The sequence below is a fragment of the Eretmochelys imbricata genome, chromosome 18 (genome assembly GCF_965152235.1).
Source record: "Eretmochelys imbricata isolate rEreImb1 chromosome 18, rEreImb1.hap1, whole genome shotgun sequence".
Taxonomy (NCBI): Eukaryota; Metazoa; Chordata; order Testudines; family Cheloniidae; genus Eretmochelys; species Eretmochelys imbricata.
This window is the reverse complement of record NC_135589.1, coordinates 13738318-13882033: the sequence shown is the minus strand read 5'-3', so window position 1 is coordinate 13882033 and position 143716 is coordinate 13738318. Positions and strand designations below refer to the sequence as shown.

The window sequence follows — 143716 nt, the reverse complement described above, 5'->3', positions numbered from 1 at the left end:
CCCATGCTTTCTTTAAAAGACAGCTGTCAGAATGAAGTGCCATTACATTTTCATTTTGAATGCTGAACACCAGGAATAAATATGCACTGAGTTCACCATTTAGACTGTTGTATGCAGCAACACATGCAACATTACCCCAGACTAAGTCACAGATGACCAGAACAAGTGATGCTATTCTGGCTAAGTTAGGGTTACATTTGCACTTTTTAATGGAAGCAGTTACTGGATTCAGAAGAGTTATTTTAGGTCGATTTGTTCTCATGCACTCATACACAGGCCAGCTACACATTAGCTACACATCCAGCTCCTTTAAAAAGGGACAAAAAAAATAGAGCTAGAAAATCTACTTGCATTAAATGAGGTTAAACAACGAATGCTCCTACCTTGCTAATCAGTGCAGGTGCAATTGTTTTATTGATGTGCCCAACAGCTTTTGAGACACCTGGAAGGAACAAGCAAATCAATCACTAATCAAACACAGGCTAAGCAGGCATTAGTAGATGATCACTTGAAAAAAATCCAACCCCAATCACCTGTCATTCAGATTCTCCCCTAACAAAACCTTAGACTTGGTAGTGAAAGCTAAGTTCTTTCAGAAGGTGATCTCAGGTGAGTGGCAAGTTATATCATGGAAATAGCCATCCTCTAGGAATGCCTGCTGAAAGGTTAGTTTGCAAGACCATGCACTGGAGGAGTCTGTCCAAGTGACAGGTTGCAATAAACGCACATGACCATTACCTGAGTACAACACGCTGGAGCCAGGAACTCGTTAACATATTTAACAGCTCTGGATACACCTGACAGAAGTGAAATGGACAAGAGAGTAAAGGAAGAGATGAAGGCCCACAAAAGAACACAAAAGCAGACTGTGCAAATGAAGGAAGAAGTCACAAAAGTGCAGAGAAAGTTTCGCAGTAGTTTCAAAGATGAGCAAAATGCCCCATATTAAAGCAACAGAACAGAAGCCAGCGGATTCACAAGGTAGTGGAAGTTGACGCATCTCCAGCCAGTCAGGTGGATTATCTCCCCCAGCAATGTCTCAGTTCTAGAGTCCTGCCTTGAATTTGCAAACCTTCAGGTTCCTATTGGCTGAACATGCCAACTTCTGGATAAGGAGGCCATTAGGATACTTCAGGAGAAGGGCTGCTCCTGTAAGTGCATGTGGGGTGCCAGAGGAGGGGAGGATTTCTTCTTTGAGGGTTTAAACAAATAGACAACTGGGTGTTTAATATCTGCAACCCTGTCTTGTTTTGACTACTAGAGCACCATCATAATCCAGGCCTAGCTGAGGCAGAACCACTTTCTTTTACATTAGTGTCCTCTCAGTTGGAAGAGTGGTTAGTGTTACACTGAACATCAGACCCTACGTGCAGATATTAAAGCTTTGTCTTTTGCTGAAGCAGTTGGTGCCTGTACAAAATGCTGCATGTCAGCCAACATTTTCCTGGGATAAAAAAAATTATATATATGAATTAAAGAGAAATGGGGCTTCTGAACACAACACCACACCAATTCTCTACATGACACTGCACATCCCAGCTGTTCAACCTGCAGTCAAACACTCCACTGAGTCTATTGTGGCCACCAAGTATGCAATGACAGAAGACCAATCCACTCCCAAACCCAGGTAGGTTCTGCTTCTTTCCTCTATCAGCCAAGACCATAGTAATTAACTAGCCAACCAACACCAGCCTAGTGACACGGATAGCCTCCCCCATTCTCAAAGATGATCTGAGCAGACAAGTGCTTCAAATATTCCTTTGTTCAGAACACATGGAGCAGGTGAGGTAAAAGGCTGCTAAGCCTAGCAAAGCCTGATTAAATCTGCATTATTAAACAGCCTCTGATGACTTACAGAAGGCTTTCCAAAGCAATCTGTTTGGAAATATTTCTATTGTATTTCCTACATTCCACTCCTCTTTGTTCTTTATTAGTATCTTGGAGAGTCTGTTGGCTCCTGCTGCTTATCCCCTACCTGACATAAATAGTCTTCAGACATCAGACCTGTGGAAGATCATGTATTTTTTCAAACACAGGGCTATGACTCCAGATGCAAAATAGGCAGCAGGAACAGATAAGCCCTTAAAATTATATTTGAACAAGAAAACTCCTAGCCACATGAAGCGTTTATGGGACCGTTTCCAAACGCCATATAGGCGGTTTTGTTAAGTTGTAGACAGCACAAGCTCTTCAATTCTTCCTAGGAGGTTTTTCTTAACCGTACTGCCCAGACCAAGCTCTGCTTTGGTAATCTGGGCATATTTGAAGTTAATTTCATCTGAGCGGTGAGAGAGTAAGGACAAACAGTTCTATCTCCCCAGACCAGAGTCAAAGAAATCTTGACTGCAATGGAGTTTATGAAGCACCATAGAGGCCTCCAACCTTTCCACTTAAAAATACCAGCCCCTCAAGAGTCACGGGAGTATCTTCAGTGATATTTGATCACACTCCCATTTAACCAATCAATTTCCCAAGTGATTTACAATGAGAGAAAAAAGGGAGCTAAACCTAGCCACTCTTATGAGCCTTGGCAAGCAATTCGCTGAGAAGCAAGATGTTTTAGGATTACAAACGTGAAATTGCTCAAGAACTCTATTACCTAAATGCACAGGCTTTCTATACTATTTGATAGGTTCCCTTGACACATGGGCTTTCACAGTGGTAGTGTATGGATATACTTTTTCAGACCCTTCCCAAAGGTCAGTTTAAAAGGCAACTATGCTTTCTATGAAAACCGAATTTGATCTTCTGTCCCAAACAGGTCACCGCAGACCATGAACAGTTGCACTGAACATTGGACAGCATCTGCAGACAGTCCAATGCTCACATGCAAGCTCTTTTGAGCTCGGCTCAGGACTGCTCTACCAGATACTCTTAATTTTAGATTCCATATATCGTTACACCAATTGTTACCAAATGGTTCAGGGAAGAGAATGCTTCAAGCACTCACCCTACAAGCAGTCTTCCATTTCTATGAACGAAATTTGTGATTAACTGGCAAATAAGGATAATGGGCTATTAGGGGTAGGTTGTTTAGATGCCCATTAGCCTGAATGCATTATTATCTAGCACAGAACAAGTGCCCTGAGGTGTGTCAACATGCAGTGCAGCAAAGTGGGATAATGAACTTGCCTACTCCATACTGTACTAGAATGCCATGACCAGCTAACAAAAAAAAACCCAACAAACAAACAAAGTGACTGAGCTCTATATACTTAGGCATATAAAACAATCTCCGGCTCTTATTACGGCTAATTTTCTGAGGAAATAGGCATCCACTGCTCCCATTGTCTTCAAGAGGAGCTGTGTGAGTATACTACACTTTTGAACAGTATTGGAGCACTTCTGTGCAATGGGTCAACTGACTTGCTGTTAAGGGACTGCAAGTTAGCCAGTAACCATGTGCTAAGTGAAGGGGGATGTGATGGAAATATAAAGATGCCAGCATACTACCTATGGCAACAGCACTGGTGCATGAGTGTTTGCAGCAACATCTCCAGCAGAACCGCTGAGGCTGGACCCTGGAAAGGAAAGAATGGATTTACCTTTTCCTAGGAAGCGAGTCTTGTCATTGTCACGAAGCTCCAGAGCCTCATAGATTCCAGTGGAGGCACCACTAGGTACGGCAGCTCTAAACAGACCTGAGTATAGCAGGAGAGAAGAGAGAACAATCTCAGCATGGCAAGATCTAGGGAGGTTCTGCCTCTTCTTTATCCCAACCTAAAACTATGAGTATTGCAGCACCGGGAATGCTGCTCCCTCCACACTATGAGGTCTCTCTCCTGGATCAGGAAGAGTTACTCTTCCGAGTCATGCTTGGGCAACACAATAAGCCAACTCAGGCTGCTCAATGTGCAGATGGGCTGACTATCAAGACTGACAGCTTGCTGGATGGATGGTATTGAGTCAGGAAAAGCCCATCCATCATCTGAATAAGCCACGCTTTCCCAGATGAGCTAGGAGTTGGAGGTATCTAGCTTAACAGTGGTATTATTTCCCAAGTCCCCCTCCTCAAAAAAGAAATCCAAAAAACTTAAAACAACCAAAACTCAATTCCCAACAAAAAGCACCATTGCCAGGGCTGGCCCACTAGTTCTATGCAGAGAACCTAAATTGAATCCCTTGCTCTTGGGCGAGCAGGTGTTTGACTGGGGCTGGGAGGGGAGGAGGGCATCAGGAAGATTGAGTGTGCTACATAATGCTCAGCATCACCATCACGGTGCCCCAGGGAAGCAGACAAAGGTTTCATCATCTCATCAGGCAAGGTCACTCTTCGGAAGCAGGCAAAGTGGTTTAGACAGACAGAGCCGTGGCTGAAGGTTTCAGATCAGCACCCCAATTTACCAATTGAAGCCCAAGGTTAATGTGTGCCCTGAAGATGTGTTAAGCTGTGGCTCAATTGGGGGAATGGAGATGGGAGAGATAAGGGCAGGTCATCCTATGGAGGATGTAGTCCCCAGAGATGCTATCTGGTCATTTGAGGGGAAGACCCCTCAAGGTGGGCACAAAACTGCAGACATACCACTCTTCTAGCTGAGGATGTTACCCTGCAGAACAGAATATGGAGAGTACTAGAGTTCATCCAGTCTCTGGAGTGATATGCCAGCTTTGATTTCTCTAGCCTTCCTCCCTCAAGCAGAAGTCTGATATGGAATGTCATTAAGAGAAGGCATTCATCTTTCCAGGCAGAGCTAAGCTGTTTGGTTAGTGCATTACAGCTATTGTGATTGCTCATTCCAAGCCACGCTTGTATGGGTTTGTTCAATGGAAGTGTCTGATCTTGTAAGAGATGGCGCAATAAGTAACAAAGACCCAATGAGTAAGGGTGGAGGGAAAAGGCCTTGCAGCAACCAAAACAGATGAAGGATGTTAGATATACAAACACAATTACAGCTAAGCAGCTGTCTAGTCATGTCTGTGTCCACATTAAACAGCTACACAAAGTTACAGCAAAGGGAAGTGTGTTGGCAGATGTCATTAGGCAGGCAGTGCAGCAAGAGACCTGGAGCAGAGCTAACTGCAACGCAAGAGAGATAGCCACAACTTCCTCTAATTAAGCAGAGAGAGCTTCTAGAGGGAAAGCAAGAATGTACATGCATAGAGCTGAGTTTGCCAAAGCCCAATGTTGCTGAAGTTGTGAAAGCACAGCAGAGCAAGGGACATTGGTAGTTGTTAAAGTGGGGGAAATAAGGCCCCCCACTTACACTGGGATTTTGCTCCAGCTACACCATCCATGAAGCTTATCCTAGTTTCAAGCAGAAATCCCCATTGATGCAAATGCTAGAGGTCTGAATTAATGAAGTACAAACTGCTGCACTATTGATGTGTCTTGTCCTTCTTAGTTTATTTTCCTGGTGCTCCTACTTATCTGTGGTTGGGAAGCCTTACATAGAGAGGGAAAGTCCCAGCTCTGTTCAAGACATGACCATAGTACATTTGAAGAAAACACCTCATTGTCCATGCTCAGATTAATTATGCCACTGAATCCATATAAATAGAATAGGATAAAGATCTTTCTTATAGCTTCAATCATCACTGCAACTTAACGTATTCAGTATAGAATTAGGTGAAGAGCGTTTCATTCTCAGTTTGGGTTTGCACTTTCCTATCAGTGCTAGCTTAGGAGAAGTTCAGATTCTGAGACCCATTCACCTTCTCTCTACCACTCATCAGCTCTTCCAGCAGCTAAATCTCAATGCTGCACTTCACAGGAAGTCCTATGGCTACAGATACTCACATCAAATACATGATTACAGGATCATGCAGAAGAGGCTGGGAGAAGAACCCCGCAAGTGCACACATTCAGTGCCAGAGAGAAAACAAGTGTAGTGACAAGCCATTTAAAATTTGTATGATTCTCCCATGCCTCAGTGTGGCTTAAATGCAAGAGTTTCTAGCCCTAATCTTGGGGGGGGGAGGGGGGGGGGAGAGGGGGTGCGGTGCCCATGACTACAGTTCCTTCCTGGAGTTACACTAGAGATGAATTTTTCCCTTATTATTCATGAAGCCCATCTCAAGCTGACCACTATTTGTAAAGTAATTTGCTGTTTAAAATTATGCTAGCATACATCAGGTTCCTAACAAAGCCAGCAAGACCAATAACTAAAGAGATTAGATTCCCCCGGCACAGAAATACTGGGCTGAGATGTGTTCCTTTCTATCACAATATGGCACACCTGGAGATTTCAGCTTTTCCCATTTAATTAGGAAGCTTTATCTCATCCATCCTAGGAGACAGAGCAGACTGAAATAGATAGGGCTTTAAAGCACCACTTTTCACGTAAGTTTTGGCTGCTATCCTTGTTTGTTTGCGTCCCTCTCCTCTAAATATCCTCCCATATAAGTCAGCCTCAGACCCCAAGCAAGCAGGAGGCCCATGAAGAATGAAAGGAGTGTTCACCACAGTATGTACACAACACTGAACTCTCATTCTTGGCAGTGAGGTTTTGTACCAATCATCTTTCTACTTCGACTGATGTAGGCAGCCCAGACTGATACGTGGCAGGAGTAGATGGACCTAGGCAGAAACAAGACTCACCTTTGCTGGTATAGAGGTCTACCTCAACAGTGGGGTTCCCACGTGAGTCAAAGATTTCACGAGCATGGATCTTGAGTATGGACATTTTGAGTATCTGCCAAGAAAAAAAAAAAGATTTAATATTCTGAAAGACAGACACGGCACAGGAACCCTTAGTACCACTAAAGGTCATGTATGCGGTTCCATAAACATTGCTAGTCACTTTTTTTTTTTTTTAAGTTCCTGTTCGCACAGGAGAAAGCCACCATCAAATCTCTTCCCTCTGCTAAGGTGTCAGTTATGAGTTTGAGGAAGCATAACCTGTTCATTCAGGCTAGGATTTTCCAAGGAGCCTAAGGCAGTGAGATGCCTAATTCCTTTAGGCTCAATTCCCTTAGACTCCTTAAAAGATACCACTCTTAGATAATAATGAAGCAACACTGACACACAGGAACTAGCTGAAACCACTTTTGTTGAGAGAGACTTCAGTGCAGGAGCTCCCACTTAGCACATGTAAGAGCAGATTCTGGGACCTGAATGTAACCAAATCCTGAAATGGAAAGAGGCAGCTACATGTGTTAATTAGTTATGTCTCTAGTCAAGGGCAAGTTACTGTATGGCTAGCTTCCGCTGCATTTGATATGAAGTGTGTTAATGGTGTTCTCCTCCATTTGGAGGAAGAACTTTTGTTTCACATCTAGTTTTCTGCATACATTTTTTTCCTTGTCCAAAAAACCCACAACCAGCAGGAAGTGATCTTTCAATCAAGGACCTGTTGACTTCTCATTGAGCAATACTGTGCTTTCACAGTGAATCTTGGAGCAACAGCTCACTAAGTGGAATAAGGATTCAGAGTCAGTTTTTATAAATACTACTCTCACTTCAAAAACAATGAGGAATACTTGTGGCACCTTAGAGACTAAAAAATTTATTTGGGCATAAAGCTTTCATGGGCTATTACCAGAGCAGCCATAATACACTCTGAAATCAGTCTCCATTTCAAGGTTTTTTAGTACCCAGCCATTCAGCTAAAGCCAGCAGCACGGATTAACTAGGGCAAACTACAGAGAAAACACCTTTCATATCTACCTCAGCTGCATTCCAAGGTAAATATCCAAGAAGGATATGCGGGCATGTCATTTCCTTGCATGGTGTTGCCTATTACAGGGCTAAGCTACCTGCTTTGTAACATTAACATTGCTCTAGCTTTAGCTGCGATGCTAAAAACCTTGCAAAGGAGATCATTTTTTGGGAAATAAATGTTTTTCCATTTTCAAGGTTAAAGAACATTTTAAATGTCCATCGTTTATTGTGCACCCCATCACTGGAGGTACTGTCAAACTGGCTGTGTTGCTATTTGCTACTCCCCTCAGCCCATTTGTTTGAGAACAGGCATTATTTACTGCAGTTATATAAGCTTGGCTATGTTTTAAAGCAACTCATGCAAGTACCTGCGTGCCATGATTTAGCAGTGCAGTTAGTTTCTTTAAAGGGAGCAGAGCTTAGTCTCAAATAAAAAATATTGCATTAGACGGAAATAATTGTAAGCTAGTTTGTTTGGCAAATCAGTCATAGGTAGGGACAGCATACAGGAGTGATCATGAGTTGCCTTTGAGATGACAAAGGCTCAAGTGACAGGTGTTAAAATGCTGCGATTACAGGTCTGAGACTGATTTTGCCTTCCTCTCTTTCAGGAGCTATCCCTCTTCCCAAAATTATGTCCTTAATCTCTCTCCACTACAAGGTAAGAAGACAGCTTTGTTTAGTCCCTTTACTTTGAATCCTCTCTGGTTCATTTGACAGTGAGGTAGTAGAAAACCTGGGGATGAAAGGATTTTAATTCTGTTTTTCTGCTCTATTGTAAGAGCCTTAAACTGAGCCATCAATTTTCAGAGGCAGGTCTGTATGAAGAGTCCTGGAGTTTTAGAACCCTGACCGCTAGCCCAATTGCAAGTATCGAGGTAATTAACATTCCCCCTTTTTTCCTTGCTGTTTTCCAGTGCACAGACCTCTACAATGCTGTTTAGTGGCCATCATGAAATACTGCCCTTCCTTGCTGCAGGAATCCCTCCTTTATCCTAGAAAGGCTGCTTTTAACTCAAAGCTGATTAGGCTCTTGCATACGCTGTCTCTTACTTTCATTTTCAGGGCTGCACCATGATCAGAAAGCACCTGATCAGACACGCTACCTTTAGTGGGATATGCCAGTTTACATGGAAATCTAGTTAAACAACATGTAAACTGTTTTTTTTTTTTAAAAAAAAGCAGACTTGTTACCAAGGAAATACTCATTATAAGCTTCCAGTGTGCTTGTCTCCCTCAGTTGAAATGATAACCAGGCATTAATATTACTCTATTACTCAAATGTCCTTGACAAGTGACCTCCCCAGAAGTCCCTCCCCTTCCTTAGCAGCTATGCTCAGTTTACAGCACTGCAGTATTTCAGACCTGTACCAAACCAGTTTTATTTTAACCCTTGATGAGCCTCTTCACCCCTGTCTTCACAGAGTCATTTTGCCCAGGAATGGTTGGTAGGGAACAGCATCTGTCTACAAGATACAGTCTGACTCATCATGAGCCCAGCGTAAATCATTTGCTTCCATGAACTGTCTGCTTGGACAACCGTGATTCAATCAACCACAGCTATAGAGGGAAAAAGAAGAACAAGCAGGAGCATGTCACAGCTGTGCTTAGGTCTGCTTGTGCTCATTTCATTGGTTACATAAGTGGGGAGACAGGGCTGTAAAAACAGGACCCCCCCCCCCCAAGAGAGCATTCTGGAACACAGTAAGCTCACATTTACCATTCCAAGCCTCCAATGCTTCATGGCAGAACTAATCAGAAATGAGTCAAACCTGGGGAGTGGCTGTTTCATAAGTGACAGGTTTCAGAGTAACAGCTGTGTTAGTCTGTCTTTGCAAAAAGAAAAGGAGTACTTGTGGCACCTTAGAGACTAACCAATTTATTTGAGCATGAGCTTTTGTGAGCTACAGCTCATGCTCAAATAAATTGGTTAGTCTCTAAGGTGCCTCAAGTACTCTTTTTCTTGTTTCGTAAGTGATTTTCAAGTTACATATAGTCCCCCCCTTATTTCTGTGATCCACTCAGTCAATGGTCCCCTTAAGATGAGGGGATACCTGCATCCATTTAGAGAGGTGTGGTCTAGCATCTGGAAATTAAGGAGTCCCAAATTCTAATCCCACTGACGCACCAAATCCTTGTGTCCCTCATCCCATACTGTATACGGGGACAACACACCTACCAGATGGATAACAAGTACTACATGAATGCCTAGTGTACTTTATACTATTATACTAATTTACAGATTCTTGGGTCAGCTCTTCAAAGGAGGTGTTTTTACAGCAAACTGACCTTTACTACTTGCATAAAGATTAAAAATAAGAACACTGTGCCTCCCCTCCACTAGGCTATACAGCAAGATACCTCACTGAAGTCAGGTATCTTGCTGTAAAAACTCCCTTTTTTGGCAGTGAAAACATTGTCTACAGGTAATGGACAGCCTTTGCAGATGCACATAACAGGCTATGGGACAATAAGATAATCCAAATCGTGGGGGTAAGCCCACCACAGAACCTTGAATGCCCTGCCACTGAAAATGCAACTGTACAGAATGAGAATTGCAAGCTATTTGTTGCAAAGTTGCATTTGGTCCTGAAAAGCATATCCTGGAGGTTTCTGCAGACTCACAAGGCTCCTCCCCAACCTTCCTTTACTCTCTGGATAAGACTGACATCACCACCTCCAATTATGAACAGTTCCAGTAAGATTAGGCTCTGGCCTATTACTTCCACTCTTTAGCATTCTAGAGAGGATAGGTATGGGTCACCAAGGAAGACTTCAACAAGGGTACCATCGGATTCCACCCCATGTCTTCCCCTCCCTCCGTGTATTCCTCATTCATCCCTATGCCCTAAGTGTGATGCAACTATGAGAATGCTGCTTGGCATCTATCATAGCAGGGAATGCAGGAAGTCAGGAAATAACAGACTACTCAAAATCAGTTTTTTAATAAAATGGAGATCAAGGACTGAATTGCCTCAATTTGTGGTTTTGGAAGTGAAATATCAATACTTCCCGTACAGCTCAAAACCCATATCCCTGCCCTATGACTCAGCATGTTAAGTAACGGAAAGAAATCTCTGAAGTCCGGATGACTAAAAACTTCTCCTGACTATCTGTACAAACCCCATGAGAGTCAAAAGGAGAATTTCCACTACTAGTTTTCACACACAGACGAAGACTGTGGTAACCCCCGGCAAGTATTATGCAGCCACCTTTCTTGCAGTACTGTTCCAAAGATAAAAGCAACATTTAATTATTTTCACTATTAAGATTTCATAAAAACATACGAATGGCCATACTGGGTCAGACCAACAGTCCATTTGGGAACATATGTTGGTCAAGAATGTTGATCTAGAAATAAATTAAATATTTGAGAAGCAGAGCTGAAGGACAGCTACTGTTGCAAAAGAGGGAAAGGTTCAAAGCTGTAACCTACTACAGACAGTCACTGTTAATTAAAGCCTGCTGCAAAATACTCACTAGTCTGTACCCATCATGTTAACGGGTTTCAGAGTAGCAGGTGGGTTAGTCCGCAAAAAGAAAAGGAGTACTTGTGGCACCTTAGAGACTAACCAATTTATTTGAGCATAAGCTTTCGTGAGCTACAGAATCCGATGAAGTGAGCTGTAGCCCACGAAAGCTTATGCTCAAGTACATTGGTTAGTCTCTAAGGTGCCACAAGTATTCCTTTTCTTATCATGTTAACAGTTACTGAACTAAGGAACCACTCCTTTGCATGGTGATTCATTTTTCTCAGTAACATGATGTCCACTCCTACTAAAAGTATTATAAGCATCATGAAAAAAGGGAGTAATAGGTAGAGCACATAGATTAGAATACTCTTGTGAGTCATGAGAAGCAGGCTGAAAAAAGCACCATTCCCATTGTAAGACCACATGCTGATTGGCCTGCAAGAGTCCTGCAACAGTCAGCATGGCCCAGGGGCCTACAGGCCTTGTAAATCAATACATAGCCCTGCAACGTAAACCTGCATTGAAGGGGACTTGGTATGTGAGGCACGAATGCTGCTGCTATGCCAGCTGCTTAACCCTAATATTTCAGCAGTACTGACTTTCCCTGGGCTCCACATGGCTTTGAACATTTGTCTGCGGACACTGTCTGGGAGTAAAACCCACACAACTAAGTGAAGTTTGGGGTGGGTTTTTTTTGAGGGGGGGGGGCAGGGTGCGGGCAGACAGAAGAGCAGCAAACGGAAGGTGCCAAGAGGAAGTAGGAAGTCTCTTACCTAAGGAACGTTTCCTCCTAAACTGGTCAGTTTCACTGCCCCCCGGCCAAGAGATCCCTCAGATTAGCCAAGGGCACAAAGGACACACAAAACCTGATTTAACTGGGGAACGAAGCAGCCAGTGCCTTGTGGGGGTCTGACCTGCCCCCCACAATGTCTCCCGGCCAACCAAAGCGCTACACTGCAGTCACCGCGGAAACCAGGTCAGTGCACGGGGCACGTGTGTAGCCTCTGGTCGGGGCAGGGGAGGGCTGTAAAACGGAGCAGCCAGGAGCGCGTTTGAACGGACCGTGGCTGCCCGTCCCGCCTCTCACACGAGTCCCTGGGGTCAAGTCCCCCCCGCCCCCGCCGAGAGGGGACCCGCGGGGCCGGCCGCAGACTCAGACGGGGGCTGCAGGAGGCGGCGGGGGCGGGCGCGAGGGCGGAAGCCGAGGAGCCGGAGGAAGCGGCAGCAGCAGCCGCGGCGCGGCGGGCAAGGCCCGTGCCACGGGCAGGGAAGCGAACATGGCACCAGCCCGCGCATCCCTCCCGCCGCGGCCGCTGCTGTGCGCGGGCCGGCTCTGCCGCACCCTGGCTGCGGGGTGGGGTGTGGGGGGGGGAATATATTCTTCTCCCCACCTCCGGGGGCCAACACAGCCCCTCCTGCTGCCACGCACCCCATCCTCCGGCGAGGGCGGCCTCCTGAGGTGAAGGGAGGCCGGGGGGGCGGCAGCATCCATCCCCCCCCCACACCCCCGCCGGCACCCTACTGGCATCCGCCCCCCCCCCAACTTGGTGCGCCCCGAGGCCGGGCAGCTCTCATGCCCGGTGGAGGCGGGGGGGGGCTGCAGCGAGGCCGCCCCGCTTACCTCAGGCGCGGCGGCAGAGGAGAGGGAGAGTCACGCGCAGCTCGCGCTCCAAAGCGACTGGGGAAGAGGCAGCCGGCTCGCGCTGGGCTATAGTCCCTCCCATGCAGATGAGGGGCGGCCCGGCCCGGCCCCGCCGCGGCTGGCCCTGCCCACTCGCCCGTCTCTGATTGGCCGCGCGGGGCTCGCGCCAGCCCGGAGGCGCGTGCGCTACGTGCCGGGCTGGGTGTTCAGTCATGGAAAAATCCCATTTTGCTGGGTGCGGGCGGCAGCCCCTGCGCTCTCCGGCCGGCGCGGGGGGGGCTCCAGGCAGCCGGAGCGGAGAGCGCAGTTGCATAGGGCCCCCCCCCACAAGCCGCTCGTGCGGGGGGGGGGGGCGCTTTGGTCTTCCACCCAAATACCGTTCATCTCACTGAGCGCGGACTGGTGAACAAGTGCCTTCGTGTGTGTCGTGCTGGTCCATTTTTTGGTTTGTGGAAGTGATGCAATTAGTCCTGGATGAAGGGGGGAGCCCTCAAAATTTTCCTGTTTAGGGGCCCGCATGGGGACCGAATGCACCAGGCACCAGCTTGCAAGCACCATGCAACCCGGTCACAGGCCAAGCACTTAAGGAGTACACCGCTCAGGATGGGGATAATCCAGAACCGAGGAATGAGTAGGCCAGTTTGCACCACAGTGCTTTTTTGGGTAGCCCATTATTATCCACTCAGAAAGCTAAGGTCTCACCTTTAGCAAAGGCAGAGTAGGTACCAGACTGTGGAAAAGCGCAGCTCAGGAGGGGAACGATTAAGAGCAACTGAAATGAGTTTGACAGTACTAGGTTAGAGTTTGAAAAATACTATTTTCCATTCATAAAGCTAAAGTCAGCTCTGGCAATGTGATTTATCCTGGCTAAACCAAAGGAACAGGACCAGGGGAAGAGCAGCTAAGGGTAAGATAATTTATGGCACATGCCACATGTTCCTGGCAAGAATTTTCATTCGCCTTCTCTTCCCCCCTGGCAACATTTTTATCCATTCCAAGCTCTAAGAAAGCCATAGGAGAAGCCACATACAAAAAGTTGGGGGAAATGAAGGGTGGTGGAAGAATCCATGAAAACAGCAAACACATTGATGGGGGCAGACAATTGCTAAAAATGTCATGTCTTGCTGTTAGTGCTCGTTCCAGTAGGACTGAGTACTGGAGAAGTGTAGCTAGAGGTAATGCTAACCAGGAAGAAGAAAAAGAGGACTTGTGGCACCTTAGAGCCTAAAATTTATTTGAGCATAAGCTTTCGTGAGCTACAGCTCACTTCATCGGATGCATTCAGTGGAAAATACAGTGGGGAGATTAATATACATAGAGAACATGAAACAATGGGTGTTACCATACACACTGTAAGGAAAGCGATCACTTAAGATGAGCTATTACCAGCAGAAGAGTGGGGGGAGAAAACCTTTTGTAGTGATAATCAAGGTGGGCCATTTCCAGCAGTTGACAAGAACGTCTGAGGGACAGTGGGGAGAGGAGGGGGGGGAAATAAACATGGGGAAATAGTTTTACTTTGTGTAATGACCCATCCACTCCCAGTCTTTATTCAAGCCTAAATTAATTGTACCCAGTTTGCAAATTAATTCCAATTCAGTAGTCTTTCATTGGAGTCTGTTTTTGAAGTTTTTTTGTTGAAGAATTGCCACTTTTAGGTCTGTAATCGAGTGACCAGAGATTGAAGTGTTCTCCGACTGGTTTTTGAATGTTATAATTCTTGATGTCTGATTTGTGTCCATTTATTCTTTTACGTAGAGACTGTCCAGTTTGGCCAATGTACATGGCAGAGGGGCATTGCTGGCACATGATGGCATATATCACATTGGTAGATGTGCAGGTGAATGAGCCTCTGATAGTGTGGCTGATGTGATTAGGCCCTATGATGGTGTCTCCTGAATAGATATGTGGATACAGTTGGCAGTGGGCTTTGTTGCAAGGATAGGTTCCTGGGTTAGTGGTTCTGTTGTGTGGTGTGTGGTTGCTGGTGAGTAGCAAGGCATTTTACATTTTATTAACCATTCAGAAACTCAGGCCCCAAGATCTAGGAAGGCCAAAGAATCAGAGATTGGAAAACATAGCTAACACATACATTTCATTTGCCACTTTGCAACAAGATTTCTGTGGCTGGAAAGCAGTGGTTATTCTGAAAGGGAATGGGAAAAGGGGATTTCCCTGCCACTCTGGAGGGTTTCACCCCTCATCCCTACCTCTAGATTCATCTCAGCCACCCCTCTGGGGATGACTTGCAGCCCTGGCTCAAAAAGAGAGATTTTAAAAGAAATTTTCCATTTGTACATAGAGAACGAACCAGAACATTTAAGTTGCATAGTCCCTATTGGTGTGGTATCCAGGCTCTGTTATACCAAATATTTAAAAAATACAAATAATACAAAGCTACCCTCTAGGCAGCACAGAAACTGTCACCCATGCTTTAATTAGTGTTAATTAATTAATTAATCTCCCCCACCAAAAAATCTCTGGAAGAGGATATCCCTGTACAGTTATATCCCCTTTCTACAGATGGCTGGGAGAACAGCCATCCTTGTTAACGACGTAGGTCCCAATTCTGCAAACACTTATAGACATGAGCTCATCGGGACTACTTGTGTACATAAGCGTCTGCAGGATCAGAGCCATCATTGTTAACAACAGGCGTTTTGGTGCCTAAAGAATGCCGGATCCATGCCAAGGGGAGTTTTTCGTTCTGTGGCAAAGCTCTCAGGACTAGATCCACAAAAGGGACTCAGACTCAGCATTGCAATAGCTAATGCTGAGGCGCCCTGCTGCCAAGTGGAATCCACAGCTGAGTTAGGTGCCAATGCTCCCTATACAATGCATGGGGAGAGTTAGACTCCTTTAAGAATGGGATTCACAAAAGCCACCATATCAAGTGGGGAGCCGCTTAAGCTGGCCCATAGCAAGTGCTGAGGAGGAGAGGGATGTCCTAAGCCCCGCCCCACAAAGGGCTTTATTTCATGATAATGACTGTGCAGCAGTGTAAGTCAAAGGATTTAGGTGCCTACATCTGGGCCGGAGGGAGGCGCCTTCCTCAGGTTAGAATTCACAATCACATACCTGCTCCTGGCGTTAGGTGCCTAAGCCCTTTCTCACAACAAGATGAGGCGAAGCCCCACCCCTATAAACTTTCAGCCCGGTGGTTAGACCACCCACCCTGCAGTGTTTTCTGTGGAGTCCAATCCAGTAGGCAGCTTCTGAGAACGCCTAGAGGATTGGGCCACACAGGTAAGATAGGTGGGGTGATGCCTAGTTTGAGGTTTCTGCTGGGGCTTAGGTATGAGCTAGGCACCCAAAACACCGAGACTGAGGCAGCTGTGCATATGCTCACTGGCAGATTTGTAGGGGGCTTTTCCAGTGGAAATTTAGGTGCCTAGGGACTTTAGGCAGCACCTGAGCAGAGGTTTTGAGAATCTACAGTTTGGATTTAGATGCCTAACAAGGCTCTGCTTCAAAGGCCATTGAAGTCCATGGGAATATTTCCATTGTTTTTAATGGGCTTTGGCTCAGGACCTGAGTGGCTTTATATGTGAGAAAAAGCCACGGATTTGTCAGTTTCAATATTTATATATTGGAGAGAGGGATATAAAATGTTTATTGTTAAAATCCAAGCTAGGGCCCTGATCCTGCAAAGATTTATGCAGGTATGTAACTTTACTCAGGTCAGTAGTCCCACTGAAATCATGTGAAGCCTCACCTGAGTAAAGTTACATACATGCATAGGTGTTTGCAAGTTAGGGGCTGGTAGCAATACATAAAATAGGGATCATGGCTACAATGCATACACAAAGGGAAAATACATTGATACCCACACCTAGCAAAGGCACCAGGAAATTGTACAGGAAACAAACTTTAAAGCATTGAAATTGAGATTTGGAAACTGAACAGTTCAGACAATTATATTCATCACATTAGTCACATAGTGCCTCTTATGCACAGATCTCAGCATGCTGCACTGTCATTAAAATGAAATAAAGCACAAGAAGGAGGGTATGTCTACACTTGGGAGCTATGTGGGCACAACTCCATAGTGTAGATACAGCCTATACTGGCAGAAGGGGCTTTTCCATCAGTGTGGGAATACCACCTCCTGAACAAGCACATCCGTTAGGTCAGCATAGCTACATTGATCAGGGGTGCACATAAATCCCCTAGCCCCATGGAATTCTTCCTTGCACTATAGCAGAAATTATCCACATTTTCTTCAGTGAAGGTCCTTTGGAATCTGAGCATCTCCTGGGTTAGTTTTGCATAGAAGTGCTGGGAAACAGAATCTCCCCCCCTACTTTGTTGCTGGCATTGAATAGGGGGTATCCGTGGCTCCATGAAAATTCCTTGCCTCCAACATTTCATCCTATTACACAAGAAATATTTCAGTCAACTTTGTTTTTCTTTTAACCAGCCCCTTAAAAAACAAAAGAGGATTTTGCCTACACTTAGGAATAAAACTGCCAATTTTTAAAAAGCTACAGTGACTCAGAACACAGCAGTCCATCTCCTGAGATGTACAGGCTGCCAAGACCACACTGCCCCAGTGCTCGGCTGTCTCAGTTGGGTCAAATAAAAGGTTTTGGTCCCCACTTTCAGAGCCTTCAGGATCCTTGATGCTAAGAGCCGACGTTGACCATATCCTCCCCAGACAGCTACTTCTCATTCTTGATCTCGGGAACTCAGGAGACAGAGGTTTTCCAGTGATGGATCATGAATCTGAACTTCAGTCCCGGCACAGATCAGGATAACTAGGGACCTCAGCATTTCCAGAGCAAAATGCAAACCCCACTTCTTTAACCCAGCGTTTCCATAATAACACCAGTAAAACACAAACAACGCTGAATCCCTACAGAGTAGGGGGGAAAGAGAGAAATAGATCTTTTATGCACACTTTGTCATTGGACAAGGTGCTAGGATACCAGAATGATGGGCATGGTATATAAATCAAAATCTGCCAATGTTGGAACTCATTTGTAATAATACAGGTATACATTATAGATGTCTCACCACCTAGGAATATAATCCAGTTTCCTTATGGACTAAAATCATTTTCCTTTAATGGGATTTTTATAGACAGCCAGCCTAGCTATTCCCCTTATTATTATGGACCGTGACAAATTTACAGACGATATGCATCTAATCATTTATCCCATGCTCATTACTCTAGTATCTGAGGGGGCAATCCTGCTTCCACTCCTGTTTGAAATTTTTCAGCATGAGGGTTAAGAATGGCAACTCTGCCATGAAATGCCTGGCTGAGATTATCTGCTGAGGATTCCAAAGCATGTAAGCACAAGACCACAACCTGCACAGATCAGGACTTGCTAGTCAATTCATTAATATAGCCAATAGCCTATTACATAAACGCAGCGTACATTCCAGGGTGTGGGTTTACAGCACCTTGTATGCACATCCAGAGTGCTGCAGGAGTGGGGGATTCTACTTCAGACCTCACAACACACCTGAGGAGCGCGAATATCACCATATTACTGCTTACACATCATCCACATCTACCATATCCAGCAGATCTCTTTGTGTGTGCCTGCCAACTTGCATGTTGTTGACGTGTTCCCCCAAAAAGCAGAACTTCCAGCTGAGGATTCCGTTCTGGGACCGAGTGTTCTTGTAATCAAGGCTTCCTGATCTTCTGGCCTAACTCATCGCTCTGCATGGCTAGGGTGTCGCTGGTCCAGAGAAATGCTGTAATGGAAGCAGCACTCAGCACTGTGATGCTCTGATTTCCTCCCTCTATCGACTCTACAGACCGAGCTATTTAAGAAGCAGACATTAGAAAGGTAATGGTGCACGTTAGACTAATGCTGGTTTGTGGGCTTCTTTTAAAAACATTACATGAATATTTGAATGTTTATTCACAGTTGCCTGCCTGGCTCCAGGTGCTGAATCTCAGAGCATTTCTCTCTGCAGTCACGCTTTTTGCAGCCACTGATCCATTGATTAGGTTTTAATGCACCAGGATAATGAAATGACTTAGCATGATCGTTATTTTGAAATTCTTATGACCTTTGTTTTCCACTTCTTCCCTAACCCACCCCATCCCTCACCCAGATTTCTTAAGGACAGACAAGTGGAAGTACTGTGAATGCTTCCAAAAGCCACCTCCTTCACCAGCACCTAAATGCCAAATTGAAACTCATTGCCTGAGGGTAATTTCCAACCCATAACACCCCAGTTATCTGCCCATCTGTGGCATAATTAGCAGGGTTGTAGTTGAAGGTCGTATACAAAGTTTGATCCTTTTAGATGTAATGCAGGTACTCAGGCACCAAGATCATGAGCTGATATCAATACCTAGATAGTGTGTAGGTGTTTGTGTCTGCGTGCTATCATCCCATGTGCATAGGCAGGCCAGAATCTGCTCTCAAGAAACCGAGTTACAAATCCTATATGACTGCAGTGACCTCACTCTGCCATCTGATCTGAGAATCATGCACATTGACGTGGGGTTTTATCCTGACTTCAGTGGACTTTGGATTAGGTTGTTGGTGAGGAAGTCACTCTTCCATAGTTCATTATCCAACCAGCTGGGATGGGCCAAGGGGCTTATGGATCTTGATAACCAGGCCAGAGATTGTGTGGATAAGGTTTCCCCATCTAAGAGGTTCTCAAGGGGTTTATTCAATCAGATACATGCTTTCACTGGTACTTTAAAATGCAATAGGTTATTGGATTCACTACTGACCTGTAGTGGGTGACAGTGTGGACTCTGGTTTGGGCTCGTCCATGCATAAGTTATATGCAGTGCATCAGTCTATGTGTCCATATATGTAAATGCACTGCTGTGTACACATTCACCATGAGAATACAGTACTATGAATGTACCTTATTTAAAATATAATGTCAATGCAAGTCAGTTGTAGTTCTTATAACCAAACGAGGGCTAACATGCCCAGAATGAGAAAGGGAGTAATTTTTATACATGAAATGATCACAGGTCTATTTTCAAACTTCAGGAGAGAGGTATTTATAAATATATCCAAGCCGCAAGGAAGGCTGAAAAAGTTAATGCTGACAAGCTAAGAGGGAAGTTCAAATGCAATCACCTGGCATTGTTGAGGGTTTGAGGTGAAACCAAAGGCTTTTAATCCAGCCGATCATGAACTGCCAAGAACTGAACAACCTGAAGGAAATTGCTGCTGATGTAACCTATGACAAGAGAAAACTTGTATGAAAAATTATTAAGTAATCACCTGGGTAGGTGCTGACGTGCTGAATACTGTACTGCACCTTGCTGTAGATTCTGGGTTCTTTACAGCTCTGATCTTTTCCTAGCATTTAAAGTCTGGTACAGTTATGGACAAGATGTCAAGACCAGGAACTGACTAGTCATTAATTGGCTTGTCATTAAGGAAGTAAATTTGCAATTTAATTTAAAAAAAAAAACCCGAATATTACAATCAATTCGCAGTAAATTAATAAATAATTCACCTACTTGTTTTGGTGAGTATTTAATGCTTGTGAAAAGCACCAGATGGATAGGACTGGACAGAAACATCCTCTATTTGCGGAACCAGTACAGCATGGGCAGCAGCTATGAGTTTCTTTTGCACTGCCCCCCACCAATGTCAACCTTAGCATGAAGGAATCATGTTTAGCTCCCGTACCCCCACACATGCTCTCTGAGCCAACTCAGACTTTGGTCTCTCTGCTTAGACGGCCAGCAAGGGAGCCCACTAGTGCCCAGTGTTTTTTGTTCTGTTTTGTTGTGAAATATGCACCTGCTGAACAGGAACTGGGCCGAAATCACCCGCTCATTTCACAAAGGCCCCGACCAGGAAATAAGGGATGTCAGCACTACTTTCAGGAGGCGACTGCAGTACCTTTAGACAGCTAGCTAGATCAAAGCTACTTTGAGTAACAACAGTACTGAAATTGCATCAGCTGCTCGGGTAGGTACTCAAGGTCCTGGCCCCTTCAACACCTGTGCTGCAGCAGCTTCTCTGCTGTTGTTACTGGAGCTAGCTAGATTAAAGCTACCTTTGGTGTGTCATCTCCAGACTACATACCCATCATAACCGTTTTTTTACCACTACCAGCCTAGGCTGCATTCAACAAGGCGAGCTGGGTGTGCATGGGTCTGCCACCCACTTTAACCATCCTTTGGACCATCCAAACTATTCCAGTCTTGTTTTTCTGTCGGTTTCTCTTTTCTGATGTTCTATTTGCAGGGGCTTTCTGAATACAACTGTTGAATGTAGCAAGCACATGCTAATCCGTTAATTTAGTTCACTGAATTGTGATTTGAAGCAAGGTGAACAACAGGAGTAAACACTGAAGTTGTATACATCTGATCCACAGAATAAATACTGCCCCTAAGCCTCTGAGGGAGGCTTTACATCCTCCTTTTTCTCCCTCCATTGCAAGGTGCCTAAAGGCTTTATCTTGGTCCCTTCTGGGATGGATCTCTGCTAGCTTCAGCCTTGGACATCCCTATTTTTGGATAGTGGCCAACTTTCCATTCCCTGACTCACTCTCCTATCCCTCTGTTTCCCATAGAGGGGTAGCCAGTTTCTGGTTAAACTGTCACATCCTACTACTAAACATGTCAAGAGGCCTCTTTGTCCCGTATCTTTCATTCCACCACCATGCTCTTGAATCCAGCCTCAGTTTGCTCGAACTCTGAACTTCCGGTTTCTCCCACAACTTCCATGGCTGCTAGTTAGTCCCATCCGTACCTTCAGAACGTCACTGGGGAAGGCATTTATTTAGACCTGGCTGTTGCTGAACTCCTTATCCTTGAACCAATCACTCCACATTTCCACTACTGCAATCTCTTCTTTTAGGGCTTGCCACTGTCCCTATCCACACTTCTCTCTTGACCCAGGGAATAAGAACACATCCCTCCGATCACTTGCTGCCTCCCTCTGAGGTGCTGAATTAGTTTGAGTTGATACCTTTTGCCTTACAGCCCTCCTTCACTCCTTATCTGATAGCAGATCCTGTTTGTAAAGATGGGGGGATCCACTGAGCACACCAGACTGGGAGTAAGGAACTCCTGAGTTTCCCTCTGTGGCGTCTTCACCTATCCCAGAAGTGAATAAGGCAACTACTGAACTTCATAATTAATTAATTATCACCATTACTATTTGTTTAGGGCCTAGAGTGTAATGTTGCCCCATCTCATCTGTACAATTAGGTTGATCACACTCATCTACCCCGCAGGGCTGTGCAGGGGTTAATTAGTTAGTGTTTGTAAAGCACTTTGAAGCTGAAAAGTGCTATATAAGGACTATGTTATTGTTTCTATGTATGACGGACTCTATACAAAACTAAACTGTATTGTATTTGGCCACTGGATGTCACAGCTGCTCAACATACAATACAGTAGGGGCCGGGGGGGGGGGCAGGGGGTGGAGTGGGAAGAAGTGCTTACCCAGCGACAGGGTAACAACAGCATTCCAGAAATTGTTTTGTTCTGCATGGAGTATGTATTTGTTCAGGGGTTTGGGAGTTTTTGTTTCTTTTTACATTGTTTTTACTGATTTTCAGAACTACAGAACAGTAGGAGTGCTTTCTCTGCACATTACACAACAGGGAGTCAGGAGCAGTAGCTAGAAGCGAAGCACAAATGCAGCCGTGTTGTCCCCATGCAGGTTAACCATGTTCAGTTAGTTTAGAGAGATTCACTACAGGAGAAAAGTGAAATCTAATTTCGGGCATGTTTACAAAAAACTGCAAAAAGAAGTGTGTTCTTAAGTCCGGTTAGCTAACCCGCGTTAACTAACCTGGGTTAAAACAGCGCTGATGCAGCAACTCAGCTTTTAACTCAGGTTAGTGGCTCAGATCCAACTCCAGACTTCCCCATAGGCTTTAACTTGAGCTGTTAACCTGAGTTAAAAGCCAAATTGCCATGTCTTCACTGCTATTTTAACCCAAGCTAGCTGACTGGAGGAAAGAACACACTTTTTTTTTAAATGTAGACATACCCATCCTCTCCTTTTGCCCTGAGCAGGAGAGAAAAAGAGAGGGATGGTCCACCCCTGGAGATGACAGGACTCAGGAGGTGACAAAGGGCAGTCAAGGAGTGTGAATGCAGCTTGTGTAGATATACCCAAGCTGGCTTTAAACTAGCTAGCTTGGGTACCAGCAGCAAAGAAGGCCGTGGCAGAACAGGCTTCTGCATGGGCTTTACATGCCCACCAGGGACTCTGGGTAATAACTTGTTGTGTAGCTGGCCCACACTGAAACCCATGCTGCCATGGCTTCTCTGCAATGGTACCCAAGCTAGCCAGCTTAAAGCCATCTCGGGTACGTCTACACAAGCTACAATCACATTCCCTGATTGCAGTGTCACGGCTGGATTACTAATGCCATCACAGCGCTAGATTTGGTACAAGGAGGCCCTTCACGAGGGAAGGAGTAGCGGAAATGCCCTCAGACAGGGGAAGAAGAGGCAGACCGAAAGGAGAGCCCCCACCAGGGAAATGGTGGCATGTTATAATCAACACCTTTGATTAGAAAATGAACACTGCAGCCATGAAGCTGTGTGCTCCGTGTAGCAACTGGCTTGTATATAACCACTAGCCACAGTGGGGCCACATGGAAGGGAGAAGACAGCTGTGAAGGCTGTCCCCTCTCACTGGGTCACTGCCTCCATCCCATTCACAGAAACTCCAGGTAGCCCACTGACCACACCGAGAAACAGGGAGGGGTCGGAGCTGGGTAACAGTTGATCTAACACTGCATGGCTGCCTTCTAAGTCCTGAATCCCAGGGTCAGGAATTAGTTAATGCTGCCCAGAGAAGAGCTCAGCTGACAATCTCTTGGAAGCCCAGTATGTGGGTCATGGCGCTCAAGTGCTGGTTGCCAGTCAGTGCATCTATCTGGGCTGGCACTGCCGTCTGGGGAGGTGTGCCAAGACGGCAAGCAGGGACAGCCCCTCTGGGGGGATGCCTAGGGATCTGCGAGGGTGGGTGCCAGGAATTCCTGGTGATCTTCAGGCTGCGTGGCCTAATCTGCACCTGCCCCATCACAGCACCCCTGGCCCCCTGTGGAAGAGGGGAGGGTGAGCCAAAAACAGAGTTTCCCCCAATCCCATGCACTGTCTGGGGGACTCATGGCTGCCAGGCTGGGGCAGGATGGGAGGGCACGGGGGGATGCCACAAATGAGATTTGTCGTAAGAGCAAGTTTTTGTTAAGGGACCGGGGGAACTATTGGGAGTGGGAGGAATGTGATTTTGCTTCCCCTGCCCCAATTTCCCTCTCCTCTGTTTCTCTCTAGGTAGCTAGGGGAGGGGGTTCTAGGTGTTGCAGGTAGCTGGGGTGGATGCTAGATGTCTGAGGTTGCTGGGGATGCTATTGCGGGAGTCTGGGTCAATACTGGGCCCGCCTCACATAAAAAAGGCCATATTGGGTCAAACCAAAGGTCCATATAGGCAAGTATCCTGTCTTCCAACAGTGGCCAATGCTAGGTGCCCCAGAGGGAATGAACAGAACAGGTAATCATCAAGTGATCCATTCCTTGTCGCCTGTTCCTAGCTTCTGGCAAACAGAGGCTAGAGACACCATCCCTGCCCATCCTGGCTAATAGCCATTGATGGAGCTATCCTCCATGACTTTGTCTAGTTCTTTTTTGAACCCTGTTATAGTCTTGGCCTTTACAACATCCTCTGGCAAGGAGTTCCACAGGTTGACTATGTGTTGTATGAAGAAATACTTCCTTTTGTTTGTTTTAAACCTGCTTCCCAATACCACCACCACCCAGTTCCCCCAATACCCCTCCACCCCAGCTCCGTCAACATCCTGGCCTTTTAATTCAGCAGGGAAACACGAGGCCATAGAGCTTCTGAATGAAGTCTAACTCCGTTCTGAGTTACAGCATTCACTTTGCAAGCAGAGCAGCTAAACCTCTTTCCAACCATAGACATAACACTTTCCAAGAGGCAAATTCAACATTACACAACAATTAAGCATTCATTGGGAGCAGTGAAGGATTCCGCATGACTAGGTGGCATTTGAACTCCTTTTGGGTGACTTTTCTTATACAAGAGAAAAGTAAATGGCCTTCTCCTTTAAGGGCCAAATACAAATACAACAGGGCATCCCTCAGCTCCACAGCAACTGTCTCTCCTTTCAGCCCAGCCTCTTTGCTGTTCTTCTCTCCCCAGGCTCCTCCCACCCTCTCACAGGCACACTCAGCTCCCTCTAGTATAGCCCCTCCTTTGGAGTCTACCCCAAAGCCCACTGAACTCAGTAAAGTTGGTCTTTGACTTCAATGGACTTTGCAGTGGTGGGAATTAAATGATTCCCCAGAGCTGGCCCAGACCAGCGCCCCTGCAAATCCCTGCACGGGACAAACACCTGTGCCCCCTTCCCTAGCAACAGGGAGAAGATTAACTTTTCCCTGCCATTCACTGATTAGCATCTATACACCCCATCATAGCCTTATTCCAGATAATCAAAGTCTTCTACATTTAAGGGATCAGAATGACCAGGCACCTGCTGGAACATAGCCACATCTTTTGGACAATCAAACCCATGCATAATCTGAGACATTACCTGAAATCTTTAACTGTCCAGAAAATAGAAGTTGAAAAAGTGATTCTTCTATCACTCAGTTTTCTTTCTATAGCCTTACATTATTTTCTCTGCATCCTTGGCTGAATGACAGCTGTATGTGCATGGGGGTGGGGGAGGTGGGGAAAACTGCTCACAAGTATTTAAAGGGTGTAAATCCCCAAAAAGGGGAGACTTTTCTGGGTGGTTCAGAGACATACAGCTAGGAGTGATGGGGTGAAACTGAGCAAAGGAGCATTTAGGTTAAATATCAAGTGAAGTTACCTAGTGATGAGATCTTAGAGATTATGAAATAGGCTCCTAAGTGAAGTGGTGCTAGGTGCGTCACTCTTTAAATTGTACAAAGCAAGAGAAATTCTGCTCTCTAACATTGGTGCATTCCCAGACTATCTGATCTTTGGTTTTCTATCGTACCAATCACCACCATATCTAAGAGCTCCAGTAGAATCAATGGGTTCCTCTGAATTTACATCAGTGAGAGCAGAATTCGGCCACGCACATGGGGATATAATACAGGTGGAACCAATTCTGCAGTGACCACGAGGGCTGGAAGCTGGGTGGAATGAGTTGCCAGCCCTGTGGGCTGTATCACCGCCAACTTCCATGATTCTCACAGATTAGTTTAAATGCAGGAAAAACTAAAAATGTAGGGCCAAATTTCCAAAGAGGCCTCACTGCCCAATTTAAATAGGAGACCATGGAAGGACCTGATTTGTGTGCAAGAACATACAGGTGGAGAAATGGGGGCCAGATTGAACCCCTAACATAACAATAGTTTTGTTTCCCCAGAAAATTAAGATAAAATAAATCAAATAATTTTTTTCCACCACAGCAATCTGTTTGGTTGGATAGGTCCAGTGCAGAGGCCTCCCCGTTCCACTGTGTCTGTGGATGTTATTGATATTTTTGCTGACTTACCACGTTTTAGCAGAGCTGTTGCTTGCTATGCAGTAGGCAAACCTAAACTGAGATATAGCATAAAACAGCTTAATCAGTAATATCCTTATCTAAGCCACGGTTTCAAACCTCTGACATATGGGTCAGTCCCAGGAAATATGGCCATGTTCACGGGGAGTCACCTGGCCCACGTAAAAAGCGGGACACCGCTCAATTTAAAACGATTTGTCCTATTGCACCAGTTTTGATCATCCATCCAAGTGTGTAAGTGCAACACGGGCATTTGCATCACGTCCCCTGCTTGGAAGCACAGACAACTCATCTATCTGACCCCACCCTCTTAGTTCCCAGATGACCCCTAAATAGTGCTCCACTCACAGCTACAGACCCTCCTAGTCAGTGGAGTGACCTGCCTCCCTCACACCCCACCCTTCACACTCCCCTCACACCTCAGTGATGCTTCCCAAAAGTCCATGCGGTCTTGTGAGGACCCTTCCTCCAAACTCCATTCAGAACAACAGGAATACGTATGTAGTGCCCACTGCTTAATCTAGAGCCGTGGTTCTCAACCAGGAACCACTTCCAGGGGGTACATCAACTCATCTAGATATTTGCCTAGTTTTACAAAAGGCTGCATTAAAAAGCACTAGCGAAGTCAGTACAAACTAAGATTTCATACAGACAATGACTTGTTTATACTGCTCTATATACTATACACTGAGATGTAAGGACAATATTTATATTCCAATGGATTTATTTTATAATTACATGGTAAAATGAAAAAGTAAGCAATTCTGCAGGACTAGTGTGGCTGTGACACTTTTGTATTTTTCTGTCCGATTTTATAAGCAAGTAGTTTTTAAGTGAGGTGAAACTTGGGGGTACACAAATCAGACACCTGAAAGTGGTACAGTAGCCTGGAAAGGTTGAGAGCCACTGACGTAGAGGGAGACAGGGAAATGCCATTCAGTTTCGGGAGAGGTCCACCAAACACCCTGCCTTCCTCCAATCTCCCTCATTCAGAACTGCAGTTTATGGACCGGACTGTCTCCTACCATGCTAGCCCATGCAGCCTTTGCAGCCATTACTCCAGGGCTGGGACCTGTCCAATCTGCAGCTCCCTTGGCTGCCTTTCTGTTTTTCACAAACAGCTGTCAAGAAATGTGAATATTTTACTCAGCCTGGCTCCAGCAGGAAAAACTCTATTTGAAGAGGCATTAGCCTCTATTAACAAACACTAAACATCCAGGATGAGGGCAATCTGGTTGCCTGGAGTTAAACAACGAGCTCCTGGCCAAATGTTCCTCAGACCTGGGACTGATCCAGCAAACTTCCATTGACTTCAGCGATGGAGTATGTGATGTCCTGGATCAAAGGGGGACAAATTAAGGTTATGTCTATACTGCACACTAGGCTCAGGTCTGTGGGGCTTGTGGACCCAAGTTTTCCAAGCCTGTGGTTGAGCATGCATACTGCACTGGAAACCTGGGTTTACATTTGCTGGACCCAGGCCTCACAGCCACACTAACATGTTCACCCTGCACGACGCAGACCTTCTGACTCAGGTCTGTGGCTCAACCTGCGTCCACATTACAAAATGACAGGGCTTTGGACCTGAATTTCAGTGGGGTCCTAGGACCCAGGTTCTGAGTGTTTGCTGACATGAGTCAGACTGATTTGTGCGCATACAGAAGGGGGGCTTGGGTTCAAATGTGAGTCAGAGCCTTAAATGCTGAGCCAGCTACTCCTAGTGCAGGATCAAGGCTGCTATGTGATTATATACATTCCTGACTGGTAAGGGGGATAGTTACATCTTCAAGGATGGGTCTGAAGTTGCAATCTGACCTGAGTTCTTCAGCTGCCTGGAATAGAAGCAGCATCCTGGGTGAAGCCAAATTTAATTAATGGTACAGAGTGAACTGTAGGGGAGAGATGAAAATAAGGAAGGATATTCAAGCATGAGTGTCTGGAAGCCAAATCTGTGGGTGAGAGACTGATTTCCCACTCTACTTTGTGGGGCTGGTGTCTGTATAAGTGCATCCATGAGCAAGCAGCCTGCCTTTATGCCAAAAACATGCTAAGAACATTTATGCCTGAGCTATCTAGACATAGAATTTCCTGTTGACTAAGCTCAGGTGCTGAGATGGGCCCAAAGCACAGTCCTGCCAGCTCCCAACACCCCTGGCCCTGTGGTAGATATTTGAATCTGAATTTTACTACTGACTGCCCCCCACACACACTTTCTTTTTTAATAACTGGCCAAACTAAAACCCCAGCTCTGAATACCTCATAATTTTGGCTCCAAACCGTGCAGCAGAGCCCATCTCTCATCAAATGTATCATCAGTTTAATATCTGTTACATCCTCTAATGGGGAAACTAAGTCCTCTCCTTGTAGGGGATGGCTCCTAGGAGCCAATCATTCTTCATCTCTAACCACTCCATTGCTGTAACAGGTCAGACCACTGGTCCATTAAGTCTGCCAGTATCCTGCCAGTAGAGGCCACTACCTGATGCTCTAGAGAAGGGCAGAACCTGCACATAATGCACTTGCCCATCTGTGCAATTCTTTACATAGGTAGAAGTTCCTTCCTGACCCTTGTCTCAACCAGCTTGTACCCTGGAGCTTGAGATTTGAATATGCCTAGCATGTACAATTACAAAGGTTTTGTTAAGATGTATCTTCAAAGCAAATCCTGTATTGATTGAGCTGTAGGGGGCTAAAGTGATATTTAGGATGGACTGAACAGGTCTAGTTGAACCACCAGAGGGTCTAAAGAGGGCCAGCCCTATGACAGTGTGGGTGAAGTGCCTGTATTTACTGATGCAGTCAGAGTGTTCATTGAATACTAGCTGAGACCCTGCTGTTTGTGACACTACCATTTTGGTATAACTGCTGGTTACATGTGGATTGCAGGGCCACTATTAGTTCTCTGAGCTGCCAGGGGCATGTGTGAAACTCATTCTGAAGGGTAACACAGATTCATGAAATCACAGGGTGTAAATTAGTGGAATACCATGAGAGTCAATTGTGCTTTTCCCACTTACACCAGATGAGATTCTAGCCCATAATAAACATTAGAGATGGCAAAGATGTATCAGGTCATCCAAGCTGTCTCCTGCCACTGAGGGATTGTCCCTTACAGGATGGTTTTTAATGGTATGGGGAAGAGATAGCGGGTATGATTTACTCTGAAAGGGGAATAGGGCTCATGCATAGGATAAAAGGGATGCATACATTTTCCTCCCCTTAGAAACTAGAATTTGCCCCTGAAATCAGCACAAACCCAAGGACAAAGTTTTCAAAAACAGCTGCTAATTTTGGTTGCCCAGCCTGAGACACTTAAGGTCTGATTTCTGGAGTTGCTGAGCATGTGCGGTGCCTGCTGATTTCAGCTAGAGTTCCAGGGGAAAGTGGGGATAGGACAGAATCATAGAAGATCAGGGCTGGAAGGGACCTCAGGAGGTCACCTAGTCCCACCCCCTGCTCAAAGCAGGACCAATCCCCAAATAAATCACCCCAGCCAGGGCTTTGTCAAGCCGGGCCTTGAGAACCTCTAAGGATGGAAATTCCACCCCCTCCCTAGGTAACCCATTCCAGTGCTTCATCACCCTCCTTGTGAAATAGTGTTTCCTAATATTCAACCTAGACCTCCCCCACTGCAACGTGAGACCATTGCTCCTTGTTCCGTCATCTGCCACCACTGAGAACAGCCAAGCTCCATCCTCTTTGGAACCCCCCTTCAGATAGTTGAAGGCTGTTATCAATTCCCCCCCTCACTCTTCTCTTCTGCAGACTAAACAAGCCCAGTTCCCTCAGCCTCTCCTCATCAGTCATGTGTTCCAGTCCCCTAATCGTTTTTGTTGCCCTCTGCTGGACGTTTTCCAATTTTTCCATATCCTTCTTGTAGCGTGGAGCCCAAAACTGGACACAATACTCCAGCTGTGGCCTCATCAGTGCCAAATAGAGGGGAATAATCACGTCCCTCAATCTGCTGGCAATGTTCCTCCTAATGCAGCCCAAGATGCCATTAGCCTTTTTGGCAACAAGGGCACACTGTTGACTCATATCCAGCTTCTTGTCCACTGTAATCCCCAGGTCCTTTTCTGCAGAACTGCTTAGCCAGTCGGTCCCCAGCCTGTAGGAATGCATGGGATTCTTTTGTCCTAAGTGCAGGACTCTGCACTTGTCCTTGTTGAACCTCATCAGATTTCTTTTGGCCCAATCCTCCAATTTGTCTAGGTCACTCTGGATCCTATCCATACCCTCCAACGTATCTAGCTCTCCCCCCAGATTAGTGTCATCTGCAAACTTGCTGAGGGTGCAATCCATCCCATCATCCAGATCATTAATAAATATGTTGAACAAAACAGGCCCCAGGACCAATCCCTGGGGCACTTGGCTTGATATCGGCTGCCAACTAGACATCGAGTGTTGATCACTACCCATCAAACCTGATCTCTAGCCAGCTTTCTATCCACCTTATAGTCCATTCATCCAATCCATACTTTTTTAACTTGCTGGCAAGAATACTGTGGGAGACCGTATCAAAAACTTTGCTGAAGTCAAGATATATCATGTCCACTGCTTTCCCCATATCCACGGAGCCAGTTGTCTCGTCATAGAAGGCAATCAAGTTGGTCAGGCATGACTTGCCCTTGGTGAATTCATGTTGACTGTTCCTGATCACCTTCCTCTCCTCCAAGTGCTTCAAAATGGTTTCCTTGAGGACCTGCTCCATGATTTTTCCAGGGACTGAGGTGAGGCTGACAGGTCTGGAGTTCCCCAGGTTCTCCTTCTTCCCTTTTTTAAAAGATGGGCACTACATTTGTATTTTTCCAATCCTCTGAGACCTCCCCCAATCACCACGAGTTTTCAAAGATAATGGCTAGTGGCTCTGCAATCCCATCAGCCAATTCCCTCGGCACCCTCAGATGCATTAGATCTGGACCCGTGGACTTGTGCATGTCCAGCTTTTCTAAATAGTTCTTAACCTGTTCTTTCAGCACTGAGGGCTGCTCACCCTCCTCCCCATGCTGTGTTGGCCAGGACATCAGTGTGAGAGCTGACCTTATCTGTGAAGGCAGAGGGGGCAGGGGGCGGGAAGCAATGAGTACTTCAGCTGTTTCCACATCATCTGATGTCTCAGGTTGGGCTCTAAACAAGGGAAGTTCCCACAATTAGCGACCACTCTTGGCCTAAATTGCTTGTTTGTCCTCCAGAAAACTCCAAGTAAATCCCACAGCTTGGGCACTGAGCAGAACGGCTTCATGTAACATGAATTCACCCCGCCTCCAGCAATCCCAGCACCAGCACAAGCTTGCAATGGGCTTCATTTCAAAACATCTGTGTCGCCCCTAGGGAGCTGATCAATAAAGGACGGGCTAGGGAAACAGATTGTTCCCAAATAACATCCATGTTCAATGCAAGTCAGGGTGGGGGACAGAAGGGATGCTTTGGTGCAGAAGTGACCTCCTGTCTAGTGTCTTGTTCGTCCTCAGATGTGATCCTATGTGGAATTCTGGAGCAAAAACAGGTATAAACCCCTAAAATTTCTCCCTCAGCTAATTCCAAGGACTATTTACCCAACTGGATACACAAGGATTATGAAATGCATTGCAGGACGTGTTTGATTATTTCAGTCCTTACACAGTTGAGTGCAGCTGTCAGAATAAATGACTTCTTTAGAGGTGGGGGAGGGGGAGAAAAATACACATCAGATTAAGTAACTCAATAGTACAGCAGTTCCCAAACTTTAAACACATGGTGTGTGGGATATAGAAGAAAAAAGGCCTTTTAAAATTAACCATTCATGGACAAATGATGAGATTAAAAACAAAACAGCATTTCCCATTCTTCAGCTTGATGCAAGCCCCAGAAAGCCAAGTTTAAATGAAATCTGCAACTCCCGTACCTGTTCTGGCTGTGGCTTTCTTAAGTCATCACTGCAAGGCAGCGCAACATTACTGAAACTGGCGGAGACAGCGAGGGCAGAAGAACTGGAGATTTTATTGACATGATCTATCTATCTGGCCATTACCATAGTATCTAAGCACCGTCAATGTAAAATCTATTGCCATAGCAAAGTACTTATTGGACTTCATGGAGTCTGGCATTTCTCCCTTTTTGGGGTTAAAATGCTGCTTGCAGGAGGCTCTTTGATTTTATTATTCATTTTGGTGTGGGGACATTATTGGTAGGGGTTTATTAGGCAGAGAGGAGTACAGGTTGCCAAGGTTGTTCTTACAACATTAGCATAGTCTAATGAACAGGACTTCAGCATAGCAGACAGGAGACCTGGGGTCTAGTCCCAGCTTTGCCACTGACATGCTGCATGACCTTGGGCAAGTCACTTGGGGCCAGATTTTAAAGGTATTTAGGCACCTAAAGATGCGGATAGACACCTTAGTGGGATTTTCAAAAGCACTTTGGTGCCCAAGTCCCATAGATTTTAAGGGGGAAAATCTGGCCCCGGTGGTAGGGGTTGAGCACCTGTAGGTCCCATTGATTTCAAATATAGCTGTGCATACTCAGCACCTCTGAAAATTAGTCTCTTAACCTCTTTCTGCCTCAGACTGTTGCTCTGCAAAACAGTGCTGCTTTGAGCTCTGCAGCAGAAGAGCGTTAAGTGTTAATATTTGCAAGGCACTGTTGTATGGAAGCTCACAGCCCTGCTCAGGGGGATCAGCCAGACAGGAAAAGTGGCCAGAAAGGTATAAATCAAGTGCATGTCAGAAGCTGACCTCAAGGGCATTAGTGGAATAACCTTCTGTTTCATTAGAACTGGCAGTCTCTGTGAGTGGATCAATAAAATGCTTTTAGCAGTGGTAGCTAGCAGCCCACGTAAAATATCCCTGGTGGTGGTTACTGTTTCAGCAGGGAGAGCAGAAGGATGGGACAGATAGCGGAAGGGCTGGACTTTGAGTAAATTGTTATTTACACTTTCTGGGATTGTCAAAGAAATGCATTTCCCAGCTCGGTTCTGATTTCAGACACTGCAAGAGCCATGAGGATTCCAGCCACCTTGCTGCACCTGCTCCTTGTGCATCTCAGCGCTTCTCATATAATGCACTGGACATACAAAGGTAACGAGCACAAGCAAGCAAGTGATTTTTAAGTGCTGCTGGCTCCACCAGGCTGCTTAAGACAGTCACCTGTGGCTGGAGCTAAAGCTGGGCTTTTCAGCTGGTCTATTCGAACAAAACATGGCAGCTAATTTATTTCACTTCATTGATGACTGTGTATTTTAAAAGTGGTTCTTTTCACTGCCAACCTTCTCCATTCCTTTGTGTGATTGGAACATATTGTCAGAGAGAACAATGGGGTGCAAACAACGAGAAAAATCTTTACAGGGCTTTAGAATAAAAGCTGACCTTTTGCTGATCCTGGAAAGAAAAAAAAAGCTTTCCCTTTGGATAACTGCTTGCTCACTATTTTACTTTCATAGCCTGTGGAACATGGATACAGAGGTAGAGGGCTGCTGTTTGCATATTTGCCCTCGTGAAATTTTGCTTAATTCTTAGTTTTTTTCAGAATCTGTTGAAGTCACTGGGAGCCTTTCCATGGATTTCAATGGGTTTTGAAGCAGGCTGCCACAGTGGGGGAACTAAAGTTCTTGATTTAAATTTTTTTAAAAAAAAATTCCAGTTAGCACACTGGGCTGCTTACAACAATTATCTTTGGAATCTTTTCACCAACATCTCCGGAGCATCTGTGCAATTACCTCACTGATGCATGTCTGGGAATTAAACAAACTACAGTACCTGCAAAAACGGACTTTCCCAAAGTAAAATGAAAGAAAAGAAAAGGTCTCAGATGTTGAAATAGGTTTATAATGATGTAGTAATAATAAAACAAACAAACAGAAAAACACTTGGCAGATGCTGAAATAGCTTTGAACAATTAAAAGATTTTTTAAAAAATGGTTAAAAAGCCAGACCAGCACCCTGTACTGTTGAATTCTCAGTGGGAGATTTCAGCAACAGCTTAAGGGTTTACCTTGGCTCTGGTATTCTGACTCTGAAATAGATCAATATGCTGTAAATGGCAAAGGGAACTGCTGGAAAAGGAAGAATGGATTTCCAAACTGATTCTAAGCCAGAGTAGTGGCAGAGGACATAAAAGTGCCATAAAGTCCTGAATACAACAGTACAGCGAGAGCAAAGAGCCTTCAAAGATTAAAGCAGTGCTTAATTATTTGGACGGCACTGGGGTTGTGGGAGGTGTTAAATACTTAAATTGAATTGAAGTGGAAATTGAAGCGGAAATTTTATTGCTTTATATATTAAAAGGGAGGGAATGTTAGCTAGTGATTTAGAGCAGATGAGTGGCAAACCAGGACTCCTGGGTTCTATTTCTATATCTACGACTGACTCACAAGTCACTTAAACTTCCCCAGGCCTCAGTTTACCGATGTATAAAAAGGAATTAGTACTATTTACCTACCCTAAAGAGGTAGTATATGGTTTAATCAGTGAGAATAAAAAGGTTTGTGATCCTCAAATGAAAGGTGGGATTGAAAGTGCCAATTCTTATTTGTAAAGCACTGACAAGTTAGTGTCTTAGTAGAGAGCATTCAAGGGACCAAAGAAGCTCCAGACAGCAAGTGAGATGAGTTAGGAAAAAACACGCAAGAGGTTTAATTTATTTTAAACCCTCTCCCCTTTTCCATTCCTTATTTCCTTGATAGTGCCTATATAAATAATTTTTTAAAAAAAAGTAGAGAATTTGCTGACAATCCTCCGTGGGCCCCCACCTCTGAGAAACTGAGACAATTGGCTTAGCGCAGTTCGCAGCTTTCATTAGAAAAGAACCCAGACTTCATGCCTCTGTCCCCTGAAGTAGATATAAACATCACTGTCTGTATAAACACCACTTCTATTTCAATACAGGTTCGGCCTCCAGCCATTAGTAGAGATGGGATATTAGGGGGAGGCAGGTTTCCTGCCTGGTGGGGCAGTTGTCATGCAGCCGGAACGATGCACATTTTCACACTAGGGAAGGTAGATCAGTCTTTCAGACATGCAGTTCCTGGAGTTGTAATAATCAGAGGGGGATGCTCTGCGGCCCTGCTGCTGAGCAAGGAACAACTCATCGCCAGTGGGCCAGCAGGACTCCTGCCGCTTTGTAAGAGCCTGCTCTGCTTCTTCTCGGCTTTGCAGCTGGAGAGCTGGATGAAATGCACTGGGGAAAGCACTTTGCAGCCTGTGCTGGCAAGCACCAGTCCCCCATTGACATTCAGAAGAGGAAAGTGAGGTACAACCCGCAGCTCACGCAGCTGGAGCTGACTGGTTACGATGGACCCTTGCAGGGGAACTTCACCATGACCAACAATGGGCACTCAGGTAAGCAGTGGGGGCTTGTCAAACTACTTTCCCTGCCCCAAAGAGGAGGGCAGCAGGGCTGTGACATCACTGCTAATCTCAGGAGGGTGGCAGGTTACTGCCTCAATACAGTAAACAGGGCCTGGAGCATCTCTCCTTCCATAGCCATGGACAGTTCACACTACATCTAACCTTAAGCAGAGGCTGTAGCATTACTTGGGTATGGAGAACAGGCCTTGGGATTTGCACCTTTATTACCTCATGGAATGAACGAGATAGTCACTGTGGCTCAATCCTGCTCCCCCCTGGAGTCAACAGCAGCACTTTAGACCACTTGGCCTGATCCCAAGAAGTGCTGAATCCTACAAGCCCCATGGGAAGCACTGGAGATTGCAAGGGTCTGGCCATTAATATTTTAACCACCGATAAGCAATTAGAATTGTAGCAGATGGCTCTTTCTTCACTCATTGGATCTAATATATTAAAGTCAGTTGTAGTTTTAATTCACTGAAGATTGCGTGGGTGGAACTGAAGATGCTCATACAATCACCCTTTGAAAATTGCACTTGTGTGACATGTCCACTCTCCTCCCATTCTGTAGCATTGCTGAAAAAGTCAGACACGTACATATTTATGTCAGGCATGTCCAACTCAGTGGACTGTAGTTTGCAGATGCACCGGTGTGCGCAGATCCCCTCTCTCTCACACTCATCTAGTGTGCAACATTGATTATCTGACCTTAGACCGTTTTTGCTTTCAAAAAGAGTTTCATAGAATTCAGGCACCAGCATCCCAGCCGCAAGATGCATTCATTAGATCAGATAAACCCCATCTACAGAGATCATACAAACCAACATGCAGCAGCCTTAGCACTAGGACATGCCAGCATTCAGGGTGACTGATCTTGCAAACACCCCCTATGGAGCACAGGCCCCAGATCAGGAAATAACTTTAAGCATCTGCCTAACCCTAAGCAGGTATCCTGAGTATCCCACTGACTTCACTAGGAGTACTCCCATGCTCAAGTGCTTTCCTAAACAGAGGCTAGGGAGTTTACCCCACCAGCAGGAGCAGCCCCACTGAGTTCCATGAAGCTGCTCTCCCCACTAAGCTGTATACACTGTATTAAGTATTTGCAGCATCAGGACCAGCTGCATCCATTTAGTGTCATCTTATTCTCCTATCTTGCAGTCCAGATTGATTTGCCACCCACCATGCACATCACCAAAGGGCTCCCAAGCCTCTTCACGGCTGTCCAGATGCACTTGCACTGGGGCGGGCTGGACCTGGAGACCAGTGGCTCCGAACATACCGTGGATGGAATGAGATACTTCGCGGAGGTACCTGTTTAAGGGGAAGACATGCCTCCTCCTCATAAAGGGAGAGGGTTGCCTTCTTTCCCCTCATGGGGCGGGGGGACAGCAACAACAAACAACACAGGAAAATCCCATGTTAAAAGAAAACCTCTATTGGCAAACACAGCACCCTGTGAATTGCTTTAAATGTAGAGGGCTGTCTGGGTTACGTTGCTTTAAATCTGGAGCAACTCCACTGATGTCCATGGGCCTGATTTGCCACTGCCTTGGGTAGTCATTTCCCCTTGTTAGAGGAGAATGCAAAGTGGATGTAAAATGCTACCACTGATGTGAGCGAGAGAAGGATTCTGATATGGATGCATTTTACACTCATCGTGTCCAGATGGGTGCAAAAGGTCCAAGGAGGTAGAAAATTAAGGCACAACAAGCAGCAAAATTTGGGCCATGCCTTATTTCTGGCCAGGTTCCATCACTGCATGCTATGGCCAATAGGGAGATTGAGGCAGAAGCCCCTGTAGTTTGAGCTTTGACTCTGATCAGGCTGTTAGTCAGTTTCTTTGGCAATGAACCTAATTGACTGGGATGGGGGTTATTAAAAGACAGTCCTAGCAAGAAGGGAGAGAGAGAGGAGAAAAGCTCTGGTATTCCACTAGCCAAGGCTCTTTCATGTTTAGAAATAAGACTCCAGCCCTTGACTGTCAAAGGTTCCCCGACTGCTTTATCCACTGTCTTCCGCATGGTTGCTCTTTGCTTACAGTGGCAGGCCAAAGTTCACCACATGCATTGTGATGTGTGTGTCTGAGGGGGGAATACAGAGCTAGAATTAATCTCCATTTTAGCTGTTTGCCCCAGGGCCCATTCTGTGACAGCCCACTTCACAGAAGGGAGCTGCCAAGCTTTGGCAGACAAGATCATGTGCAGCAAAGGGCTGGCCCTCAGAAAGCAACAAGAATGGCAAATGCTTTTCCCTGTCTGACGTTTGCAGCTGCAGTTAGCAAAGGCTGTTTAATAGGGGCTCAGGGATATGTTAATACATTTTTTTTTCCTTATATTGGGCCTGATTCTGAAAGCAATTAAATGAAAAGGAAAAACAATTCTCATGGCAGCCAAGGGGGTTTGGATCAGGCCCGTAACATTTGTTTTCTCAAACTGCTCTTTAATTGCAATCGTTGCAAAAAGGGGTATCACAGATGTTTTTCCTTCCTACTTTTAAAACCCAGGAGGGAATCCTGCTTATGAGTAATATGGAGTTATTGGCTCTTTGGTCAGCCCTTAGAGCCAAACCACCTTTGCAAAATGAAGGTTAGCTGCTGCACAAGGACTCTCTCTTCGGCATCTGTTCACGAGCCTCAGCCCTACAGGCAGTAAGCAAAGAAAAGCCTTCTTGCGTTAAAGGTCAATGGCGGGACCCGAGCTACAGCTAGTAGCTTTAAGGAAGGAGGAGGAAAGTGGGCATTGCAGTAGCACCTAAAGGCCACAAATGTGAGGAGGGAACCTACTGTGCTAGGTGCTGTGCAAACACAGTAAGAGTCAATCCCTGCCCTGAAGAGTTTGCGTTCTAAAGAAAGAAACGAAGTGACTTGGCCAAGGTTACTCAGCAGATTGGTGGCAGAGCCAGGATTAGACCCCAAGTATCTAAGTCCAACACACTAGCCACTGTGGGCCGTGCTACCGCTCTAGTCGCACCTGCACAATCCCAATCAAACAGGCCTTCAGCAACACAGGTTTGTGATAAACATTTAGGGCCAAATTCTTCCAGTACTGTGCACTGAAGTCACCACAGCTACCTGAGTGTCATGGAGGCTAGAAATTTGGTCCTAAAATATTTTCCCCTACCCTTGTTGCTGAAGGCTTGGGTGTCTGCATTAGGTCAGCAGGACCAAGAGAAGGTTGGGCACTGGCTATCCCTTCAGACAGAGACTATTCTTTCAAGAGCTAGAGGCAGCTTAACCACCAGTCCCCAGCCTTGGACTGACCTTGTCTTGTTCTCCTACAGCTGCACATTGTCCATTACAACTCCGGTAACTACTCCAGTTTTGAAGAAGCAAAAGACAAGCTGAATGGGCTGGCAGTGCTTGCTTTCCTCTATGTGGTAGGTTGTAGTTCTACAGGGAGAGGGAACAGGTTGGCGAGTGGGTATGGGACATTATTATTTGTTCTGCAGTAGCATGTAGCAGGCCTAACTGAAGTGTATTTGTTGGAATTGTAGGTGGTCACTTTAAGAACAAGGTTAAGAACTAGCTTGCAGGCTAGGGGGCTCTGATCAGAGTCAATCTGGAAAGAACCAGCTTAAAGCTAGGTGGGGTGAGTTGTGCCCCTCTGTCTTAGGGAGCAAGCCTGTTCTCTCCCCATTTTTTGGTGCTTTTGTTATTCTGAATGCTAAGGAATAAAGCAGTGTGACACTGCAGCCTTCCAACGGACGTATTTATGTTTCTATCTAATTGCTGCATGCATGCTATGAACACAACACCAAACAAGAGCAGAGCCCCATTGCGCGAGGCACTGTACGAACACATAGTAAGAGACAGCCCCTGCCCTAGCAGATTGAACAGACAAGGGAATACAGGGGCACAGGGAGGTGAAAGGACATGTCCAAGGGTACGTAGCAGTTAGATGGAGCTTGTGGGCGGGGAGAGAAATCCAGATCTCCCACCCTAGTCCGGGGCACTATCTTCTGGACCACAATGGTGGTGGAAGGTGCTTGCTATAGACTATTCCTTTTGCTTGCTGTAGGTTATTGGCTTTTCAAGGGTCACCCACGGCAGAACACTGCTGAGATGGGTCATCACCCCTCAACTCATTCAGTGGTAGAAGGCTGACCACCAGGTCACAGTTTGGCCAGAAGGGCTTTTGTGAAGGATGGGAACAGACATTAAGAGTTACCTTCCACGGGACATGCCATGGTTGTTTTTTTGAACTATTTGGGAGCCAGGGTTAGACGGTCACTGAGCACAGGAGGGGGCTAGAGGCTCCTGAGATGGGGGTGAACCCCAGCAGAAGCAAAGAAATCCATCACCCCATCCTCTAGCGCACCATGAGCGCCACAGCAAAAAGCACATTGGTGCAGGGGCAGCTCTGCAGCACCCAACACAAAGGAGCACCAATTGGAATGGTCACCACAACAGAGTTCGCCTGCCTGGTAACAGAAATAACCTGATCCGAGTCCTTGCAGAGACCCTGCTTCATGCTTGGAAATATTTCCAGAGTAAGATTTTTGTGGGAGTTCTGTGCATTTGAAAGGTTTTGGAATGGAATCTATTCAGGCCCAGAACACAGATGGCGGGTTCTGCTCCCCTGCTCTGGGCAGAGCCCTGTTTGGAATGAGAGAAGAATTCATTCCCCATGGCCCATTCAGTCATTGGCCTCTCTGCTGAGACTGCCTGTGGCCAGAACACCCTCTCCCTCGCTCCACCTCATGGCAGTGGGTGGCCCTGCAGACACCCCACCTTCAATTCCCCCCTGGGTCTTCCAGGAGCTTTCCACAGTCCAGGCTACCTAAAGCAAAACTTCCCTTCAGGGTAGGGTTGCCAACTTTCTAATCACACAAAACCAAACACACTAGGTATGTCCCCGAAGCCACTCCAGCCCCTTCCCTGAGGCCTGCACCTCCCTGCTCATTATCTTTCCCCTCTGTGACTCACTCTCCTCCACCCTCACTCACTTTCACTGGGCTGGGGTGCAGGATCTGGGCTGGGGCTAGGGATGAGGGGTTTAGGGTGCAGGAGCGGGGGCTCCAGGTTGGAGCCAAGGGTTTCAGAGTGTGGGAGGGGGCTATGGGTTGAGGCAGGGAGTTGGAGTGCAGAGGGGTGAGGGCTCTGGGCTGGGGCCAGGGATGAGGGGTTTGGGGGAGGGCTCAGGGGGTTACCTCAGGCGGATCCCAGTCAGCAGCACAGCAGGGCTAAGGCAGGCTCCCTGCCAGCCCTGGCTTCACCCCAGAAGCAGGTCTGGCTCCTATGTGGGGGGAGGGCAGGCAGAAGGCTCCACACACTGCTCTCACCTTTAGGCATCACCCCCCCAGCTCCAATTGGCCACAGTTCCCAGCCCATGGGAGTGCCACTCTGAACAAAGGTTCTGGAGGCAGCATACAGAGCCCCATGGACACCACATCTACAAGCTGGACCCACTGACCGCTTCCAGGGCACAGCCCAGTGCCAGGACAGGTAGGGACTAGCCTGGCTTAGCCCTGCAGCACCAAAAACCAGACACCTGGCAACCCCTACTTCAGGGGGTGGGGTGGGGGTCACTTTTTTTTTATTTTTAAATCTTTCCATGCAATTTCTAGGGGCCTTCCAGGCCCAAACCCTTCCCTCTTAGCTAGGGGATCACACAGCCCTCCTTCCAGGGCTCACACAATGCTTCTCCCCAGCCCTTTTAAGTTTTCCATCACCAGTTTAACCTAGGTGAGTCAATAAAGTCTTTCAAAAAAACAAAACAAAAAAAAACAACCCCCCAAAAAACCCAAAACCTTCCAAACACCAGCCCTCTCTCCAAGACCCCCTATGGGGGTATCATGCAACCTTCTACCCCACCTTGGAAACCAGTTGGCAAAGAGTCTTCTCTAGCTACTTCAGGAGGTTTCACAACAATCACCAGGCACCTCTAACTCAGTCTTTTGCCTCATCCAAAGTCTCTCTGCCCCCCCGACTCTTGCTTATCTATCCCCTACCTGATTGGTGGGTCATGTGATCCACCAGTCACATGACCTGCATTTTCCCCGCCTGGGGAGAAGAGCGGGCTGTATTACAGGTGGGGCTGACACTCAGCTTTTCTCTGCGGGCCAGACAGCCACTGATGTTGCCAGGCAAGTTGACCAGTTATTGGAAGTGGTTTTTGTTATGTAGACACGTGCCCACTGGAACTGGGCAGAGACCCGCTAAAGTCATGTCACACAGGCTACCAAACAACCCCTAAGTGGCCCCTGTGGACGAATCTGAACCAGCCACGTTAAAGGTGAAGTCTTCATAGTCTATCACCAATCCCCAGAGCCATCGCTTCCAGTCCCTTTATTAATTTAAATTTGCTTTTTCCCCCATTGTAAAAAATCTCAGCTCCATTTTTTTCCCCTGAAGACCTTGAGCCCACAATACCCCCAGCTTGAAAGTGACCCCTGGACTCTCACGGAATGACAGCCAGTCACTCCCTCCCTGGTCACAGCAGCAGTTCTATGCAAAAAAAAGCTTATGCCTCTCTTTCCTTTGTTCAGCGTGTTTGCATTACACGGGGAAAGCATTAGTGCATCTACCCCCAGTCCTCTCTCCAGCACATTACTGGAGCAGCCAGGGGCGGATCTTTCCCTGCTCAGAGTGTCGCAGCTCCTCCATGGCCCAGGCTTCCAGGCTAGAGTAGCTTATCCCACCTGCCTGCAGCACATGGCTGGTGGACGTGCCTAATGGGGTGCTCCTTCAGCCTTTGTATTGCACACAGTGACCCCTTTGGAACGTGGCTCCGGGGAATGCCTGGGATTAGCACTCCCTGTGCCGCCCTCTCATGCACTGCCCTCTCCCCATGTCACAGAACCACACTGGTTCCACTGCAGACTGGGTCCGACTCCTTTGCCTGCACTGGGTGATGAATATATTTTTTCTCTTATGGCCTCCTCTCGTTGCCAGGGGGGAGGAGAGAGGTGAAACTTGTCTGTGGACAATGATGCGGCTCAGCCTTTCATTGTCCTTGGAGTGGTCCTGTCCCCAGCTGAGATTATTTTGAAGGCCCAGGCTCCTGTGTCCAACAGCTCCCTTCTGCCAAGTGCATGGGCTCTGTACTACAGACAGCTCCCGCTGGTACAAAGAGGAAGAGTCTGAGATCAGAGCTGTCTAAGGGAGGGTGTCCTAGCCCAGGAGTGGGGGGAAGGTGAGCTGATACCCCTACCACTCAACCCACACCCTCACAGACTGAGTTGAACAACCCCATAGTACGAGCCCTGGGGGAAAGCTACAAAGTGGCAGATGTTAGTAGGTAAAGCAAGAGCCCCGTAGGCACATGGATGTGAGAGAGGGAAGGTGGAGCAGCATCGAGGCAGACAGAGTAGAAGAAGCAGTTCTGGATGAATGACGGAAAAGAAACGTTGTGGGTAAATAATAATAGGGAAGAGGCATGCTCATTTAGGGAATGGGCCTGGGATACAGGAGAGCTGGGCTCAACTCCCAGGCCAGCTTTGCCACAAACTCGCTGTGTGACCCTGGGCAAGTCACTTAGCCTCAGATCCTCAATGGCATTTAGACTCCTAGCTTCCCTTGAAATCAGCTGCCTGGGCCTCAGACTCCTCATCCTTCAGTTCCCCATCTGTAACTTGGGCCCAATAATAACACTCCCTTTCTCCTACCTGTTGTCTCCCTTGTCTGTTTAGACATCAAGTGCTTTGTGGCAGGGAGAGTCTCCTGCTAGATGTATACACAGCACCTAGCACCATGGGGCACCAGGGGGGCTGGAACAATTTTTATAGTGGGGGTACTGAGACCCATTGACCCAAACTGTAAACCCAGTCTATACTAGAAACCATTTCAAGTTGGGGGTGCTGCAGCACCCCCCCCCCCGCATCCGTTGTTCCAGCACCCATATGGGGCACCCCTCTGAGTTGGGGCCTCTAGGTGTTATTGTAATAAGAAGAAATTATAACAGAATAACTATTTGATGGGGGGCAGGGAAGCTCAAATTAGTGACCGATCTTCTGCCTCGGGAGTGCTGTGACTGGCTTTAGGTCATGGACGTGGCTGAATGTCTGTGTGTTCACTGACCTTACTAACTGGACTCAGAGGTCTGGCTCTCTGATGGGAAAGGGTCACCCCTCCCCTCTCTTCTCTGGCTCTGGGAAGCACCACTCAGCTGCCCACTGCCAGCACCAGAGCATTGTTCGTCTCCTCTAGGCTCCAGCCTCGTGAGAGCTCTGTGCTCATTTCAAAGGCCTGAGCGCTGCTTCGTGTTGACAAAAGCTGCAGACAGGGATCTGCGGTCCTAGCAAGAGATGATTTGACATGGCAGTTGAGATCCCATTGTGGTGCGATAAAGAGAGGCATAACTTCGCTCCGTTCCAGAGCGCCTGCTGACGAGAAGCTTCCAGGCACTGAAAAAGGGCATCTCCCTCTCTTCCTCATGCTTCGCAGTTCATGAGAGGCAATGATCAGAGGCTGAGGGGATCAAGACTCCTGGATTCTCCTCCCAGCTGTGGGAGGGAAGTGGTGTCTAGTGGTTAGAGGAGGAGGGACTGCATCTGGATTCCTGGGTTCTGTTTCTAGCACTGGGAGAACAGTGTTGTCTAGTGGTTAGCGCAGTTGGGCCGGGGGCCAGGACTCGTGAGTTCTACTCTCAGTTCATGCATTGAGTTTAGGTGAGTCATTTAGGGCCAAAAAGGTATAGGATCTTAGGCCCAAATTTTCAGGATGTGGTTGCTTAACACTGGGCATCTAACTCACTACTGAGACACTTCCTGAGTCATAACTGGCTTGATTGTCAGAGGTGCTGAGCACCCACACATCTTATGGAAGGCAGTGGGCTCTGACAATCAAGTCAGTTATTCAGATACCTAAATACAGACTTTGGTGCCCAACTTTATGCTCCCAAAGTTTGAAAATGTCAGCCTTAGCATCTCCATGCCACAGTTTCCCCCACCTAACACAAAAGAACACTAGGATGCTTTAGTGTGTATGTAAGAGGAGGACACGGGGGAGGAGCCCTTCACCCTCTAACCCTCCAGCACTCTTGTGCAATTCAGTGCAGGCTTCTATCTTTCGGATCCATAATGACAAGTGTGGTGATTACTCATGAAAATATCCAATCCCTTAAGAAATCCAGCTCCAGTATTTGGCTGTGTGAGCTCCTGCCTCAGTGAATCTCACATGCTGAACTGAGGTAGAGCTGGTGCTAGGTTGACTTTTACACATTTTATTCAGCAAGCCCTGTTCTCCTTCTAGGATGGGAATTTTGAGAACACCTACTACAGTGAATTCATTTCGAACCTGGCCAAAATCAGGTTTGCTGGTAAGTCCCTGGCACCCCTCTCCATTCTTGTTGCCCAAAAAGTCAGTACTTGTAAGTGCTGGGTACGCCTGGACCTAAAGGAGACAGCCCAAGGGGAGAGATGGCAGGGCGGGTGAGCTCAACAGGAAGATCCATTTCATTCTCATGGATAAGGCCAGATAGATCTTGGCCTGGTTGATGAATGGCATGGGAGACTGGGGTTATTATTTACCTGGTTTTAAGGTGCAGTGGCCACTTCAAGGTCAGATGTCCCATGAGCCAGAGGTCACATAGAGCTATCAGAACTTAACATGCTCTTCCTAATCATGCATGACAGGACCCAGGTCTGTGACTCAGCCAGAGGGTCCCAGCTGATGGGGACTTTCCCTTTCAGTTGTAATTTACCAGTCTTACAGATGCCCCATGCTCATTGGGTTCCATGTGCGTTGCTGGACGCTGCAGTTGTTACTGGGAGAAGCAGGGGAGGCTAGTAGGCAGCTTGCTGCATTTTTTTAAAAACAAATTCTATATCAAGTTACAGTTAAATAACTAGGTTACTTCAGCCATACCCCACTGCACACCCCTGCAGTTTCTCTCCTTCCCCACACATGCAGAAAACAGGGGTGCTGATTGCAGAATCATCCTTCCATTCTTAAGCAAGCCATGGCATCCTGTTAAAGGGAGGGACTTCTCCCTGCCTCCACCAGAGCTTGCTACATCAGAAAAAACAGTCTCACTAAATAAGTAAATAAATAAATAAATGAAAAGTCTACAGCAACTCAGTATTAACACAATACACTGGGCTATTGGTTTGGGGCTGCCCTGGGATTTCCTGAGCTGATTTCCATGGACAGGTGAACTCAACTGTGTAATCAGGTCTTTCTCGCGAACACCAAACTGGTTCTCAAGCCACAAAACCCACCCTTGCATTATGTGTAGGGCAAATTCCATAGGGACCTTGGAAGGTCCAGAATCATAAAAAATAGTCTTCTTAATAATATCTGGCCCTTATATAAAGTGATTTTTATTTTCAAAGTGCCTAGAGCAGGAAAAGAGCTATTAAATCAGCTTATCAAGTATGGATATTGTTATTTATCTCTATTCTAGTAGCACATATAGACTCCAGCCTCACTATGCAAGGTGCTGTAGACTAGAGTTGGTAGAAAATTTTCATCAAAACAAGTTTCCATCATAGCGTGTCCTTTCAACAAAACTGAACCAGTTGGGTGAAAGTGTGTAGCCATTTTGATGAAATTTAATTTAAAAAAATTGGACAAAACCTATTTTAAAAACATCTTTTTTCAACATTTTCAGAACCATTTTGACTATTTTTGTTGTGAAAAATAAAAAATATAAAAGGGTGAAAAATCTAAACTGATCATTTTGCATTTATTGAAATGAAAAGTGTCGAAGGACCTGAAATTAATTTTAGTTTTTTGGGAGGTCATTTCTTGAAAAAATGTCTACATTTTCATCTTGATTTGGGATGAAGATTTTTTTTAAAAAATCTCAGAATTTTTCTCAGGACAGAAAATCTGTTTGCAGTCAGCTCTCGTACAGCCGTAACAAAAAGACAGTTCCTGCCCATCTGCCTTTGCTTGGCTCAGTCACTGGCCTAGTTCCTGGTGAATTTGGGAAGAGATTTGTCAAGTGTCTGGCCATAGCTGCCAGGACCAGTCCTCTGCTTTCCTCTCCAGGGTCATTATATAGCTGTGTTTTGTTGCCTTTTTAGGGCAGTCAACCAAGCTCAGTTCACTGGATGTCCAAGCCATGCTGCCTGAAAACCTCTCACACTTCTACAGGTATCACGGCTCACTGACCACACCGCCATGCTCAGAGAGTGTGATCTGGACAGTTTTTGACTCTCCCATCATCCTGTCACACACACAGGTAAGGCCCCCTCTGCTGCTTGCCAGATGCGACAGCCTCTCCTCCTTCCAGGCAGCCTTTCTTTAATTGTCTCCACACCTCCACTCTCCATTGTCTGGTGCTTTCGAGGGGGCTGGGGCAATTATTTGCAGTGTTGTAGGGCCATGTGGAGGTGTGTGTGTCTATGTGGCATTTTGTAAAGGAATGAAGTCGCAGAGAAGCACAAAGTTGTAGTGATGTCTTGACATAATAGTGCTCAGTCCTTCTCTAAGGCCTTCCATCCAGGAAAGTCACAGTGCTTTACAGACAGGAATGAATGTAGCTTCCCTTTATGCAAGGCAGGTCAATAACATTATTCCATTTTACAGCTGGGGAAACTGAGGCACAGTGGTTAAGTAACTTGCCCAAGACCACACTGTTAATCTTTGGTACCTCCTGATTCCCAGTCCCCTGCTCTAGTCACTAGTTGTAGCTCTTTCCTGATGTAGGGGGATGTTTTTCATTCTTTCCCACTCTCCTGTGTTCTTGGGAAGAGTAAGGCGTTACCCCGCTCTGTCCCTTTTCTGGCTGCACAGGAAACTGGGCCTGGATCCAAGCAGTGCTGGGCCATTGCCTTAGGTGCGTTCGCCATGCTGCAGTGCTCTGACCAGCGCTCCAATTGCTTTGCCTGGCACTGACACGTGAGACTCTATGACAGACACAGGTGGCTGATCATTGGCTTACAGATTCAGGGTGATGGATGCTCAGCCAGTCACACTGCTTGACAGAGGCAGTGTGGTCCAGTAGTTTGAGCATACTGCTGGGAGCCAGGAGCTCCCACATTCTAATCCTGGTCTTGACAGTAACTCAGCGTGACAATACTTACCTGCCTCGTGGGGTGTAGTGAGAATAATATTTGCCAGGCCTTCAAGGGTCCAGTCCCTGATCTGCCCCGACTCCCTGGATGACCTTCACCTCTCTGTGCCTCGGTTTCCTACGCCAGCAGCTCTCAACCTTTCCAGACTACGGAACCCCTTTCAGGAGTCTGTTTTGTCTCACTACTCCCAAGTTTCGCCTCACTTAAAAGCTACTTGCTTACAAAATCAGACCTAAAAATACAAAAGTGTCACAGCCACACTGTTACTGAAAAAATGCTCACTTTCTCATTTTTATCATATAATTATAAAATAAATCAAATGGAATATAAATATTGTACTTACCTTTCAGTGTATAGTATGTAGAGCCGTATAACCAAGTCATTGTCTGTATGAAATTGTAATTTGTACTGACTTTGCTAGTGCTTTCTATATTGTTGTAAAACTAGGCAGATATCTAGATGAGTTGACGTACCCCCTGGATGACCTCTGTGTACCCCTGGTGGAGAACCCCTGTCCTAGGCCATCCAATGGGTATAGAAAACATTAACCATGACTGTTTGAGAGCGCGTCTGTGTGAGGATCCATCTATTTGCAGAGCACTCTGGGTGACGTGATATGCTGTAGTGCAAATTATTGGTGTTTGGCTGAACATGTCTAACAATCGTTGTAATTGAAGGAGGCGGAGAAGCTTCTGTGATTTATTATTTATAAACGGGCACAAAAAGAAACCTAGTATGAAAGTGTCATTAATTATACGACCATGACTGTCCCTGTTGGAATTAGAGGTGCTGGCTCGTATTCTCTCGTCTGCTGCTTAGACATCCACACTCAGCACAAGACAGACTGCTAATTGAAAGGGTTTATAGTCTGAGGTTATTGAATCTCTAAACTCTCAGCCTTGGCATAAACAGGTGCGTCTCCACCCAGAGCGACTCTCTGCCTTTCCCCCAGCCAAACTCGCGGTGCAGGAGTGGCAACTGCAGCCACATCTTGCAGCCACGGTGGTTTAAGTTAAAATCTCTGTCAAGCAGAGCACAGAGTAGCTGATGTCTGGTAAGCAGCAGCAAAACCCCCTGCTTAGTTAAATGCAACAGGGCCAGAACCCAAAAAAAATAAAAACAGCAAGGAAGACCAGCCAGAACCAACCAGCAAAACTGCTGAGGCAGAGTCTTTGCGGATTACAAAGCCAGGAGCATAACGAACTCACCCACCAGCAGGCCCTTGGGACCAGATTAAAGATAATTACAGAACAATAATTGTTGTTTTTAGAAAAGCAACTCCCTCGTTTATATTGGCCTTGTGTGAATGGAGGCGTTATTTCAGCTAGGGGCCGGTGCAGGTTTTGTCTGCATGCCAGATGAACATTGGTCTAGACTCCAGGCTAGGCATTAAGCTGTGCTGATGACTCCACTCTGGACACAAAGGGGAGCTGTTGATGAGTGATTACAGGTGTCTCCTGTACCCCCAAGAGTGATCAAAACCTTTCAGAAAGGACGGGACTCTGTCCTCTTGTCTAGATCTGCCAGGGCATTTAGCATAGGGCAGAGACCCAGCATAAGCAACATCAATAAACTGAGAACACCAAGGAGCTTTAAATGATGAATTATTTTCCTTAGGTAAATAATGTGTGTAACCTTCTCTTTAAGACACAGCAGAGATAGGAATGGGGTGTGTGTGATTGAGATGAATTTGCATCTAAACAAGGGGCTGTGCATTCTAATGCGGCGGGGGTGGGGGGAACAGTTCAAAGGCCCCCTGGCAGTTGTCGTTAAGCAAAATAATAGGACTCATTGCAAAATCCCCATCACATGCATTGCATGCATAGCCCCATCACATGCATAGTTGTCAGAACAACTTCCTCTTCCACTTAGTCCAGCCATTGCCCCTGAGCCTGACAGGTGCCGTGTTCCTGTTCTACTCCTGTGTGTCCCTCAGTTCTGACATTGCAACACCCTGATTCTGGGCCTCTACACACTGCTGCTGGGAATGAGCCTCCCCACCCGGGGAGCAGACACATGCTAGTGGGGCATGAGGTAGTGCACTAAAAATAGCCATGGGGGTGTTGCAGCAGGTGCAGGAGAGCAGGCTCTCAAGCGCAACTGACCCCATGGGTCTGAGCCTGAGTCTGCACCCGAGCTGCACTGTCCACCCTGTGATTTTTATAGCGCGCTAGCTCGAGTCAAGCTGGCGTGAATCTGTCGAGCTGGGTGGGGAGGCTTACTTCCAGTGACAGTGTAGACATAGCCTACCTAGCTCTGCCACTGTAAGGACTCATGAGACATGATCAGCAGCTACCCCGCTCTCGGTCTGGCGAGGGGTGTTTTCTCTTTCAAAGAGCTAGCCACCCATTTCCCCCTCCGTAACAAGCCCATGTTGCTTAAAGATCAAGCTGCTGGAGAATACCTTGCTGGACTGGCAGAACAACACCCTGAGGAATGACTATCGCCACGCTCAGCCTCTCAACGACAGAGTGGTGGAATCATCTTTCAAAGCCAAAGGCGCCAGAGGTAAGAGGGGGGGCTGGGACTGGGTGCCTGGGGTAGAACACAGCATCACAGGGGTGGCTCTGGGTGGGGCACAGGCCTGCAGGTAAGGAATGAGAAACCATTCGAAGTGAGTTTCATTTGCAATCAGTTAAGCAGAGAACCCAAGACCTTCACACTCAAGTAGGGGTTAACGGTACCCTCGGACTATGGGTAAGGAAAGGTGCAGGGGTGTATTGTGTCCAAGTGCCATGACAGCTCTAATATCTACTAGCAGAAACAACATGATCTATCTAAGGTACTTATATGGCTCCTATTACTGTAGTATCCAAGCGCTTCACAATCTTTAACAGATTTATCCTCACAAGCGCTGTGTGAACTAGGGAAATATTATCCCCAATTTAGAGACGGAGCTGAAGCACACAGACTAAATGACTTTCCCAAGGTGTCAGTGTCTGTCTGTGGCAGAGCAGGAAATTGAGTCCGTGACTAGCGCCTTACCTAGTAAACCATCCTTCCTCATCACAGGCAAGGATAAGCATAGCCATCACAGCATCACTGACTGAGCGCCCACAATCAAGGACTTTTTTTTTTGAGAGAGAGAGAGAGCGCGCGAGCTTTTTGCGTATTGAGCCCCTTGCAACATGAACTGTCTGCCAGTGCAACTGAAGTGAGTGCCAATGCTAACAGAGGGTGCCTGGAAAGGATACCTGGGTTTGTGAGAATTTGGAGGCTGTATGATGCATCACCACTTGTTGTGCAAGACCCAGTGTGTTTGCTGTAGCATAGGTTTGGACCTTTGTCCCAGCACCTTTGACCCCCAGTGGGAAGAACATTAGCAATAAACTAACAGGGACAATTTCAGACACAGGGGACCTAACATGTTAAAAATCTCTCTCCAGGTTCATAGACCACTCGACAACTCACCTTTGCTCAGTGTCTTTCATACAAACCATATTGTGGAATGCTTTGTGGAGTTTAACAGCAAGAAAGCGAGAAGGGGAGAGAGGGACACACACCCAGGGAGAAATGGTCACAAGCTAAACTCAGGCTAGGTGTAGCCAAGAAGGGTCAACCCATGGGCTTAGTCTACACTACAAAGTTTTGTTGACATAGCTATGGTAACTAGGAGGGTGGGGGAAGGAATTGCGCCTCCTAGCCAACACAACTATGCTGACAAAATCCCCAGTGTAGATGCAACGATGCCAGCAGAAGTGCATCTGTTGGCTTAGCTGATGGTTTATTTGTGTTGGTCCAACGCCCCCTTCTATCAGCTTACGCTGCATCTCCACCAGGGGGCTCTGCCAGCACGGCTTTAGCAGTATAGTCATACTGTACTGGCAAAGCATCTGTTGTGCAGATAAGCACCTGATCCCATGGAAGTCTGCGGTAAGACGTTCACTGCTGTCAATGGGAGTAGAACTTGGCCTGTTGGTTCTCATCAAATGGTGGCAGTTTTGCCACTGTTCTCTTAACAGACGGCAAAGATGAGGCCATGTAGCCAGGAACAACTGCCCACTCAAACAATTCCCCACCCCAAGTGCTGCACAGGGGAAAGAGACCTCAGTTTAAAAGGGAGGTGCCCCAAAAGCTCCCGATGTTTGGAAGCTGGAGAAATATCCCAGCTGACCATGAATCGATGTGTATCAGTGATTGCTGTTCTCTCACTGATCTAGAACTCTGTCTGCCAGAAGAACTCAGCTCAAAACTGGAGCAAATACACACTCAGCTCCAGGAGATGAAGAAGCATCTGCTGGCTGGAGTGGGCCTGACCGGTAAGACACTTCTAGCCACTTCTATTTCCATGAGATTCACTTGCACAGGAAGTCACTATCTATATTTTCCTCTAATGGGGAGCCCACAATGTCTCTGCCCGTGGATGCGTCAGCATCAGCGGGTGTTGTGTGGACATATGAGTAGAATTTGGTCCTTTTTATGGTTCCGCTGGAGAGTTTCCATCAGTCGTAGCATAGCTAAGCTTAACTTAAGGCCAGCTGTTAGACAGCCGTTAACATCCCATTGCCCTACTCCAGTGGCTCCAGAGATCAGCACATGAAAGAATTAAAACTCAGAGCATTGCTATGGAATGGAATGGAATATGATTATCCCCATTTTACTGATGCGGAAAACTGAGGCATTGAGAATTAAGTGACTTGCACAAAACAAGTCAGTGAGAGAGCCAAGAAATGAACCCAGCTCTCCTGACTCGCTGTCCTGTGCTGTGACAACAAGACCAGCTTTCCTCCCAAATCAGATCCATATTTTGGAGGATATGAATTTAATTTCCAGACTCACCTCCTCATTCCCAGATACGCCTGCATAGAAATAGACTCTCGTGCATATATAGGTGGCATCTGCTACATTCATAAAGTTATGGCTTCCAGGAATCATGTCCCCTTTAATCCCAGAGGCTCATTTGTCAGGCATTTAAAACCAACAAACTAGTCTTGTATCAATTGGCAATCTATCAAGAAAGATGGGCCATGCCTGGACCTTGTCAGCTGAGCTGCCTGCCCCACAGAACCCTTAATTTTGGGAGTTCAGATTAATTGGGACCTGGATCCAAACTGCTCCTGGTTTTGATTTACAGAACTACATATCAACAACATCAAATTGTACCCATCTCTACTTGAAATAGTTATTATAGCCTGGGGAAAAAGGTGCATTGGACCTGAAATACACCTCATTCCCCCAAATATCTGCCCATATGCACATACGACACCCCCCACGCCCCAACCTCACCTCATTTACTGGTATCTTCAGGCATGCTGGTCAGTTGCAATGAGATGTTATTCCAAGAGAAGCCCCCTGAACCAACATTGGAGGAATAGGCTGTCAAGGTTCCTTCCCCACTCTGAATTCTAGGGTACAGATGTGGGGACCTGCATGAAAAACCCCTAAGCTTAGTTTTACCAGCTTAGGTTAAAACTTCCCCAAGGTACAAACTATTTTACCTTTTTCCCTTGGACTTTATTGCTGCCACCACCAAGCATCTAACAAATATATAACAGGGAAAGAGCCCGCTTGGAAACGTCTCCACCCCCCCCCCCCGCCCCAAAATCCTCCCAAACCCTACATTCCCTCTCCTGGGGAAGGCTTGATAAAAATCCTCACCAATTTGCATTGGTGAACACAGACTCAAACCCTTGGATCTTAAGAACAATGAAAAAGCAATCAGGTTCTTAAAAGAAGAATTTTAATAGAAGAAAAAGTAAAAGAATCACCTCTGTAAAATCAGGATGGTAAATACCTTACAGGGTAATCAGATTCAAAACATAGAGAATCCCTCTAGGCAAAACCTTAAGTTACAAAAAGACACAAAAACAGAAATATACATTCCATTCAGCACAACTTATTTTATCAGCCATTTAAACAAAACAGAATTTAACGCCTATCTAACTAGATTGCTTATTAGCCCTTTACAGGAGTTCTAACCTGTATTCCTGCTCTGATCCCAGCAAAAGCAACACACAGACAGAGAGAGAGAATCCTTTGTTCCCCCACCCTCCAGCTTTGAAAGTATCTTGTCTTCTCGTTGGTCATTTTGGTCAGGTGCCAGCGAGGTTATCTTAGCTTCTTAACCCTTTACAGGTGAAAGGGTTTTTCCTCTGGCCAGGAGGGATTTAAAGGTGTTTACCCTTCCCTTTATATTTATGATGTAGGCCAATCACAGAAACATCATTTATGGAAAGTACCACTCTTTTGGGGAGTCAAGGGGAGGGAATCTTAAGGGTTGAAGAAAGAAAGACACACCATTGCAAAGTTCTCTGCCCCAAATGAAAGTCTTTCACATTCTCCTCTCCCACTGTGCTCCGTTACATGCTACCATCCAGAATTTACAAAGTTAAACTCCTTTTTTCTTCCTTCTTTCCCAATTTTTTGAGGGATTTTGTTGCCCAGGAAAGCGAGGCACCAATAGCTTATCACCTCCTATGCCTGTCCATTCTCGATAGTCCTGTGTTATCCTCTTGGCCACAGTCTCTCCTCTCTGCAGCCTCCTCAAATCCAGACTTAAAGGGTTTTGTGCTCCTTCAGTTCTTGGACCACTTACAGCTGCTTGCATGTGAATTATTGTCAGGCATGTTTGTACTGGGAGGGGGCTGGAATTCTTCAAATACAATTGTTTTTAAACAAAAGCCACCTTTATTCAAAAATGAAACATAGTTAAAAACGTGGTTTGCTTTTTAAATGTTCTGGAGGTTTTTTTAATGACACCTGGAAATGAAACTTTCATTTGGGGCTCCTTCCCCTTTCTACCACCCTTCCTTTTCTACTGGCAAAATGGAAAAAAGGAACAAAGGGGAGGGAAGGGGGGAAATTATAAAAGAGGAAGGAATGAAAGGAGTGGGAGAAAGAAACCCTACAAATTGACTTTTTTTTTTTTAAACAAAAAAAATACGTTTTTGCACAAAGTTTCAAAAAAAATTGAATGAATGAAAAAATGGTTCCTTTTCAAAATCTGTGGAACAAATATTACTCACATTTTTTCTGGATTTTTTTAATGAAAGATCTTTCCCACTTTTTGCTCAGCTCTGATGGTATCAGTCCACCTTTCTCAGAGCTTCTTGGCCGGGCCTTTGCATGTTAAAGCATTTGGGGTAAAATGTTGCATGCACTTTCAAGGCCGTAAAGATAATACAAGGAGTACTAGCTGACGCCAGCTAAGACTCTGGCATAGCTTTGCCAGTGCAGCTGTGCGCTCTCTCCGCACATGCCCTTGCCCTCTGTAGACACAGGAAAGCATGTCTCTGAAGATGCATAATGGCTGGTTGATGTTTGGTTATTTCAGGCCTTAAATCTAGTGCTTTCCCAGCTTTCTACTTTCCTGCTGAAAACATCATGAGCTATGTGGCCGTCCGGCCCCTCCGTGACATGAAGCTCCAGGCCTTCACCTTGTGCTTTTGGATCCAAGCCCAGAATCGAGGCAGTCAGACCATTCTCGCCTATTGCACCCAGGAAAGAGACAACGAGCTGGTGGTGACTGTGGGCTCGGCCGTGGGGCTGTGGGTAGGGGGCCGCTTTGTTGAATTCCCCCTGCACCACAAATCTGAGGAGTGGCTCCACTACTGCGTGGCATGGGCTTCCCACTCCGGGGCAGCACATCTGTGGCTCAACGGAGTGGTGGGGAGAGAGATGAACCTCCAGAGAGGGTACGTGAGCCAGGCCGGAGGGACGCTCGTCCTTGGGAAGGATAGAGATGAGCTCCTGGGGATCTTCTCCAACGGGTTCTCCGGGTGGATGAGCCACGTCAACCTGTGGAGCTGGGTCATCAGCCACGCCGACATCCGAGCGCTCGCCTTGTGCAGGCGCAGTGAGCTGAAGGGGGACGTGATCGCCTGGGGGGAGACCCCCATGAGTCTCTCAGGGGGAGTGGTGCTGGAGTCAGACCCCAGTTGCCAATGACAGCAGGTTGAATTGGTCCCCTCTTTCTGAGCAAATGGGGAAGCACATTTGTACAGTGTGTGATTTTTCTAAAGCACCTTGGCTAACTGGCCATTTCTCCTTCTGCTTTAAGTTTAGAGTCATTAAACACGCAGGATAGTGTGACACGCAGGGCCCAGACACCCCTCGGGGAGAATAGAAGGTTTAAACCCCAAAACAGAGCCGTGGAACCAACAGATTTTATACTGTGTTAATGTGCTATAAAGGTCTACTGAGTAAGGTCTTTTCTGGATGCTTGTAATGTTCTAAAGTCAATGGTCATGATTATGCAATATGTCCACAGACTGTGGTTATGTATTTATGTATATAGAAATCCGTGCTCATAATCTATAGTACAGCTACAACTCCACCTGACATCCAGGCAGCAGGCAGGGAGGGGCAGCTGCCTCCCGAGACAGCTGAGACTAGCCCCAGCCTTGTACAACTTAGGGAAAGACAAATGACAGGCCATTAGAGTTAATGGGAAGACACAGATATCCCGGCTAGAATTCCTGCCCCCCCATGAATAACCATGAGTCAGCATGGGGGGGAGCGGGGAGGGAGAGAAGACAAGTCTTAGGGACCAGCTTGTAGATGGGAGCCTGTCTGTGAACCCTGGATTCCCCACTAAAGCGAGGGGGTACTCTTGGGTACCATTCCAAGTCCCCAGCAATAGGTAGCTTGCAGTTGAAAAGGGATTTTATCCAATATAGAAATGTAACGCCTGCAACGGCATCTTTATGTCGGTCTACTGTGTGACTTGTATGGGTTTGCTCTTTCTTACTATTTTATCTTTGGATCTATGGTTCTTCTATTAAATAAACCTCTTGTTTATTCCCCCCCACACACACCAGGTCATTGTGGAGTGTGCACCCCACTGTCAGCTGATCACTTCGGGGCTGCTTTCACACCTTTGGGATCCACTGAATGCATCCGATGAAGTGAGCTGTAGCTCACGAAAGCTTATGCTCAAATAAATTTGTTCGTCTCTAAGGTGCCACAAGTACTCCTTTTCCTTTTTCAAAGGGGGAAAGTCCAAGTATCTGGTAATTACAAACTCAGGAGGATGTTTTGGGGAGACTTGGTACCGGAAAGGCTGTTGGTGTCACCGTCCAAGGAGTAAAGAGGCTGGGGGGAGTCCGGGTGAGACGTTGTGCTTGTGGGCTGCCTACTGGACTCCGGGATTTGAATCAAAGCCCCAGAATAGAGGCCCCCACGATTACAGGGCAGGGGGTGACAAAACCTCTTACCGTTCTAGGTGATCCCCAAAACGTCACCCTCACAGCTTTGCTTTGTTTGCAGGGACCTGACAGGGGTTAAGCCCCCACACGACTCTCAGACTCAAGCATTTGTCAGCAGTTTAAGCTGATTGATGTAGCTCCTGCCCCTTAGACAAAAGAAACACATGCACAGATCTCTCCCATACACAGCAGCCTCACACGTGGCATTATCTTCTTCTGTTCCTTCACAGGGGCTGGGCTACCGTCTCTCCATCCATTCCTTGCCTCCTCACCCCTTCTCTGAGGTGTGCTCTCTATGCATGGGCTCCACACTTCTCATGCCAGCATTGCATCCTCTAACCCCTCGCGTGGGAACAGCCCCATCCTTATGTGGGTTCTCTTTCACCACCCCAGGGATCATTCCATCCCCCTGAGCATGGGATTATCTCAGTCCACTGCCCCTATGCAGTCATCTTCCCAGACCCCACCCCATTCCAGGATCTTCTTTCCTGGACTTAGGTTGACCTATGGGCCAATCCAGACTAAAGCCGTGGCAGTTAATTGCCATCAAACACCCATTCTTTCCATGGTCAGAAGTTTATTTTTTCTTCCAAAGGGGAAACAACTGAAAAATAAAACCTGAGCATGCAAACAGCCTGGCACCTTCTACACATGCTGTCTGCATGATAAAACTCTGATCCTCATTCTCTCAAAGGACAGGAGTACTTGAGCTAAAGCAGAGTCTCCATCAGCAAATAACATGCTGGTGAACAGTTCTGCTTCTTTCCAGCAGAAAGCAGCAACGCACAAGATAGTTGGGCACAGATGTCTGAATAGAATTATTTGTATCTGCTCTGTAAGACCTTTATGGCGAAGACTAGCTTTAGATTTTATTTTACAACTTTAAAACATGAAATTAATTATAAAAAAAATCTAGATCAGTAAATGCATTACAAAAAAAGCACTCCAGTGCCCTAATGCTGCACTGCCCTTTCCTGCAAGGACGCATTAGTTTTCAGAACGAATAGAATGCTCAGGAGTAGAATTAGTCAAGAACCAGCTCTGGAAAGCTCCTTAAAACCAAATTAGGCTTATAAACAATAAAGAAGCTGAGGCCTAGAGTTTCATCAGTGCCAATAAATCTGGGTGCTCAGCTCAACAACTTGGGCCTGGTTTGGAATGGTGTGGAGCACCCATCAGAGGGGGAGCCCAACTCAAAGAACAAGTTCTGCTCTTCTGAATATCAGGGCCCCAGTGGCCAGCTTTTCAAAGTGTGCTCCCCAGGTTGGGTGCAGCTGTGCCCTTTGGCAAATATGTCCAGAAGTGTTATACATGGCATCTGCTGGGGACTTTTGAAAATCAGACCTTTATTTAGGTGCCATAATAGGAAAAGAGCTCTTTCAAAAAGCTGGCCCCAACTATCTCAAGTTGGGCACCGAAAAATTGCATACCAGCATTTAGTGGACACTTGAAAAATGTTCAAGTTTAAAGAAAACGAATTCTACTGCTGCATCCCCACCTGCACTCTTTCCTCCACCACAGAGAGAACAATTCACACACAAACCCAGTATATTGCAGGGCCTGATTCTCCTCTCACCTTAATGGCCCCAATGGCATTTCTCTGTATTTGTGCATGTGCAGAATCTGGCCCCACGTATCACAAGAACATTTTGCCTCCTCTCTTCCAAGTGGAAGCATAACATTCTGACAGCAGTAAAAGAAAGGAAAACACATGATGCAATCAACACACATTGGGGGGCCCACGTGTTGGACAGAGTTTGTTTTATTGTCACAAGAAAATTCACATGCATTTCATATATTCTTTTGCTGCCACAATGTGCTAAATAAGTGACAGTGAATAATTCTCCTCTGATTCCTTCAGAACACTTTGATGTTACTAGAGGACCATTTACCACTCATGCTTCTGGTATATTTTGTTAGTAGCAAAGGTTATTTCTCCCCCTTGTAAAAGTGACAGCACAGTGCCACCAAGAGGGGACCAGATTTGAAACACTTCTGTCTGCAGCTGCGTTTGTACCTCACCGATTTGGTCCAATGCCAATAGAAAGATTAATTCCAGGATCACTCCAGTCTCTGTTGGAAGAAATCCTTACTTCTATAGAAATTCTCAGGGCTTTAGGGGGTTTTGATCTTAGAAATGCTTTGCAGGAACAGTTGATTCTGGCAACTTACCCTTTATGAGCCTGATTCTGCTCTCACGACAGCATAAATCGGGCATAACTCCCGTGAAGTCAAGCTGTGAATGGGTGTGGGATCAGAATCGACAGAGAATCAAAGTCAGACAGTGGCATTTTGCGGGGGGAGGAAATCTGTACAGTCACTTCTTCCCCTTCCCCAAGAAGAGTTGAGCCAGTTCTGACTGTCTGCATCATGCAGACAGTTTCAGATTAATTTTCATGCAGCCCTTTGGTCGACACTTCAGGGCGGGTTTTCAGGCTTCCATTTTTGTGTCAGCAAATTGTGGGTACAAATAAGGTCACCTAGAGGTACCTGACTGCAGCTGAAAAGATGGTACTTAGAACTCCAGGCACAATCATTTACTTACATATCCAAATAATCTGAACTGCACCTGGAAATAGGTGTTGGTTGTAACAGCTTAAGGCCTAGCTGAAAATCAGGCCTGCTTCCCCTTTGAACAGCCAGGCAGCACAGCCCTGTGCGTGTTGAAATGCCCCATTGCAACAAACAGACTGGGCCTGCAGACTTAGCCCTTCTCCATTTGTAATTTGTTTTCCTATCAGATTTAATACTTATCATTAGGCTCCATGACAAATAGCAGCAGACATGTCTAGTCTCACTCATTGGGCCTGAGACTCGCTCATTACCATGCTTTCTCACTCTCGCACACATTCCTAAGCTTATCTCACTCATTTTGAGTAAATATATAAAGGTTTAAAACATTTTTACTCAGGCTCTGCAAGAGACAATAATACAGCCGGGACCTCCTTGGAGATTGGAAAGCCGTTTTCCAAGCTTGTGTATTGTGGTAGCCATGGAGATAACAGGCTCATGAGAAGAGAGGAGGCTACGTGGGTTTTTTTGTGTGTGTGTGACTACTTGATGGTCAAAAAAGTATGAGTTTGCCCAAAAAATGAGCAGGACTTGATCAAAAGCTTGCAGGTTCTGCCAAATACAGTTCAAAATTTACACCCCACTGGACAAATTCATGTCCTCAGGGATCTCCAACCATCCAGGTCTTGGTTCCAACTAGCAAATAGTTGTGTTTATTAAAATCCACTGGTAGCTGCATACAGAATTCCCACGTGCCCTAGACTTTAGTATGAATTAGGACCTCTAAGCATTTCATATGCAATATTAAGCAATGTACATTTTAAAAACAAACTATTAAGTGCTGGTTGGATTAAAAACATGGACTGTTGCATGTCGCTAAGGACCAAAGATGAGAGTCCCTGTCTTAAGCGATGACCTACCACACCACCTGGAAAGTGTCACTGTTTGGGGCTGTCAAACTCACTCTTAAGGACAGCCAACCCATGGCATCTCTGCCACAGGCCACCTAGAAGGGTTATACAACAAGAGTGAGCCGACCGTCCTGACAAGGCCCTCAATGTACTGAGAACATTTGCGATGAGCAACCGTTTGCGATGCAAAAACCTCTTTCAGCCTGCGCCATAACAGCCACATGCAGAAGTTTTCATCAAATCAGATTTATTTACAGCTACTAACCAATCGTTCCAGCACAACCTATCAAGAACCCTTTCTGCATTAAGGGCTAATGTTAACCTCTTCCTCATCAATTCTTTCCTGGGACCTCCCCCTTTCGCTAGCCATTGCCACATCAAGGATCTTCACACTTCTTCCCACTGGCTCTCAGAGGCACCAGCTTCCTCTGTCTGGTTAGGAGGATTACAGCAAAGGGCCAACCACTCAGTTTTCCTTGTGTTGCCAGCACCCAGAGGCAAAACAACAGCAGGGGTTCATTGCCCGGTGTGCATCACCCAGTAAACACAATGGAGTGGAGAAGCAGAAAAGTTTATTTGGAATTCCAAAGAAAGGTACAGGGAGAGAAATCTCAAATCCTGCACACCAGAGCAGGTCATTACACACACTTTTATATTCCTTAATGCTACTGCACTACACATCAGCCAGTCAAAGCTTTGCACAAATACTCTGCCTTCCTTATATGGGTTACAACAATGTTTATTTCCTGCAACCTCTAACAAGCATTCCTAGCAACTTAAACAACCAGCACATCCTGTCTGGCCTTGTAGCTGTCTCTCCTGTTATCTTTAACTTGGCGTCAGCAAACCTTACACTATGAGGCATTATCTACAACAGCAACATTGTTTTAAGAGCAAAAGAGGTTACTCAAACCAGCCAGGCCTGAGTTCTATTAAGGGGGGTTGACAAGAAGGCCTTAGGCCTTCAGCAGGGAGACTTCCTCGACCCTTATGGCCTTTCATCCCCTCGACTTAACTAGTGGCCATGCCCTGGGGTCTCCAGCAATTCCCTCCTTTGAGAATACTTATTTCTGTTGCTTGAGTCTTCTCATCTTTATTTACTTACTAGTGGGCTATGCATAAAATTAAAATTTTTAAAGCTATGCAAAATAAGCATTTTTACACAGGACCACATAGAACACAGTAAACATAACATGATTAATACAGGGAAAAAAAACCTTAAATAATAGGCTAAACAACCCACTTAGCCACGGGAAAAGGCCCCAACCAGAAAATAAAGAGCCTAGCCAATCTTCCCCAGTTTGCTGATGAATGCCCTTTGCCAGCTGCTGTAGGCGTTGTAAATCAGTTTCTACGGATGGCCCTGCATCTGTTATATTAAAGCAATACATTCCTGCAAACTTCTGGCATAGGTGACCATGGCGTAGAAGCAAATAATTCACAGCCAACCTGTTCTGTAGCATACCCTGACGTACTTCCCCTAACTCATGTGAGAGTTGGGCCAGGACGGTTGAGGTTAAATTAATGGCCTTTGCCACCGTGCAGGCAAGGTGCTCTACTGCGTGATAATTATGCACCACAAGCCCAGGAATACCAACTAAGGAAAAGGCCAGAGCTGCTGCCTCAGTCTCTGAGAATAAGGTTCTCTGAGAACGACATTGCGTTTACTGCACTCTGGGCCAGTGCCAGACAGGTATTTACGGGTACAGTGCCTGAAACAGCAGTACTGGTTAGGCACACGGCCAAGAAGGGGAATAAAATATACCCTCCCATCTACTTTCCTGCCTTCCCGGTGGGCTGCCGTTTGAATAATAATTTTAGTCCAAGATCCTCAGTGGAGGGGGCTGAATGCACGGTCCACCTTTCAGCTGGGGGGGTTGACACCACTTTCAGCCGGGTATAATGAATTCAATTTTTGCGTCCCTTGACCTTTGCTGCCGTGTGGGAGACCAGCAGGATGGTATAGGGTCCCTTCCACTTTTCCTGGAGGGGCTCATGTTTCCAGGTACGTACGAGCACTGAATCACCAGGCTGCAGGGAGTGGATGGGCGAGTCCAAGGGTAGAGGCTGGGAATCCTTAGTATACCTGTAAAGAGGCAAAAGAACAGCAGACAGGGAGCACATATACTGAGACAGAAACCCATTCCCCAGTTCCCACTCTCCCCCTGACACAACCGGTGTACCATTCATAGGCCACGCCCTTCCAAACATAATTTCAAAGGGACTGAGCCCTAATCTACCCTTTGGGAGAGCACGGATGCGGAGCAGGACTAGGGGCAGGGCATCAGGCCACCGTAGAGAGGCCTCCTGGCATACTTTCGAGAGATGTCACTTAAGGGTCTGATTGGTTCGCTCCACTACCCCCCTGGCTTGCGGTCTCCAGAGTGTATGGAGTTTCCAGGGAATCTGTAAGGCGTCTGAGATGCTTTGGATGATTTTTGACGTGAAGTGTGTTCCACTGTCAGATTTTATCCACTGGGGAAGTCCAAAGCGAGGAATGATCTCCTTAACAAACTTGAGAGCCATTGTCCTGGCAGTGCAATTGTGACATGGAAAGGCTTCCGGCCATCCGCTGAAACTATTCACTATGACAAGGAGATACTTGAACTCTTGGGTCCAGGGAAACTCAGTAAAGTCTATTTGTCGCACCCGTCCGGGGCATGGAGTGGGTTCCAGGGCCGCTGGTGGCACTGGGTGTCCTGGTCGGGGGTTATTCTTTTGACAGACTAGGCATTCCGCCTGTACCTGGGCAGCCAGGGGTCTGAGTCTGGAGGTTATGAAGTACTTTCCCATTAGTTGGATAAGTGCCTCCCTGCCAGCGTGAGTGGTTTGATGTAGTTTCTGTAATACTGGCAGCATTAGGCCCTTTGGTAAGAGGACTTTCCCTTCCGGGGAATGAAGCCATCCCTCCTTTTCCTGGAGACCAAGTTTGTCAGCTAGCTGTTTCTCCTCCCCAGAATACTGAGGGGTCGGGAGCTCCCCCACTGATGGGATAAGGGCATGCACATAGGTGTTCTCAGTCTGAGGGGACATCAGGGTGGCAGCATGCTTCGCCTCTCTATCTGCCCTGGCATTACCCCTGGTCACATCTTGATCCTCCCTCTGATGGGCCTTACAGTGTACCACTGCCACTTCCAAGGGGAGTTGCACTGCCTCTAGAAGCCAGAGGATTTGGGGCCTGTGTTTTACTGGGGAGCCTTGGGCTGTCAGCATTCCCCTTTGTTTCCATAGACCAGCATGGGCATGCAGCACACCAAAAGCATATTTGGAATCAGTGAAAATATTGACCCGTTTTCCTTTGGACAGGTCGAATGCACGGGTAAGGGCCACTTGCTCAGCCAACTGGGCAAAGGTCCCAGCGGGCAAACTTTCAGCTTCCACGGCGTCATTGAGGGTCACAATAGCATAACCCGCCCTCCTTTGCCCATCTATCACCATGCTGCTACCATCAGTGTACCACTCAGAATCTGCATTTAGGAGGGGCACATCCTTCAAGTCCGGCGGCTAGAATATTGGGCATCTATGATCTCCAAACAGTCATGTTACTGTTTCTCAGTTTCTGGTAAGAGGGTGGCAGGGTTAAGGGATGGACAAGGCTGCAGCGTGACCTCGGGGTTCTCTAAGAGCTTTGCTTGGTATCTTTGCCTGTGGCTCCTGTCACAGTGAGGGAGTCTGCTACTGGCAACTGAAGGGTTGATTTACAGCCATTCGTGCCGCTCCAGAGTCCACTAAAAAATCTATTTCTTCATTTCCCACCTGCATTTTTACTCAGGGTTCCGGGGGTAGGATGATCCGTCTCCCCTGACACCCGTATTCCTATTCTTCTATCGCCATCATAGAGGTACCCCCCCCTTTCCTTCTTGTTTGGGCACTCATTCTTTCAGTGTCCCTCTTGCCGACACAGGGCACACTGATTGCACCCCAGTTGTCTCTCCTGCGGGCCTGCACGTCCGCGTCCATGGCCCCTTCCTTCTCGTTCACTTCCCTTCGTGCCTGCCTGCACCGCCGCTACCATCAATTTCACTTGCTTCTTCTCCTTCTCCACTTCTCTTAAACTATACACTCGATTTGCTGCTTCTAAAATCTGTGCCATGGTCATACCCATTAAATCCTCCTTTTTCTGTAGCTTTCTCTTAATGTCGGGGTCTGCCCTGCTTGTAAATGCTCCTTTAATAATTGCCTCAGTTTGCGGATCATTAGGATCTGCATTGGTATACTGTCGGATCGTGTCTCGAATGCGCTGTAAAAAGGCTCCAGGGCTTTCCTTTGGATCCTGCACTACCTCACATGGTTTAGTCCAATTATTCTGTCTGACAGCTGTGTGACGGAGTCCATACAGTAGCAACTCCTTATAGGAGGTGGGGTGGGCCATAGCCTGATTGTCATTTGGGTCCCACCTAGGATCCTTTATGGGAACCTGATCATCTGGGGTCGGGATATTGTTACGGTCCTGGTCATATCGCCTTTTTGCTTTTCCCCTTGCTTTAGCTATGACCTGTTTTTGTTCAACCTCAGTCAATAATGTTCGCAGAAGGACATTACAATCATCCCAGTCTGGCTTGTAGCTGCTAAGACATCCCTCAAAAACCAATACAAACTTGCTTGGGTTGATAGAAAATTCTCCAGCCTGTGCTTTGAAAGTGGCCAGGTCCATAGGATTAAAAGGTGCATGAGTATAGACCTGCATGGTAAGAGCTTGTCCTTTCTATTGCATTACGGGCGATTTTAGTCTTGGTAAGTAACAGGTATAGTCCAGCAGATGGAGCTCGAACCTCACTATGAGCTTCACTAGGAATCTTACTCTGAGCCTCACTCTGTGTGGGTGTAGGGGCCAAAGGAGACACCGGATCTGCCATTACATTTGGGGTGGGGGTCCGGGGTCTGACATTAATTGCTACCGGGCCAATCGGGGTTAAATTACAGAGTTGTAAAATACCAGTACGAGACCACAAGGTCATAAACAAGTAAGCATAAGAATGCTCATTCCACTTCCCCGTTCACTGACAGAACAGGAGTAACTGGAGGATTATATTATGATTTAGTGATCCTCCGGGAGGCCACTGTTCCTGGTCCTCTAATTGGTACTGAGGCCAGTCAACCGTACAAAATCACTTCAATTTACCCTTAGTCATTGGATCTGATCCAAATACCTTCCAATTTACTAAAATACACTCTAGGGGCATGCACTGTACCCTACCTCCTGTGCTCTGTTCCTGTCCCATACCTACAGGGTAACTCTGGGCGTCCCCAAGTTCAAACAGAGAGCACAATCCGGATTTCACAAAGTTCCTACCTTATCTGAAGGACCGGTTCCTCCCACCGTCACCCTCGGTACTTCTCCACTGTGTGAGTGCATTGCACCGTCGTGCCCTCTGGGGTCGATCAAACTGCGTCTCCTCCGAGGCCCCTGATGAACTCACCGGTGCACGCTGGGCGTCAGTTGTCGCTGCAATCCTCGACAGCCGGAAGGGATCCGGGCAAGGCTAAATTGCAGCCTCACGCCCACCCAGGGACGCCAAAAGCTGTTGCCGGCACCCAGTGCCCACAGGCAAAACAACAGCAGGGGTTCGTTAGCTGGTGTGCGTCACCCAATAAACACAACGGAGTGGAGAAGCAGAAAAGTTTATTTGGAATTCCAAAGAAAGGTACAGGGAGAGAAATCTCAAATCCTGCACACCAGAGCAGGTCATTACACACACTTTTATATTCCTTAATGCTACTGCACTACACATCAGCCAATCAAAGCTTTGCACAAATACTCTGCCTTCCTTATATGGGTTACAACAATGTTTATTTCCTGCAACCTCTAACAAGCATTCCTAGCAACTTAAACAACCAGCACATCCTGTCTGGCCTTGTAGCTGTCTCTCCTGTTATCTTTAACTTGGCGTCAGCAAACCTTACACTATGAGGCATTATCTACAACAGCAACATTGTTTTAAGAGCAAAAGAGGTTACTCAAACCAGCCAGGCCTGAGTTCTATTAAGGGGGGTTGACAAGAAGGCCTTAGGCCTTCAGCAGGGGGACTTCCTCGACCCTTATGGCCTTCCATCCCCTCGACTTAACTAGTGGCCATGCCCTGGGGTCTCCAACACTTGGGTGGCTCTTTAGGCAACATTGGCTTGAATGGTGGAATGGGACAATACTTCCAGCGATGACGAAAGCCAGAGAGTGCTCACAGGGGCTCACAGCCTGCTTGCTTGGCACTGACCTGGGAGGGGTCTAGTTAGCTCCAAGCTGGTTTGTCCCAGCCCTGCTATGTGTGACAGAAACTGCATTAGGGATAGTTAACCGGACAGGCAGCACCAGGGGCAGCTTTAGTGGGGGTTCATGGGTTCAACAGCACCCACTGAGATCAAGGGTGCTGATCAGGGGTGCAAAAACACCCAGAGTAGCAGAGGGAGGGAGGGCGAGGACCTGCATTTGCTCCATTGCTGAGAAGTCATGCATGGCACCATGGCTTGGACCCTGTGTCACGGTGGCACTGTTCCCGGCCACATTGCTGCATGATGTTGTGTGATGCTACAGAGGCCCGAAGAGTCAAATCTGCCAGAGGGAGCACCGGGGCAATACCCCTACATGTCCCGGTTTCCAGGCAGCAGGAACGCAGGGGCGGGGTGTTAGGCTTATGGTGAGAGCTCTCCCACCTCCGCACAGCCAGGTCTGGATGCTGAATGGAGTCGTCTCCCACACTGCATCCCAGGCGGGGTCTCTCTTGCTGCTGGACGGACCCTAAGTCAGCTGCATAGAGCAGGTCCTGAGAGTGAGCCAGGGCCCCTCACTGACCTACTCCCTACTAGCCCCAGAGCATTCATTGTACCATGCTCTTGGTATTTTTTTGTTTTGTTTTGTTTCGTACCGGAATTACACCAGAGTTACATTGCTCCCATTGAATTTGCAGCCTACATCCACCAGCGGACAGCACAGTCTACTGGCCAGAGCAGGGCTGGAAGGTAGGCCCTTGTGGGATCTAATCCTGGCTCTGCAAATTTCACGGCCTCAGTTTCCTTATCTGTAAGACAGGGACAGCGATACCCGCCTCTCCAGAATTTGGATGAGTTTGCAGAGCACTTTGGACATGCTACTTAAGCATTAAGTGACAATTTTTTGCTGGCTGAGAGTTAGGGCCCACAGTTAGCTCAAGCTGTGAATGAAGAGAAAGGAGATTAATTTTCTAAACCCAAACATTACCACCAACATTCACGCTAGTGCTGGCAGGGAGCAGCTAGTGCGGACTCTACTCTCTGGCTTCTTTGGATGCTCCCCCACTGTGGGAGACATGCAGACAAAGTTTTGAATGAAAAAGCAAAGGTCCAGTCAGGAAGCTGCTCCCCCACTGAAGAGAAACCCTGGTCATCACTTGCTGGTCATCACATCATTTGCTCCAACCCCTCAGACAGAGACAAACACCTACAAGATCTCTATCAAGCATTCTTACAACTACAGTACCCACCTGCGGAAGTGAAGAAACAGATTGATAGAGCCAGAAGAGTTCCCAGAAGTCACCTACTACAGGACAGGCCTAATAAAGAAAATAACAGAACGCCACTAGCCGTCACCTTCAGCCCCCAACTAAAACCCCTCCAACGCATTATTAAGGATCTACAACCTATCCTGAAGGATGACCCAAAACTCTCACAAATCTTGGGAGACAGACCAGTCCTCGCTTACAGATAGCCCCCCAACCTGAAGCAAATACTCACCAACAACCACATACCACACAACAGAACCACTAGCCCAGGAACCTATCCTTGCAACAAAGCCCGTTGCCAACTGTGCCCACATATCTATTCAGGGGACACCATCACAGGGCCTAATCACATCAGCCACACTATCAGAGGCTCGTTCACCTGCACATCCACCAATGTGATATATGCCATCATGTGCCAGCAATGCCCCTCTGCCATGTACATTGGTCAAACTGGACAGTCTCTACGTAAAAGAATAAATGGACACAAATCAGATGTCAAGAATTATAACATTCATAAACCAGTCGGAAAACACTTCAATCTCTCTGGTCACGCAATCACCGACATGAAGGTCACTATCTTACAACAAAAAAAACTTCAAATCCAGACTCCAGCGAGAAACTGCTGAATTGGAATTCATTTGCAAATTTGATACAATTAACTTAGGCTTGAATAGAGACTGGGAGAGGCTAAGTCATTATGCAAGGTAGCCTATTTCCCCTTGTTTTTTCCTACCCCCGCCCCCAAGACGTTCTGGTTAAACTTGGATTTAAACTTGGAGAGTGGTCAGTTTGGATGAGCTATTGCCAGCAGGAGAGTGAGTTTATGTGTGTGTGTGTGTGTGTGTGTTCCCGGGGTGGGGAGGGGGTGAGAAAGCCTGGATCTGTGCTGGAAATGACCCACCTTGATTACCATGCACATTGTAGGGAGAGTGGTCACTTTGGATGAGCTATTACCAGCAGGAGAGTGAGTTTGTGTGTGTATGGGGGTGGGGGGGTGAGAAAACCTGGATTTATGCTGGAAATGGCCCACCTTGATTATCATGCACATTGTAGGGAGAGTGGTCACTTTGGATAAGCTATTACCAGCAGGAGATTGAGTTTGTGTGTGTGGTTTTTGGAGGGGGGTGAGGGGGTGAGAGAACCTGGATTTGTGCTGGAAATGACCCACCTTGATTATCATACACATTGTGAAGAGAGTGGTCACTTTGGATGGGCTATTACCAGCAGGAGAGTGAGTTTGTGGGGGAGGGGGGGCGGAGGGTGAGAAAACCTGGATTTGTGCTGGAAATGGCCCAACTTGATGATCACTTTAGATAAGCTATTACCAGCAGGACAGTGGGGTGGGAGGGGGTATTGTTTCATGGTCTCTGTGTGTATATAATGTCTACTGCAGTTTCCACGGTATGCATCCGATGAAGTGAGCTGTGGCTCACGAAAGCTTATGCTCAAATAAATTGGTTAGTCTCTAAGGTGCCACAAGTACTCCTTTTCTTTTTGCAAAGACAGACTAACACGGCTGTTACTCTGAAACCTGGTCATCACTGTGTCAGTCGGGACGCTGGACCGGATCAGAGCACACTGGCTGAGTGTGCTTCTTCCTTCTTCTTCGGTGTCTCTGAGGCAGGCTGGAAATCATTCAGCTTTTGTTTGTCCATCTGGATTTCTACCTTGTTCCTCTTGGCCATGCTCTGATTGATCTCCATGAAGGTTTTGCCCTTGGTTTCGGGGACAATGATGAAGATGTAAATGACGGCGACCAGGCAGATGGCACAGAAGACAAGGAAGCAATAGGCTTCAAGCCCTTTCTGGAGGAATGAAAACCAGAGGGGAAGGAGTCAGGGAACATGTAGAGGAGCCAGTTATGATAAGATGGAGGCTCTACAGGGCCTGTGTCACATAGTTTGGAAATGCAAAACTCTGCAGCAGCTGTAAAAAAGGCAGCAGCATAGACCCTTATTTAATTGTAACCATGTGAAGATAGCTGAGGTGCTGGATTCGCAGCCCTAGGGACTAAAGGCCTGTGTTTTGTCACAGAACCGGCACAGCCTGGGATGTGGACCTGATCCTGGTGTCTTGCACGTTGGGTTGTTCATTCACACCCATGCAAGGCGAGTGGCAAACACCCCCAGTTCTAAGGTGGTAGTGGTTTTACGCCCACTTTGCACAGATGTGAAAGAAAATACAAGGCAGGGCAGGTCGGGCACCATCGCGGTACAACCTGCTCACACAGTCATGCCAATGCACGTCCGTACTGAGCTAGAGGGATCATTTCTCATGGGGAGAAGTTTCATCTCCATGGCCCATTCTGGGCCCAATCCAATGCTCACTGAAGTCAGTGGGAGTCTTTCTGTTGGCTTCAGTAAGCATCAGAATAGGCTGTTAATCCTGTCTGGCTAAGCATTTACATCGTACTTGCCACTTTGATACCTGAGCACCTTAAAATGCTCAAGAAATCTCTCCCCCATTTCTCCTGAGACTGCCAGCAAGTAGGGGGGAAGAAGTGGGGCTGAGAGTTTTATCTATCCACATTTCATATCCATGCAAAGCGAGTGGAAAATACCCCCAGTTCTGAGGTGGTAGAGGTTGTCAGATATCAATAGCTTGGGTCACTGCTGACTTGGGCTGGCTTTGAACCAGTGACCCAGAGGTGAAAGACTATAAATATCTTTAATTTCCCTTGAAACATCTACTCCCCACCACGGAATCCTCTGGAAGATTTTTGTAAACTTTCAATTCAGCACTAGGCAAGGGCCCGAAAGAGGAGCGAAGATATACTGGGGGGCCAGATCCTCAGCAGACATTGAAGTCAATAAAGCAATGCTGATTTACATCAGATGAGGTTCTGGTCCTTTATAGTTAATCCTCCACCCATGCATTCTGGGACTAACTGGGGACTTTGAAGTGTTAAGAGTAAAAAAGGGCCAGTGTTCCCCTTTAAGACCATCCCCCCCGGGCAGGAGGGTGCTTCTAACCTCAGGTGACAAACCCCCGTGAGACTCTGGAGATCGCTCCGCACTCACCACCATGTAAAGGAAGACGAGCCCAACCGTGAAGTTGCAGAGCCAATGCACAGATCCACCCACCATGAAGGCCGCAGGCCGGGATGACTGCAGGAACATTTCAGTTATCATCACAGAGGGGATTGGACCTTGAAGAGAAAGAAGAGTCTGAACATTTTAAGAGGCATTTCCCTCGCCCAAATCCTTAGAAGGCGCGGGCTGAATGTACAATAGAAGGCGATGGTTTCTAAGGCACTCGTGGTTACAAGTCCCTGGATAAACTAACTACAGGAAGAGATGGAAAAAGCAGAATGGAATGACTGTAACTAGCCATTGTCGTGGTCCTGAGGCTAGCTGCACCTCTGTCCCCCGCTCGTCTCTGAGCGCACCCCTCAGCTGTCAGGCCTCCTGCCTTTACCTTACCTAGGGCGGAATTCCGCAATTCTCCCACTGATAGACTGGGTCCTGGATTACAGCCCCCTGCGTATCCACGGAGCCTACCCAGCAGGTGTGACAGAGCTCTGGGAGCCTGTAACCCGTGTTATCCAGTGATCCAACAGCCTTCTTAAACCAAACTGTTTGTCCTCACAGCGGGTACACCGAGGAAGATGAAAAGGATTTTAAAACAAGAAAGAGCCTGCTCTCGTATCTATCTTACCTAAGGACCCCCCCTTCCCCAGAAGGCCTGACTTCTTCCAACACGTCACCATGTGCCTATGTCAATCTCAAACTGGTATCCAGCAACAACCTGCCTCTCCCTTGAGAAAGTCCCTATATGCACAGCCAGGCTGCCACATCGACACTGCTGTTTTCAGCAGTGCTCAAGCATGTCAACACACACAGCAATCGCACCGGAGATCTCTGATGGGGCAAACTGGCTTCCTTGAAGACAGCTGGCTGTCGTAACAGTTGCTGCTGTCTCTGCGAAAGAAACTGACCATTGGGGAAATTCCTGGTTGGGGCAGGAGGGGCAAAGCTCCCTGAATGGCAATCTAAGATAAGAAGCCCACTGCCACCCATAATTGGCAGAGGGGGGCAAAAGGGGCAGTTTTCCCCAGCCCCTCTGTTTGAGAGGACCCCCAAACCTGTGGAATTTGAAGGTGTTTGTGATGTGGCGCATGGGGTGGCTCCAATCTGGTTTGGCCCAGCTGCTGAGGGTGCTGAGCCAGTCCACCGGGTCACAACCCCACTCACTCAGACTTGGCCTGGCCATCTCCCTGTCCCATCAGAGGGGCGGCTGGGACAAACCGGAGTGGCCCTGCAACTTTGCGTGCTAGGCCGGAATGCCTGGAGCGGGGCCCAGGAGCCGCTGCTGCAAGGTGAGTGTGGGCCAGGCTCATTCTCCAACTCCTGACCCACCTGCAGCCTAAGTTTCAGGGGAGGAGGAGTGGCCTCAGTTTCAGATTTTGCTCCCTCTCCTCCCCTGCCCCGTGCAGCCCTGAATAACCCATTGATTTATCAAATTACATCCGGATCAAAAGAAAACGGGGAAAGGGCTGGGCAATCATTCCCTGGCTGAGAAGCTAGTAACTTGTCAGCAAGTTAAAGAAGTATGGGCTGGATGAATGCACTATAACGTGGGTAGAAAGTTGGCTAGATTGTCGGGCTCAACGGGTAGTGATCAATGGCTCCATGTCTAGTTGGCAGCCGGTGTCAAGTGGAGTGCCCCAGGGGTCGGTCCTGGGGCCGGTTTTGTTCAATATCTTCATAAATGATCTGGAGGATGGTGTGGATTGCACTCTCAGCAAATTTGCAGATGATACTAAACTGGGAGGAGTGGTAGATACGCTGGAGGGCAGGGATAGGATACAGAGGGACCTAGACAAATTGGAGGATTGGGCCAAAAGAAATCTGATGAGGTTCAATAAGGATAAGTGCAGGGTCCTGCACTTAGGACGGAAGAACCCAATGCACAGCTACAGACTAGGGACCGAATGGCTAGGCAGCAGTTCTGTGGAAAAGGACCTAGGGGTGACAGTGGACGAGAAGCTGGATATGAGTCAGCAGTGTGCCCTTGTTGCCAAGAAGGCCAATGGCATTTTGGGATGTATAAGTAGGGGCATTGCCAGCAGATCGAGGGACGTGATCGTTCCCCTCTATTCGACATTGGTGAGGCCTCATCTGGAGTACTGTGTCCAGTTTTGGGCCCCACACTACAAGAAGGATGTGGATAAATTGGAGAGAGTCCAGCAAAGTCCAACAAAAATGATTAGGGGTCTGGAACACATGACTTATGAGGAGAGGCTGAGGGAACTGGGATTGTTTAGTCTGCAGAAGAGAAGAATGAGGGGGGATTTGATAGCTGCTTTCAGCTACCTGAGAGGTGGTTCCAGAGAGGATGGTTCTAGACTATTCTCAGTGGTAGAAGAGGACAGGACAAGGAGTAATGGTCTCAAGTTGCAGTGGGGGAGGTTTAGGTTGGATATTAGGAAAAACTTTTTCACTAGGAGGGTGGTGAAACACTGGAATGCTTTACCTAGGGAGGTGGTAGAATCTCCTTCCTTAGAAGTTTTTAAGGTCAGGCTTGACAAAGGCCTGGCTGGGATGATTTAATTGGGGATTGGTCCTGCTTTGAGCAGGGGGTTGGACTAGATGACCTCCTGAGGTCCCTTCCAACCCTGATATTCTATGATTCTATGATTCTAAGTGTTTACAGCCAAGGCAGAGATAAGTTAGACAGAGGGAAGAAAAGATCTCGCAGCTCACTCACAAACACACGGCTGCAGAAACTCGGTCACTCTGCACTGAGAGTCTCCTGTCTGCAGCCAGCATTCCTGAGCCAGTCCCGCTATGCACACAGATGAGGAAAGGGTCGGGGGGATGGCAGTTTCCACTAGCCAGCGAAACCCTTGCAGGAGCTTAAGAGACAGTATACTGCAGTGTTGGGAATCGCTCCGCAGGGCTCCTCCTGCGAACGAATGCAGAGCACCTCTGCTGTAGTGGGGCAGCACATCTGTCAGGAGGTGCAGATCCAGGACAAAGCCTCCACGACTATGCACATGCTGCACCCACCCACTTCATGGCACAGTCAGGTCAGAATTTGGCTCTTAGGGGGCAGCTGCCTTTTGCTCCACGTGGAGCATATAAATGCAAGAAAGCACCATTCAGATTAAACTGGTGTGACTCACCCTCCAAGGAGGGTTTTGCTCCAAAATTTATTGGGCATGTCTCAGACACCAGTAAGGCTGTGTCTTTATAGAGCCTCTTGAAAATAAAAGATCATGTCCTTCTCTTACTGATACACTCAGACACCCCCCAGAGATCCTCCTTTAGCTGGCATGAGAAGGGGCCTGCATGTCTGGGGAAGAAAGCCCTGGTCCCTGGACCATGCGTGCAGCCTAGCTGGTAACAATCAGATCTGTATTGTTACTGCGAAGTCACACGGCCAAGCAGAAACACACCAGCTCATCTCTGCATCAGCCCAAGTTGCTGTTTAAAGTTTATGTCTTTGTTTTACCATCCTGTGCACACTTACTAGCTCCGATAGCATGTCCAATGATATAGGCGATGACGCAGGCTATGCTGAGGTACTGCATCCAGGAGACAGTGGCCTGTGGGGAATTCAATCACTGAATTACAGTCAGTTCTCTACTAAAGTGGCCAGCAAAGTCAAGGCGCCGTTTGCAAGCAGACTGTGAGACGCTGTATACCCCAGGGTGTCTGGCTGAGATGGTGAAGGGGATGGGTCAGACAGCGTCACTAACTGGCCTAAGTTTACAGCTTCAGCTGGAACCTCACTTCCTATAAGCAGACCCAAGGGGCACTACCAGAGATGCACACCGTGGGCAACGGTCAGAAGAACTTAGAGGGAGGGAGGGAGAAGCAACCAAATTCAGCTCTGAGTGCACTCACTGCTAACCCAACCATGTAATTAATGGAAGTCCTGCTCTTTCCCAGCAGGGTTGCTGCTTCCCACTGTGGTTTGTGCTGGGAGGCCTTGCGTATTCTCCCAGTTAGCTCTGGAAAGAGTGACCCTGCCCACATCCCCTAGAGGGTCCACAGACAGACAGACAGACACTATCACCTAAGCCATCTGGGTACGTACCTGGAGGTTGAGGGCCATTGTTAATATAGCACAGGATATACAGCAGATCCCAAAGCCAGCGAGAAGCAGAAGTCTCCTCCCCAGGGACTCAATGATGAAAACCTGAGGGACACAACACAAGAGGGTGAGAAAGGGGGCACCAAGGGAACCCAGCATTCTTTGTCCTGAGAGGAGAAAGTGGGCAGGGGGCTGTCAGCTGTTAGGGGCAGGGTGTTCTGAGGAACCTAGCGCTTTGCAGTTCTGCAGGGAAGAGTCCACTAGAATTTAAGGACAAGGAAGCCAACAGGGTTCTATACAAGTGTCCTAGGGTTCTCCAGGAATTACTCTAAAAGCCTCTAGAATTTAATAGAGAACAAGATCCCCTTGCTATAGGGTTTTTTATAAAAGCCTGTGGGAAGTCAACAGCAGGGGGATAATTGTCCAGCAAATTCTAGAGGATGGGTCCAAAAAAAGAATCACAACAAAAACAAAACAAAACACCAACACCAAACAAACATATAGAGAAGTTTATATTTTGTACATTCCAAGGGGCTGTTCCATTAGGGAAAGTTCAGTATCACCAGTAACGTGTGGATTGGAAATAAAATAGAAACCGTGAAAGCTGGGGGAACCCCCTCTGCAGATGCTTAGAACACTTGTAGGGCAGTCAGCAGTCCCTACCATGACTGCCTAATCCAGGCCAGGATTTAGGGAGACCCTGTGCACTGACACTGGACTGACCAAGCTGTGCTAGTCAGTCCGAGGCAGACAGAACCACAAGATGCGCTGGGGTCCAGCAGCCTCAAGAAGGATTCCAGCCAAGTCCTGTCTCTTCTCTCCCATGAGGGGCACTGCAGCATTTATACTGTGCTCTTCATCCACAGATGTCAAAGCACTTCACAAGGGTGGATAAGAATCATTACCAGTGTTTCACAGATAGGGAAAACTGAGGCACAGAGCAGTCAAGTGATTTGCTCAAAGTCACACAGTGAGCCTCTTGCAGACCTGAGAATAGAACTGCAGGTCTCCTGGTACCAGGCCCTATTCGTTGCACCAGTTAAAAAAGACACCTTTCTTTTCTCATGGCTGCCTATGCATTCTCAGAGCCCAATCACCTGTCTGAGTTGAAGAATTTTTTCTCCACCCTAGCATCAGGGGTGTCACTAGCAATCAGTGATTCATAGACACATGGGCAGGCCTGTTGCCTCCAAGGCCATGGAACCATATCCACAATCTCCCAGGGCAGAGATGCCATTATACCCATCCGTTACAGTAACACAGCAGCTGCAAGGACAGAGAGTGCACTAGCATGAGCAGCAAGAAAAGACCTGGTGAGGAAGCTAAGTAGATCCTGCCATTTCCCCAAAGAAAGTTGAAATGGCATGCATTGGTGTAACCCAGCATATGCCCACTATTACATGGCATGAGTTTAAGGAAACAATTTGCCTCTCAGTTTAGTATGACTCGAGCACTAGGGGACTTTTCCTCTAAATGTGGGAAGGGGCAGTTGTGTTAATGGTAATGGTATAAAGGGGCCAGAGAGGTGGGCCATGGGGGGATTAAAAGTGGGCAGTGGGGGAATTAGAACCTGTAGGGCAGTGGGAGAAACTTACCGCTACACAAGTCATGAACACATTGACTGCACCTATCCCCACGGTGACATACTGCACGTCCTTTTTATTCACACCTGCAGACTCAAAGATTTTGTCTGTATAGTAGAATATCTGCAATCAAACCATACCTGCGGTTATACTTAGCCATTCATAGATGGGGGGAAGGGGAGGCTCTGACTTGGGCAACTCCAGGCTGTAAAAGCAGCCAAACGCAAATCCAAGATCTGAACTCTCTCAAACTTTGGAGACAGCCACATCTGGCTCCAGCTGTTGTGGCTGGTTTCTTTCTCCATAAACTTCCAAACCTGAGACCCCTGGGCAGAACCCTCCTAAACAGTCAGATGCTGATCCAGACTTCGTGGCATGGGACCAATCTCATATCCCAAGGTCTAGACTGGGGTTTTGTGCCCATCTGGAATGGGTTCTAGCGTCTGTGTCAACACTGCGGTGCCACTCTTGTCTAAGAACTCAGGTCCTCTCCTCATCCACCTGACGATCTTCCCGGGTGTTCTCTCACCTACCGCATTAACTCCAGAAAGCTGCTGGCCCATCATCAGGACAATGATGGAGATGAGCTGCCACCGCAGGGCCTGGAAGGTGCAGAGGTTGAACACGGACAGACGACCTTCCAACTTTTCTGACTGGTCTTCCTGACGCATCTCTTCGATCTCATCATCCACGTCATCCCAGCCTCTCAGCCTCTTCAGAGCTGGATGGGAGGAGGGAAGGGGAAGTTGGGTTTCCATGTAATCTCAGCTCGGGGGAGGAGGCTGGAGTTACAGAAACTAGAGGGGGAACTGAGATACCCCAGGAGCAGCAGGGCAGTCTTGGCCACTTCTGCACTGTGGGAAACATAAAGCAACCAGCAACAGCCATAGGACTGGAGGGGGGACCAGAGGGCCACGGGGTCCTTCGTCCATATGAGCCAACAAAGGAACAATGAGAAGGGGACCAGAGTTCCCCTCACGAAAAAGCACTTCTATCCTGCACTTGATTATGAGGCTCAGGTTTCTAACGAGAGTTCTGAGAGCTCCAACCCATCTTCTTGCCATCAGAGTTAAGTAGTCTGTGTTCTTGTGGTGAGAGCAAGGAACTGGGGGGAGCCGGAACTCCTGACTCTGCCACTGACCATTTTTCTTACTCTCGGCAAATCCGTTATCCTCTCTCTGTTCCCATTTCAGCCCTATCGCGTAAAACTGGAGTTATATGTACTTGCTGTACAGGGAAGCATAAATGACCTACTGTTTGCCAGGTATAAAAGGGTCGCACCAGGAGCTTAATTCAGCCTGACCTGACTTTTGGTTCAGGATGTTTCCCCATAGCATATTCCCATATATCAGGGAATCATAGAAGTGAAGGACTGGCAGGGACCTCGAGAGATCTTCTAGTCCAGTCCCCTGCACTCAGGGCAGGACTAAGTATTATCTAGACCATACCTGACAGGTGTTTGTCTAATCTGCTCTTAAAAATCCCCAGTGACAGAGATTCCACAACCTCCCTGGGCAATTTATTCCAGTGCTTAACTACCCTGACTGTTAGGAAGTTTTTCCTAACGTCCAACCTAAACCTCCATTGCTGCAATTTAAGCCCATTACTTCTTACCCTATCCTCAGAGGTTAACGAGAACAATTTTTTTCCTTCCTCCTTGAAACAACCCTTCATGTACTTGTCAACTGGTATCATGTCTCCCCACTTCTCTTCTCCAGACTAAATAAACCAAAATTTTTTCAATCTTCCCTCATAGGCCATGTTTTCTAGACCTTTAATCATTTTTGTTTTTCTTCTCTGGACTTTTTCCAATTTGTCCACCTCTTTCCTGAAATGTGGCACCCAGAACTGGATGCAATTTTCCAGCTGAGGCCTTATCAGCATGGAGTAGAGTGGAAGAATTGCTTCTCATGTCTTGCTTATAACGCTACTGCTAATACATCCCAGAATGATGTTTGTTTCTTTTTGCTACAGTGTTACACTGTTGACTCATATTTAGCTTGTGATCCACCATGACCCCCAGATCCCTTTCCCCCATACTCCTTCCCAGGCAGACATTTCCCATTTTGTATGTGTGCAATTGACTGTTCCTTCCCAAGTGGAGTATTTTGTATTTGTCCTTATTGAATTTCATCCTTTTTATTTCAGAGCATTTCTCTAGTTTGTCCAGATCATTGTGAATTTTAATCCAAAGCTCTTGCAGCCCCTCCCAGCTTGGTATCATCCACAAACACTATAAAAGCGTCCTCTCTCTGTCATTATCTAAATCATTGATGAAGATATGGAACAGAACCACCTGACCCATTGCTGTGGGACCCACTCATTATGCCCTTCCAGTTTGACTGTAAACCACTAAGAATACTCTCTGGGAATGGTTTTCCAACCAGTTCTGCACCCACCTTATAGTAGCTCCACCTAAGTTGCATTTCCCTAGTTTGTTTATGAATGGAGACCTAGTTTCAAATCCATGCCCCTGGTCCTTCTCCTACTTCTCTTGTTAGCAGTGCTAAGCAGCCGTGGCTGTACCTTGCCTGGCTTGTTCTTCATTGCCCTTCTGTATCAGTAGGTACCTGGGACTCTCAGGAAAGAAGGGCAACAGGAAGAGTTCCACAACTGCAGGGATCCCAGTTAGCCCTAATAATACTGGCCAGCCTGCAACAGACAAACAGATAACAAGGTGCCCAGTGAGAGAGCTCATCCACTGAGGCGCAGTCAGAGACCCTCCTCCTCAGACTGTGGCTTTACCTTCAAGGGTTCCAAGGATGTTAGTAAGACCAAGGATCTGAGCTACAAGGATGCCAATGGTGATGAAGAGCTGGGGCATCACCCCGACCGCACCTCTCAGGTTTTTGGGGGACATCTCTCCCAGGTACATGGGAACAACATTGGAGGACAGGCCTAGGTGAAGAGAGAGAGAGATTAGTCCTGCTCTGGGATGTGAGCGGTCGCTGTAACACATGGACGTTCAGGGGCTTGACCAAGGTATTTTTTCTGATGACAACAGCTGACCTCCTTGTGACAAGGGGCTGGATAGCACTGGAGCCTGGAGCTTGCTTTCCGCTGCTATATCCCAGGTTCACAGCTAGCCGAGGCTGGCAGTGGCTGAAAGCTTATTGCCACCGGATGACCACTTTGGCCTGTGTGAAGGGAGCCAAGGACATTCTTCTCCCTCCGTCTGAGCTTAGAATAAAAGAGTAGGTGGCATCACCTCCATTCCTAGTCTGAAGGTGTCCACGGTACAAAGTCCGTCACCTCAGCTGGCATCTTTATTGGTCAGCCTCAGTAGAAAGGCCAAAGGTCGAATGGGACCATTCTAGCAATGAGCTCGAATTTCCCTCTTGTCCTGGCAGCTGGTATTCCAAGGCAGGGACACTTGCACTGTTGCTTCCCACACTGTATCCATTCCGTGGATAGACAAGGCGGTCGCTCTCCAGGGCCAACCCCTGCCCATGGCACCCAATTCACGGACACAGAAATGGGCTGTTTGTCTAAGCTCTGAGGCCCCATCTATACTAGGGCTCGGGCCAAGTCAGGGTACCTGGTTACAGCATGGGTTAGCATCATAGGACTAATCACGTGCCCATAATAGGGTTAGGATTCTGAACTGCCCAAGGTTTCAACCCCATTACAGGGACACAGTTAGGTCTTGTCTACACCACAGCTTTAAGCCTGATTGTAACCAGGTCTCTCCTGACAGGGTTATAGCTAGAAGAGATCCAGCTAAAAATGAAGTATTTAATTAAGCTGAGGAGTTTGGAGCATTTAAAACAAAATGGGCTCAAGCTGAAAAATTTGGGTCCCAAGTTTTGGGGTGACAGTTTTGGTTTGGGCCCCCTCAGCAACTCAATAGCACAGCACTGCCTAAGCCAGCCGAAGTCCCGCAACCACTGCTGACAAAAGGCTCAGGGCTTTGATGCAGCCAATTTCTCGAAGGAAGCATCTTTCTCCCAGCAGGGCAAAAACCGCCAGCAGGGGGCAGCCAAGTGATTCTCAATATGACCTGAGCCATTCAGCCTGCTGCCCGTGCTCTGAACAAACCCAGCTTCTGCTTTGGGCTTTCAAAACAAGTCTAGTGGAAACAGCAGTTTCCTCTTCCACTTCCAGAGGAGCAAGTTGTCACAAGTACTAAGCACCCAAATGAGGCTGTTCATATGGTCTGTAAGAGAGAAAGACCCTTTCCCTCCTTTATAAGCCTCCTGATCAACTAATTGCCCTGAAAAGTTTTGGAGTGAGCCCCCATGGCTTGGGATGTATTTTGTCAGAGGCTGACTGGAGCAGATGTTGTTACACAGAGAGCACACGGTTACTTGGGAATGTAGCACTCTGAGACCTATCAGCGTTGCCAATTGTCGCCCAGTGTGCCTCTTGTGATGAAATCCCCTGCTTCTGGAGTTGGGTGAGTACACGAGACTTTCCCACCATTGCGAAGTGGTGCAGCTCCACTTGTGGTAGCAGGGCTAGCAAGGGCTGGGTGATGACAGCTGCCTTATCATCTAGGCCTGCGCTAATCAGAGTGCCTAAGACACCATCAGCAGCCTGGAGCCCTGCCTACAACAGGGCTTTTACTACCGCTGCCACCAAAGATTGGAAATGTTATTACAGAGCCCAGGGCAGGCAGGGCCCCGCGGTTGGTGCAGGACCTTTCCTCCCCAAGGGCAGTCCCCGTAAATTCATGCCAAGACAAGTGGGTGCAGAACCAAGTCCAGATTCTCCTCTTACGTCCCTGAGTAATAAATAAGAGGAAGCTTGGAGAGGCTACAGCTCTACGGCTGTTGAGAGCCAGCACTAATAACTGCAGCCAGGGTTACATGAGTCAGTTAAAACACTGGGTTAGAATCATTTTTACTGTAAACTCACCATCTTCACTAGGTTTACACTGGGGATAAATCTGGCCTTATACCCAGACCCTCCTGTTTACTTGTTACAACTTTATGGGACATGCAGATCCCCTAGTAAACTTCAGAGTAGAGTTTAGGTGTCATTGGATTAGAGTCAGTGAATTGATCCTCATCAGATCTGGAGGATCATTACTTACATAATGCTGCCAACATATGAGGTGCTGTAGAATAGGTAGACCGGGTCAGACAGAATCCCCCACCCAGACAGCTTGAACCACTCCGTTCTTCTGTAGTCCATGTAGGCATAATAGATTCCAAGGGCCCTGAACCTATCAGACAGCAGTGCCAGTTTTCTACCTGTGGTAGATAAAGCTAATTCCTGGGATGGATTTATGGAGCTGGCCACACCTCTACTGACTTAGCTTGGAAGAGTTCTGCTTGGGGTTAGAATTTTAAGAACCAGGTAATGTAAACTTTTGCCCAAAATATCTGAGAAGTGAGTCATCGCCAGCAAGGCCGCGGCTGTCATGACATATGGAACCACAGTCTTTCTTAAACAGTATACATTTATTAAAGAAAACAACTACATTTGCAGACCTCCATAGAGCTCAAGTTCCAGCCTGGTCTCCTTCGTTTACCGGGAACCACACCCACTCTGCGCACAGCACAGACTGAGACAGACATGGAGACACTGCATTGCACTGCAGCAGGTACTGTCCCTACAATATACTCCTCGCAAACCAACCCGCTATGACACACGCTCCAACCTGGCCCAGAAAATCCTACCCCTTTGTCCTACCCCTGCGTACCGCCTTTCACTCACCTGCACATATTCCCACGATGATTCGTGAGAGGATGATCACCTCAAAGGTCTTTGCCACCTTGGAGGTTCCCATGAGAATGGCGGGGACAATGGAGAAGATGTTATTTATCAGCAAAGTGCCCTTTCTACGGAGAGATCGAGAGGGTGACAGTTCTGGCTTATCATCATCATTATTTGTACTGTCGTATTGCCTAAAGGCCCCAACTGAGATGGGGCTCAGGTGCACTAGGTGCTGTACAAACACATAGCCGGACACAACTGCAGCCCCAAAGAGTTTAGAATTTAGATAGGCGTGACAGACAAAGGAAATATTATCCCACTTCGCAGGTAGGGAACTAAGGCACAAAGAGGTTAAGTGTCTTATCCAAGGTTGCTCAGGATGCCTGTGGCAGAACTAGGAACTGAACCCAGTCCAGTACTTCAACCACAAGCTTGTCCTCCCTCTCAACTATCCTCGCTCTCCTCTGGAGGATTTTTCCTGCATTTAACACAGGAAAGCAAGTAGCTGAGACGAGAACAGTGGGGAAGGGCTCACCAGAGACATAAAAAGCTACAATGGGATCTAACCGAAAGTGCCGTAGATAAACTAAGCTGCTTAAAAATTAATAATAAGATAGGGGCTAAGAGTGTAAAGACTATAGGCCTTGGCATAGCAAACGATACATCTGGCTCAGTATCGTGCCTGCAGTATGGTCATGTCCAATCCGTCCACAGTGCAGCCAGATGGGTTGTTCTGCAGATGTGGGAGGGTGGATTCGTCCCTGATCCAAGTGACAACCATTGGTCCGGCTGCATAATGTGGAGGGCGGCTATGGTAGGATACTGAATCAGATGGACTCACGAGAAGACCTTGATTCAAACCACAACAAATGGCTTCTGAATGGACTACAGACCGTCCATCTTATGGTGCCTCTGTCACTCACCTGCCACATTGGTTCACCAGAGGGCCGACCATAAGGGACCCAAAGAAGCCTCCGAGTGGGAACATAGACACCGTGAGAGACCAGAGCAGCATTTGGAAGCTACTCTCCATTGGGATGCCCTTCCTATCAAAGTAGGTTTGATTGTAAAACTCTTGCATGAACTAGAAAAGATACAAAAAACAGACTTAATAGGCTTGGCAGGGGGGAAAATGACTGAAACACGGTTATTCAGGTTATAAAAGCAGCAGGGGACCAAACAGGGTAAAACTCCATTGAACAATTTCTTGGTGAAAGAGGAAGATTTGTTTTAAGAAAAATACAACAGAAGGTTAAAGAAACCTACAGTAGAGTGGTGGGAGGGGCTACCAGGCCAAGTATGTACCTAGGGTCTCAGATGGGATTGTAGCTGCATGGCTAGCCCCTCCCACTGTTTGTGCTGCTGTGATTAGGCCGTTGTTTTTAGTGTGCAACCTCAGTCAGAGCTAGTGTGGATATGCCTGCGGGAGCTGGAATTACACCTCCCAGGTGCAGCGTAGACACAGTTATACGGAGAAAGGACACAGCCTTAAAGAGACAGGGCACAGGGAAATGTAACCCTGGCATCCCATGATAAGTGCTACCCGGGCAGGATCACAGGGAAGACATGCATAGATAAATAGGAGACCAGCAAACGATCTGGGGGAGATAAAGGTCCCATTCCTCAGTGAGGCTGAACTTGGCTTTAGAAAGCAGGATTTTAGGAAGATCATAAAAGGAGGAAGTGCAATAGTCAAGCCAGGAAGTGGGTATGTTAGCACACAGAGCAGAGGGAGGGTCCACCTGAAGATGAATTTTGGCAGTACACTAGAGGATGGTGACTGGTAGATTTGGAGGAAAAAGGAAGTTGGGGTCACAGATGGATCCAAAATTTCAGTCCTTGGGAACAAAGTCTACTTGTTCATGAAGACAAGGATAGCCATAATACAGTGTTATGGGACAACTAGTTTTGTAGAGAAATGCCAAAAGATGGATGCCAGAAGCCCAGGATGGGATCTTACCCGTGGTCCAGCCCTCTCAGCTTTCCCTGATTAAGGATTTCAGGACTGTGCTTCATTATGTTCTTTCCATCTCTACAGCTGTCCAGTGTATGTGCACAGGGAGAATTCCACACTAGCCAGATGGCTTGTGGAGTTAGAATTCATATAGTGGGTTATGAGGTTTCGAAAGGAAAGGGCATCAAGAAAAATACATTCAGAAAGGAAGAGGGGCAGGAATCAAGTGTTAGCAAGCAAAGCCTAGGATGAAAAGAACAGAGCCAAATTCAGTGGTATCCCGAAGTTATATTTCATGCCTACACACCACGATCACTGCATGCTAAGAACACACGAGACAGAGAGAGGAAACAGTTAGGGCACTTCTTCTCCCTTGGGGGATTCCTTGGCACCAATGTGATATATGCCATCATGTGCCAGCAATGCCCCTCTGCCATGTACATTGGCCAAACCGGACAGTCTCTAAGTAAAAGAATAAATGGACACAAATCAGATGTCAAGAATTATAACATTCAAAAACCAGTCGGAGAACAGTTCAATCTCTTTGGTCACTTTACAGACCTACAAGTGGCAATATTACAACAAAAAAACTTCAGAAACGAGACTCCAACGAGAGACTGCTGAATTAGAATTAATTTGCAAACTGGACACCATTAAATTAGGCTTGAATAAAGACTGGGAGTGGATGTGTCATTACACAAAGTGAAACTATTTCCCCAGGTTTATTTTTCCCCCCTACTGTTCCTCACATGTTCTTGTCAGCTGCTGGAAATGGCCCATCTTGATTATCACTACAAAAGGTTTTTCTTCTCTCCTGCTGGTAATAGATCACCTTAACTGATCACTCTCGTTATAGTGTGTATGGTAACACCCATTGTTTCATGTTCTCTGTGTATATAAAATCCCCCTACTGTATTTTCCACTGCATGCATCCGATGAAGTGAGCTGTAGCCCACGAAAGCTCATGCTCAAATAAATTCGTTAGTCTCTAAGGTGCCACAAGTCCTCCTTTTCTTTTTTCTTGGCACCATAGTAATCCCAAGGCAGAGGGAGTTCAGAAAGCCTAGACTCTGCATATAAATGCATGCGTGCACATTCCACTGTAACTAGTCTGCCACTTGTTTGTGGCCCCCATCCCCCGCACTTTCTAGGCTGTTTCCTGCACCCCAACTCAACCTACCACAGCTGGAGCGTTGATCACGGAGACATTGTAACCATACTGGAAAGACGATCCAAAGGTGGACACCAGCGTTACACCTGCGAGCAGAAGTGTCATTTTCTGCAAGAAAGAAGAGCAGTTACATGGGTGGAAATAGCATTGGGGTGTTTCTCTTTGTGTGCGCATATATATAAAAAACGCAGGACATTCATTAAAGCAAAAGACACTAAAAAAATTGGGCTCCTGGCCTTGTGTTTCTTTTTAGTGTAAAAGGAACGTCTGATAGATTGTTTACACTACAACTCACTTTATTCTGCTTGATTTTTCCCTTATTTGAAGCTTCAATGCAAACACTCTTTCTCTAGAGTATCAATTGGTCGTTGAAGTCAAATAGATGCCAATAGCCAAAATAAAGATCATAAAATTTTGCAGAATGAATAAACATCGCTTCCCCTCGCAGTTGCTCTATTTTCTTTCTCATGGTGGTTCTGCCATCAGCATTTCCGAATCAAGCTGCTTATAGGCCCCATTCCAGCTGCTATTAAACTCATTTGGAACCTTTCCACGGACGTCAAATCGTGCCCTGTAGGAGCCGGGCTTTGCAGTTGCACAGAGGGGAGAAATAACTGGCTTGTGCAGGGCCTGAACATGAATGTTGTTCGTGGGCACAGAGCCCTTGGAGACACCAGCCACTAACAACAGTCCAAAGTATTCCTGGTTGCTCCTGACTTCTCAAGCTGGAGCCAGCTGTGCTGCAAACAGTGCTGCCTTTTAGAGCTCTCTAAATCACTCTGTTGTTTCCTGTGGGCAATCAAATCATATTTCCATTCAGCCATAGGTTGTTTTCTCCAGCTACCATTAGGCTTAATGGCTCAGAGCCTCAGCCCATCTATTCTAGCGCAGAGAACTTGTTCAGCCTCTCTAACTGGAGGATTTCTCCGGAGTAGCCAGTAGTTTGCTTCTCTACAAAAGAAAAAGGACACTAAACTTTCTAAACTACTACATGCCACAAGGGGCCACAGCAATGGTTCCCTCAACCCACCCAGCAATATTGTTAACCTATCCAACTATACTCTCAGCCCAGCAGAAGCAGCTGTCCTATCTCGGGGCCTCTCCTTCTGCCCCTCCACCCCCACGAACATGATACAGTTCTGTGGTGACCTAAAATCCTATTTTCGACGTCTCCGACTCAAGGAATATTTCCAACATACCTCTGAACAACATACTAATCCACAGAGACCTCCCTACCAACACTACAAAGAGAAGGATTCTAGGTGGACTCCTCCTGAAGGTCGAAACAGCAGACTGGACTTCTACATAGAGTGCTTCCGCCGACGTGCACGGGCTGAAATTGTGGAAAAGCAGCATCACTTGCCCCATAACCTCAGCCGTGCGGAACACAATGCCATCCACAGCCTCAGAAACAACTCTGACATCATAATCCAAAAGGCTGACAAAGGAGGTGCTGTTGTCATCATGAATAGGTCGGAATATGAACAAGAGGCTGCTCGGCAGCTCTCCAACACCACTTTCTACAAGCCATTACCCTCTGATCCCACTGAGAGTTACCAAAAGAAACTACAACATTTGCTCAAGAAACTCCCTGAAAAAGCACAAGATCAAATCTGCACAGACACACCCCTGGAGCCCCAACCTGGGATATTGTATCTACTACCCAAGATCCATAAACCTGGAAATCCTGGGCGCCCCATCATCTCAGGCATTGGCACCCTGACAGCAGGATTGTCTGGCTATGTAGACTCCCTCTTCAGGCCCTATGCTACCAGCACTCCCAGCTACCTTCGAGACACCGCTGACTTCCTGAGGAAACTACAATCCATCGGTGATCTTCCTGATAACACCATCCTGGCCACTATGGATGTAGAAGCCCTCTACACCAACATTCCACACAAAGATGGACTACAAGCCATCAAGAACACTATCCCTGATAATGTCACGGCTAACCTGGTGGCTGAACTTTGTGACTTTGTCCTTACCCATAACTATTTCACATTTGGGGACAATGTATACCTTCAGATCAGCAGCACTGCTATGGGTACCCGCATGGCCCCACAGTATGCCAACATTTTTATGGCTGACTTAGAACAACGCTTCCTCAGCTCTCGTCCCCTAACGCCCCTACTCTACTTGCGCTATATTGATGACATCTTCATCATCTGGACCCATGGAAAAGAAGCCCTTGAGGAATTCCACCATGATTTCAACAATTTCCATCCCACCATCAACCTCAGCCTGGTCCAGTCCACACAAGAGAGCCACTTCCTGGACACTACAGTGCTAATAAACGATGGTCACATAAACACCACCCTATACTGGAAACCTACTGACCGCTATTCCTACCTACATGCCTCCAGCTTTCTCCCTGACCACACCACACGATCCATCGTTTACAGCCAAGTTCTGCGATACAACCGCATTTGCTCCAACCCCTCAGACAGAGACAAACACCTACAAGATCTCTATCAAGCTTTCTTACAACTACAGTACCCACCTGCGGAAGTGAAGAAACAGATTGATAGAGCCAGAAGAGTTCCCAGAAGTCACCTACTACAGGACAGGCCTAACAAAGAAAATAACAGAACGCCACTAGCCGTCACCTTCAGCCCCCAACTAAAACCCCTCCAACGCATTATTAAGGATCTACAACCTATCCTGAAGGATGACCCAACACTCTCACAAATCTTGGGAGACAGGCCAGTCCTTGCCTACAGACAGCCCCCCAACCTGAAGCAAATACTCACCAGCAACCACATACCACACAACAGAACCACTAACCCAGGAACCTATCCTTGCAACAAAGTCCGTTGCCAGCTGTGCCCACATATCTATTCAGGGGACACCATCACAGGGCCTAATCACATCAGCCACACTATCAGAGGCTCGTTCACCTGCACATCCACCAATGTGATATATGCCATCATGTGCCAGCAATGCCCCTCTGCCATGTACATTGGTCAAACTGGACAGTCTCTACGTAAAAGAATAAATGGACACAAATCAGATGTCAAGAATTATAACATTCATAAACCAGTCGGAGAACACTTCAATCTCTCTGGTCACGCAATTACAGACATGAAAGTTGCGATATTACAACAAAAAAACTTCAAATCCAGACTCCAGCGAGAAACTGTTGAATTGGAATTCATTTGCAAATTTGATACAATTAACTTAGGCTTGAATAGAGACTGGGAGTGGCTAAGTCATTATGCAAGGTAACCTATTTCCCCTTGTTTTTTCCTACCCCGCCCCCCTCCTCAGACGTTCTTGTTAAACCTTGGATTTGTGCTGGAAATGGCCCACCTTGATTATCATACACATTGTAAGGAGAGTGATCACTTTAGATAAGCTATTACCAGCAGGAAAGTGGGGTGGGAGGAGGTATTTTTTCATGCTTTGTGTGTATATAAAAAGATCTTCTACACTTTCCACAGTATGCATCCGATGAAGTGAGCTGTAGCTCACGAAAGCTTATGCTCAAATAAATTGGTTAGTCTCTAAGGTGCCACAAGTACTCCTTTTCTTTTTGCGAATACAGACTAACACGGCTGTTACTCTGAAACCTAGTTTCCCTACTGTTCACACTCAGCTTCTTCAGATGTCTCAGCCATGTCCATGCAAAACAGAGATGCCGAGAGGTTGTGTGACTGCCCCAGGTTACGCAGTGAGTCAGTTTCAGAGGTGGGATTAGGAGTTCCTGGCTCCCAGTTCCATTTGCCATCTTCTCTACTAAGCTGCGGAAGAGCCAGCCCCATCCCACCCCATCTCCAGTATTATAGCAGTGTCTAGAGGCTCCAAATGAGATCAGGGCTCCACTGTGCTTGGTGCTGTACAAATGCACAGTGAGAGACAGTCCCTGTCCCTAAACGTTTACTGTCTAAACAGACAAGACAGACAAAGCAGGGGAGGCACAGAGAGGCAAACATGACTTGCCAAGGGCTCACACAGCAGGTCAGTTGCAGAACCTGGAATAGATCCGAGGTCTCCCAATTCCGGCATCCTAACCACTAGACAACACAGCCTCAGACACAAATAGGTCTGTAACCATAATAGCCCACGAGCATCAGTTTTGGCACTGCTAACCAGCTTCCCTTTTCTCTCCCCCCACCCCCATTTTCCCCAGTGAAACTTTTCTGCAGCCTTCACCATATCATCCAGAAAGAGCCAGGTAAACTCACCCCCTTCCTGCCCCTGCAGGTATCAGAGCGCTCCCTCTTCTCCTTTGTCAGCTTCATTTTGGTGTGTGATGCAAAAAACGTTGATTTCAGGCTTTTATAGGCAAAGTGGGGCAGGGGACGCCCCAAGAGGAAAGATAATGCATGCTGGCTGCTCTGTGGGTGTGACAGGGAACACCCAATAATACGCTTTATTGCCTAGTACAATCAGTCTGTCCTCTGGACCTTCCTGGGGGCTGCATGGCTCTCGCATATCTCCCCTATGGCTCGGCATTCCCTTCCTCTGTCCAAGGTCCCATCCCCACAAAGGTCAGAATCCCATGTGCCAAGACCATGCTCAAACGGGATCGCTGCCACACTCCCACTCTGGATGTTTGAAACAGCTCCTTGCTGCCATAGCCGTGGGGAAAGCAGCCGGAAACTCCACTGCAGCATGCTGGCTCTGCCCCGGGGAGAGCAGGTTCACTTCTGCAGATGTAGCCGTAGGATCCGTCTCAGCCCTGCGTGGACAGAGCCATTTTCTCGAGTGCTGTAGGTTGCGCTTTAGTTAGAGGCATCACAGTCGAGGAGCCTGAGCCAGGAGCTCCTGGAGTTCGAAGCCTCTGGGGCAGCATGGGCAAGTTCATTTCACCTCGCTGGGCCTCATTTTCTCCATGTGTAAAATCAGGGTACTATCCCACACCCAACAGCCCCTATTGAACCTGTATTATCTGCCAATGATCCAGCCACTGCGGCATGCAACAGTGAGACTGCAGCGTCTGGGGGCCGCTGCTGGAGGGCTTGGGGGGCCGGGGACGGGGGGAGGCATTTGTTTGAATGACGCTTTTGTAGTATTCGGGAAAACATCAGGCGGTACCTAGCCAGGCAGTTAGAGGAGCAGAGTGCTCTGAGCACCCACTAACAACAATGGATGGTGAGGGTGCTCAGCACCTCTGAACTGCGGGTCGTGCACACTGCAAGTCCTGAGTATTGCTCGTTAGTTACAGCCTCGTCCATCTCCCACCCCAGACAAGAGAAAACCCTCCTCTGTGCTGCACAGGGAAATGACGATAGACGCCGCTGTGTATTAACACAGTTGTAGTTGGCAGGGCTCTGAGACTAGCATGAACAAGGGTTACAGAGACTCAGCCGACAAAGATTGGCATAGGGCCTAGAGAGCATTTGTCTGTCCTCATATAGCCTCTGTCTCGCTCCGGGCCCATTTAAACTACAAAACGTACCCTGTCTGAGCACTGCGCTCGAAGGGTCTGATCCTGTGGCCAGCGGGAGCCTTGCCATTGGCTTCAGTGGGGACAGGCTCAAACCCTAACTATGCGACAGCCTGCTTTTAGTCCTGCCTGAGGGCATGGGACCAAACTGGGTTAGAACCGTCTCATGGCAGCAGGTTGCCTCCCTGTTCTTTACACCGGAATACAGCACAGTGTGCAGCATGGAGGAGCCGTTTGCAGCTGGCTGCTCGGGGCATTGCTGCAGGTCATGGCATGTTCAGAGCAGCACATTTCACCCATCTCTTACATTTTTGCTCAGCTGTTTGATCTGCTGCTTTTGCCCCCAAGCATATTAACCCCTTCGGCCCCTAAGTCTTTTACCACCACATGCAAGGTGCATGCACGGGGCTGGGGTGGGGGGTGAATGGCTGAATCATAGAATATCAGGGTTGGAAGGGACCTCAGGAGGTCATCTAGTCCAACCCCCTGCTCAAAGCAGGACCGATCCCCAATTAAATCATCCCAGCCAGGGCTTTGTCAAGCCTGACCTTAAAAACTTCTAAGGAAGGAGATTTCACCACCTCCCTAGGTAACGCATTCCAGTGTTTCACCACCCTCCTAGTGAAAAAGTTTTTCCTAATATCCAACCTAAACCTCCCCCACTGCAACTTGAGACCACTACTCCTCGTTCTGTCATCTGCTACCACTGACAACAGTCTTGAGCCATTCTCTTTAGAACTCCCTTTCAGGTAGTTGAAAGCAGCTATCAAATCCCCCCTCATTCTTCTCTTCCGCAGACTAAACATCCCCAGTTCCCTCAGCCTCCCCTCATAACTCATGTGTTCCAGTCCCCTAATCATTTTTGTTGCCCTCCGCTGGACTCTTTCCAATTTTTCCACATCCTTCTTGTAGTGTGGGGCCCAAAACTGGACACAGTACTCCAGACGAGGCCTCACCAGTGTTGAATAGAGGGGAACGATCACGTTCCTCGATCTGCTGGCAATGCCCCTACTTATACATCCCAAAATACCATTGGCCTTCTTGGCAACAAGGGCACACGGTTGACTCATATCCATCTTCTCGTCCACTGTAACCCCTAGGTCCTTTTCTGGCAGAGGTTTCAACTTTTCTCTCCGTTCCAACTCCGAGAGCTAATTTTGCACAGCGCCTTATTATTAGTTAACCGAGGTTGGATGGCCCTGATTAACTAGGAAGTGAAGTTCACAGATAGTCCCAATCACCAGGCTAGATGAAACAACCAACACTCGCTACTCTTAAAGGCCACACTTGTTTTTATTGCTCAATAAAATACCTTGTCCTCTTGGACCCTCGTGAGTTGCATGTGGGTCCCACATGGGTCCATTGTGCGCTTGCTTTCCCTTCCCTCAATTAAGGGGCTTAACACAAGACCGGGTACAGGATCTAGACTCAGCATTTTCCACCCTCATTTATACTTTTGGCACCCGTCGATGGTTCCTCCCCAGCACTGTTCTGCAGGTCACAAAAGAAACAGGTTGGCCATTCAAACCGAAGTAACAACCTATCAACAGCAGCTCCCATAATTTTTCTTCTTCCTTCTTCAGGATTTGTTTTGGGGGTTGTTTGTTTCTTTTCAACACCGAGTAGTTATGTTTATTCAAAGTCCCTTTCAAGCTAATCCAAATCAGGAACACAAGTAAAACTCACGTGCGAGGTGCTAAAAAAGACTGCACTAAAAGTGCACAAACAATGCTGTGCAACAATGTAAAAGGTGATCAACAGATAATATCGGCTTCTGGCTGTAATTAGGGCAAAGCCTATGTAGAAACAAGACCGATGGAGGGATAAGGAGGAAAGCAAAAAACCTTAAAGCAAAAATTATTCAGGGAAACAGATAAGTCCAGAAATCTTGGGGAAGGGTATTAGTGATTCATAAAGATACTCATTCCTAAACAGCTTCATTCTGTGCACGCTAAAACCTACTGCACACAGCTGCCTTTCCCGGAAGGATTCCCTCCAAGAGCAAAAAAGGGGTCAGTGCTCAAAATTAAATTGCACATGCAAACACATTGGCAAAGAATGTGTAGTGTGCCACGAAAGTAGCTGATCCACTGGAGGATAACTGCCTACTACTGCTAGCAACTAATAGAATGAGGGAGCTAAATTGCTGCTTTAGCACACATAGTGGAGGACAGTGCTGTGGTGCTGAACAATCCTGGGTTTAAAAATCCTGCTGATGACCCAGTGTGGTAGGGGGTTGGTTATGCATGGATGCCCCAAGGTCTGATGTCTCTCATTAAGTTTAACTATGCAGGTAGCCCCCAAGAGCCACACCTCTTCCGTATGGGCACAAACCCCTTTCCTTTAGAACTTAAAAGCAAGCAAGAATGTATGCAAGGCAGCGTCGCCTCTCAATGCAGGAAAGAAATCCCTGCACCCACACTCTGGCATCGAGAAATATTCAGCACTGCACAATTCTTTACTGGCATCCTTCCAAAACACGAGCAAGTGTTGGGAAACGAAAGGAGAACCCGTCGAACTACACATCGAGCCAAGGATGCAAAGAACTAGAGAGAGCAGCTATTTAAGTGGCCAGTTTGCCATTCTTGCCAGAAGGAGAGAAATTAAAGAGGCTTAACCTCACGCTTTTATTGGCTGAGAAGAATCCCACGGTGAAGGAGAATTAATCTGAGAGCAGAAGTTTGTGAATTGCTGTGGGCCCACAGAGAACCAGCTGATCCCATGATCTTATCTCGCCTGTTTCCAGCTTTCCTGCTGTCACTTTCCCCACAGAAGCGACTGCTGTAGGTGTCACAGTGGTGTTATAAATAGAGCCCTGCGTGGATACAAAATGTGTATCCGTATCCGATCTGCGATCCACAAATGTGGTCCGTGGACGTATAGTGGATATCCACAGATTCACCGGGCTCTTGTTCTATGATTGCCAGGGGAAGGGGGAAGTCTCCTATGTGATTTGAGGGGGATGAGAAGGATTCATGAGATAATTTCTATTAAGATGTGGTCCACTCTGTGAAAAAAGATAGGCAAATCCTACTGTGGAGGAATTATTCAGTAACAGATCCCTGTCTATGGAGAGACAAAGGAACATTACAAGCTCAGTTTTTATCTTGTTATATCTGTGCAGTTCCATGGATTTAAGTTTAGGAGAATGTTGCTGTTAAAAAAAGCTAAGTAGTAACAAATTCATTGCCAAGAAAGCACTTTAGAGGTATCATTTATACAGGCAGAATTTCACATCAGCAGTCGTGATGGATCTAAGATTCTCCTACTCCAAAAAACATAGGACCACATCATTTGAGCTAAAGGAGAATCTCCTTGGCAGTACAGAGCCTATGGCACACAGTTAAAGCAGAAAGTAATTTCCTTTGGCAAAAGCCAAAAATGTTAACTCATCTCAGAAACATTCTTAGGATTTCAAAATGTAAACAAAAATAGGTCTCCAGTGCTGGTAAAAACAAACACACACACACAACCCACAGCCAACTGTCCCCCAATGGCTTAAAATGTTGTTTGTTTAGTAATGAAAAAACACAACACCAATTTGAACATCTTAACAAAATGCTTAGCTCCTTGAAGGAAGAAGCTAACAAATAGTTTAGAGCTTGAACAGCAGCTTCCTCACCTTGTAGAAACTGCTTCTTTCTAGCAGTTCCCAGCTCTTCTGCATATCTATCATCACCAGTCTTAACTGAACACAGGTGCAAGATAGAACATTAATTGCAACAATAATCTTAACATTTATTGGCTCTTCTAACCAATCAGAACACAGCAAGGGTAGTTAGGAGTTCGAGTTAACCCATCTGCAATAGAACTTTCAGTTAATTACCTCCTTTGGTTGCTGGATTAAAATGTGCAGAGCACATGAACACTGCCCACGACCACGGGGACATGCACTGGCTTGCCCAGGGGTAGTCCTAAATTGGATTCTTAGTCCCACGTGCCCCTAAGCTGATTGGTGCTGGGAGTGTTGCATCAGCAGCACAATCAGTTCCAGGTTTGGGGTAGATGAGGGGCTGCCTAGCCCCATTCAATAAATAAACTCTCTTCCCGTTACAGAGGAGAGCCAGAGTTCTGAAGGGAGCTCTGGCCAAGCAACCACAACTAGACAGTCGATGGGGAACAGGATGAGACAGGGAAGGGAGAGATCTTTCACACGAGGAAAATACTGCCCTACCCCATAACCAAACCAGCCTGAGATGAAAGGGTGCCTGGGGCGGAGGCAGAAGATTAGTTCTTTGTAGATCTGCCTATCTCATCAAGGTCAGTTAGCAACATGCAGTTGGCAGCACAAGAGGAACTGTAAACAGATCGATATAGATATGGGGAGGGCTGCTTTACACTGCAGCCCAAACAAGCAGCTGTTGCTTGTCCAGCCAGCCACCCAGCCTTCTAGTCAGAATAAGACCAGAGGGGACCACCAGATCACAGACCATCAACCAACACCCCGTCACCTCTACACCAGGCCCAACAACCGGAATGAAAGCGAACTATTACCGGCCTCGGGAGGCTGTTCTATGTGTACCACAGGCAGGAAACAGGAGGGAGCAAGGTGGACCCATGCCTGAGGCCCCGTCATGCCAGGGTATTGATTAAGGGATATATGCCCAGATGATCCCAGCAAGTAGCCCATGCCCCATGCTGCAGGAGAAGGAGACAAACAAAAAACCCAGAATACATTGGAGGGGAAAATATACCTTCCTGACTCCTATATTTGACCATCTGAAGCCCTGAAGCATGAGATCTTAGGAACATAAGACAGAAGGGACCCTCCAGGGCTACCAAGCATAGTTCCCCACCACTGCAGGCAACTCACTCATAAGTTTGTCGAGCTCAATCTTAAAGCAAGTTAAGCTGTTTGCCCCTATTTCATTTTGTTTTAGAACATCCCCATTCTCCCAAGATAAACACACGTTTTAGTCTCAGTATTCTGGGCCTTTTGTTATAGCAGCCGGGTGCCCTATCAGACTACAACAAATATGTGACGACCTAGGACTTCACAGGAATCAATCTGCTGCATGCTACATCATTCAGAACTTCACAGGATATAAACCTCACCATCCTGCTTCTAAAGCTGGCCCCTGCCCACTTGGAGAATCTCCTTTAACTCACAGCAGTACAGATTTTATGACACACTTGAGTGGTGAGTGGGGGCATATAACAGGTGGGATTGACTCTTTAAGGGCCAGTGGCCTGGGATCAACCAGCCATGGTCGATTATCAGACCCAGCAGAAAAGGGAGGAAGTGATTATAACAACCAGGAAGTGACTCAATTGAGGGGGCACTGCAGGGAGAAGCTGCAGGAAGGGACAGACTCCTGCAATAAGTCCCCGAGGAAGGCAGATTCCAGGTGGAAAGCCCCGGGAGTCATGACTGGGTAGAAAGCCCCAGCTGGAAGTTTTGTTTTTCTTTTGTGAGTTCGTGGTCATTTGGACAATAAATGGAGCCCAGAACCAAGGGCTAAAGTCTAATTTGGTGTAGCTAATAATTCTCCAGGAAGCCAGTGTGTTACAGGGCACCCACCCAAACATCTTCGCACACAGTTTGCTCCGGGATGGGTGCAGATGTTGGATCATATTAAAGAAGTGCTGTATTAAAATCACAAATGAGTTTGATTCCCCAGAGTTTAAATTCCAGGGTATTACTAATTAAGAGGTCTCTTGGTTTTTGGTACTGTTTCTCTCCCTCTATGTGTGAAACTTGCAAGCTGCTAATTGCGTTAGTACATTCTAAGACAGAGTCTGTTCTCAAAGCAACTCACACAGAGAGAGACTCAAAGCAATACTCTGTAACAACAGAAACAGCACCCAGAGACTCCCCACCCTTTTGTTGTATTAACAATTCTGATTAAAATAGAGATAGAGGATGTATGTGGATGGATGCTTGATGTGGATAATAACTGAATGATCAGGGAGGTGCCAGCCTAAGAATCCAGTGTCAATCGGCTGAAGAAGGCGTCAAGTGGTAATAACCAGAGGACCCCCGGAGCGCAAACGGAATCCACCCAACAGCCTCAAGAATGGAAGAACCAAAGAACAAGATAACATCTGGCAGCACGGAGCAGTCAGGAATGTGCCATCTGCTGATTGATTCAGCAACAGCTTGATGAGGCAATTCCCATAGACTGGCATAGGAAGAAATTCCTATAAAAATAGACTCTAGAAAGTGAGAACTTTGGGGTCTGATTCTGCAAACCAACTTCCAGGAGCATCAGATGAGCATCTGACAAGGCCCTGCTCTCTCCTCATGTCCAGGCCACCTGGCCAGTGGCTTGGCATGAGCAACTCTAAGGCTGGTAACTATGATCACAACCTTGCAGAACCTGTGTGTGTGTGTATGAATGTGTGAATGAATATGAAATTGAATGGAATGTTATAGCTATAACTAACTGCTTACTATGAGTCTTTCTGTATTCACAATAAATGTGGTATTTTGCCTTTTTCCCTTTAATAAGATCCTGCTGGTTTTTATTTTATTGGTATAACACAGACATACAGCATCAGTGGACAGGACACAGGACGGCAACCCAGGACACCTAGATTCCGTTCCTGGCTCAGGCACTGACCTAGGGGTGACCTTGAGCTAGTCACTTCTCTTCCTCAGTGCAGCACCTCGCACAATGAGGTGACTTTGCCAGGCGCTGCGAGGTGCCACCAGAATGCAAATAATAAAACAAAAATAATCAACACTGTATTTGTACCTTAAAGATTTCCCTGGTGTTTCATTTCTTTTACATGTTGCTTATAACACCAGCTTGGCAGAAGACTTGTTATTTCACAGTCATGGTTTCATTTCAGCCAACACACATCAAAGAATTTTCCAGCTCACTAGGGCTGTGCTCCACCCCGGCACCCAAATCCAAAGAGGAGAACTTGTTTGGAGACACTCGCTAGTTTGGCTGCCCACAACATTCCTGCACCTGTGATGGGGAGAAGTTCTCGTGTGTGTGTTTGGGAACTATCTGCATTTAATCCTGTTGCCTGGGTTCACAAAACTAGGAGCTGAAGAGAAGTCGAATTTTGTGGTGAAAGGGGCAAAATATTTAAAGCTCCCAAGTTTGAAGTTTCAGCCCCAACGGACTTGGCTGGAGAAAATCAGTGTGTGAGCAACGGACAAAGGGGAGGAGAGAGCGGGAGCTAGCACTGAACCATAAAACACCGTTCGTGACTAAAGAAGAAATTATTGGAGAGAGAGAGAGAGAGAGACTGACCATGCAATGCCGCTGTGCTTGAAAACTGGATGCTGAAACCCGGGCAGTTGGAGCGCTCAGATTGTGCAATGATGGAGTGGTTATAAAATCCTGGATTGATCAATAAGGAACAACACAGAGACACACACTCTAAAATTCAGGTGTTTTCCCCTTTTAACAATAGATATTACAGCCTGTTTCCTCTTCCCCATCTGACTAACGGGCCACTCTACCTTGAACGGTCCCTTACAGTGTGCGCTAACTACTCATGCTAAACAATCTGTTCCCCCTTGCATTTTGCCGGGATGCTAGGAGTACCTTTCCCAGCCCTGAAGAAGAGCCCTGTGTGGCTCAAAAGCTTCTCTCTCTCTCACCAACAGAAGTTGGTCACAACAACCCACCTTGTCTCTCTAATATCCTGGGACTGACACAGCTACAACTACACTGCATATTTAGGGTAGCGACTGTCTTTTTGTTCTATGTTTGTACACCTGGCACAATAGGGTCCTGGCCCATGACTGCAGTACAAATAACCAAAGATCTGCCCACAACCAAAATGTGTACAGATCCTGCCGTATATCATCCTGCTTTGGCTGTGCATGGGATTTTCCTTCATTACACTCGCCAACAGGACACATGGCATGTTACTGATCGCTAATGGCACAGATGGAACCATCTGCAAAGGCCTGTTTACTTTGGAGGTAACTCAGCAGCTGTGGGAAGGGTGGGTTGGATGTGGAATCCAAGGCAGCCACAAGAGCAGAGCTACTTATTGCTAAGCTGCATTCTAAGAGAGAACAAAATATATACAGAATTTTCTCAGTGCATTTCATATGTCTCGTGCCCAGCAGAAACCACAGTGCTGGCTGGTGTCCCACTGCCTACCTCAGAGCAACCCTTCCCTCCTTGACCAAAACTTCCTCTCAGACACCATCAGCCTTTGTTACCTGGCAGAAACTCTGTGCTTGCATGAGACTCAATCCAACACAGCAGCTTTCAAACCCAGCTCCTGAGCCCTGCAAACTGACCCCAGTCCTGGGTGTGCAGGTCTGCGAATGCTCTGGTCCCTTCTCCGCCGGCATGCCTGCGTGATCCAGCAAAATGAGGAGGCTACAAAATGCAAAACACCACAGAAAAGGAATGGAAATTAAAAGCTCCTTCTGCCCTGGGTTCTGCACAAGCCCCTTTTTCCTCAGTGTGTGTTATCTGACCTCTTGGACCGTGGTGGGTGGGTGGGTTCATTTTCCTGCTCCTAGAGACAAATGCTGATTTTGCCAAGCCCGGCGTTCCTTTTCCGTACCTCAGGCGCTCAGAAGAAGCAAGGGTTTACGCTGTGGTTATGTAGGAGTAGATGTCACATGGAATTCAATACAGCAGGTAAGATGCCAAGAGCTCCCGCTCCTTCCAAGAAAGGAGAGCTGTGTATCTCTCAAGAGTGACCTCTACAGGCAATTAAAAATGGCATTGGTTGAGAGAGATGCTGCCCAGGCTGGTCTCCTTGGCTGGAAGGATGATTCCAGCAGGTGGGGGTGGAATATATTTGAAATCCTATCACTTGTTTCACCAGGAGTTTCCTTGATTCATCCAGCAGTTGTAAGATCTCCGAGGCAGGAGGAGGAGTAGATGAAACGTTTACAGAGCCTTAAATAAACTTTCAGCTCTCCTGACACTTTAAACCTGCCACACCAGCATTCTGCCTTTGCTTTAAGCGGACACAGGGCTATTCCATGGAGTTTGGTCCTCCAGGCATTTTAAAGGGGCAGGAGCATGGATGGTGCTTACATAATAAGCAGCTATTTGATCTTTTGTTTTAGCCTCATCGTTGTGTGTGTGACTCCAGGCTTTATTTACTGCACACGATTCAAACGATTTATTAATTCCCGCAGGGACCTCTCTATGGTGCTCATTGATGTGGTACCCAAGCGTGTCACAAAACCGAATTACTTTCACGACACCCCTTGAGGGGAGGGGTGGTATGATTCCCATTTTACAGAAGGGGGAAGGGACGCAGATTAAGGTCGAAATCATCCACTCGTTTTGGGTGCCCAATTTGAAGCACCGAGGACCGGATTTTTCAGAGTATTTACTGTTATCTAGCCCTTCCTATATTCAAAGCACAGCTCCCAGCGACTTCAGTTGCAGCTGTGAGTGCCCAGCCCTGCTGCAAAGGAGAGCCCAGGGTCTCCAGTCAGGCACCAGAAAACGAGGAACACACCACCAGCGACCACCCGGGAGAAGTTCAGTTTAAGCATCTTGCCTAGCATCACACAGCAATTCTGGGGCAGAGAAAAATTCCAGCTCTTCAGTGAAGCATCCAGCAGCCTTTACCATGAGACCCTCCTTTCTCTTCCTGCAGTCCCCTGGCCACATACCCTGCCCAGCTGCCAAGGCACCACCTGGGCACCCTGCCTTTTGAGCTCCCCTTTGACTTCTTTCAAGCAAAAGCTAGTGCTCTGCACCCTTGAGACTTGGCCACTCAAGCAAATGCCCCTGCACAGCTTTCAACATCTGCGACAAACGAGGCAGGGTTTTACAAACAACACAGCCCTGATCCCTCCCCGAAGCACTGTCCTGTGCTGAACGAGGCAGGGGTCCCATGGAAGAAACAGTACGTGATCGTGTAATTAACGACTACCATGAGGCATACACACAAGGGGGCCAAATTAAGGTTGCACAGCCAATCCTACGCTCCCCCTCCGAGTCCCATTCTCCCCCACACTCCTACCAGACCCAGTCACTGACCCTTCTTTCCAGCTCCTTGTGCAATTTGTTCCCCCCTGCACCCCGGGCCTCCAATCATCCCTGCCATGCTCCCATTGCACCTGGCATTCTGTGCTCCTCATCCAATCCCAGTTGGCCCACCCCACCCCCTCCCTGGCTCCTTGTCCAAGTTACACCCCTGCTTCCCCCACCTCCTCGTCAGACCCATCCCCCCCGTTCTGGATCCCAGTCCTAGTCTCCTTGCTCGATCAGTCTCTGTCTGCTTGTACGATCTCATTTCCCTGTTCCCTGACTCTCATCCCTTCCTGGATGCCAGACCCAGTCTTATTACTCAACAATTCGCAGTCTTCCCCCTCACACCTCAGTGTCCTTCTTCCCTTCCCTCTCCCCAGCTTCCTGTCTCCCCTTCCCACCCAGTTCCTTGTCTTCTTCTACTCCTTCCTCTCCCCTCCTCCCCATCCAGCTCTTGTCTCACCTTGGCTAGGCAGTGTGAACGGAGGAAGTTCAGGATGGCTCCTGTAGGCAGCGCTGGAGCCCAGCCAGTCTGGTCAGCACAAGGAGCTGTGAGGCTCAGTGAGGGTGAAATCTGCTGTGATTTTGCTGGTTAGTTTGTAAGAAGTCTCCCCACACATGAGCTGAGATTTTCAAAGGCTCAGAACTTGGCCGAAAAGCATGTCACTGGCCCCATGGCCACCCCTTCACTGCATTTCAAGTCTCTTCTGCAAAACATGGGGACACTGGAACATCTCAGGAGAAAGGGCACCAGAATTTTTTTTTTAAAAACGTTGAGCAACGTCTCCCCCCTCTCCCCCCCACCTCATTCTTGGCAATGGCTAAATCATGTTGACTGAAACTCACAAACCAACCCGAGGCAGACACACGGCATGGAAAATTTCAACCCCAATGGTTAAAGCGTGGCAAAGTTATAAAGCAACAAAAACCAGACACTTAAAAGGGAAGTGCTGTGCACCCTTGATAACAGGCGATGCTTCCTTTAATTTTATACCAAGAGAGCGGTGGACATTCCAAGTGACATCAACCAACCCACACACACACAGCTCAGCAGGTTGCTCCCCATGCTGGTCAGAGCTTGATATCCGAGTAAAAACAATCGGGAAGAGCAACATCTACAATTGGCATGGAAGACTTGTGCTTAGTCACCCTGCACATGCCTTAGACAATCATTTGTTAAATTACAGACACACTGCGAACTTGTAAAACACTGTCACACAATCTCTCTCCTCCCCCAACCCAGGCTGGAGAGGTGTTGGCAGACCAATCTGTGCCGTTACCACACACTCAATAACAACATCTCCATAAAAAAAAAAATGCACCAGAAGGAGACCACTGTCCATACAGAGACAGGAATCCGGTGAGGACTTTGTTAAAAAGACAAAGGTTTTGGAAGTGCACCAGGAAAGGATAGTTGAGGATCTGTAAACAGGATGTGTTCTAAAAGGGATGGCATCTCCTAAAGCCCAAGCTGTGATTTTAAAAACCACGGTGGGAGAAGGAGAGCATTAATAAAAACAGACAGTGCCTTGGAAGAAGGAAAACCTGGATTTAGGATTTGTGCAGCAAAATGTGTCCATATGTCCATGCTGTCCCCTTCAGGGGCTGTTCTCGCTGAATGGCTGGGTTGATACACTCACCCACTTACCTACCCTCAGTACCAAACTGTCCACAGAGCCATGATTTAGTCAAGCGGCCACCCAAGCTCATTCACATCCCAAATCCAGAAGGAAGACGAGCTGCTGTGACACCGAAAAAGGAGCAAAACATCCAAGACACATCCCCACCCCAAGGAGAACCAAGAAAGACTTTGCCAAGTTATTGTCCCCCATCCACCATCTGAAGCATAGAAGATCAGGAGCCCCCTTGAAGGCCTCATGAAACAGGCGATAAATTGATCACACATCCAAGGTGCTTCCCCTCAGAAAATGCTGGAGTTTTCAGAACGTTGTGGATTTTCCCCCACTCCAGCCGCACGGTGAGAAATCCTCTTAGTAAAATAGAAAATCAGAACCCAGGAACCATTTGTAAACTTCTGCAGAAGTGGCATGGGTATGAGACTGGAAGTTGAAGTGTGACCCGGTAGCACATTCCCGGAAATCTTGAGAGAAGAGCTAAGGCAGCTGGCATCTGAATTCCATGGAGCGAGTTTTCCATAAAGACGCTCTCAGTCGTTGCCTGCACGTCAATTGTTCAAGTGGGAGTTCCTTTTCCTCAGGCCTCTAGCTCCCTCTATAGGCACTTGGTGGTAATTCAGTTACCTTTCAAAACAAAAGCAAACAGGTTAAGATCTAGGACAGGGGTGGGCAAACGTTTTGGCCCGAGGGCCACATCGGGGTTGCAAAACTGTATGGAGGGCCGAGTAGGGAAGGCTGTGTCTCCACAAACAGACTGGCCCACAGCCTCCCTAAGTAATTTGTTCCAGTGCTTAACTACCCTGACAGTTAAGTTTCTCCTAATGTCTAAACTAAATTTCCCTTGCTGCAATTTAAGCCCATTGCTTCCTGTTCTGTCCTCACTGGATAAGGAGAACAATTTGTCACCCTCCTCTTATAACAACCTTTTATGTACTTGAAGACTTATCTCTCTCCCCTGCTCCCCTCCCCTCCCCTCCCCGGCCGTCTTCTCTTCTCCAGACTAACCAAACCCAGCTTTTTTTTCAATCTTCCTTTGGAGTTATATGGAAAGAGGAATTGAGAGAGAAGGTGGTTTTGCTGCATTTAAAAAAAGTATCTTGGTGACTATCAGAATTCTTATTTCCTCTTCTGGGAGCAGCTTCAAAAGATTCAAATGAAGCAAGGGTTTAATTTCAGTTTTAATGCCTAGTCTCTCCCCCTCTATAAGAAAGGAAACTGTAGTTGCCATTAATCAAGTCACGTGCAATGTTCACGGTTGGCAACATGAGGTTTAGGTACTGGGCTGGTTACTTGCTCGTTATCAAGGTAATAGACGCTTCTGTTTGCAGGACAGAGCTCTAAGGATCTGTCTACGCTGCAATCAGAGGTGTGACTGCAGCAGGTACAGACTTACCTGAGCTAGCTTTGATCTAGTCAACTCGACTAACACTAGTAGTGAAGTCATGGCACCCAGAGCTAGCTGCTTGAGCATAACCCTGCCCGGGACCCTGGGTATATACTCTGGCACCTAGCCCATGCCACTCTTGTTATTCCAGCTAGCTAGATCAAAGCTATTGCAGGTAAGTCTGTTCATGCTGCAGTCACACCTCCCAGCTGCTGTGCATACATACACTATGAGTAGAGTTACCACCTGGCTCGTATTTGACTGGCCGGGCCGGTTTCTTTTTTATGGATTTGCCCGTTGCCAGAAAAATAATTTAATCTGATGGGGTTTTTATTTTTTTACATAGGTCTAAACATTTGCCTCATCATCCCATTACCCTGGGATATCTAACGTCAACAGTTTTTGTGCTCAGCTGAAGATGCTGCAGTGTTCCCACTTTTGCAGTTTAGAAATAACAGATGCAAACGGCTGAAAATACAGCAGCTGTCTGCCCACCAACACGCAAGTGCACTGCGCGGGTGTGTGAGAAGGTTTGAGTCACGAGAGAACACGGGTGAGGTTATCTATACGTGTTCTCTCTCTAGATCAGTGGTCTCCAAACTTTTTGGATCGCGCACCCCCAGGGCCAACTGCTGCCGGTGGGCCGCCGAAGACGGAGCGGGAAGAGAGCCGAGCTGCCGCCGAAGACGGAGCGGGAAGAGAGCCGAGCTGCCGCCGAAGACGGAGCGGGAAGAGAGCCGAGCTGCCGCCGAAGACGGAGCGGGAAGAGAGCCGAGCTGCCGCCGAAGACGGAGCGGGAAGAGAGCCGAGCTGCCGCCGAAGACGGAGCGGGAAGAGAGCCGAGCTGCCGCCGAAGACGGAGCGGGAAGAGAGCCGAGCTGCCGCCGACGGGCTGCCGAAGAATCAAAGGTCCAGGAGCGCTGTTGCCGCCGGTGCTCCTCCTGCCGCGCACCCCCAGGGATGGTCTTGCGCACCCCCTGGGGTGCGCGCTCCCCACTTTGGAGACCACTGCTCTAGATATTATAAATAGCTGTTGAAGGGGCCGGGGTTGCGAAGTTGCCTTGTGGTTGGGGTTGCAGTAGGCTTGTCTTGGGTGGGAGGGGTGCTGGTTTTTTTGCATTTCAAAGGTGGGAAGCCTATCTGAAAGTGATCTGCCCATAATACTTACATGAACGCACCTTCCCCATGCTTTACGGATATTAACCGAGTCAGCCGCTCAACACCCTGGTGACGTAGCAAGAACGACTGTAAGCTCATTGGAGCACGGCCTTTGCCTTCCTATATGTCTATGCAGTATGTGGCCCAACAGCATCTCCCCCCGCAGCAGGAAGTTGAGGCATTACTGGGATACAGAATAATACCGTCGCCAATCTCCCACGTGCACTTCGTTTAAAGACTTTACGCCAAGCCACACCCTAATTCATCCTCCCAGCCAGGATTAGACCTTGGGTGGTCGCTAGATCATTTGACCGCCATGTGCTCAGGTCTAATATTAGTTACACTAATGAGAGCTGCCTCTGAACAGCTGTGTGCATGGAGCAACGGGAGTTGGGCTGCTGCCCTCTGCCCCTTCCCCACCCCCCGACAGCTCATGTGTTGCTAATTTTCTGCAAAAGCTGATTACAAATAGTTTTTTTTAAAAACACATGTGGCTAGGAAGCAAAATCCTGCTCTGCTTTTCCAAGCCTTGCATTTGTATCAGGAGAGAACAAGGAGGAAAAACAGGTGGCAGGAGCTCACCCAAAGATATGTCGTGTCCCTCCCTCGTGCGTAACACCCAGTGTTCACCAACCGCCATGCACCTCCAGCTGCTCACAGTGACTCTAGCAAGACCGCTGCCTTTTTCAGGTTCACCCCTCTGCACTAATGGTGGTGGGAGTGTACCCTGAAGGGCCAATACAGGTCAGGGAACGCTGCAAGGCTTGCAGCTACTTTGCAGAGACTACCATGCGCAGGGAGCCACCTGGATCTGAGCAGATTAAACATGGCACCGTGGGACCTGTTGTCTCCATGGGCTACAGCTCCATATTGAAGTCAGAGGGCTTTGCCAGAATCTGTTCCATCCAACACTGTGATATTCAGACTCCTACCACACAGCTCTCATCATATGGGCAAAGTCTTAGCACTCTCCCAGCTCTGCATTATGTTCCTGCTGGGCTACACCTCAAAACGGAAACAGGACTCTTAACATAGCCAGGCAGTTTGAGAAAGGATGGTCCAGGGATTAGGACACTAATTTATGACCTGGGAGACCAGGGCTCAAGTCCCTACTCTGCTACAGTCTTGAGTGACCTTGGGCAAGTCACTTAGCCTCTCTGTGCCTAATCTCCCTCTCTGTGAAGTGGGACTAATAGCACTGCCCTACTTCCCAACCTCACAAGGATAGTGTGCGGATAAATACAATAAAGAGTGCACGGTACTCAGTTACTAAGGAAACGGGGGCCATATATGTACCACAGATAGGCAGGCAATGGCAGTAACCACAGATCCCTATCTATACTCGGCTGCATGCGTTGTCAATTGATATATGGGGGGACGTGATTGGGCGGCTAAAGGGTCAAGAGATACAGCTTCTATTCCCTCTGCACCACCAACGGCCTCTGTGCCTTGTTTCCCCATTTTCCATACTTCTCTGTCTGACAGAGGCCATGTGTGAATCAATTCACTGATGCTTGTAAAACACCCAGAGATGGACAGTTATCCTGCAGGAGTGCTGCAGAACCAGCCGCATTGGAATTCTCTTCTCTCGCTCTGGCAGCTGAATTCATCTCTCTTAATGAAGCTCGCTGTTGTTTTCCTCCTCTGCCTCCGGGCCACCCATGGCAATTACCCCGACTACAGGAACTCAGCTGTGCACAGGCAGGACTCACAGTTAAACCTTTACCAAGAACGACGGAATCTCACACTCAGACGTGGAGATTCAAGGCTCAGGTGCTTGCGAATTCGGCCTCCGTCTGTTCAGCCTGTGTGTTCATGGGGGGCTCGGCATCCTGGTAACCCCTCTCTAGCCTCCGCAAAGACTGACGCAAGCCTCCGTAGTGACCACAGCAAAGGGAAGAGAGCAGCCGGGTCCGGATCACACGGGTGCAGAGGACAAACATGATGCAGTTGGCGCCTCCCTGGAACGTGTTCCCAATTCCCTGCAAGGGCAGGAAGTGAAAATTAGCCCCAAGCAGTTGCAGGAGGTGTCTCTCCCCCATCCCAGAAGCAATCAGATGCTAAACTAGGCCAAGACAGTCACTGAACTGGCAGAGCAGAGGGTTATAGCCTTGAGAGGACGAGGGTCTGGGACATCATCCCTGCACCAAAAAGAAAACCAAGCCCCTAAGCAGTCAGGAAAGACAGACAACTCACCTGCATTTGGAAGGGAATATCCCCACAGTCACTGTCCCTCCAAAGCCATCACCCACTTTAGGAGGGCAAAGACAACCTGTGCTCTGGGCCCACCCTAAGAGAGGCCAGGGCATAGGGCTATGGAGAAATGGTGGGGAAGAGTCAGAAAACAGAGGGAGAGAAAAAGACACTGGGGAGGAGAGACCAGGAAAGAGCAGAGGCAGGGAGAGAAAAAGAGGAAAAAAGATTGAGACAGTAAAGTAAACAGGAGTGTTTAATAAAAGAGTGAGAGCTGGTCAGACACCCAGACATGAAAGATGAGTCAAGAGATGGAGAGGAAAAAAAGAGAGGGGGGATAGAAAGAGACCGGGGATAGGAAAATTAAGGCCGTTCCATTTCACAAGACCCTTGCTTTACAGAACGTGTCATATCTGTGTATTAATGGAGGGTCGGCTCAAACAACAGCAAAGCCATAAACCAAGCCAAAAATAGCCTGGCTTTGGAACTCCCTAAAGCCGAGTAGCAGCTCATGCAGGCAATATCTCAGATCCTCTTTCTGTTTGAAATGTGAGCACCTCCATCCAGCTCCTTGAATGCGAGACATTGGCACCCAGGAGAAGTTCAGCTCTATTCCGTTAGAACCAACAGTCCCATTCCGGGAGAGACGGTCACCGAGTTTCTAGCCTACGACATGGATCTCGCGCTGCATCCTTAGCAGCTGGGACAGGGGGAAAACACTTTTTGGCTGCAGTTTGCCCCTCTGGCCACTAGATGCTGCTGAAGCGGCTGCTCCTGGGCAGGGCATTTTTTGATGCGGCAGCATTCGATTTTTAATCACGTTTGTTGGTTTTCCTCCCTCCATCCATTGGCAACAGGGCTCCCCAGGCATTAGCGCCAATCAGGAGTGGGGTCTATGTGACTTATAAAGGGATTAGCAAAAATATCCGCCACGAAGCTGCTCCACCACAGGGATAAAAAAAGGCTTTGCTGATCCATAGCAACGTTGAGACACGTTCCGCAGAACCACACAAGTCTGGAATGTTACGTTAGAGGGAGGAAATATTGTTCAGGACAGCACTGCCCAAAATTGTGGGAGCTGAACTCCCCACCTGTCAGGAAAATCAATCACGTCCATCCCCTGCAACTCTGCTGTGTTGCTCGACAGCTACCCGTCTTAATGGATTCATTTTCCAAGCCCTGCCCATCCATGGGGACATTGCCCTCACTTTGAGAAACACTGGAATATCTTGTATAGATCTTCAGAATATGACCCTTCCTCTCCTTTCTTCCCTGCTTTGATGAGCAGTGGACTAGTTAACCATTTTGAGATTTAAAGTATGTCATCCTGGCCCTCTGAACAGAATGGGGCAGCCCACATCTCTGAGCTATTGTTTCAGGCTCTCTGCAAACACAGGCAGACATCTGCTGCATCGGTTATACCCGGGTCACATTTTGAAGGAAGATTTTTAAAAAGGAAAGCAGAGGTGCATCTGTGCCCCCTGACTAGCTCTCCCCGACGGATCACCCCCCGCTTTAGGAAATGCTGGTTTAGGATAATGAGTCACAGCCTGGTCTATTTCAGAGAAAGAAACAGACATCTGCCCCGCACCCCAGGTGCCTTTGTAAAAAGGAACTGAGAGAATCACACACTAACCCTTTCTTTGTACACTCTCGTGCTTATAGAAAATTATATGGCTTGTGCACAGCAGTCAGTGAGAACAAGAGAAAAGCCTCAATTGGAGTAGTGTGTCCAATTCTGGGCCCCACACTTTGGGAAAGATCTGTACAAACTGGAGAGCATTCAGAGGAGAGCAACAACAACAAAAAAATGATAAAAGATTTAGAAAATCTGACCTATTAGGAAAAGTTACAAAAACTGGGCAGGGTTAGTGTTGAGAAAAGGAGACAGAGGAGGGATATGATAACAGTCTTTGAATATGTTAAAGGCTGCTATAAAGAAGACTGTGATCAATTGTTCTCAGTGCTCACTGAAGGTAGGACAAGTAGTAATGAGCTTAATCAGTAGCCAGGAGATTTAGGTTAGATATTGGGAAAAAATTTCTGAACTACAAGAGTAGGAAGCTTATTCCAGAGCTTAACATGGGAGCTTGTGGAATCCCCTCTGTTGAGGGGTTTTAAAGATAGGTTGGACACAAGCTTGCCAGGGATGGTCTAGTTTTGTTTGGTCCTGCCAGAGAGCAGGGGGCTGAACTTCTCGAGGTCCCATCCCAGCCCTACATTTCTATGATTCTATGATCTTGGTCCAGCATGAAGTCTTTGCTTGTGGCACACACAAATCATGCAGGCCGTTCTCTAAGTCCCTGCACTGTTACATCTAGCCCCGAAAATGGCAGGGACCAAGAACTGCATGTCTCAGACATGGGCAAGCCCATCACTTCTCACCCGCCCCATCTCCCATATGGACCTGTCAGGGGAGTGCAGTGACCAGCAGGTACTTACATGCAGGACCACCAGGACTGGATTTTGCACGGCAGGGGAGCTGCAGAGGGTCAGGATGAATCGGATAGTGCTCCAGATGCGGAGGAAGATGAAAATGAGAGGGATGAGGATCAATTTCTTATCTGCTATGGAAGTCCTGGGCTGAAAGGCAGGAGCCCTGGCTAGTATGGGGCGATATTCAGAGAGTGCCGCATGCTTCGAAGGAAAGAAAAAATGAAAGACTCTGAAGTTCCAATACTAGGTTATTGCAAATGCTCACGCTGGTGGCTTCTTGCCAAAGACAATTAACCCTTTGCATTCTGCCCACTGCTACACCCTCAGCCAAAGGAATGCCCCGCCGGACAGAGACTGCCCAGGTTGGACTCCAGCCTAGCTGTTCTCTCTGTTCTTTGGAACACAGATTTTGGGCCAAATTCCAAGAGGGCCACCAAGATGTGAAGGAGGGCAGAATGGGACACCTCAACTTTTTCAGTATTCTACGTGAGCACCACGTACACCTAGGTTGCTATATAATTAAGAACAATCACAGCTATAGCAACGTAAACATCAGTAATGCGTTACAAAATAGGTTCACGGATTGTTGAGAAACCTGGGGTCCATTCCTGGCTCTGCCACTGTGTTGCTGCATGGCCTTTGGCAAGTCACTTAATCTGTACGTGCCTGTGAAATAGGGGTAATCTCAGCCTGCTTTTATAAAACCAAGATCCACAGATAAAAAACAACTATAAAGAGCAAAGTATTAATTATTATTGCTTCTGTGGTCTCCAGAGGACTAACCGTCTATTCAGGTACTTGCATAACCACACCACTGTAGTATCCATGCGCTTATGTGTGTGAGGCAGGGAAGGATTATCCCCATTTTACAGAGCGGGAAATCAAGAGATTAAGGGCCAGATTCTCAGCTGGTGAAATGAGCAGAAAGCCACTGAACTGACACCTCTCAAAACCCAGCACAGGTGTGCCGCTGAAAACTCCTCCTCCCTCTCACATGTGTTGCATAGCGTATAAAATTTTATACCCTTCCCTTCCCCCAACCCCCATTCCTCCTGCTCCTCCGACTGCTAGCAGTCCTGCCAGCAAAAGGCCATTGCCCCAGAAAAGCTCGGTGCAATCACACACAGATGGACCTCACAGGGAGGCTGGGAGTTAGACCCCCTCCAAGGGCCATCAGTAAAGCCCCAGCCATTTCTATAGAGGTACAAGACTCTCTCGGGAAAGAATACAACCTGCCAGCATTCTGCATTCCTGTCCTAACACAGCTGCTCTCACAATCACGAGAGAGCACATGTCGCAAACCCACGCTGGCTTATAAGGCACTCCAAAACCAGCACTGACTAAACAAGCTGCCGCATCAGGGAGGGAAGGTTATTTATTGCTGTTCCTTGGAAGTGGCAGACCCCCCCCCCCCAGGGCTGGAGGAGAGCTGTGAGACCGCAGTCCTTGGGCTATCAGGCTCAGCACAGTTCCAAGCTACAGGGGAAAGCTCAGGAGAAGGGAGAAAAGCTGCAGTCCAGATGGCCCAGCATGCTGCTGCCTCCAGCCCTCGGAAACCAGTTACAAGAATCGGCTTTGACAACCGCTTGTGTTCAGCTCCCTTCCTGCAGAGCAATCAGAGCCCGGGGCACATGAGGGAGAGGACAGTGCCTGAAAGTCTCTGGCACAGAACAGACGGGTGGGGAAAGGGGCAGATTGGATTTCCAGACAGTCACGCTGTCGTCTTTGATAGAACACAGAGTCCCAGCTAGTTCAGAGATGGGCAACAGGTGATAAACAGCCATGAATCTTCTTGGACTCCTCTTCCTAGACCTCCAGGCACTGAGGATATTCCCCAGTGTTTCCAATACAGACGTGACCAGGTGATGCCTGGTCTCATGGCAGGAAAACCAGCCATTCTTTGGGAGACGGCAAGCCAGGTTTCCTCATTAGAGTCGGGCGGGAGAAACATCCCACCTTCTGAATGTCTAGCCTAACCAATCCCTTAGCTGTCTGCTCTCTCTAATTATCACCCTGACAAGCACATTTGACTGGTGGCCAGAGGAAGATGACATTTTTAGGGTTGGCTTTTTTAAAATCCATAATTTAGGGGAAATATAGGAATTTGTCCTCTGGAGGTCCCTGTGTCCTGCCACTGTGGCATAGTTTAGGTTTATATTTCCACATTGCTCAAGTGCTAACATGGCCCTCTGAATTCTTATGCTCACCAGGGATTTCATTTTTATTTGTTGTATACATTGAAAGATCTTTGGGGCAGGAGCTAAATTTTTTATTAGGTGTGTGTATCCAGTGCCTAGCACAAAGCAGCCTCTCAAGATCCTACAGCACTTTTTGCCAGGCTAAGGATGTTTTACACCGCCCCCCAGGGGGCAAATTCAGGCCTAGTGTAGGTGGATCAACTCCACTAAAGTGGCCTTCGATTACACTAGATCTGGATTTTGCCCCCAATGCCCTACTCCAATATTTACATTCTACCTTTTCACGTCCCCTACCCTTTACAGTTTTTAAATAGGTGCCAGGTTCATCTCATGCTAAGTCACTGGGTAGTGGTGCTGTGCACTGATGCTCCCCAGAGGTGGTTGCATTTCAGGGATGGGCGAAGCAGTTCCAATCTATGTCGTGGATAGCATGCCTTGAGAGCCTTAGTGATATCATAAGTCATCCTTATATAAAGCAAAAGCAGCCAGGGTACCAACCGCTCTATTGATGTGCTTCTTGATGAGGATGTAAAGGACTGGTAGGATCACATATGCCAGCAGCTCCCACAACTTCCCTGTCAACAGCATCCACAGGACCCGATCCGCCGCTTGCAGGTTGACCCAGCACCAGCCCACAGAGACGTTTGATGCATCATAGCCAATCTTCTTCAGAGCGACAGCAGCCACTGTGATGGCAAATGGGACTCCCCAGCTGAGAAGAGAGAATGGGAGGGGGAAGAGGACACAGTTCAGTTCACCGTCACCACACAGTGAAGAACAGGGGAACAGGTCACAGACAGTAAGCAAAACCCTCAGCACTGAGGACAGTGAAGTCTCCTTGGATAATCAGCTGGTGACTCCAGCACCTGGACAGCTGGGAAATCCAGTCAGCACGCATGGGAACCCCACGGCACAGTAAGGCACAATGCATGCCAACACCCTTCCCAATTCAATTCCATCTCAGGACCTGCACAACAGCTGGAGATGTCCCAATTAATCTATTCTCGGAGCTGGGCTCTTTCTACCCTGGAAGTTGTGTGAAAGAGACACGATGACATTTCATCCCTGCTTCCTCTTCCACTTCCTTATTTCCCCGACGTCAGACTGAAGCAGAAGTTTTGTGGTGGTTGTTTTTTTAAAAACAGGGTAACATGGCTTGCTCAGTTCCAGAGAGTACGGCTACAACAATTCCAACATCCTGGCATTTCCTCTTGTCACTAGAGACAATCACTGAGGTGACCTACGATTCCTCCAGTTCACACAGTCTAAAGCGCAGCAGATCCTTGATCTGAAGGAAGGAAAATCCAAACACTGGGAAAAAAATAAGAGCAGGAAAAGAGAGAGACAACTAAATCCTCCAAATGGAACTCTATGGATGGTGGATCAGTTCTATTGATTTCTCACCTGCATTTATTAGGCCCACAGCACTGTAGTATTTAGGAAACTTTCATGCAACTTTAAAAGAACACAGTACTTTGACACAACAGGGGACGGATGCACTCCTTCCTACAGCTGACTAGTTAGGTTCACCCCTCTCTTCTCCTAAAATTTAGCCAACCATTGAGATTTCTCATCAACCATTCTTGAGGCAGGATTTGCGTGACTGGAGAGGAGCTAAGCTCTGCAGGAATACGTGATCCAGCAAGAAGCCCAGGCATCACAAAAGCCCTATTGTGAACTAGTTTATACGTGAACAGAATACAGTCCTGTTCAAAGGCAAGCTCTGCCACTATCAATGCCATCATAATATAGACTCACCTGTGCCTGACAGACCATGCAGTGAAGCCATCTTTCAGGGGCCCTGATCTCAAGTTCTGTATGCACAGTGAAAACAGGAGTTTTGCCTACATGACAAATACAGGATCAGGCTCCAGCTAAGTGACTTGGACAGATACTTCTTTCTCCCAGGTTCTCTCAGCAGGCAGGATACACACAACTTCCCCGCTGGGGAGAGGATGATAGAAAGAAAAGCCATGGGTGATAGATTCTAGACATGTTGCTTATTGACCTACAGGAAGGTACCATTGAGATGCACATGGCATAAGAATCCTCTCCACAGTTTCAAGGATTTAAGCAAACAGTAGGTCTAATCATGTTGCCTTGAATCCTGTGCAATCATTTCCATCAGTACAAGATGCTACCAAAACAGAAGGGCAGCATTTTAGATTTATTTTGTCAGTGCAAGGTAAGATCACCAAGCAGCCAAAGCTGCAGCTGCCATGCAACCAAAGAACAACGGGGGCTTGGACAAGAAAAGTCTTCATTTTTCTATTGCTCTGAATTTGTAGCATTGGCCCCATGGCATCAGTTTGCAGCACCAATTCCCCATCCTACTCTGACAGAAGCGTATAAACACTCAGACAGGTCACTCAGAGAGACCTATCGTTTCCTACCACCACCGCAGGTGACCAGCAATATAATCTTTCATCCTTTTTCTCTCTGCCAGCCCAAACTCTTTTCTTGGCACTTCGCTGCCAAACTGCAGTCATGTGTAGTAATCCTCTCCATTCTTCTCCCTGAAACACGCAAGCACCTGGACTTGTGTGTACGAAAATCTATTACAGTTGGAACACGCTACGGAGTCAGCTGATTCAAGAGCAAATCAGCTGGAGCCCAGTTTTCAAACATGGACAATGACACTGGGCACCTAAATCTTGCATGTAGACATCTAATTGGCACTTAAACGTAAGTGCCAATTGGTCAAGTAAAGGCATCAATATCCTACTTCTTCTTTGGGCAACTACTTTGGAAAATTGGACACATGGTAGCTAACTTTGGGAAGGAGGGGTTGGTTTTGGAGGAGGCAGAATGTGTAAGTGTCTTTTTAGGTGGGTAAATACAAGCATTGGTGGCAAATACAAGAATTTATGAGAGAGCAGATATGAGCCTGATGTACACAGTTCAGACCAAGAGAGGAAATCCCCAAAGTGTCAGGATGTTCAGAGCCAGTGTGTTGTTTCAGGACCATCTCTAGTAGATAACCGCAGCCAAAAACAGAAGGGAAATGAAGTCATGAGACACCTTGGGCAGCCCACAAAAATCCATAAATGAGAACCACAGGAATTCACAGACACAAGCATAAAATGTTCCCCCCGACCCCAACTCCCACCCAGTATCTTAAAGTGCAGAGGACAAGCCTAGCCCCTGATCCAACTAGCTGTGAATCTTTCCATTGCTACAATGCCAGCCCACATTTACTTGGAAACAAAATCTGTCCCTTCCATATTATTCCACTCTACAAGGCCTGGGGAGGTGGCAGTAGACATGATCCTCAAGAGGTGAAAAAAGTAGCCTGACAGCGACAAAAGCCCAGAATAAACACCCCTCCAGATATCAAGAAAACAAGGCAAATGTCCTATTTCCTTAGTCATCTTTCTAGGTTCTTAATCCTACTAGCAGCTGATCCTGAGCAGCTACGCCCAGTAAAGGATCTATGGGAGGACAGTGCTCTTAAAATCAATTCCAGATCCCTTGTCCTTTCTAACCAGCCAGTCTACGTTTTTTCCAAGCCTAGTATACAGCTGTAGGCGGGTGGGGTTGGGGGGGAATAACTACCACACATAATTAATACACAGAAAGCAAGCAGTGCCCGCAACATATAGAGAGTTTTCTATGGTGCTTATCACAGTAGTAGCTGAGTGCTTGACAAATATTCATGAATTTATCTTCACTACGCCCATGTGTTGTATGCCCATTTTACAGATGGGAAACTGAAGCACAGAGAGATTAAGTGATTTGCCCAAGGTCACAGGGGGTCTGTGGCAGAGCTGAAAACTGAATCTAGATCTCCTCAGTCTCAAGCCCAGGACCTTAACCACAAAACCATCCACATTTTCTCTCTTCAGGTCTAACATCAATCAATCAATCATGGTATGGTGTGCTTGGAGCTGGGGTTTGGGCTCAGCACATTATCTCCCGTAAACATCAAAATGAGAATTTGCCACAGTTGGCGATCCCTCAGAGTTCAAGGATGATGGCCTTCTATAAAACGACAGCCCTTTATTGCTGGTGGATCTGCAGATCTTCTCACAGTTGGGGCAGACATTTCCCAAGGGAAGGGGCCAATCTGGACGGAAGGTACCAGTGAGTGATTTCTTTAAACATGGAGACACTGTTGCAAACCAGTGTCCACGTGGTGCTTGGTAGGAGGAGGATCATAATCCAATGGCAAGGAAACCACCATGATTGGAGACCTTCATCCTACTGCAACCTTCATCCACCTTCACAGCCATTGAGAGAAATGGTCTCTTCATCCGCCTGTTCTGATGTTGAGGACTTGGGGGGGGGGGCGCGGTAGGGGGAGATCGCTGTTCATCTGGAACATCACCTTCAACTTTGCCACCTTGGGTGACCCTGCCAGGAGTGCGAGACCCCTGAGGGAACTGCTCTTAGCATCATGGGCACACTCAAGCCACTCCACCACACCAAGGTTGCCATCCACTGGGGCAGTACAATGCAAACAGCAGAAGCAGATAACCAGACTTCAGATGTTTCAGAAAGAGATTCAGGCAGCTGTAAGCACTAATAGAGCTGGTCCAATGCTGCCCTTTGAAAATACTTCTGCAGAAAGACGTTCCACATGGAGGAATCCCCCAGTGCATTGGCTTTTCAGAAGTATTCAGACCACGGCTGAGTGTTTGTGAAAATGTCTGTTGAATCCCAGAAGTTTCATACATCTTGGCATGAATGATCACTTGCCTGAAAATTATTGCCAGAGCTTGTGTTGTTTGCGATTTTATCATTCTCCAATTTTATAACATTTACTCATCCAGTCAGGAGGCAAAAAATTTATACCATGTCCATGTGACGGAGATGGCCTATCATACTCCATGAATATGGAGAGAGAACGGTTCACAAATCACCCCATAGGCTGAAGAGTTGTTTATTCAAAGCAGTCAGCAAATATTTCTTCAGATATCAGGATTGATTTGTGAACAGGAAAAATAAAAAATAAAAATAAAATTCCTGATTGTTATTCAGAACTAATAACTACCCCAGCTCTGACTGCAAATGGGGTTTGATATTTTTCCATACTATTCAGCTTCCCGGCTATTCAACAGTAAATGAACAACAGAGGTCAGAGCAAGACAGGTGCCTACTGGTGTGAAATCAGAAAACTGGGAAGCACTGGCAGTTTCTAAGCATGGAAAATTTCGGTTTGGGACACTAAGCGATGTTCTGAATTGGGCCTTTTAGTCATAGTGCTGGAGGTGCAGCAGCACCCTCGGCCTTGAAGTGGTTTCCATCATATACAGGGTTTACAGTTCAGTGGCTCTCAGCCCCCCCACTATAAAAATTGTTCCAGCCCCCCTGCTTTTAGAGCTGCTACAGCCATGCACGTCCATGCCAGGATTAGCTCCCAACCCCTGCTTAGCCAAGAAGATCACAGAGGCACGCATTCTGGAATGGTTTATTCCTAGGCTACGAGGGCACTCCTTAGCACATACATTTGAAGATATTTTGCTGTTGGCCACAGGACACACCCAAGGTGCATACCAACAGCACAGTAACAAAGGGAGCAGAACTGAATTTTATTCCTGGCTTGGGTTACTCCCTGTCTCCTCCCCCTTTTGGGGAAACAGTCTCTTAGGCCCCAGTCTTCAGAAGGGCTGAGCACTCAAAGTTGGGGTGCCTGGAACTTCTGAAAATACGGTATTTAATTTCTATATTCCTCAGTTTCCACCATCCGTAAAATAGGGATAGCTGCACTCCCCTACCTCACAGGGGCTGAGAGGATTCATTTATATTTGTAAAGCACTTGGAAGTGGTGCCTAGTGGTTAGATCAATAGACTAGAACCCAGGGGGAACTTGGTTCTATTCTCAGCTCTTTCACTGGCCTGCTGAGAGTCTCTGGGCAAGTCACTTTTCCTCTGTGCCTCAGTGTCCCTATCTGTAAAATGGAGACAATGATACTGACCTCCTCAGTGAAGTGCTTTGAGAGGTACTGACGTAAAGCATCGTTGCAAGTTGGGTTGTTTTATTGGGACTCACAAAAGGCTGTTACACGTCTGATCAGTGAAGTGCCAACACCCGATTAGTATTGCCTTAGCGTGTAAATACGCAGACACGTATGCAGCCACGAATGGTACTCAACCTGGTAACAGAAGGCGATGCTCTGATGACACACAAAGCAGATACACTCAGACTTAGAGAAATTAGCCCAGGAGAACTGTCCCCAGCTATTACTAGCTATCAAAGCAATGAACTAAGTACTGTTATTATTAGATAACTGCTAATATTAATACACACTAGGGTGCTTATTATTGCTGCAGGGCTCCTGCCACACCTACTGGATGAGGAGTTTGGGGTACAAGAAGCTCCCATCTCAGCTTTCCATTTCAGTTTCCTCACACACTCTCCTCCTCCCCACCCCCACCCCCACCCCCAAAAAGTATCTGGGGTCAGGCTGTTTAATTGTTCTCCTTTTGACATATTTCACGCAGCGGTTTATATTCCTACAAGCCCTGGGAGGATTTGCAGCATGCTGCCTGTGCAAGTCCGGCCGCGACCCGTTCAAGTGGTAGGATTTGTGCTGCTACAAAACCACAAGTGCATTTTCTTTTTCTTTTCTTTTTTTTGTGAGCAGAAATTTGCATCCTCAAAAAAGGGGGCTGGGCTTCTGGAAATAGGAGCCACGAGCTGCAGAGGGTTTTATCCAGAGATGCACCTTAACCAGAACCCAGAGCCAAACCTTTCCCCTAAACTTAGGGTTTGGATCCTCACACCCTTGAACTTTGGGACTGGCAGGATCTGCACCCAAATCTTGCCACTCATGGCCCGCTTTCGTTTCACAGCATCCCAGACCATCACCCAATAGGGCTGCCAGACCTGGTGGTAGGTCCATCGGCTGCTGAAGTTCCAGAGTGCTTGTATAAACATACGCAGTTTTAGGTTATGTAAGTGGGGGAGGCCAATACTTGGAGTTTGGTGCATGGGTCTCTTCAGGAGACCTTAAAAGTCAAGGTTCTCTCTGCTCTCCATGGACACTGAAGACTACCCAGCACTTTTTAATAAAATCAGTCATTTGCCCTGGTATCTTTGGCCCTCACCTCTACCGATACAACATGCTGTGTGCAGTGGCTGGCAAGTTGCTCCCCCCGCACCTCAGAGGTGGTTGCATTTCATTTGTACTGCACGTATGTCGTTGGTAAAATGCTTTGGGATCCTTTGGGAAGAAAATAAATATTTATATTCTATTCCTCTATCTACACGGGCTACTCGATACACTTTCTATTCCCACCAGCGTTGCTAGCTAGCAATAGCTGGGGACAACTATGAGGTCTCCTAGTCTAGTTACTCTAGATTTAGGAGTGGATCTGGTTTGAGTGTCATCAGAGCATCATCACCTTCTGTCACCAGGAGGAGCACCCTTCACGGATATGTGACTAAGGATTTACACGCTACAGCACTACCGTTCATGTGTTTCCACTGAACTTGACCTCACCTGTAATAGCCTTTGGTGAGCTACCCTATAAAACCAAAGCAAGGTGCAACAGCTTCTTACCTGTTAGCAGCAGCACTTAAGAGTTTATGGACAATCTCACCTTCATGAAAACATTTTGTCATCAGTACTTTCGCAGTAAGTTTAAGAGCCATTTCACTGAAATCTCAGATGGGTAATACAACAGTATTTTACATTTACACAGCCCTGTATTTGAAAGGATAACAAAGTGTACTGCAGACATGTATGGATACATAGTCATACACACATGCTCTCTCTCTAATTGCTTAGCTCCCCAGAGGAATGCAGCCGCTTCTGGGTGGACAGCAGAAGCTGTTTAATAGCACACAACCGTACTACACAATTTTGGATAGGAAGCAAAGAAAATTGTGTCCAGTTGAGATTCTGTGGGCTATTCAGAGAACCAGAACATAATTAACTAACTTGGAATTTTGTGGCCAGGATACTGGGACTAACGCACATTCCAAATATTTAAGCAGACTCAAAATTAACTCCATCATCTTGAGGCCCAGCACAACAAAACTGAATGCGTATGATGGAGCTCCCCAGATTGGCTGCTAAAACGGAGTATGTGTTACTACTCAGTCAACAACCAAGAAACCAGTCTGGCAGATTCATCTAAGCAACAATCCTACTTCCTTAAGAGGAAAAATCTAGGGTAAACCATCCAGCACACATTCCGCCATCACAGGGGCACGTCAATTAAAAAAAAAAAAGTCTCGGATTGATTAAATTGAATGTCAAAAAGAGAATTGCAACTCTTTTTTCCACCATAAGACACAGGCAACCACAGGATAGCATTTGTCTTTTTAAAAATGTCAACCCTTTGACGGGTAATTTAACTATGATCAACCCCACTCCTGCCATGCACTCTTACAGACAGATAGCTGCCCATATGGAGTCTCTCTGAAATTAATGGGAATATGCAGAAGTGTGGCTCACTGCAACATCAGGGCCTTGGTGAGCTATCTACCATTAACCCCCTTTCATGCTTCAAGGATCCTAATGATTTTATCTTATCTTTAACTCCTAACCACAACATCTTCTCTTTATACAGCCCCCTCTGTCCCTCCATTCAATTTACTTTTCACCACATGCCCCAGTATCTGTTCATGACATCTGTGGCTATTCCAGATTTGACCTGTCCTGTTGGATAAGGGATTTTGGACAGTATACAAAAGACAATTCAGTCTGGGCAATAGGACTTTGGAGCCTTGAAAAATAACCAATCAGACAACATCCTTCCCAAGTTGCACTTTTATGGCCAAGTTTCAGAGTAACAGCCGTGTTAGTCTATATTCGCAAAAAGAAAAGGAGTACTCCCATTTTTTCATGGTCTGTGTGTATAAAAACATCTTCTGTATTTTCCACAGTATGCATCTGATGAAGTGAGCTGTAGCTCACGAAAGCTTATGTTCAAATAAATTGGTTAGTCTCTAAGGTGCCACAAGTCCTCCTTTTCTTTTTATGGCCAAGTTCTCAAGTCACAATAAAGAAAACAAAGGAGGGAGGGGAAAGAAGAGAACAAGGTATTATGATGATGATAGGTAGGGCAGGGAACAAGTCCACACTGGTGCAGCTGCTGCACTGGTTTTCTCTCCAACTTCTTGCAGATTTTTAAGGCTTGTAAAAATATTTCACAGGCTCTGCACAGCAGTGGGTCGGCAGAGTCATCTATGAATCATAGAATCACAGAACTGGAAGGGACCTCGAGAAGTCATCTAGTCCAGTCCCCTGCACTCAAGGCAGAATTAAGTATTATCTAGACCATCCCTGACAGGTGTTTGTCTAACCTGCTCTTAAAAATCCCCAGTGATGGAGATTCCACAACCTCCCTAGGCAATTTATTCCAGTGCTTAACCACTCTGACAGTTAGGAAGTTTTTCCTAATGTCCAACCTAAACCTCCCTTGCAGCAATTTAAGCCCATTGCTTCTTGTCCTATCCTCAGTGGTTAAGAACAATAATTTTTCTCCCTCCTCCTTGTAACAACCTTTTATTTACTTGAAAACTGTTATGTCCCCTCTCAGTCTTCTCTTCTCCAGACTAAAGAAACCCAATTTTTTCAATCTTCCCTCATAGGTCATGTTTTCTTAGAACTTTAATCATTTTTGTTGCTCTTCTCTGGACTTTCTCTAATTTGTCCACCTCTTTCCTGAAATGTAGCACCCAGAACTGGACACAATATTCCAGTTGAGGCCTAATCAGTGTGGAGTAGAGCGGAAGAATTACTTCTTGTGTCTTGCTTACAATACTCCTGCTAATACATCCCAGAATAATGTTCGCTTTTTTTGCAACTGTGTTACACTGTTGACTCATATTTAGCTTGTGATCCACTATGACCCCCAGATCCCTTTCCGCAGTACTCCTTCCTAGGCAATCATTTCCCATTTTGTATGTGTGCAACTGATTATGAAGCAGAATCCAATAATAGGACTTCGATGTCAATTACTTGCCTTGTCCTTTGAACACAGCAAAGTTTGAGCTGAATGATACCCAGACATCTTGCTGACGCTTATTAGGACATAGAGAACATGGTGATTGATTTTGACTATATGGAGTGTGAAAATAAAACCCAACAAGGTTCACAAAGAGGGGAAGTTCAGCTTCTGAATCCTCCCTCCCAGTACCTAGTGGTGGCAAGGGACGTCTTGAATTCTTAGCAGGCTGCACAAACAATCAATCCATCCTTACAATTCCCCTCCCCTGCACCCTTGCTAGGTTGGGAAGTATTAAACAGATGGAGAAACTGAGGCACAGACCAGGGTCCCATATATCCCTGATAGAGACAGGAAAAGAACAAATGGATCAGATTCCGCAGAGACTCATTCATTCTTATCAAGTTTGATGGGATGCAAGTCGGCGCAGAATTTGGCTCCACGGATCTTGGCTCCTATTCCCGTTCCCTAACCACTAGACCTGCCCTTCTCACTAGCAGTTCCTCTCTCCATAATTTCCATACCCCCACCCCACCACCTTCTTTTTATTTGAAGACAAAATGAAAGCACCCCACCATCCTGTAACATACAATAGCAAAGATCATGTAAGTCACACGCTATACTCACTGAGCTATCAAGCTGCTTTTGCAAGCTCTCTGACTTCCACTCAAGCAGATGTTGCTCTAGCTCCTAATTATCGTCTGAGTGTAAGAATCCAATTTTCTTCTCTACTTAACACTTAGACTTGCTTGATGTTTTCCCTGGCCTATCTTTTAGACCGGCACAACAAAGTCATTCAATCATCTCCAAAATAATGCTGTTTGTAAGTACGAGATGATGGAAGCATTTGACAAAGAAAAAGACCCCCAAATCCACTATTTGGCTTGCCCTGGAGGGTTTTTTAAAACTATATCCTTTTCCATGTAATTTATTATAAAAACCTGGCAGCCCAGAGCACCAAAGGATCACTGTCAGGCTGAGCTTGGAGATGGCACATGATTACACAAGCTCGGATTGCATAATGAAGGCTTTTATTAAACATGATGTGGAAAATCAGCGAGCTAAATAGTAAACACTCAGGCGCAAGTTAAACCGTGAGCTATTTTGTCTTGCTTTCCTTCAGATATGCCAAACAGCCTTCAGACTGCTTTTCTAGCAGCCTCCTCACTTTCAAACTGCCATTCTCCTACAGTTACTGAATTACTGGCGCAGGGGAAGTATAGAGAGGTGGGGTGACCAAGGATCTAGGTAAACACACTCTAAATGTGGGACTTTGTCACTGGAGCAGAGGCACTAAATATCGCCTGCATGCTTTGGGTACATGTGGTATTCTAGTGGGACACTCTAGGAGAGAAAGTAAGAACTATGAGCCAGGATTCCTGGGTTCTTTCCTTGTCTCTGCCAGAGATCCACTGCATGACCATGAGCAAGACATTTCATCCCTCCATGCCTCAGTTTCCTCATCTGGGTTTAATGAGAACTACCTCCCCAGGGCATTGAGACACTTAATTTGTTAATTACCACAAAGCCCTGGCTTGAAAGGGGCTAAAGAAGGGCAAAGTAGCCTCAGGAGAGACCAGGTTGAGTCCCCAGCAGCTCATCACCACCAATCCTGGCAGCAGTGGGGAACACACAACAGCCATCCCTACCCACCAACCAGGACCATGGCACAGATGGGCACCAGGGGGACTCCCGTCTAGAGGCTCTCAGCAGCACTTCTTGTCTGAAGTGGGCGCCTGGGATGAGGGTAACACCAGAACTCACCCACCTCATGACGTGGAAGAAGCAGAGCAGGCCAGTGCCCGTTGGTGTGCCCCTCACAATGGTGATGTACAGATAGAAGGCAATGGCCATGGTCCAGAAGAAAGAGCTGGTGTTGGAGAAGGTGGACAGGGCACCCTGCAGCACGCAGTCCCACGAGGTCCTGTTGAAGTCCTGCAGCACCCCGTAGAAGTAGGATGCAGCCGAAAGGAGGTCGGCCAGGGAGAGGTACAGCAGGAGCTGCCGGGGACGGGTCCGGAGCTCGGGCCAAAGGGCATGGGTGAAGACCAGGAGGCTGGAGCCCAGGAAGGAGAGAACACAGGAGACCAGCACGATGACCCGCTCAGAGGGGTACACCTCCGTTGGGGGCATGGTCCCCATCAGCATGGTGGAGTGGGGCATAGGGGTGGCTGGTGGGGGAGAAGGGAAGAGAAGGGGATGTGGGTGTGGGGGGAAGGATCTGGGGGAAGGAAGGAAGGAAGGAAGGAAGGTAGGGGAGGTCAGCAGAAGGGGAAGGAAAGGCTGGAGGGCGAGAGAGGAGAGGAGGGAGAGCCCAGGGGAAGGGGGCCCGGCCCAGGGGGAGGCAGCTGACGAAGAAATGAAAGAGGAGCGAGCGGAGGGAGGGGAGCAGGGGGCGGCGGAGCGAAGCGAAGCGGCTCCCAGGGCCCGGCCGGCCGGCACGCGGCGGCTGCGGGAGGAAAGTTCTGTCGGGCTCCCAGCGCCGAGACTCAGCCCGGCCCCGGCCCGCGCCGCTCCTGTGAGCGCCTGGCTCCGGCTCCCCGCGGCCGGTGCGTGTCTCAGCCCTGCCCGGGCCACGCGTGCCTGCGCCGGCCACGGAATCCGCGCCCCTGCCGCTCGCTGGGTCCCTTCCCCGTTCTCCTCCAGCCCCGGGCTCCTTCCTTCTCCCGCCTCCAGCCCGCCCCGGGCTCCGCCCCGGGCTCCTTTGCTGGCCTGCAGCCACCCCTGGGGTGGAGCCCCACCGCTCCCTGAAGCCTGCACCGAGCTGCGGGTGTGAACAATTCTCCCCCCTCTGAGCGCTGTAAGTAAGCCGACCTAGCCCGCCGTGTAGACGTGGCTGGGTCAACAGGAGAGTTGGTCCATAGTTACTGCCACACCTAGGGAGGGGAATTACCCACATCAATGGGAAAATCCTTCCCTGAATGTATCTACACTATGGTCCTACAGAGCCTCCTACCAGAGACATGGCCTAAGTGCACAGGACAGTATTGGGATGGCAGGTGAAAAGAGTTACCGTCTAAATTGAAACGGCAAGGAAAAGGCTAAACAGGCAGCATCAGGTACTTGCTCAAGTTGGAATTTAGCCACCATGCGGAGGACAGTGCTGCAAAAAGTGCCATGAGATCTTGAATCGGTGGCCAACAGTGGTCTGGACCTTGGTTTTATGTCTCACCCAAAAGAGGGAACTTCCATTCTTGTGTGGATCACTTATCGGTTTCCAAAAAGTACCTTGTTCCCAGCCTGAAAGTTAATTTTTATGGGTGGAGGGTTTCCACAAAAATCCCTCCCACTGGCTTAGTTTAGATGGCAAGTGGCAACTGTTTAAACCACTTAAAGAAATGTTCAGATTTTTTTTATTTTTATTTTTTTGTAGTTCAGAACAGGTTCTTTGGAAAACTTCTCCGTTGCTGTCAACTCAGACCTTCCTGAGGGCATCGCCTTTGACATGAGTGAAGAAATCTGATTTACATATAAAGTGTTCAAAATAGTGTGGTGGGTCAGATTTGATTCCCCCCCCCCCGGTATTTTACAATGTTTGGACAAGCTTTAGCATTGTGCATTCAAATACATCCTAACCACCATCTCTTTGGCCAATCATTCCTCCCCAGCCCTACTGACTTACCATGTTGATTTGATACTGAGACAGACTTGGCAGTACATTAGGCGCCATGGGGCACCAGCATTCTGAAACTGGCAGCCTAGCTCACAAGGACGGCGAGCTGTACGCTGCCCTTCCAATTCTACCTTAAAAGGTACGAAAAAGCTAGTGACCCCCCCTTCTCCATTGCTCTGTTGCCAATTTCAAACTGCATGCGCTTTATGAGTAGTCTTGGAGGATTCGATTTTTGTCAGTAAATGTCAGTTTCCCCATATACTCACAAACCCATGACAAATATTTCCATCAATAATAATCAACATTTACAGCTAGGCAAAGTAAGAAAAATGCTGGGTGAGCATTTCTTAGAGTTGGATTAAAAGATATTTTGACGTGATGTTGTCCACTTGTGATTTAAGGGTTATAGAGCTTTAGGGTTTTGAATTTCAGTGTCTACTGTCATTTAATAATTATTGTCTCCCTTTCCCCCTCCCCAATTTCTCCCAACTACGAAAATGTAAATTAATAAAAAAAATTTAAAATGCTTAAAAATTAAATGTCAAAATTATATATATATATATAAAAATCAAATTCGACCAAGCCTAGTTATAATGAGCAACTGTGTTATTGTGTGATCTCAAATTCAGCCATGGGCCCTGATCCTGCAATCTGAACCTTGTGGGCAGACTCCAACATGTCTCTAGGGAGCCCCATTGACTTCAGTGGGACTTGAGATGAGCTTAAGATCCTGCTCTGATGGATCAGATTGTAGGGTGAGGGCCAGAGATCCATGGCCCAGATCCTCAAAGTATTTAGGCTTCTAACTTGGATAGATTAATTGTGAGAACCACACCGGGTTGTTTTTTCCCCATTTTCCTGATTTTTGCACATGTAAGATGTCCACCACCACAACCTTGACATTACTGCCTCCTATCCCAGGGTGGATGTGCAGCTGTTTCTGTTTCTCCCCAGCTACACATTCCTATCCTCAAATACATGGAATGCTACAGTTGTCAAAGTAATAGAAATGTTTGGAAACTGACTAAAAATAAATGATAAAACCACGTTCTAATTAACTGTGTGGAGACAAAAAAAAAATCTAGGGGAATCATTTGCTTTAAAAGCAACTGACTAAGCTAAATTTCCCCTTGAAAGTCCCATCAAATGTATTTATATGCACAATGAAGTAACCAAAATGGTAAATGGTGGGAAAGGTATTTCAGTGTTATTTCCCCTGATTTTCTGTTTATTTCGATGATAGTTAACTTCACATTAAAAGAGTTTTTATACTGTGATGTTCAAAGGCACCCTTAGGTTCTTTTGAAAATTGCAGCCTTAAAGTCTGCTTGCTGATTTTGTGAGAGGATGAGGCTATCTGAGAGTCAACCAGCTTTGTCACATTCATGAAATTTGCCAGATTGGAACAGGAGGCCTCTTAGCAGAAAAAACTGGTGCATTTCTATAATACAGCTACCTGGCCAACAAGAGAAGAACTCGGAATAACACACTCATTTCTCGTCGGGGTCTCTGGGACGATTCTCAGCCCATTAAACTGTACAGCTGGTAGTGTGTACTGAGCACTCTTCTCGATTTCCCAGGACAGCTATCTACAAAAAATAATTGACGATTCTGGGAAAACAAGGACAGGTAGCACCTCTAGTCTTGTTGCAATTATAACTTAAAAACTCCCCTCTCCCTGCTCCCCCCCCCCCCATGCCTATTTAGAACTCGGATCAATGATTCTTCTCATTAGCCTCAAGATGTCACTATTGTTCCAGCTGCCAGCGGAGTTAAGATCTCCAAGAAGCAGATGTTCACAAATAGCTTCACTGGACAAAGCCCTCACTGTGTTAACATGGTCATAAATAAGGCAAAGTGTTTTGATGCCAATATTCTTTCCCAGATCATCCTCACGCCCCTCACCTGATATTGCAGATTAACTAACAAAATATGTACAGAATTTGGGGGGTTGGCAAGGTCCTGGCATAAGGATGGAGAATCAGGCATAGGAAAGCAGAGTACAATACAGGTGGGCAAAGAAATGGACACAAATATAAATCTTAGCAAAAAACAGAACAAAACCCCACACACAGAATTAAAAGCTTGTTTTTTATTTGAATTTCATTGTAGTTGGGCCTCATAACCATTGTGCAATGACTCTCAGGCACATCATTGTACTAGTTTTCTATATTTTACTCCTAGCCCTGTGGAGCCCGGTCTACAACCAGGGAGACTACCAAAGGACATTGAAATCCCTGGCCTCAATTCAGGCAAAGCTTTCCTTTTCAAGACAGCAGCTAAGCATATGTTTAATTGCTGTCCTGAAGAATAAGGATGGAGTTATGCATGTGTTTCTGCATTAGGGCTTCACCTATGTGTATTAAATTGACATTTATGTGTCAAAGTGGCACTTTGAGCTACTAAATGCAAGCACCTAGATGTTCTATTAAAATGCCCACAGTTGAAAGCTTGGGTCAAACTCCATTTCAGTTGTAACTTCCCAGCCCATTGCTAGGTACCTGAAGGCAAAGGTCAGTCACAAGGGGGTTAGGAAGGCAGTTCCTCCATGTACCTCTTATTACAAAACTGTCCTTTAGGGATATTTCACCCTTTCTGCTGACATCCCTAGGGCTAGTGGAGAAAGGATGATAGACAAGATGGACCACTGATAGACACTGGTGTGGTATAAACCAGGGGGCTATCTCACTGACCAGTATCCCAGACAACACCCTCCAGCAACAAGATTTCAGTCTCCTTGGCTTTAGTTTTATTTCTTCAAAATAACACGGGTTCAGCATCACATTTGTACCCTTTGCCCTGACCCAAGGTCTTCTACAAAGGCCCTACCTACCCCTGACAGGATGACACTCCACAAGCTATCCACCTGGGAGACAAGGCATGTCACTCTGATCCCTTTCCCTTTGCAGCCTGCTCCCTCCCTGTGCGATTGCACTCTGCAATTCTCTTCCACACACCCATGGTCTGCTGCAGGAGGACGGAGACTAACCCATACCTCCTTATCAAATGCACTCTTGCTGCTTTTTATGAGGACAAACTGATCATCAAGCTATCACCTGATCCCTGGCTGCGGCACATCAGCTGGGAGGCAGCTGATTAGTCCCAAGTGGAGTAGAGGCCCAACTCCTGTGAAAGACCAGCCACCCCATGACATGGTAATTCCAATATTTGTTCTCTCTTATTTATTGTGATACTTGAATTAGCATCTACACAGCCAACAGTCCTGCTGCAGATTAATTATATAAACAGTGACTTTGTTTCCTTGGTACAGCCCTTTCTGGAGCCCAGACTAATACAACATAGCTCTGTGAATAGGGCTGTCGGGGGGAACCCTGAGGCTATATAGCAAAGCTCTGCAAAGCCCTTTAAAGCCTTCAGGCTTGTTCTACAAGTAAGTTCCTCTTCTGATACTGCCCTTTGCAGTAAGTTGGTTCTGAAAGAAGAATAATCAGGAGAGACCCTGTAATATTTCTGGAAAAACTAGTTGCACGTCCCCAACTGTAACTGCTCTTACACACAGCAGTGTGTTACCCCAGTATTGGAGTCTGAAGTTGCATAGTCTAAAGGACTGAGATGTTGGTTGAGTCCTCAGCATGTATTGGACTCTTTAGATGCAAGGGGGGGATCACCCTGGAAGCTCTTTAGGTCAAGAATGTACTGCTTTTTGTTACATACAGAGATTCTAGTTATATATATTTGTATTTATGCTTCCACATTCATGTGGAGACATCAGCCTACAGCAATCAAGGGAGTGTGTGTGGGGGCGGGGGGTATATGCTTTCAGGCATAGCACTTGGGGTTGTGGTAACTTGTGCGATCTGAAAAAACAGGCTCAGCCTGTACTTGGATGGGAAGCCCCGTATTCCAGTGAGTGGAGTTTGTGGTCGGCCAGGTGGAATGCTTCCTGCTGAGCCTACACAGAGCCAGTGTATAAGCATCCAGTGCTGAAAAACCGAGTAAGGAGATGCCAATGCACCATGCTGCTTGAAGTGCCATTTTTCATGTGAGCTGCAAAACTAGAGGTCCTCAGCGTTTGGATGGCTGTTTAAAAAAAAAAATCACATAGCACAACAGTATCAGCAGTGCTAGCGTGTTGGAGGGAACAAGGCTAGTATAGGAGATTAAGAGCTTTCATTTCCCATGATGGATTCAGGCACCTGGAAAAGGAACTTAGGGGTTTAGGCTGTTGAGGACAGGCGCTGGACTGTACTGCACGTGTGGCATTGTTAAACTCTGCAAATAGTCGAAGCTACAATTGACTAAAACACACACTTCTCCTTTTCCACAAGTGCTTGCATACAAGAGAGAACAGTAGCTTAGCGCCCACCTCCACTGAAATGTAGATCCTATTTTCCCCTCCCTGAGATCACAGCCCTCATTGGATAGAAACCTAGTTGTGTCATGGACTATGACAATCTCACCTCTAGCTGTCACTGCTTGACATCGGATGAGTCCTGGGCATGCCTGTTAGGCCAGATCCTTGTGCACAAGACAAAAGCTATCACCACGGTGACTAGTCTGCCCTATGTTAAGGTAACTCTGCCCTGGCTGCTTCTCCTCTGCTAGAGGCTAAAGTTACAGACCTACAAGGGCTGCTTGTATCCATGCAAGTTCCTGACACTGTCTGGGACCTTGGGCAAGGCATTTAACCTTGCTCTGCCTTAGTTTAACCCATCTATTAAGTGAGGATCATGCCAGCATCCCTCCCCTACAGCAGAGGCGGGATGGGCTGAGTACTAAAGTCCACATCCGTGATGCCCTACAGAAGCGCTCATTAATATAATAGTAACAGCCTGAGAATTAAGCATTTTAATCAACTATTATTTCTAAGTTCTTCCAGCAGCCTGCATCATTAACAGACTTTTTTCTGAATTTCTTCTATGGCTTTTCATCATAAAAATCAAAAAATTGTGTACCCATGCAGCTGCTACAGTCTAATTCATTTCTCCCACCTTCACCCACCCAGGTAGTTCCTTCCATTTTACTGCTCTGATGGATGCCTTTTAATCCACCTATTGTGAGACGTCGCCTTATGGGTGTGCTTCAGGGTACTAGGCCAACAAACCAACATTGGCCTTGAAAGCTCAGTTGCCCCATAGCAAAGTTTTCAGGGTCCAGACTGAATCCTTTGTTTGCAAAACTTAGCATCGGTGCAGGTGAGTGACTCAATGCAAATATACTTACGTGCACTCCCATTAGGCTAACAGCTTGTGTATACCACAGGAGTCCTGGCAGCATGCAGTTTTGCACGTTTTGGTCTCCAGTAAGTTACGGATGGAGAACAGTACCTCTGAACGTTGAATGAGAGTACGTAGGCTGAAGATGATGCACAGTGCTGCGTTAGATCTGACCAGTGTGTACAATTGCTTTCTTCCAATCCAACAGAGATGCCCGAATCCTGAGTCACTTTACAAAGTTTTCCATTAACATTAAAAATCTGTAAGAGGGCTGCAGCAAGGCTACACACCAGCACAGGACAGCAATTGACCAAAACCCCCACCAGCTACATAGGGAATTTTATAGGCAGAATGTAATTAGTTACCCACTGGGAATTAGACCAGTACAATCATTGAATTAAGCTATGTTTCCAGTGATATAATAGTTTCCTTTTTAAATTTTAATTACAAGAATGCTACAAGGATACTCCTTCCTGCTACTGTTATTGAATGGATGGTACGTTTACAATGACACTTAGCATTAGCAATCGATAATTTAACAGATCTGGTCTTCTAATAAAAACCTACTGATTGAAATTCTGCTCCATTTGAGGAAAGACACCAACCCCTCTTTATTGTGGTGTCTGGGGATTTCTTGTGCAGCTTTTACACAATATGGCATCGTAAAGGAATATGTACAATATATGTTCCTGCCTACAGCGCTTACCATTTAACACAGACGAGACAGCAGCATAGAGAAAGGAAAAGAGTGTAAAGTTCAATGGTGAGACCAGGAAGAAGTGCTGTGAAGAGATGTCAACTTTACTAACACCCTATCCAAGAGTTATTTCACCTGGATGATGAAGTGCTCAGTGGCAGAGACCCAGTTGCTTTCGACCTGAACAGGGGTGCAGCAGAACTATACCGTCTGTTTAAAGATGTCCGGATCATAGCTCAGATCAACATCCAGTGCAGGGCCACCATCCAAATTCTGTGTCCAAGCTGACTCTGTGGGCGTTAAACAGCAACAAAGGGCCTGTTGCTCCCTTCATTTACCTCTTAATGAAAAGCTGCCATAAGTGCCCGGTTAATTATAAATGAGCTGACTCTCCTCCTCCTCCATCTGTCTGCCCCAGGATGGTTTTTGAACACTCCAATTTGCCAACAAATAGGTGTGACCCTCAACAGCCCTAACCCACCCTTCTATAGGTGTGGACGTAAATAACCCTCCCCACAAACGTAGAGCTCCAGCTCAGCTCTGCGTCCAGGATCATTTCACCTGGAAGTGGGAGCGTGCTGTATATTTCCAGAGAGTTTCTGAGGTAGTACAGAGCACAGAAGAAGGAGCCCGGTTACAATACAGTTTATTTCTGCAGTGTCGTTCCTACTACATATCCTCAGCTGAGTACAGTCCACACCATTAAACACAAGTCAGCGACAGAAGGTATTTACAGGAAAATCATAAAAGGACCAGAATCTTACTGACTGGTGTAAATGGAGTCGCACTGGTTTTATACACCAGTGGAGTTACTATGGATTTACACCCGCATAAGTGAGAGTAGATCCAGGCCTTAAGTGTCTGACAGTCATCCCAACCCACATTCCAGACATTTTATCAGTTCCATTCGGCCTACACCCTGCTTGGTGGGACTCAAGCATGCAAAGCAGTGGAGTTTTTGGGAAGAGGGTTGGAGGGTGGGGTGACGTGAAGAGAAGGGGAGCACTGCAGAAATGGTGTTTCATGAATGGCTGAAGACAGAACACTTGTTCCCTTTAGGGATTTACAGAAAACAATGCTCAGAATACTGTTGCTTTAAAAAAAAAAAAAGGGGACTGACTGCAGCTCTTGCTTTGCAAACAGGAAAAACCTTATACAGAGAAGATTTCTGGGCAGTGTTTGCCATTAGAGAGGTGATATACCAGCCCAAAGTCTCACTCACCAGCTCTTTTATGGTCTCTAACAAGGCATAGTCCAGTTTCAGAACAGCGGCAACAAAACAATACTGTACATTTCTCTAGCGCCCAACACGCTCTGATAAAAAAGTGCTTTACAAACATTCATGCATTAAAGCCGCACAACCCCCTATGTCAGGTAGGTTGGTACAGTCACCCCCATTTTAAAGATAGGGAAAACTGATGCACAAAAGTTGAGACACGCCCCAGGTCATAGTGAGAGTCCAAACAGAGGTGGGGTTCCAGCTCCTTGGGGGCTGTTTCTGCACAAGACAGCAGGTCAGTGTGAGCACAGGCCTTTCACAACCTGCACTCTCATCCCCTTCCTGGAGTTTGTTTTACCACCAGACACAGATAAAGTTCAGCTCAAATCCCCTCCATGAGCTTGGTTGCTCTTAGGGTTCCTCCCTCAGGACTGTTCAGCCCACACCCTAGATCCCTCATCTCAGTAAAGCCACTCTCCATGTCCCTTATATCCACATGGATTAGCAGCCATAAGTTAAACCCACCTAACTCTGTCCCGGCAGGATCTACACATAAAAGAGTGGCATATTTCAGGCAGACACCTGCTTACACCCTAAAGACACCAGGTAGGGGAGTCCTAATGCCAGCTGCCAGAGCCCGGAGAAGTATCCTATACAGGCCAAAACATGGAGCAGCTCAAAAGTGCTCTCACACATAGGATCTTTCATGCATGGGATCCAGCACAAAGAAAGCTCGAGCAGGGCACAGGGCAATCTCAGTATGACAATCCCTCCACTTCCTCAGGTCTCTGCTTGGCTTGCACTTACTTATCATGACAGGTTTCAGAGTAACAGCCATGTTAGTCTGTATTCGCAAAAAGAAAAGGAGGACTTGTGGCACCTTAGAGACTAACCATGTGATTCTTATGGCTGTGACCTGAATGACCTTGCAGTGGAACAGACTGGTAAGGCATGGCAGCACAGTCAGGCCTGGGGGACTTCGGGTAGCACCTTGCTTGGCGTGTTCAGCTGCTTGTCTTTCCTGCTGAATAGGGCCCTGGAGGAGCAGTGACCACAGGAACACGCTCCATGCTGACCCCCCACTGGGGCCAAAATCAATATCAACTTCTCCTTATTAGCTCAAGCCCTGACCCAAGAGAGACTCTTCCCAACAGGGACACTTCTCCCAACAGCCAGAGATGTTCGCAGTGTTACTAACGGCTGTCCTTGACGCAGTGGTAGGGGGTTGGCGGGGTGGGGCGGGGAATGAGTGAACAGCACCTTGCAATGCTCAATTCAGCTGCCTCTGGCACCTCTGATACAATCACCATCTTATCTAGGCCTCCTTCGGCACCTCTCACGTCAGTCTTCTGCTTCACCGACAGCACCTGCCATGCCATTCTCCAACCCAGCACGAAGCACAGGGGAACAGCTGGGCCGCATTCCACTCGGGATCAGCAGCCTCCTCTCGTGTCAGTGAGACGTGTTGTGGGCCCAACAACGTGCAGCACTTCTAGGGCAGTATACTTGCTGATTGCTTCCTTGATTATTGCTCACAACAACCAGCTAAGACACTGCCAAAGAAACACTCACAGCTGGCATCAACTGACGGGATGTGAGCTGCGGCGGGTGGTTCCGTCTCCCTCTTTCTTTCTCTGACCTAAAAATGGCAGGCGAGTCTGGGGGACAAAGAAACAGTCAATAAACAGCCATAATAGTAAGGGGGAGAAAAAAAAAAGTGGCTCTCCAGATGGAGATTGAAAATATACTTCGATAGACACACACACCATCTCAGATACAGCCTCTAAATGATACAGATATTAAAATAATAAAGGAAGCCAGCACCTGTCTGGATTCCATATTTACCTGAATTTGTCCCCTAGTTCCAGAGAGCCTCATTCAGCAGAGATAATGGAAAAATAACCCATCCCCAAATTTCTAATACACAAGACTCAAGTCTGTTCAAACTCTTAGTGGTTTCCCTTGGCTGCACGCTGCCACCCCTGAGTCATGCTCGGGATTAGAGAAGAACAACTCACTCAGAGCAGATCCATCTGCAAATGAAACAGAAAAAGGGCCCAATTCTCATTTATACTAAGGCCACTTTCTTTTCCCAGCCAGAGTGGTGTACAGTGCATCAGGGAGCGGAACAGTACTGCTAACTCTTGCAATATCTGGTGTTCAAAAAGCCCTAGCACCTGCAGTCATGTGAATACGTGAAAATGTCGACTTTCGTTATTTAAGACAAAGTGAACCTCATGGGTCTCATCCCATACGCCGGGAGCCTTCCCCTAGGGCCTCTGGTACTAGGGCTAACATCCCAAAGCAACAACACATTGAACTATATGGAGGTCCATCCTCACTTCTTTACAGATTTTCCTAACTCTTTATTTTTCATTGGGTGGTCAGCTGGCAACTCTATTATTACAAAGGGACATGGCAGTTTCTTGGCACTTGGAGTCCTAAAAGGCATCCCCAAGTCCAACCCATTATTGGGCTTGACGATGGAATCACCGGATGAAGTTCTGTGGGCTGTGTTAAGCAGGAGGTCAGAGCAGACGATCTTAAACGGTCCCGTCTGTCCTTAAACTCTATGAAAGTTTTTCCAATTGGGCACGGTAGGCACGAGCCTAGGGGCGCTGGCGTTCTTGGGGTGCCTAAAAGTTGAAAGTGGGTTAAAAGTTTCATTTTTTACAGAAAACATGAGGGCCAGCTGTCGGCAGGAGGGACGCCGAGGATGCTGTGCCTAGGGCATGGAAGGTGTAAATCAGACCCTATGAACCGTCTGTCTGAGGAGGCCGACTGACTGAGCGACCACTAGTACCTGCACTCCAATAAAGCCCGTGCAGCAAAGGGCAGAGGTGACTTGCAGTGCCATCAGTCCACCCCACAGGAGGCAACTGCTAACTAACAAACCCTTTGTTTATGCAGCCGTCTCACCCTAGCAAGAAAGTCACAGGGTCAAGCGTTCTTTACAGCAATCACCTCCCCAGGTGGTCAGTAATCTGCCCCTTCCCTAACACTGAGATGGGCCAAAATCTGGAATCAGCTGCCTTGTTTGAACAATGACCTAACCAGCACTCCAGTATTCCCCATCAGTCTCAAAACAAGTCAGACTTTATCTCAAAAGCGAACAGTTCAGGGACAGGCTCTACAGGGGCACAAAGCAGTCAAATGCAGAAGAGGGAGGAGGGGCCACTGGTATTTCAAGTCACCCACTCTGCTTTTATGCCTAACTGCGAGAGCTATGAGACTGGAATAGCTTCTCTGGGGAAATGGTAGAATCCTCATCACTTGGACCATTGTAATCTGGACAGGACAAAGCCCTGGAGAAGATACTGTTGGGAACAATCTTTTACGCATGGGGCAACAGAGGCAGGCTAGCTGACTTTCATATCTCCATGCTACCTAGTCCACAGATTTGGACAGGTTAAAGCCAGCTAATAACTAGCTCTTCTGTGGTGCTTTTCATCTGAAGAGCTCAAAGTGCTTTGGCAAAGGAGGGTACCCATAATCCGATGGAGTCAGCACTGCTATTGTTGTAGGGGAGTATTAGCCAACATGATAATCCCCTATAGCCTTGGACTCAAACCTCCTTGGAAGAGCACCACAATCAAATGCACATGCAGCACCCCAAAGTGGGGAAGAGGAGATGGAGAACACTCCCTCTCTGTCTCTTAGCTATTTAGTGCTAATCTACTCAAGCATTCAACTGCAAATTGCTGGAACCTTATACGCGATTTAATCTCTCCATCAGGTCTAACGAGTTGGAGTCTAGCTCCAGGCAGATGTGCACGGATCTCTGCTTGGGGTTTTGTTTCATCATTGCCGAGAGCATTAGAAGCAAATACATTTTAGATAATGCGGCACCTAATGCAAGAAAGCAGCAGATGATCTCCCAAATCCCATGGGTCTCTGAAAGTGAAATCAGCTGCACCTCGAGGGTTTGGGGTTTCTTTAATGGTGTGCATGGGAGGATTGTGGTGGGGAGGCTGCAGCTGGGGTGGGAAGGAGAAGCGGCTTGTTTGCGTGGATGAGAATCCCTGCAAAAATGGGAAGAACTTTAAAATATCCTGTTAGATGGGGCTATTTTATACATCCAGAAATAAATACTGACTCGAACCAATGGAGACACATGGTCGCCTGTTATTATTAATTAAATTGCTTTGCAGTAGTGCCTAGAGGCATCAACCAAGCTTGGACCCCCTGTGCTACGCGCAGTGCAAACACATAGCAGGAAAGAATATCCTTGCCCAAAAGAGCTTACAATCTAAATCTCTGAATATCTAGAAGTCATTAGGACATCCCGAACAATGAGATGTTAGCTTCTCCTCCCAATCCATTAGGAGTTATTCTAAAAAGGTAATTTTTTCCTTTAGGTTGGACGGAAGATCTGAGTGCCATGAAGTGTTAATGAAATCCCCACCACAGGCAACGGAGTACGTACACACATAGGGAATATTTGATGGCTTGCCACTAAAACCTTTATGCCACACCCTGAGTCTGGGATGTCTGGATTTCTCACAAGCAGGAAACACACATGCCTCCTCCATGGATGCTGGATGGGATTTACCACCAAAAGTTGGGACCTAACAGTCAGTGATCCTTTAAACTTTGCAATGGATATTTTAAAAGCTACATGAAGGAAGTGAAGGAGGCGGGGGGGGGAGAAGCATCATCTTCCTTTGCAGAGAGTGAGGATCATTTCATTCAGATTACGCCCCATGCTGCTGCAGAAAAGGCAGGCATTTGTGACGCTTAAGAAATCTGTCCAGCTCTTGAGCAGGGAATTTGTTTGCTCTTTCATTTCCAGGCACACGGAGGTTCTCTCTGCTGGGCTGCCTCAGAAGCAGCATTGAAGTCTTAAGTGGACCAAAAAAGCTTTCTGAGTTAGCAAGACAGTTGGAAGAGTTTTGCTTGGAGGTGTTGGTCCTAGGCAGTCAATGGAGTGACTGTATTTCACTTGTCCAGGCAGCAAGTTTCATTCTCCTCCTCTCCAAGTTCTCGGCTAACTTACTGGGACGACATATTCATGGCAAGTTTCCCACTCAGGTGCATGTTTTGCAGTGTGACTGAGGGCAACAAGCACCTGGCACATCAGCATCCAAGGGCGAGAGTCAGAGGCAATACAGATGTTGGTGAAAGTTGCATGTGGTTAAGTCGTGCACATGTCTTGGTGTCATTTGCAAGTGAAGGGGGCAGAAACATGGGGTTTACACCAGGAATGGCTGTCAACCGGGATTTGTGGGGCGGGGGGGGGGGGGAGACGATGTGTAAGAAGGAAAAACTTTTTTGTCTCACCCCACCCGCACTTCTGATTGCCTTCCCTGGTACAACCCAGCCCTTCAGTGCGCAAAGTACACCAGCTCACACCGGCTCTGAATTTAGATTCCAATCTATTGCTTTCTTTATTGTGTCTTGGCTGCTCATTTGAGATATTGGTGGGGCACAGAATTGGAAGATTCCATGCTCCACCCTTGCCCTACCTGTCTGGGGGGTGGATAAGTGAGCAGGAAGGAACTGCTTGGTGGATCATATCACAATACAACAGATTAACCCTACAGAGAAAGTTAGTGTGAGTCATTCTATTACCAAGCAAGAAAACCGCATTGGGCATGTCTACGCTGCAGAAAAAAAACCCACAGCTCGCAGAGCCCAGGTCTACCAACTCAGGTTGGTGAGGCTCGTGCTATGGTGCTAAAAAGAACACTGTAGATGTTCCCGCTCGGGCTGGAGCTCTGAAACCCAGCGAGGGGGTGGGTCTGAGACACAGAGGGGGAATGTCTCCACTGAGATTTTCAGCACCATACCACAAGCCCTCAAAGCGTCAGCCTGTAGACCCAGGTTTTGAGACTCATTGCAGTGTTTGTTTTTGTTGTTTTGTTTGCAGCGTAGAAGATGCTCCTGTTATTGGACCACATTCCTTCTTGCTCTAAAGGGGAAGGAGTCTCTTCCGAAGAAGACCTGCAGGGATGTGCCTGGTATTCCCCATAGGGATACATCTCTCTGCTGCTGAAAGCCTCCATTTAACAAAATAAACAAAGAAAGGGCCAAGTTCATTTCCAGCATCATGCCATTCAACCAAAGTCAGCAGAATTACACCAGGGATGACTTTGGACCCAGCTGAACGAACTGGCCAGAGACTCCTAACTTATGGAGTGGAGAAATTAGGGACCTGTTGCCAGCCTCTTGCAGTGACGGGCCACGTTTCATAGTTTCAGAGAGGCCCTCCTAAGTTTAGATGCTTCCAGCAAGAGTTGCTTAACTCTTCAGAGGAGTTTCATGAGAAGAGATGCTTCCCTCATGGAGGTTCCCAGTATGTCCTGTTTCTAGTCAGGCCAGAACACCGGTGAGGCTAACATCAACCTATCAGTTTGTGGGTGGAACACAGGATTACCAGAGGAGAACACTCACCCCAAGGCAGTAAATTGGCCACTGAATGCATCCGATGAAGTGAGCTGTAGCTCACGAAAGCTTATGCTCAAATAAATTTCTTAGTCTCTAAGGTGCCACAAGTCCTCCTTTTCTTTTTGCGAATACAGACTAACATGGCTGCTACTCTGAAACCTGACCATTTTAAGCAATTCCTATTCTACAGAGGCTGGTTTAGCCATCCTGACCTATTCTCACCCCATACACACGATGTAACAACAGACTCTGCATAGAGAGTCATCAGAAAAAGGCATCACAACCCGAAGAAGGGTTTGGGATGAGGAAGACAGCCGCATCAATCCCCTCAAAAACAAACAAACCAACCAACCCCACAAGAGGCTGCAGTTTGGTCTTCCCCCCCGAGCTAGCAGATAGAGAAAATTCCCTGAGCTCCAGACAAGTCCCATCCATAGAGTCAATCTTCCTTTTCAGTGGGAATGAGTCAGAAAGATGACCTTTTGGATTCTTGCCACCTGCAAGTTCAAACAGGATGTTGACTTAAAAAAACAAAAACAAAAACTTGACAAGTTTGAGCCACAAAAGTTTGCCCCCCAATCCCAATCTGTTTCCTCAAAGCTGTGGGACATTTGGATCCAGGGTTGTGGTTCGGCTTCTCCACAGAGCTTCCACTCCAGTGCTGCATTGTGTGACGGCTGGAGGTTTAGAAAACTGACACTACGGCTTGAATTGCCACCACGGGCTGGCATTATCCTGGTACTGTTGCAAGCGCTTATTACCATCACATCTCAGTCTCTCTCCCCCAGTTTCCCACAGCATCCAAATTCCCCACAAATAAGCAAAAACTGTTGAACATCTCCTGCCGGCACAGATGTTTTGTTTAAGCCACAGCACAAACTTCCCTTCCCAGACACAGAAGTTGTTAGGAGGCTGCCTAGAAGAGATATTTACCAGTTTCATAAGGCCCTCCCGAGTCGGTTCCCCTCTTGCCAGGAGCTAGCCCAGGGAGTCTATCCTAGCTCCCCCTCTAACCTTCATTCTCCTGCCTCTGGGATTGGCCCTGCAGCGCCTTAGCCCAGCGCTGGCTCCGGAGGCGTGCGTACACCTGCTGCCCAGAGCCGTCACACTCCTAGAGCCAGGGTTTCAGCATTCTTTGTGCAGCGGTGGCCCTGCCCTGCCAAGTCACCCTCCTGTTGGGGAACCCCAGAGCAAATGAGGAAACAGCGAAGATATCTTTGCAGTGAGTCATTTTCCTTCTAAAATGAAATCAGAACCAAAGGGAAAGAGGAGAGACAGCGACAGCGACTCCCCCAAAGGGGAGAATGCGATGGGCAGAGACAGCAGGTGTAGGAGACGGGTGAGACACAGGGACCTGGAAAAAGGGAGCGTGATGGGGAAAGACAGGGTGGAGGAGAGATTACAGAAGAGTGATAAAAGCAGGGTCCAATCCCCACGATATCAACGGGCGTTTCTCCCCACATGTGGCTATTTCGGGAAGGCAGCTTCATCCCGGCACTTCAGCTGGGCAGCTCACACAAACACTGCCCCTGAGTGGGAGTGAGGGCTGCCCCTGCCCGTGCTGCTGGTGGGAGAGGTGAAGGAGGAACAGAGAGAAATCTGAGCAAAGGGCAGCCCCAGGCTCGCCCGCTCTCACGTGCTGATCATACCCGCAGCGGCAGGTTGAAGACCAGGAAGGACGTCAGTTCCTCTCTCGCGGCCTGCCTCCCACCCCCACCCTGCAGTCCGAGCACGTCAGGTGAAGTTCGGCCCTGAGCGCAGCACCAGCACCAGGGCGCTATTTCAAACCGGCTGAAGCCCGGTGAGAGGGGCTGGAGTGGTGCACAGACGGTGCCGGCTCTCTCTGCACAGGGGTCACAGTTACAGGGCAGCAGAGCGTTACCCCTGGGGAAAGCGAGGCAGCGTCTGAAGAGCACCGCTGTCCTCCTGGCAGCCGGTGTCAGTGCCCCCCTTTAGGCCCCTACACTAACTCTTCCGGCAACCCCCAGGCGCGCCTTGATCTCCCTCTCTCAACCCCCTCCCCCCGAAGGCATGGAGGGAGCACCCTCTTGGGCCATTGTTACCCCCACACCACAGCTGCCAGGCCTAGGCACCCAGTCCTGGCTGAATCCACCTTGGACAGGAGGCAACAGGCCAAATCCTGGTGCGGAGTGGCACTACACACGGCAGCCGGAGATTCAGTAGAGGACAGAGCTGCTCTGCTGCTGGCCAGGCTAGTCTTCGTTGCAGTTATCCCAGGCTCTTACCTGGGTAGGTGGGCTTGGGCTTTGTTGCCGGGGAGGCTGCACCATCTGGGTCTACAGATTAAAGCCCAAGAGCTTCGCAGAGAGGCTAAACCTCTCAAGTGCTGATAGTCCTCCAGTGCCTTCCCACTATTCCCCCCAGGCACCCAGAAGGACAGACAAGTTTTCCCACAATTTACTGGGAGAGAGTCCTAGAGCGGCTCAGCGTACTGCCGTGCTAAGAACCACGTAATATGCCCCAGGAAAGTCTTAGCTCCTAACACAGGTGGGTGCAGCAGCAGTGTGGATCCAGTAACTCGAGTATGGTTTTGCAGTGTGGCTGCTCACACCCAAAGCTAGGCCAACCTGGGCTCAGACCCACGGGCCTTTCACCCAGGTTAACTCAGCAGCGAAGACTCGTCAACGGGACTGCTCAGTTAGCTGCATGGATTTGTCTTTCCCATGATTGCCATCCACCCCAGGGTACATAATAAACGGTATCATTAGCAGGTGCTAAACCAGACTAGCTATATTAGATGCCTCCTTCCCTTATTAGGAGGAGCTGCACACTTAGAATGCACTGCATACATAGCCCTGAAAGCATCCTCTGTAAAGAGCCACCAATTCCCACTAGTACCTCTGCGATCACTGGTCTAGACAATTTCACATTCCTGTATCAGACCAAGAGAAGGCCACGGATTTTACAGGCATATCAGCAGCTCTCGGGGAGAAATCTATTTTCCATGACTGCTTCCTCCATAAGCTGAGCTAGTGAGCTGTGTACAACCCCCTGCTTCTACTTTCAAATTTGTGCCTTCTTCCATGAGGCAGACCCCGTCCCTGGAATCCCATTCTATAGGAGATACCAAATCCAACATGTTTCCAGCCTTTCTTCCAAGCATCTCCTTCAAACAAACCAACCCATCCCATTTCTTCCAGGAGGCCTAAGAACCCTGATCTTCCATACTTGGTAACAATCTTACCTTTAACAAAATCCCTCAAGACACATGATTACGCAGCTGTGGGAACTTGTTGCCATAGTATAGCACAGACCCTCCCTCCCCCTGCCCCCTCACACCTTTCTCCCATCTCACCTCCACTGTTTGGAATCTCTCATCTTGTCAGGTCTTAACTTAGATTGCAAGCTCTTCAGGGTGGTTGTATGAGCTTATTTGCCCAAGGAGTGCCTAGCACATTTGTGGTATTGCATTATTATTATTACAGAGGTGCCACCTTTCAAGACAGCTCAAAGCTACCACCCATCATCCCACCCCAAAGTCGGCACATGAGGCCACCACACACAAGGATTCCTTGGAACGTACACACACAAAGTAGGCATCTGATGCCACCCACACACAAGGAACGTACATCAGCTTTCAGGCCTGGCTTTAGCCAAGCACACACTTAAGTCCAGCCTTATTCAGCGAAGCACTCTAGCATGTGCTTAAGTATTTTGCAGAATCAGAGCCACAGTTATCTGCAACATAGCCATACATTAGAGCAAAACGTTTCTTAAAAAAAAAAGTCAAAATGTTGGAGTTTTTACAAGCACTGAGACAACGGAAATGTAGCGTCATCTCAGCCCATTTCCCAGATGCCACATCTCTGCCTGCACAACTCGAACTGATTGGCAGAGGTGACACGGCCTGAATGGGCCATGGATAATGAGCTACCCATCCACCCCAGAAATGGGGTCCCTCTAGGTCAGGGCTGAGGAAACATAAGACAGGCATGTAGTGGGGCGGGGAGTGGGGGGGGAAGGAAGCTTGCACTGCTGCATCTGTTCTGTGGATAAGATTGGGCCTTCGTTTGCCAGGGTTGGCCCTAAGACCCTGATTCAAACCCCACTGAAGTCAATGGGGAAAGACTCCCATTGACCTCAACAGGCGTTGGATCAGGCCCAGAACTCACACAATCCCATGGTGTTAAGACAAACTGCTGATCTATCATTTTTGGGACTGTTTGTCTTTCACTTGTGTGACGTAACTAAGAGAATTGCCATGATATGATATTTCCACCTCCCCAATCCACTCCCAAACTCTGCTAAAAAGACACTGGTCTCCAACCCACATCAGATGTCTCTCTACACACCTTTCATGAAAGCACCATCGACCGTGCTTCACCCCGAGGGAACAGATAAGTGGGGTCTAATGTACCAAGCATAGGAACTCCCAGCTCCTTCGCTCGCTCCCTGAGACCTTGGGCAAGTTGGTTCACCGGTCTCTGCCTCGGTTTCCCCACCTGTTTAAATGAGAGCAATGATCGCGGCCTACACGACGTGGGGAAAGGAGGCTTGGTTAAATAATGAACCTCTGTAAAATGCTTAGAAAGTGAAAGCACCACGGACATGCCAGGTATTATCCAGGAGAGTGTCGGGGGGGATCCAAGATTTAAAGTCAGACCAAAGCAAATAGTTTTGGCCACAGAAAACCTGATACAACAGACTAAAAAATACAATAATCTCTGTGAGTTGCATTTTCCTGAGAAAGCCGAGACCCTCCTGCATTTGGAATCCCCCAGTTGCCACCTTCAGTCCACAGAGCAAGAGTCCTAGTGACCCAACACCCCCGCTTACTTCAGGGACTGGCAGTCACAGCAGGTCAGCACGTATCTGTGTTGCTGAGGCGAAGAGACAGAGCTTGGGCCAGCAGCCTATGGGAGTGCAGTGGAGTTAGTGCCAGCTTCCAGGCAGCAAGGCAGAGTGTCTATGGAGCCGTCTGCGCACACGCATTCCCCAGCTACACAAAACTTCACTTCCCCTGCTGCTCCAGCCCCTTCACTGAATCAGAGAGTAAACGGAACCTCGCCCTTTGGTGTTCTCTGGCCTGGCTCGACCTGCACTGTGGGCGCGGGGCACACGGGCAGGCAGACAAGGAAGCTAATGCGCAGGCAGAAGATAAGAACCAGCCTCGAGTCCATGGGGTGGAAGAGGAGGGACTGCCCTAGTTACAGCACAGAGCACACAGGGTGAGGCTGGGAGGTTTTCCCCTCTTGCTTGCATAACATCTGCATTCCCCGCTTCCATCCCCAGCCTGCTGAGGATCATTCCCCTGGTTTGACAGGCCACAACCCCAGCACCGGAGTCTCTGGCAGAGAGAACTTCTGCCCCACCCACAGGAATGAGATTCCTTCACAAGTATCCTTCCCCTGCTTTGTCTGGCCAGGAGGGGCCAAGGCACCCAGTCTTTCTTTCCTCTCCCGCCCCAGGAGTGCCATGGATCTGCACTTAATCCCAGTCCCAACAGCACCACGAACAAGGGGACC

General features: G+C 47.3%; 4 protein-coding genes across 5 annotated transcripts in view; 1 reads left to right on the top strand and 3 right to left on the bottom strand.

Moving 5' to 3' along the window:
- ENO1 (enolase 1) overlaps positions 1 to 12827 on the bottom strand; it is a 20427-nt gene extending 7600 nt beyond the window's left edge. Inside the window, exons 1-4 of the mRNA XM_077837241.1 lie at positions 12695 to 12827; positions 6539 to 6632; positions 3546 to 3641; positions 384 to 442 (exon numbers count right to left, since the gene is read on the bottom strand). Coding sequence (XP_077693367.1) covers positions 384 to 442; positions 3546 to 3641; positions 6539 to 6623 — 240 coding nt within the window. The 5' untranslated portion in view covers positions 6624 to 6632; positions 12695 to 12827. The remainder of the gene's footprint in view (positions 1 to 383; positions 443 to 3545; positions 3642 to 6538; positions 6633 to 12694) is intronic.
- Positions 12828 to 33206: 20379 nt separating this feature from the next.
- On the top strand, positions 33207 to 55359 carry CA6 (carbonic anhydrase 6). The gene is made up of 10 exons (XM_077837586.1): positions 33207 to 33240; positions 35317 to 35499; positions 36670 to 36818; positions 38791 to 38886; positions 44702 to 44768; positions 46480 to 46637; positions 49857 to 49980; positions 51633 to 51718; positions 53435 to 53450; positions 54746 to 55359. Exons 1-10 carry the CDS (start codon positions 33222 to 33224, stop codon positions 55357 to 55359), a joined length of 1512 nt encoding a protein of 503 aa, XP_077693712.1. The 5' UTR covers positions 33207 to 33221.
- Positions 55360 to 69049: 13690 nt separating this feature from the next.
- On the bottom strand, positions 69050 to 89163 carry LOC144276891 (solute carrier family 2, facilitated glucose transporter member 5-like). Of its 2 annotated transcripts, XM_077837305.1 has the most exons (12): positions 89107 to 89163; positions 84932 to 85030; positions 82721 to 82881; positions 81798 to 81922; positions 78882 to 79034; positions 78663 to 78788; positions 76670 to 76857; positions 76149 to 76259; positions 74557 to 74658; positions 73987 to 74062; positions 70533 to 70660; positions 69050 to 69317 (listed from the first exon to the last, which is right to left on the bottom strand). In XM_077837305.1, exons 1-12 carry the CDS (start codon positions 89161 to 89163, stop codon positions 69081 to 69083), a joined length of 1563 nt encoding a protein of 520 aa, XP_077693431.1. In that variant the 3' UTR covers positions 69050 to 69080. The 2 variants fall into 2 exon arrangements, with proteins under 2 accessions (XP_077693431.1, XP_077693432.1); XM_077837306.1 differs by lacking the exons at positions 84932 to 85030; positions 89107 to 89163 and having other exon boundaries at positions 69050 to 69328; positions 70544 to 70660; positions 82721 to 82878.
- Positions 89164 to 106179: 17016 nt separating this feature from the next.
- Positions 106180 to 123285, bottom strand: GPR157 (G protein-coupled receptor 157). Its single transcript, XM_077837362.1, has 4 exons — positions 122906 to 123285; positions 111736 to 111949; positions 109046 to 109240; positions 106180 to 106392 (listed from the first exon to the last, which is right to left on the bottom strand). Exons 1-4 carry the CDS (start codon positions 123283 to 123285, stop codon positions 106180 to 106182), a joined length of 1002 nt encoding a protein of 333 aa, XP_077693488.1.
- Between the last annotated feature and the right edge of the window lie 20431 nt (positions 123286 to 143716).

Coding starts and splice junctions, on each gene's coding strand:
- CA6 (XM_077837586.1), top strand. Junction 46,638..49,856: donor TCATCCTGTCACACACACAG/GTAAGGCCCCCT, acceptor TGTTGCTTAAAG/ATCAAGCTGCTGGAGAATAC. Junction 49,981..51,632: donor CAAAGCCAAAGGCGCCAGAG/GTAAGAGGGGGG, acceptor TCACTGATCTAG/AACTCTGTCTGCCAGAAGAA.
- LOC144276891 (XM_077837305.1), bottom strand. CDS start 89,163: ATGAAGCTGACAAAGGAGAAGAGGGAGCGCTCTGATACCTGCAGGGGC. Junction 82,882..84,931: donor TGATCAACGCTCCAGCTGTG/GTAGGTTGAGTT, acceptor TATCTTTTCTAG/TTCATGCAAGAGTTTTACAA. Junction 76,858..78,662: donor TGAAGAACAAGCCAGGCAAG/GTACAGCCACGG, acceptor CCTCCCATCCAG/CTCTGAAGAGGCTGAGAGGC.
- GPR157 (XM_077837362.1), bottom strand. CDS start 123,285: ATGCTGATGGGGACCATGCCCCCAACGGAGGTGTACCCCTCTGAGCGG. Junction 109,241..111,735: donor AGAAGCACATCAATAGAGCG/GTTGGTACCCTG, acceptor TTTCCTTCGAAG/CATGCGGCACTCTCTGAATA. Junction 106,393..109,045: donor CAGTCCTGGTGGTCCTGCAT/GTAAGTACCTGC, acceptor CTGCCCTTGCAG/GGAATTGGGAACACGTTCCA.